We start from the raw sequence: 144,179 nt of genomic DNA, 5'->3' as shown, positions 1-144,179 counted from the left end.
CGAGAGACTGTTTGGAGGTTCACTGCTCCCCAGATTCAGACATTCTGAAATATCGTTCATCATTTTTATAGATGTGCCTGAACATACGCGTAAGTTTAACTCCATAACTGTCATGCAACCTCCTGCATTTATAAAATACTAGGAAGTTCTTGTTTCTTTCAATAACCTTTAATATTTGGGGTTTGATGAGTTGATACCTTTGTCTCTGTTGTCCTTGCTAAAGAATTGATAAAGCATTCTCTCAGTCTCTAGCTGAACCGTTGTATTCCTAAACTGATCTGCTATTTTATTTTATTTTATTTTATTTTAGAATACTCTAAAACTCAAAGAGGTTTAAACCCAAGTGACAGATATTTAGCTATACCCTCAGTCATTCCAACCCACTTGAGTTCTTCAGTTGTCACTGTTACTTGGTCCTCCATTTCCCATGGAAAAAAATCCTTCATTTTCTCTCTGGTCTCAAATAAATCAAGTTCATTCTCTAGCCAAATCCACTCAACTGTATGAGACAAACTGATTCAGCAATCCTTTGTAAAAGAGGAAAAAGCAAATACCAGCCATTTGAGTATCTCTAGCCTTACAGATATTCCCACTGGTAAGTGAAAGACTTAATACTCTTGCCAGAGCATGTAACAGTTAGCTAGCAATTAGAAACTTCTGGTTATGAAGTCTTCTTCACCAGAAGACCTCTTAATGTTTTGAAGATGAGCATTAGATAGAAAAGTGGATATAGTGAGAGATCTAGTGACTCAAAAAAAAAAAAAAAAAAAGGAATCTTTTGCCACTAATTACTTACATAAATACAGCTTAGAACCTTCCACAGTCTGTGTTTTAAACACAAGAGCTTTAGCACCATACTTACTTTTAAAAGATGAAATTTATACTGAGGGCAGGGGACAACAGCGAGAAGCAAAACAGAAACTCTTGCTCAGTTCCGAGGAGTTCTGCATCTTGGATATTTTGTTCTCAGAACATGTAACTTGCTCCAGTAATAGGAATGTTCTCAGCAGCCTACTGCGTTGTGCAAGGCAGTGTGTTGTCCCTGTGACTGTCATCTGTATTGCATTAAAACTCAGGAGGAAGTTATCTTCCTGACTGGTGCTTACCTTCCTGACTTCTTCATGACCATCAGTTTTAATTTGACTCTGGTATGCCAAACTCAACACTGACAAGAACATTGGTTGATCTTTTGATTGAGTACACATGTACAAACCACAAACATCAGTACTTAAATTCCAGCAATTCAGTTTCAGATACACTTCCACACAACCTGTACAAAATCAAAAGCAGAGGTGGTAAACCAGAAGAAAAGTCTATAAAGAGGAGCAGGCTACAGGAGAAAGGAAAATTTAGAAAAAGGGATAAATTCTTTCTAAGTATCCAGCATGTGCTGATCTACCACTTAGACACACACAAGTCCATAGGACCAGATGGCACCCACTCAAGGGTTCTGAGGCAGCTGGTGGAGTCACTGAGTAATCTTCAATCATTTACCAGCAGACCTGAATAAACAGGGCAGTCTCAGATGGCTGCAAGTTAGTATGACACCCATCCACAAGAAGGGCTGGAGAGACTGGGAACTGGGCTGGTAATCCAGGGAACTACAGACCTGACAGTTGTACCAGGGAAGGACATGGAGCGGATCATGTTGAGTGCCATTATGCAGCACATACAAGACAACCAGGGGATCAGGCCCAGCCAGCAAAGTTTGGGAAGGATAGGTCCTGCTTGACCAACCTGGCCTCCTCCTAACAGGATGACCCGCTTAGAGGATGAGAGAAAGGCTGTGGATGCTGTCTCTGTGAACTTTGCCAAAGCCTTTGGCACTGTCATTTGGCAGCATTCTCCTGGAGAAACTGGCTATTGATGGTTTGGATTGGTGCACTCTTGGCTGGGTAACTATCTGGCTGAAGAGCTGGACCAAGAGTAGTGGCAAATGGAGTTACATCCAGCTGGCAGCTAGCTGCAAGCACTTTTCTCCAGGGCTCAGTATTTGGGCCACTCTTGTTTAACATCTTTACTGATGATTTGGACAAGGGAACAAGTGCCCCTTCAGTCAGCTTGCAGATGACACCCAACTGGGCAGAAGTGTTGATCTGCTGCAGGGCAGGAAGACTCTGCAGAAGGATCTGGACTGGCTGGATCAATTAGGCTGGGGCCAAGTGTATGAGGTTCAACAAGGCCAAGTTCTGGGTCTTGCCCTTGGGTTACAACAATGCCATGCAGAGCCACAGGCTTGAGGAAGAGTGGCTGGAAAACTGCCTCATGGAAAAGGACCTGGAGCTGCTGTTTGACAGCTGGCTGAACATGAGCCAGAACTGTGCCCAGGTGGCCAAGAAAACCAATGGCATCCTGGATGTTCCCGATCCATATCACCTTTTGTCTAATCCATGTCAGTATTTTGTGCTGAAGGGCAAATAGTTCCTTCCATGCGAAGACACATACAGCCCCTGCCATGATCTTCAGCAAGGCATGGGGATTCCTGAGGCCTTTAACAATCTCTTTTTATTACCTGCTCTGGCCATCCTTGGACTTTCCCTATGAAGCTTTCCAATTCTCTGCAAGGTTTCTCTGTAGCATTTTTCACAATGATATAAAAAGAGATTAATTATTTATCTTAGAAGTAGATGGACATGTCCAGTATGCTGTTGGAAAGCATTTTAGCCCATAAATGTGGTCACCTGGTAATTCATCCATATGGAATTGTACATGTAGTTAAGAAAGTTCGCCACAGGATTTATAAATTTATGATCAGTTTTCTTATGGCAGGAAAAATAGGGGGGATATCCTGATGATATGCTAAAGTTTGTCAGATCAGTGACAAAAGCAGATGTACTAGAGTGCAAATGCTTCCAGATGCTGCTGCAGCTTTTGAGGTGAAGTATGCTGTTGATCTGGGAATCAGGAGAGACACAGAGAGTAAAGAAGTCTCCAAAATAATTTGCTGCCATCGAGACCTCAGGAATTAATATGTTCACCTTCTGATCATGTCCGTTTGGGAGACTAGCGTATTCATGCTGTGACAGCCACAGCCACCCCATCTGAAGAAATAGTTATAGTCCATTCTGAAGAAGTTACCTTATGAAAAGCTGCATCAGATGGCTGGATGTGATGGTAAGAATAGGTTGCACCTGTAGGCACAGGGGAAGACCATCTTCTGAGCAGCTTTAGATGGGACTTGATTGGACTTTCCATTGCAGCTGTGTTCAAAGGGAGACCTGTAGCATGAGACCTTCTGTGCTAAGTGACACAAACCATCCCATGAAATATCTGGGTCTGCATCACATAGATGATTCTCACAGCCTCTCTTAAAGCAGGAACTACTAACACCACCACCTGATTATAATGAAGCTCCACAAAAGCATGTGAGCTACTCAGCTTTAGGCAGAGACTCCCTGGACTGAAAAGGATTCATATGCGTGTATATAAAAAGTGCAAACAAAATGTCTAAAGCTGTTTGATTATACCAGTTTGCTAGTGACCTGGACCTTTCAAGAGCTGTACCCACACCTAGGATCTACCTTTTATAATTTAACATTCAGTTAGATAATGTGACTCAGTGAAAAGTAGCCACCTTGGCAAGGCACTTGGCAAGGCAAGGCACTTAACTATAAATCAGTTTTTTTCTGGTTCATATTCATGACCCTGTCTGACAGGGGAACAAGTTTTCTGCTTCTGTGATACATACCTGGAAGAGTTTATACCAGGAAGGAGGAACCTAGGAGAAAGAGAAATGTTTAATGGCGGGAAATCCCTAAAGTAGCTATTTCTTTTGGATGAGATACTGACACAATTTTGTGGGATAATTGTCCAAAGAATGTCTTAGACATCTCTAATTGAAGGCGAATCTCTTGAAGATACTTACACTAGAAGTGTTTGAACTGTATTTCTCTTATAATCACAGAACCTACTCATAAATCTTTATCTGGTTACTCCACTTCTCCATCATATGACACTGCATAGTGGTTTTTCTTTTTCTTGAAGAGAAACAATATCTGAAAACACAGGCACAAGTGAGAAGTAATTAATGACAAGGTCCAGTCATCCCATGAACTATGTCCAACAAAATGTCCTGCAGAGTTTGAGCCTTCCCTGAATCCTCTGGCCTCTGGGGTTTTGGCAGGGAAGGCAGGGAGCAAGAGGAAGTGTTCACCCCAGCAGGGAGAAATCTGTGTTGTTTTTTGAAGAGACAACACAGCCATCATGTTTGAGAACTTGAATTTAAGGTTCTCTGGTTGTCAGGTCAAGTAGAGCCCTACTGCCATGTACCCAACAAGGGAAGGACAATCTCTCCCAAGCAAAGAAACAAGAAAGCAGCAATTGAGGCACACTCAAATTGAAATCTCACTGTTTGCATGGACCTCCTCTATCATCCTGGCTCTACTACTTCTGTGCCTCTGCCTCTCAGCCAGATGAGGAGGAGGAGGAGGAATGACTGATCTTTCATTCATCCTATCTGACCAAAGGTTTCCAAGCTTTTCTAGGTCAGCACGGGGGAAAAGGCTGTCTGTTGCAGCAGAACATTACTCTGACATGATTTGCATATCAGAGGACAAGGACATATAGTTTAGGAACTTCTGAAAGAGGGAGATGGAGTGATTCTGGATTCTTAGGTTTAACAATATAATGGCAGTTATAACAATATGTTGCCCTCATCTTGATCCCTACCAGTCAAATCAGCATCACTCATTCAGCATGCCATTTTTGTTCTGTGCAACATTTTGAAAGTATTTAAATTTTAAGGACTCAGCAAGATTAAAAAATATGGGCCAGCGATTAATATAATCCTAGGGATTTTGCAGGATTGGTGGGCAGGTAAACTGGAATTGTGATTCCAGCACTGCCTTCAAAACTTTACAATTAATAATAGCCACTTCCCAAGAGGAAGAATGGTTCACCAGAGCATCAGAAGTTATTTCTTTTCCTAAGTTTGGCCAAGAGGTAGAAATTACACCAGTTTTAACGTTTCACAGACAAAAGGTGGCTGCCTTTTATTTGCAAATCAGAAAATGGTACATTTTATGGAAGATGGAGGGAAAACAGCTGGCTATCACAAAGAAATATTATATATTGACTAACCCTTCCATCACCTAATCCATCAAGAAAATGAAACAAAAATGCAGAATGAAAATAAAATAAATGCTATTGAAAGTATTAAATATTGTTTAGTTAGAATAGTCTGATTTTCAATTTGGTACCATTTTACCTCCTATTTATATCTGCCCAACTCTTTATTTAACAGCATTATTTCAAACATTTATATACATAGCAAAGCTGTCCATATCTAGGACAAAAATGTCCTAGATTTGGGTGGGATAGAGTTAATCTCTTCATAGTCTAGCTTATATATCTAAGTATACGAAACTTTTTAAAACTTGTTCTCCTGACAAAATTGATTAATTGTCCTAAACTTTGGTACCTACCCAGTAGCCATGGGAAACCATACAAGTTGCCCACTTCCTGAACAGCTTCCTAGTTTGTGTCAGTACAGTTAGTAACTGGTGACCAGAAGCAAATGGCCATCCCTGGTAGGTAGACAGCTACAAAGCAGGGGTGGCCAATATTTCATCTGCATATACTCATCATCTCAGTATTTGCCACCCCTTTGCAGACTTTTGCCCTAGGCAGAAGGGGTGTGTATTTAAATTGATAAGTAGTGGTACAATTTCTTTCTGCACCACAGGAAGAAATGAAGTCCCACACTAGACATATGTAGGTTTCCTACAATCCTCTCCTTGAACTTAAATGGACATTATTATTAATCATGCCAAACACCCTCTAAGTAATTTATACCTCAAAAACATGGTGTTCCTCAAGAAATTTACTTCAAATTTTTTTCCTTTTTTCCTGTCTCTTTCCTATTTTCCTCATATTTGATTTCTGCTTTGGAGGAGGTTTGCACACCACTCTGTTTTCATCTGAACATGCACGATGACTTGAAAAGAAGGAAAATTCATGTTTATTTAATACATTGGTTGCAGAAAGAGCTTCAGTAATTTCTGCTTGTCCCTGCACCAACATGTAGAATTTCCAGCAGGTTCTTCAAGGATGCTTCAGCTTCAGCCTCAAAAGGAATTATGCAGAGTCAGCACCTCCTGGTCTTTCTCAGTGAGAGCACAGTTTTCAGTGGACATGTTTGGTCACAGGTCAGTTTATAACCCACAGGACAAGGAGGAAAATTAAAATCACCTTTAGGGCCTCAGTTCTAAGTCAGATTCTAGATAATGTAAAAGAAAAACAAATGCTTTCCGAAGTGGTAGAGAAGCCCAGGCTGATCAGCCAGAGATATACATGCTAACCTCTAAGTTACTGAAGAAATTTAGCCAGAACTGTTACACTGTGCTACAGCATAGGCAATCTGGACAAGCTGCGACAACCACAAGACTTACTGCCAATTTATTACTGACTGTGGAGACAAGCATCAGTCTTTCCACTGACAGCTGTGAGGACTTCTCAGCGAAAAGCATAAACCTTAAAGCTACAAAGGTACATGCAGAGGAATGGGGAACAGGAGTTGTGTTTGGGCCATAATGGTTCCTACCTGCTGTTCCCTCCTCCATACACTGTTCCCCTGCTCCTATGTGGGGTTCCTCCGAGGGGATCAGTGTGGGCCTTCCTTACAAAGCACAGTTCTTCAGGGACAGACTATTCCATTGTGTGTCTCCCATGAGCCACACCTACTCCACCATGGTCTTCTCTACGGGCTTCAGGGGGATCTCTGCCCCAGCATCTGCAGCACTTCCTCTTCCTCCTTGTTCGCCAATCTCAGTGTCTGCAAGGCTGTTGCTCACACCTCTTTTTTAATTACCTTCTTCACTTTTGTGTCATTTTTGCCTGTTCTTAAGATGCCCCTATCTTGGCTGAAGGGCTCAGCTGTGCCCTCTGATCTGTCTGGAATGGAGCAGCTGCGGCCTCTTCTCACAAAGGTCTACCTGCAGCCCCTCCACTGAAACTTTGTCACATAAACCGTTTTCACAAGTGAAAAACTCCACAGATTGGGTCTGGGTTTCTCTGCGGGTAAATAAGGAGCTCTTCCTAACCAGAAAGAATGTAGGAAACCTGGAGGGAGGTCAGGACTACATCGGAGCCTCAGCCACTGATGGGAAACAAGACAGAAGGAGACAAAACCACAGAACACTGAGGAGGAAGGAGCATATTATAAGACTGAGAGGAAGAAGAGAAATGGAGATTGTTAAATTAATGGCTGCAGGGAGTGAGGAGGAATGGCCAAGGAGCAAAGCAGTGGGCTGTGTGAGAGGAGTGAAAGGAGGCTGGGAGCTAAGCACCCTGAGATAGAGGCGTAGGCAAATTAAGCAGGGAAAAATTAAGCACAATCAATACTAAGGCAAGAATACTGCAGAGAAGGAGGAAAAAAATTAAAATGAACTTTGAAGTCTGTAGGAGGGGAGAAAAAGGACAAAGACAGAAAGTGGAGGGAAGAGCATATGAAATTTGGATTTGTTTTTTCTTAAGTTTTACAGAAAAAGTAGTAAATGTATCCAAAAACCAATTCCCCATTTATCACTTTCAGATATTCTGCAAACACACTTCTCTTTCGCAGGAAACTTAAAGGCATTGGTAGGCGAAATGAAATGGGTGTCCCCCCTTCTTTTTGGTGTGTGACCTGTGACTGAGCCTAAGAGTTATGTGGCAGTGTCTCAAGGTTATGGGCCATGACCTAAAGCTGCCTGGTTTATTAGATTTATTGTATTTTCAAACTGACACTGGTGCACTCCTCTTACTTTCAAAACAAGATATGCTGAACTAAGACATAGTTTAGGTTGTGAATTTACATCAAGTTTTGAAAAGACATTTAGAATGCAGGCCTAAAATACAGCCACTATAAAGCCCAGGAATTTCTGGGTTGAGTTTTTTGTGTTTTTTAAACAGCTTTAGTAAACTAATGGCTCATTTGAGGCAGTTAGCCGATGTCCAGCATCATGTACCACAGCCTGCAACACTTTCAGGCTTATGACTAACTTTTTACAGTAGTTTATACTGGAGAATCCTAAGATTTAAGTCCTCTTTAAGTGCTCTTTAGCTGTCCCATTCTGTAACTGAACACATGGATAGTTCTTTCACACCACTGTAGAACAAGCAGTTCCTGCAAAACAAAGAAAGAAATAAATCAGCTCTCTGGAAAAAGACAAGCATTTCAGCAGGAGATCTGTAATTGCATGTCTAAAACGCCTTCTGCATTGGCCACAAAGAAGCTTCATGCAATGATGCTCTCACTGAGTCTAACAAAGGAAGTGAAGGCCTAGCTCCTGTACCCCTTCTTTCTCCCAGGGTTAGTAAGGACCGCAGCTCTTTCCATCAAGAGGGCTACAGTGATGTAGTGTCTCTTGACCCAGCCACCTGCTATCATAAAAGCTGTAACAGCTAGAGACTGAGGTCACTGCTTTATTGCTGAATGTCTTGGAGATTGGCAAAGGAAAGCAAAGATTTGGAGAAGGCAGACATAAGCCATTTTTCTTAGGAAAACAAAGATCAAAATGAGAAGAGTACAGCTTAATGTAAGACATATTATTATTTCAATGAGGCATTTCCACAAAGGAGCAAATCTGAATCATGGTTTTGTGGCACACATAGCAGTCATCCACTGATTAACAATCTCTGCCTGGATTAATGAGTCAGCCAAATCACCCACACATATGAAAACTACAGATAAAATTTATAAGAGCTGTCATTTTTCTTTCAGAAAAGGCAGCTCTGATTAATGAATCTTAGTCTGATAAGGTTCCAAGTCATGGACAGCAACACATTTATCCCTGCTATGAACTCTGAAAATGATGTTACTCACCAGTGATTAATGATTTGGGGTATTTCAAATTGGTACAGTATAACAAGCATTGCATAATCACTCTGGAAGTGAGGCATCTCATTTTGGTTTCTTAAATCAATACCTTTAGTTCCTATTGAAATATATTGGCCTTTAATTATTTTTTTTTAAATAAGAAGCAAAATTGACTTAGAACCTTGCTTTCATTCTTAAATCCCTTTTAGGTTCCTTTAAGTTTTTTGCTTGAATGAAAATGTGCCATGTTTCTATGAGAACAAAAAAATAAAGCAAAAAATAAAGAACAAGCACTTCTCAAGTACCAACCGTGGTACTAGCCTGCTTTGAAATCTGGATTTCCTTAATATTTTCCTTCCTTATTTGTACCTCAAATGCTACCTTATTAGCACTGTTTTGGTCATTATGGAGAGCTAGTCCTCACTATTAACCTGGGAGAAGACTAGGCTGACAGTAAAGGACTTCAGAGAAGGTGAGCAGTTAACAGGACAAACACCAATTATATGGCTCCTTTAGCCAGCACTCTCTGAAATCAGATCCAGCCACTAATGTCAACTAACCAGGTTTGAGGATTCAAAGTTTTGTATTTAAATTTATGCCTAAGACATTTAAATTAAATTTTCATTATATGTAAAGAGAAAGTGAAATCTTCACATTTATCTCCAGTCTAATGAAGTGGTCAATCTGCTCAATAGGCTGTGGCATGGACTGAGAACAATGTTGCGGCCATCTGAGCCTGGATTGCAGCTGTTCTATGCTCCTCATTTAGAGATGAACAAATCCCTCAGCAGATTCCTACAGGACAACCTTTCACTTTGGGATGGGATAGGTGAGAGTGGGAAGAGATTCTGCTGGGGAGTCCAAATCTGTGTAAAAGAGAATTCTGTTGAGTGCTGTGGGTTAGAATTTAATCAATTACTGAAGATAATACTCTAATGGTTAATCTACACCCATTTATTTAAAGATTCAGCTTGGCTCATTTAACACTGGGCAGTTCAAAGATTTGGTGCATGCTACAGTGTACAGTTCCCATATGGGTGCTTTTTGCTATCTGAATTTAGTGTCATTATGACATTTGCATAGTGAGCAGCCATCCACGACTTCATTACAACAGCCTCTTCGGTCAACAGTGCCAGCTCAATTGCCATGTTATCTGACATACATATAATGCTCAACTATCATTAAAAAACCACGGCAATCAAAAAAAATCCGTGAGAGCTCAGAGACCTACACTTGAGTAAGTGGCCTCAGAAGTAATTCCTCCTCATTAGCTCCATGTCTAACACCAGATGGACACTGAAAACCCCGAAACTCTCCTGAATGCAAAACAGTGCATGATTCCCCTATGAAGAGGAGAAATTATCTCAATAAAGATTTTTGGCACTTCCTGATTTGCCTTTGAATGGTGCAGCATGGAGGAGTTACTGTGTCCTGAAAATAGGAGCTGTGGAGAAGCAGCCCTGCAGAAAACAGTAGCAAAAGACAAAAGTTACTTCCATTTGATGTGATCTGATCCTTTTGGGTCCCTGGATTGTAACTCACATTCTATGCAAACAGAAAACATAAATAATTTGATTTTTTTTTCTGACTGTCTTTTGCCCATTAAAAATCTGCTTTTCAGCCCCACTTATGGCCTTCCTGAAGCTGCTAGGAAATCAGTATCCACTGTGGCTGTCCAGAGGTTCTTCTCTGTCTCTGGTCAGAAGAAAACCTCAATCTGTGGTTTGCTACCCCGGACAGGACCCAACCCATACTGGGATATCATAACTCTTCTTCTGTGTTCTTTTCTACCCACTCACCCCATAAGCCTCCAGTGAGTGGGTTTAAATACTGACAGGGTTCTTGTGCATAGCTGCTCTCCCCAGTATGTAATCCCCACAGACAGTATAGCTCCATCTGTGCCACATTTCCAAGCATGTGGGGGAGGATCTGCAGGCTGCAGGTTTATTTCAGTGGCATATAACTTCCATAAGGTTTTGCAGCCCTGGGTGGGCAAGAGTTAGAGGGCAGTAAAGCTGCAATCCCACCTTTCTTCCCTTCTCACAAGTCAGCTTTAATATCAAAGAGCAAACTGCAAACACAGGATGAAACAAGATGCCAGGCCCCTAAAAAGCAATGTCAGTGATTAATAGTGTGATCATGCCAAGATGTTTGTGGGTTAGCTTACTGCAGTTGAGATTTAAAAATGAAAATTGAGAAATATTGCGTGATGAAATATGCACAAAAGACTCACAGTGACAGGGTATTACTATGGTGACCAGTGCAGCATCATATTTAGACTACAGTGATAAGAGAAGAGATGTTGATTGCAGAATCCTGCTTCCTGAAGCAGCCAGACCTTTAGGGGAGCTGAGTACACTTTAGAAGGAGGAGGAAGGTGTTTCCCAGAGATAACAAAGCAAAAATGCAGACAGAAACACTATCCTAACCATGGAGCTGGGACATGAGGGCTCTTGGATTCCCAAGTACAGCTCTGAGACTACAGCACCACAATTTCAGTATTTCTAGTGCAACAGGCAGAAAACAAGAAGAAACAATGGGTGCATTTGTGAAGTTGGATAGCAGAGGAATACAAAGACTGTATTTTAACTTCTTATGAGAAAAACATCCTAGCTCAGATGTTTTCAGCTTGCACATTGATATTCTGTTGCTAGGGAAGCCATGTCAAATCATGGGATACAAGGCTCAGACCCAGGAAATAGAAAATAATCCCAAGTCCATATCTAGCTATAAGTCACACATTATTTCTTAGAAGAGCTATATGTTAAGGGAAACACATTGTCCCATAGCTCTGTGATAATTTTCCTCTGAAAAACCTTCATGTTTTGAGCATTCCAGACAGATAGTATTCCATCCTTGTGATAAATTAACAGCATATACCTGTATTAGACTTTAAGTCTATCCTGTTTTTTACTGAGCTGTTTTTTGTTTTGATTTCTCCAGTAATATGTTCATAAACATTTTCTGCTTCTTTCCTTCCTGGATTAGGCCATTAGTCTTTTCTTGTACCTGTTTGCACCTGGTGCTGCTACTACAGATTCTACCACCAACTTTCCTTAGACCTCTACAGTAGCCATCATCCAGCTTGACTTGCAGAAGCCTCTGACCCCTTTATTCCTCTAAGGCTTTCTTAAAGCTTTACTTGTAAGAATCCCAAGCTTATTTGCCTGGCTGTACATGACACATTAAAAATCTTGTTTTTAAAACACTACTAACTTCTGAAATCAGGATAAGTCAATGCTCCTAGTTTCATGAGGAACAGGCAGTTGAAATACACTTGGGGCCTGCCACCAAGGCAATCATCACCAATACTACAGCTCAGGACAAAGAAGCCTCACAACAAAATATCTCCTGTTAGGTCTGGAATGCTAACAGATTGCAGAGGATATTTCAGGAAAATGAACTGAAAACAGTGTTGAGAAAGCTGTGACTAATATTGTAGAATACTTTTTTTCACAAGAAACCTCTGGAGGTCTGTGATCCATCACTTGCCCCATCACACCTTTAAGGTTAAAGGAGTGCCAGCTGAACCAGGGTGCCTCAGGACTTGTTCAGTAGAGCAGGGAAGATCTACAGGAGTAGAGATCCCATGGCTTCTCAGTATCTCTCTTCCTCAGTCAAGCATTTTGCTGGGGAATAAGGGGCCCCTTAGGTCTCTGGCAAGTGTCTTTGGTGCTGTCCCTCTGTACCTCAGAGAAGAGTCTATCTCTTCCCCTTCTGTTTTCCCACTACAAAGAAGTTGAAGACATCCAAAAGAGTCCTCCTCTTCCTTCTTGTCTCCAGGTTGAACAAAAGTCTTTTCTTCGTCCCTCTCCGGATGTACTGTGCTCCAGCACATTCTCTGTCTCTGTGGCAGCTGCTGAACTTTTTCCATGGAGTCAGTGGCTGCCCATTTCCGAGGAGGCAAAACTGGGTGCAAGTCTCCAGATGCAGCCAGGCACACTGGTGCTGATGAAAGGAGCAAGACGCCTAAGACTGGGATGAAGTGGCACAGAAGCAAGTTCAAGAAGCTGAGTCTATTACAGTCATCTGAAGCACTGGCCTTGGTGCTTTCCTGAACTTGACAGGGGAATTATTGTGTGTGTGGTTTCTGTGTACCTGATACTGATCTTTCCAGGAGAAGACATCAAAGTGTGAATGGCACAGAATAAGGTGTATAGAACAGTTCCTCAACACTCTGCCAGCCCTGCAGGAGAACACTGTTTAGAACTGTCCTGAAGGGATGCTGGACTAGATGTGTTTCTTTCCACTGTCTTGAACCTTAAGCCCTTGTACCTGATTTTCTTTGCCCTCATAAGAAGCAAAAAAGTGACAGGTTTAAAATTGTAATCTATTTTATGCTATGATACCCCTTAAGTAATTGTACTTTAATTAATTTTGGTTTTCATTTCTGGAGATGCTGATGTGTGAAAGAGTGAACCAGAGTCCAGCACACTAAAATGAATATTGTCCCACTGCCTGTCTGCCCAGGGCAGAGGATTTTCTTGTCCATGAGAAAACCACTGAAAGGGTCCCTAACTTTTACCTGGAATATCTGCATACTGCATACTAATACTTAAACATTGATGAAAGTATTTTTATAAGCACCATTCAGAAACTGCCCAACTGATCATTGTCTTTGTACAATGAGCTAAATGCCATCCACTCCCATTGTAACAAATTATTTTCAAGACTAAAGAATTAATCTAAAATTGTCTCTGAAACTTCTTTTCTAAAAAAGACAGAATTAATTTTAGACACAAAAATCCATAGAAATAATTTAAATTCTTTAAATAAACTGTTGAATTTGGAGCTGGACTTCAAAAATGATCAATTATTATTGCATTCTAAGTAGCTTGACTAAGATTTAAATTTGAGACACTAAAATCAATCACTTTAGCAGAGTAAATCCCACGGTTCAAACTCAGCTCTTCTGTAATTATTTTAGATAAAAAATACTTACAAACAACCATAGGAGAGGAGAAAACAAGATCAGATCTTTCCTTGGAGTGGCAAGGGCTGATGGTTGCAAACCCACAGCATCAGTTCTCATAAGATGGAGAAGTGAGAAACCACATATAATTACTCTCTGGAGTCTTGGAGCCACTAGCTGCCTTTAATTGCAGAGTTTGCAGACTGTGTAATGTAAACTCTCTGTGTAATTAAATCCAGCTCACTCACATCTCACCTGGGCAACTGACCTGCAGTGACACTGCTGAAGCAGGGGGTTTGGACTGCACCAGGACCTTCAGAGACCCCTCTCAGCTGCAAAGGCAGGGTAAGGGCAAGATGAAACATTTCCTGACAGGCTGGAGTCACTTGGTAGGAGCTCACACTCAGAAGAAAGATGAAGGGGGGTGTGATAATGGTGAAGTGCTCACCTCAGCATAGAATGCTGAGCTGCAGAGCAGAGCTGCCCCACCATAGCTGAAGCTCTACGCATTTCCTGGCCTGACCTGAGGAATCAAGGAGACCCCAAGCCTTAGAAGCCCAGAAAATAGACTCCCAGCTTAAATGGGAGTTAAAGGTTTCTTTCAGGTGACACAGGCTGCTTCTCTGGAGGCCAGTGCTGGTGCTGAGGGTAGCTTTACATTGTTACGGAAGAAGAGAAACTGCTTGGTGATGATGGGACAGTTCTTGAGGAACTCCTTATTTGCTGCTCCTGCCTGTGGAGGGAAGCCCTTTACAGATACTGAGCCACCATATGGCCTCAAGGAAATGGCTATGATTAATATCTGGGACATACTGGTGACACAGACAAAACAGAAGTCCACAGGCTTATAGGCAGCATGATTCAAGGGTCAGAGCTGCACTGTGCTGTCAGGGTCATGGAGAGGAGATGCAAGTGCAGCCCGAGTGACAAACGTGAGAAACCCTCACAAACACCATAGGCTTTAGGAGCCGTGGCTTCTGGAGTCATGACTTGCCTTTGTAATAATATTTCCATGCTCCAAACATCCTCCCATACCCACCCACAGCAAACTACCAGCAGGAAAAACAGGCTGCACATCAGAAGTAGAACATTTGTTGAGATAGGAGGAGCTGACATGAGTTTATTTTCCATACCCTTTGAGACATTGTTAATCTGAACAAATACATTCCTGCCCTGAAATTACTTTAAAGAGCAGTTTTACAGATTATATGCAGAAATTACCTGGGTGTGGCTGATCTAATTTTTTATGTTCTTTAATGTTCTTGCAACAAAAACAATCTTGTCATTCTCCTCTGTACAATGACAGATGTTCAAAAGGTTGCTAAAAAAATAGCCTAACAAGTAATTCTTGCTGGACATAAATTAAACAAACATAATTCAACTGCTGACTCATTAAATAGAAGCAAGAGGAAAAACTCCTGAATATGGAATGATTTAGAGATGTGGGTATGGCAGCAATACATTGTCAAATTTTATGCCAAGCATGAGTCTGAGTAATAACACCCATAAGGGAAAACACACTGGACAATGCAGATATTGCTGCAAATGGGCTTTGGGGTTTCCTTACCTTGTTGCAGTCTAGATAACTCTGCAGCAAGAACTGGTTCTCATGGTACATATAACTGTATGTGAATGTAAAATTTTTACCAGAAAGACCTCTTGAATGCATAAATAAAATTCCAGACTTCTGGAAATAAGAGATCCTAAAAGCTTGATGGTCAGGAGACAATGATCAAATTCACATTTTATTTATCTTAAATGAGTGATTTACCATCTGAGTAGCATTAAGGAAAATGGAAAGCATAAGGATTATATTTTCTTCATTACTGAATGTTTAGGTCAGGTAGATGCAGGGCTAACCAGCAGACATGCTCATGTTTTGCTATTATGGCATTATCTGAAAAAGGAAATTATAAACCACATTGCTATAGAAGGTGTGCTATTGCCTGAAAGTTGCTCTTTTCCCAGTTTGCTCAGGACAGAGCAGATTTTTATAATAGGCATTTTCCCACTTAGGCCAGGCCTGTAAATTATCATATTAGAGGTCTTTTTAGGAGAATTTGATGGAGATAGGTGCTTTGCTGTACAAAAGGATTCATTGCTATGACATGTGCTTTTGCTCCTGGTCTTAAATGCAAGCCAGGCTTTCTGCATGCTCTTCAGAGAGGAAGCAGCAGCAGATTTGGAAAGCTTTCCTTCACTTTCTCAAGCAGTAATGTTTCAGCAGCCTAGAGACCATAGTTTGTTTCCATCTGCCTTTGCAGACTTCTAAAAGATAGATCTGAATGATTTTTTTATTCCAGCAGAAATGTCAGTGAGATTTGACTTGTGATTGTGGCCTTCACACATGCTCAAGAGACATTATATCTGTGTAGATGGATAGATGGAAACTAATCCTGCAGAGAGGGAGGCAAATTCACATCAGAACCCCCTATGGCTTAATTACAACCAACATGCTTGTGTCAGATGTTTTCATCTTGAAAATTGGGCACATTACACCAAATACTTTTCCCAGACATTTGACATCAGCAACACATGACAAACATGCTAAAATAGTACTTCTTTATTCAGTTGGACTATGGAAAACTCCTACAATTTCATGCAAACTAGTTTTAGCTTTTAACAGTTACCCTCCAATATGTGCACTATGGGTTTCATCATTTATTAGTGAGATTAGTTAAACTGCATTTCTGATATGCCTTAGAGCTACAGGTCAAAGGGGAATTTACTGCCAGTATGTGACTGGCTCTTATTCCATGGCTCTTCAACCATGTTTCCAAGGCAGACAATTCGTGTCTTTGACGCTGTGATCCAGAACAATCCACAGCAGAAAAAGGCCTTCAAAAAAGGAAGGCAAAGCATTGCCAGTGTCATAGAGCACAAGAAGTTTTGGTTTGAGTGGTGGTTGTTGTTAGTTCTACCTGCACATTCTTGGCAAGAGGATGTCCATGCTGTGAGGATTTTTCTTCCTTCCCCTACCAAAATCTTCATTATAATAGGTATCTCTGTTTCTATTGGTGTGCAGATACTTATCCTAGTTTAAACACTGAACATTATCTAGCATAGTTACTGTTCCCTGATATAATCCTACTTAGTATTTTATTTCCTTAATTAGTTAATATGCTGTCCCTTGAAATGGTGCTACTTTACCCAGTGAAAACCAGATTAAAGAACAGAATATGAACTATTAATACAGGACCTAAATACATGCTTAAAAAGCTCCCAGAGATCTTCAGTGATTATTTTATTACAAAGTCTTTTATTGCAATGAACCTAGATGTCAGATATAAATAAAGGAAACTTTTTTATACTTTTCACAATAGAATTAGCGTAATAGGTCAAGCTTTGAGGCTACCAACATTGCAATAAAATAGTCAGAGGTCAAAAAAGAAAAATAGTCAAGTTTGAATGTATGAACAGCTTTAGTTTTAAGTAATATATCAGTAAGTCTTAAACAAAATACTTCTTAGGAAAATAAAAATGTGAGAGAAATGTATAGTTAAATTGCAAAGACATTTTTACTTTCTCAAAGGTTTAACTAAAAGCTTAATCTTCTAAATAAAATGCAGACTGCTAAAGATTTAGCTAGGTCAGAGGAGAAAACCTGGCCTATATTTTTTTTTAACAAAAAGGTATCAGAAGCTACAGTCTTATCCCCAACCCTAGGGGGATTTAGGAATATAAATAAATAGCACCAGAGTTGGAAGTGATGAGTGTATAGCAGCTGACTGCAAGGAAAGCTTGTGAGCATACTGTGGTGAAGCACAAAAGCCAGGCAGTCTCTAAGCCTCTTGTAGTTTGCAGCCCATTTCAGACAGCTTCTCTGCTCAAGAAGTCATGTAAGAGAAATTTAATGAAGACACAGCTTTCTCCACTCAACGGTTTTGGTTTTTTGTTTTTTTTTTGTTGGTCCTCTTTCTTGATTTCAGTGCCAAATCAGAAGACTACCTCGACAAATAAAATTCCCTTGTACCCCATTGACTGTTCAGTAACTAGACAGACTAAACAGTTGAGGTCATGCTTGGAGACAAACTACTTGGAGACAAAGGAGAGGAGAGCACCTTGATTTATTGTCAGCAGGAAGCTGCTTCTTTCAGTGTGGTAATGTGGTGTCTGAGGAGACAACAGTAGCTCCTGTTGATATTCACAGTACTTCTGACATGAGAAAGGTAAGGGCATGTTTTTTTCACAACAATGCTATTTTCTGGGTGAAAAAAGGTGAGAACTTTCCCCCTTACATTAAACCTTTCAGTCTACAAGGAAGCTCATCTAAAAATGTAGTTGATGATGTATTCAATGTGGAACTGAACAGTTGGACTTCAGAGCACTAATATAGTAAAATAAATTATTTCTGTGTCCTTTTTTTTTCTCTTTACATTAGTGATGAGTCAGTGTAATGTACTGCAGCGCCAGCCTGGATGGCTGCGTTAGCTCTGCTATCACAGTTGACCTTAGTTTTACAAGCAACCTGTTCTACACAAGTTACCTTCACTGGCCTCTGTAGTATGTAATTTATCCCATGCTCTTTGTATGAACCACGCCTGTGGGTAACACATTACAGTGCTTCTCTTCAGCATGTGCAAAAGCCACAACGACAGTCAAATATGAATCTCATTATTTCTGCTGGAATAAAAAAATGTTCGAGTCTGTCACATAGAAGCTTTACCATCCATGTAGTCTATGAGTTTTTCACAGCCAAGTGATAATTCCAGCTTCCTAGTCTCAAGTCACAGGATGTAAACCCCCCATGTCTTGCACAGAGGCTAATTATTCCCTGAAAGTATTAAAATTTTCTGTAACTATTTTGATTTTAGAAATTTGTGGTCCTGAGAATATTTAATTGCATTTTCGGCTATATTAGGATGTATGACAGCACAGGATAGAAAACAAATCAGCCTCTCATGGATAAAGTTCTAAAAGGAGTTGAGCTTTAAAGCGTTTCAATGATTCTGCAGGGCCATAAAGAGAATTTTAAATCATAACAAATGGGATCTGTATTAAATAATCCTGTCTTCAGATCTGTTAGTTTATGCATGGAAACAAGAACTGGGTATTTGCTCAAGGTGGGAAGCAACTGTGAAATTCAGCAGGAGAACACAAAAGAGGTTCTCTGTGAAATTCTATCATAGTCTAAAAAAATTGAAGACAGATCTAAACTATACCCTATGTATTTTCCTAACAATTCTGTGATGCTGTGAAACAAGAATCATTAAAGCTGAAAAAAGCAGCAAGAAAATAGGCAAGTTTTTTAACCAGCTGTTTTTTACTTTCTGGCCTGGTGTAATACAAATCTAAACTAATTGGGTTTTCTGCAGAAACCATGTATTTTTCATGCACTTCTTCCCAGTATCCATTCTACCACATGGACCTTTTCTTTTGGTCTCCCTCTAAGACCTAGAGTGTCTCTCATGACCCTGAGCTCTTTTTGGTTGAGTGGACAGTGGGCCAAGGGGCAGTGTGTGCCTTGGCTGGCTTGGAACAGGAGATAGGGTGCCAAATGCCCAGCTTAACTCTGCCCAGCTTAACTCATACCTGAGCTTTCGGGGAGCTCACCAGAAGACAGAATACCTGACCCTTCTCTGCCTTCCCTTAAACACAGTACTGTGTCTTCCTTCTCATCTTCCTGATCAGTTTTTACAAAACTTATATGACATCAAATCCATTGGGATTTCCACCCTTCTATCCAGCATGACTGAAGTAGGTCAAGACATACAAAAATTTACTTACACAGATCACAGACTTTTCCCCTGGCAAAGGAATGGGTCTTCTAATGGAGCACTAAGCAAATTTGTCCTTTTGCAAATACTTGCTTGCTCTCATTTCCAGTAACACTTGCTGCATGAATGACAAACATAATCACTTTGCCATTTCTCATCCTTCCGGGCTGGTTTAAGGCCCAGTTAGCTTATGTTTACTGGTCAGTAGCTATTTCAGAAACAAAAGAAGAACTGAGATTACTCCTCTAACTGTTTAATTCTGGACTTCTGTGAAGTTTTCACATACCACTGTCTGCTGCCGCTGTGTAATAAAAATATTGAATTGCTCTTTTCCAATTACACAAACCGACAGCAGAAGACCAGGAGTAAAGCAAGCACACATGTGTTGTGGGTGTGTGAACATACTGTGTGTCCTCTGCAGAGAGATTAAGAAGTCCCCTGCTGGAAATTTCTGGCATGCACAGATACAGGCAAAACAGAAGAGAAGGGAAATAACCTTGTAGACCTTAGCACTTTGTTGTCTAAAATCCTCTGCCAGCCTATATACACCTCACCCAGCCTGTGAGATCTCTACATCTGCATATTTGTATAAAGCAGAAGGAATACATTAGTGCATTTGACTACTGAAAGGCAAAACTAAAAGGTTTTTGAGAACTCTGTAGTTATTAGCAATCAAAAATGAGAACATCTTCTTTGGTGTCTTGAGTTAGATTTAGGAAGGGAATTCCATTCCAGATAAATGTCCAGCTGAAGAAGCATATAACAGAATGTGCATCCAATGACATGATAAATTGCACTGAAGAGAAACTGAAATTAACGCAAAACAGGTCTTCCAAACACTAGAAATTGAACTAAGATGATCAACATGCAGGAAAGACTTCGATAAGTCATTCCACCTATTTTGTTGTCTTGTAGAGAGAAGGAAAAGGAAAGAGGAAGAGAAGAGGGAGAGAGAGAGAGAGAGAGAGGAGATAGAAGGGCAGAACAGGGAGCTACTGTCTACAGGTGTCAGTGCTTTCTGGGAAGATGAACAATAACGTTTCACATATTTAAAAAGGATAATGCTATGGCCTTTGCACAGTATCCTTAAAGCAGATATAACTAAGTTCCTCGTGTGCTCCACCTGGATGGCCCTGACCATCTCTTCTTATCCTCATCTTTGTTGCAGTGCACATGGAATTGTAGCTGTTGCTTTCTGGGACCATCAGGCATCTAATCGTGTTTGGGATGTGTGGATCCTTACTTCACTCATTAGCTCCAATTTAACACATTTCTTTGTGCAGAGAACAAAGGACAAATCTGGGAATGTTTCTGAGATAAAGTCAAGGCTTGCCCACACCTGGGGGACAAGGCCCAGACGCTGCTGGCCCAGTGAGCCACCTTTATGCTGACAAAGAAAAAAGAAGAAAAAAGAAGAAAAGAAAAAAAAGAAGGAAAAAAGAAGAAAGAAGAAAAAAGAAGGAAAAAAAGAAGAAAAAAGAAGAAAAAAGAAGAAAAAAAAGAAGAAAAAAGAAAAAAGAAGAGAAGAAAAAAAAGAAAAAATAAAAAAGAGAAAAATAAAAAAGAAAAAAGATACAATGGTGCCTCAGGAAAGCTAATTGTTAAAATTTCCTTTTACTTCAAAATCTAAATTTGTTTGTATTTTACATTTTCTTATTTTAAAGGGACCATGACATACAGTCCGATATTATGATTCTGAAATAGTTTCAGTTATGCATGTTTGCAAAGCCATTAAAATTAAGTCTTTCTACATAGAAAGTAAACTAAAATAGTAAACTAAAATATTATTTCCACTTCTGTCCTTGAAAAATTAATTCTATGAGGCTCTAATGAAGCTGTGAGTTCACAAAGGACAGATTTTTAGATAAACTATAATTCCACTTGCTTGTCTTATATAAGTGGGAAAAATTGGTATAACTATAAATGGAAACAAAATAGCTCAAAGACAATTAAATACAAAATAAGAAAATACTTCGAAACACTAGGAAATTTTTACATCTTTACTTGACTGATCTTAGACTTCAGAAAAGACTGGAAGCAGAAATACAGCAGTCAGGAGTTTTTTACTTCACATTCATAGGGTCCATTTTCTAAGACATACGTAATTTATTTTGGCGAAAGAAGACCTGTTGTGAGGCTTGATCTCCCCATTTGCAGGAATGGTTACAGCTACAAAGACAAATCTGTACTCAGCCCGGGAAGAAGGAACATCTCCACAAGGAGGAGCGAGACAAAGTGTAGACTTTAAATTTATGCTGCAGAAAATTATTCCAAGATGAGACTGCATAATGGACTTTTCTTTCACTGGCGTTTAGAGCAGCAGAGGTGGCTTACCTTCCCGTGCTTTTGGCAGCTGCTTGCAACTCTCTTACAGTAGGTTTTCCAGGCATCCCAACAGTGATGGCAACACAAGGAATCATTCCCAGGATCTGCTCCTCTGTAAAAAGATTCAGCCACTGTACAACCGGTTTGCTACCCAGAGTGCTGGACATGAGTTTTGCTGTCTCCTGTGATATTTTTGTGATCTGACTGGCCTATTTTGCTCTGTTTGTCGAAGCAAGCAGCTAATCTGTGTTGTCTGGAGGAAAGTGTCTGGTTCAGCAGTCTGCAAACATGCCAGTGCAGTGACTTCTGCATTCCTGTTTCCTCTCCATACCTGCCAGTAATGCAAAACTTGCATATGCAATACTCTCTTGCAGTCAGGGAGATACGTTGCCACTGTTTTGCTCTCTGCACTCAACAACTGCTCTCCCTTCTGAAATCTTTTGGTTTTGCTGTTGTTTTTAATTTGTGATGTGCTCTATGACTTGTATCTTAGACTTGTATCATGGCAGTTTTTGACATAAAGATTTAACTACTTTCTTCCAATTCACCTTCCACACTGTGCACTGTGGAAACAAACACTATGCTTGCTGGCCTCCAGGTCTGCAGAATGAGTCTTCAGAGCCCTCTCTGCTACAAACCAAACAAATACAAAGTTTAATTAACATTAAAACATCCAGATTAAACAAAATTTAGTGTTCCCTGGGGAAACCTCCTCTTGCTTCTGAATCTAGCAAGAAAAAAGCAATGGGCAGTGGATCCATTTAGGTTACAATTGTATTTCTCACCATATTTTTATGCAATGAAAATTAATTAAGACTTGCTAATTTAAACATTAAAACATTAGGAAATGCCAGAATAAAAATTGCTTGAGCAATCCTAGTTCCACCTCCACCCCCATACACACAGTCTGTACTTAATGAGCCTGCATGGCCTTTAATTACACTTTCAGGTATGATGTGGGCTCCTAAGATATACAGAATGCACAAAACTAGTAAGTTTGCCTATTTCCTTCTCCTTTCTTTATTTTTTTTAATGTTACCAAGTTTTCATGATACACGACAGAGGGACAGCATTCCTAACAGCAGGAAAGTCCCTACAGTTTGCTGAAAACCTGTGGCTAAAGATGGAAAGAACCTAATAGCACCACAGCACAGAAACCTGCAGTGTCAGCAGTAAGCAGATGATCCATGCAGGAGGCTATTACTAAAGCCCCAAACATGATGAAAGGGTTGTGACTTCAGCACTAGTCAACCCAAAGGTGCATGCCTAAGGTATCTGACTTAGTTCTGCAGCTCAGGACATCTTGTTCCCTACCTCTTGCACTGCACAGCAGGTGAAGGTGCTGCTCTTCACTCTGTCACTCCAGGAGTGATGACATCTCTGAAGCTTAAACCTAGTGTAAGAACAGGCCATCTCTGTTTTCAGGAAAAAAAGAGACAAACAAGCAGACCATCTTGGGTAAATAAGGAATTGTGGCAGAACTCCAATGCAAAAGGAATATACAGAAGATGGAAGCAGGGATGAGCTACAAGGAGGAATTTACAAACATTGCCTGGGCATGCAGAGATGGTGTCCGGAAAGTAAAAGCTGAGCTGGAATTTTAACTTGCATGACAATAGTAACAAAAAGAGCTTCAGCTGCTAAATGGTAAGCAGCTGAACATGGAAAATGGCATCTGGTCAATGAGTAGGCTTGGTGTTTTACTCACAGTGGACACAGGCAAAGCTGAGGAACTCAATGCCTTCTTTAGACAGCAAGGTCTCCTAGGGTTTCAGGCCTGGGATTCATGGAGGGGAGAGATGACCATGTGTGGGTGAGGTACAAGTTGCTAGAGAAAACTTGGCATGTACAAGTCCATGGAAACACAAGGGCTGTGTTCAAGGACACTGAGACAGCTATCTCATGCCAGTGCAAGGTGACTTTCGATCATCTTTGAGGAGCCATGGATATCCCTACCAACTGTAGAAATGTTGCACTTACACTTAAAAAGAACTCAAAGAACAGCCCAAGCAACTGCAGACTGTCCAGTCACACTTCAATCCCTGTGAAATATGAACAAAAAAACCCCATGTAATAAGTTCTTTTTCATATTTCTGAACACATGAAGGAAAAATAGGCAATTGTGAATTGGCACAGGGTCACTGTGATGGAGGGTCACACGTGCGGCTGCTGTTAGGAGCACGAAAGGATGAAGTAGGCTAGCAGGAGGTCAAGCAGGAAAGCATCTACTTTATTTTTTTTTTTGATTCTATATTATATAAAATTTTACAGACAGGCCAAGATTGGCTACACAGGTAGCCACTTCTTCGACCTTGTTTGTGAATATCACCGTCAATTATCTTTCTCCTCCCAGAGGAGAAGAATTTAAAAAATTCTAAAAATATACATAGTTTACCTGAAGCTGCGTGAGAACAAAGTATAAACAGTGAAAAGCAAGCAAACTTGAGGCAACAGGTCACCAATGATAAGTCACAACAGTGAACATGCCTGATTGCCGTTTTTGATAAAAGAATGGTTTTTGTGGGTGGGTGAGAGCAATGGATGTCATTTACCTTGAATTACGCAATATTTTCAACTCTGTCTACCCAGCACTCTTGTGTTTAAGCTAAGACATTATGGTCTGGATGTGTAGCCAACTGATCCAACTTTGAATGAGGTCAGAGGGTTGTGCTTAATGAGTTGTGCTCTGTCTAAGGGCTCTGTTGTGGCATCTATCCTAGGACTGATCCCGCAGGAGAATCAATTGCCCAAAGAGGTTGTGCAGTCTCCATTGCTGAGGGTTTTCAAGACCAGACTGAGTCCTAAGCAAACGGGTCTGACTTCATTTCTGTAGAATCCTAGGAGACGAGAGGGCTAATGTATCTGTCTCAAACACCAATAGCCAAATAGCTGTGGAGCCAACCATGGATGTTGGTGATAACAACCAAGAATTTTTTGGTAATAATAAACCGAGAAAGAACAGGATGTGGCTGGAGAAGATGCCATAAGGAGGTAGGGCAGCACATTTCTGGGACAAACATCCTTGTTCTGGCTCCTAGAGAACACAGCACAAATGCAGAGAAGTGGGCATGACTGTAAGAGGGGATCAAGACCATCAGAGATCCCCAAAGCCCTCTGACCCAATTCCAGAAAGGTCTAGCGGAATGGACTGCACAGGATTACTAACTTGCATAGAAAGTCAGAAACTCATCTCCAGGATGGGGATATTTATCTGTTAAAAGTATCCCCATAAAGCCTGGGTATGAGGTGCTCCCTGAACATACCATCAGCTGGATCAATGCTGGAGCCAGGACTGGTGATCTCACCTTCTCCCTTCTTTTCCTTTCACTCTCTCTCCTCCTCTCCAATTAATTCCTCTTTTCTCCTTCACCCTGCCCCATCACCTAAACACAGTGCCATGTGCTTATACCAATTTACATGCCAAGAGTGTATTTTACTAATAAAACTTTGTAAGCTTTTCTGGTCCCTCTGACTTGTAATTCTTTCAACCATAAGCATTTTCATATCTTGGGTAGTCCTTCCCCGCTTTTTACCCCTTAACCCAGAATTTCCAACCCTGGTTTGAACCTGGATTATCCTGTAATTACCATCATACGGGCTGAATACTGTGAATACTGTGAATACTGTGGGAAAGTGCTAAGGGTGTGGAATTCTCTTCTGACATTAAGTTATTTCACATCCATTTTTCAACCAAGGTACAAAGACTTTAACTACTCCACTGCTAAAACCTTCTTTCCATTACTTACTGTATCAAGTGCATGGTTGGGTCTGTTCAGTGTATCTTAGATATGTTCACAGATCAGAGACTACAGATATCCCAGTACAAGTACCTACAAAACAAGAAACTGCATAACTAAGAAGCAGACATCTGGCTTATGCTTCCAGTTCACAGAAACATGAACAAGGACAAGAACAGGGACAGGATGTGCTTGGGTATGGGAAAGAGAAGGTGACAATGGGGAGAAAGAAACTGATACAAATATACTAGGAGCAAGCAAAGCACCAGGGAAGAATGAGAATATGCAGGGCAGATGAGGCCATTCTCCTTCAACACTAATCTTATTGCTGTCCTGGTTGCTGCCAGCACAAATGGTGCCCCTGTTCATAGGGGATGTGCTATAGAGCAGAGGAATGAGGTTGCAAAGAGCTGTTTGAAGTACTCCTACCTTTCTGCAACCCCAGACCAATCCTTACAGGCTATGTACAGGACTAGAAAGATAAGTGTAGAAAAGGATTTATTATACTCCCAGGTGAAGGGAGTAAATTGTTCTGCTCCAAACATCAAAGCAGTTCTCTTCTGCTCTGTTGTTCTTTTCCTTTTCTGTGGTCCTGTTGACACTGGATTTCTGATGCACCAAATGGCAGAGCTCTCACAGAAAGTCTCTCCCTCACCATCCAGCTCCGATTCGCTCTGGGACCCTATTTCAAGAAGAAAACAGCACACCATGTTATCTTGACATAAATAATACAGAAAGGGGCTAAATAAGGCAGACTTGATTCTGATCTGTCCTACAAATACGTGCAATTTGAGCTTTTAATGTATTTTACTAACAAAATTAATCAGTGAAGGAATTTCACATGGAATCTTGGTTTCTGATGTCAGCATTTTTCAGACATCTTTAACAATAAAAGAGATTTTAAGCAGAAAAAGGAATGAGCATGGTGATGATCATGTACACAGAGTCTTAGTGAAGCTGATCTTCACACAGGGCTTGTCTGCTAGGAGAGACCAGGCAGAGGAGGGAATGGTGGTTCTCCTGGTGAGCACTGGCTGCCGTGCCTTTCTGCAGTCCCACACACCTGGGCCTCTATCTAGCATGTTGGTGTGTAAGTTTCTCTGCACGTGGCAGCACTGCTGGGTCAGGAGTGTTCACCTGTGCATAGATCAGTGCATGTCTTTACAGAGCAGGGCAGAAGTTGCTGTGTATCAGCCTACAACATACAAACAACACTGCACATTTGTCAGCAGCTCACACACCAGGCAAACCAGGTCAGGCATTTGTAGACAGAGGAACGTGCCAATCAATAATATTACCTTAATATTCTCACTTGCTATTACAAAATGTCAACTGCTATTACTAAATGTCAACCCCTAAGTCCAGCTGAGAGAGACTAGAAGGCACAATCTATCAGCAGTCAGTAAATCTTGCTTACTAGCACAAATAGCCCATGCTTCACTCTACCCAGAAACAACAGCCTTGACATGGGCTAGAAATGCTTTCTTTCTCATCTTTCTCTCCCACTCTCAATTCCTCTCCCACCCCGGAAAATTTCAGCTAAAATGGTTCATGAGAGAATACTGTCATGCAAGATAACCCTCCTTATCCACTCTTCCAAATATGCTCAAAGCATTTGCCATAAAGTCCTTCTAACAGTAAGTGACCTCAGCCACTTACTGAGAGGGTGATATGGTCTTAGCAAGTTGTGGTGAGGAACAGCACAAGGATTTCAAAGACCTGAGCAACAGGTTACACATTGTATGTCAGTATTTTGGGGCCATTTCTGAAATCCATCAGCCTGAGTACTGCTGTGGCCAAGCCGTTGGTGGGTGTGTGTGTGAGGGTGATTACATCTCAAGAGCTGACATGAAGACATCCAGGATGAACACTGGTTCATTCGACCTTAAGTCTTGTTTGGAACTAGTGGAGCCTTTTTCTTTGCATTCCTTTGCAATTTTTTGCCTTGATGAGATTTGGGGTAGGAGGTACCATCTACTGCGGTGTCTCTTCATCCGGGAAAGAAAATGCTGCTGTCTGCTGCAAAACCAGTCACAAAACTATATATCCTGCGGGTGATAGAACTCCATTCTCCCCTAATTCTCCTCTAGTCCTTTTCCTACTCCAGTAAGTGATCACACCTTGGGCAGGGCTGCTCCGCAAGGCTTCTCCCTGCTCTAGCCACTACCAGCACCCCCAGCCACGGCAGCTGCCGCTCGGGTGCTGCCCGGAGGCGAGAGCTAACGGTGACTCCCACGCGAACGCGGAGCCGTCAGCGGGCATTAGCGATGGTGGCGAGGCTGGGGGCGTTTTTTTAAGGACACGCGAGCAGGAGAGGCGTCTCGTGGCCAGGGCGCCCCAGTTTCCGCGCAGCTCAGCAGACGCGATGCGGACCTCCGGCTTTCCGCCGCCGAGGAGCGCGGCGAGGCACACCCGGCTCCGCGGGGCGGGGCTGGCGCTCGGCCCGGCGCGGCCCCGCAGCGAGGGCGCGGCCGCAGCGCAGCCCCAGCCGAGCCGGGGGGGCGGAGGCGCGGCCGGGGCCGCCCCGGGGAGGCCGGGAAGGGCGACGGGGCGGGGCCGGACGGGGCAGTGCCGAGCCTCGCCTCGCTGAGCCGCGATGGAGGGTGCTGAGGCTGCCAGCCTGCTGGGGGAGCGCAGCCTGGAGCCGCCGGCCCGCTTCAAGACGTACCGGCGGCGGTGGTTCCTGCTGGCCGTCGTGTGCCTGCTGAACTGTTCCAACGCCATGGTGAGTGCGGCCGCCTCTCCCGCTGCGGGCAGCCGCTCCCCGCGGCGTGCGGCTGGGACGCTCCTCCGGGCTGGTGGGGACGGGGGCGGCCCCGGCAGCCCCGGGTGCCCGAGCAGCAGGCGGAGGCGCAGAGCAGGAGGGCACACAGCCCTCCCTGCCGCCTCGCTGTGCAGCAGATCTCGAGAGCAGCTCTGGCTGCTGCTGCTGCAGAGGGAAGACGGGCTGACATGGCTCGCCCGAGCCAAAACCACGTCCTGTTTCTTCCTAGAAGCAGCCAGGCAATCCTCAGGGCTCTGCCCCAGTGCCCTGTCTCAGATCCACCCCCTCATCCTTGGAGCACCGGGACTCGGTTGTACGTGCGCAGTTCAGAGAAGCGTCAGCCTGCCGTGCCTTATGGACGGAATAAGCGGGTTTTACTTTTGAACTTTGTCATTCTGGTGACGACCTCGGCTTTCGCGCTTTCCTTTCTGACCGATGGGATCCAGGGCACCGAGGGGTGGTGACGGAGGAAGGGCAGGATGGGGCGGGAGTGTGTGTGTGATCTACGAGAGCACAGCAGGAAGTACCGCATCGTGAAATCAGACTGGGATGGAGCAAAATGTGTCCTGGAGCACAGCAAAAGTTGCTGCCGAGTCCAGTTAGTAAGCCGTGGGGAGACAGAGAGAGTATTCATCGTCTGTAAGGATCACATGTTTCTAGCCTAAGAATAGCAGAGCAGTGTTGAAACGCCGTGGGAGAGGAACAGGAGTTACCTCTGCCGCATTGCTGGCCTGTGACAGCAGATTCATCTGGTCAGGAAAGCTTCCTTCCAGGATCTGTTGCATATACAAAACACTACAGGAGTAATTCTGCACTAAACAGATGGTTGTATGAACTTCTTTTTGCCTACTCTTACTGCCTTGTTCTGAGAGACTTGAAAAAATTGGATGCCAGATTATAGCCTACCTGTTGAACAGATTTAAATTAAGTTCAGTAGTTACAGAGATAAACCCATAAAGTTTCCTCTTATCGAAGCTTAGTATATGAAAAAGAAGCCCAGATCTTTGCTCATCAAAGTCATTGAGGATATTGTTGATAATCATCAGATTGATGTAGAATTATTCATGTTCTTGAGGATTACCATGTTGTGAATGCAGGCTGTCTGGCAGACAGGATCAGGCACTGCCACCTGCAAACATTTAAATGCTTTGAATAAAGATTAGATATTCCATGATGCAAGAGTGCTGGGGTAGAGAAATGGAAAAACATAGTGAGAATTTGGCTATATGTGGGGAAAAAAATGCACCTTCTCAATGAAAAATCAGTATATCCTTTAAGAGTGTCAAAAAGTGTACTACTGAAAAGCCCCACTGCTTGCTTGCAGTTAAGTTGGCACAGCGGAAGAACATTATGTGGCAAGAAATAAGGTCATTCTGGGTGGGTGAAGCATGGGTGAAGGAAACCACCAAGCCTTTTCCCAGATGTTTTGTCATACTTTGGCTTTGCTGAAACCTTAAAAGTGAAACCAGAGAATTTCTTAAACAGATCTTTTCAGTACATCTGCAAGTATTACTGTGTCCTCAGTGTGTTGTTGAAAACTTTGTAGTCCTAGAAGATTGACCTACTGTGTCTCTATTGTATCTTGACAACTTCCTGACTTCTCACATCATTATTTTTCCATGGTATGAAATTAGGCCAGAACTTTACTACTTCAAAACTTAGTGTCTTAATAAATGTCCTAGAATGGAATTGCTGTTTCTAAGCCATTGCAAAGATCTGAAATGGCAACTATGCTGACATATAAAGCTGTAAGCAAACATTTCATGTTGCTAAAGTTTTCCTAAACATTCATAATAAAAATCACATTAAAATGGATGGAGTGGTTGAAAGTCCATGAAATCAAAATGTTTGGTTGCTATTAAAAGTTCCAGATGAAAAGATTAATTTACCAGTTCTGTGGCATGAAAAATCACTCTGCAAATTGTGTCCTCAGTTCCTGTGCAGATGTTGCATGCAGCACTTTGTTCTATGTACACCTGTGTCAGGCTATCTGCAAATGCATATAGGAATGTGCATATATGCACATGACTTCTGAATTGTCTGAATTAGACCTCATTTGCTGGACCAAGCTTCCAGAATGATGCCTTGTATTCTTCACTCTTGTCCATATACATGCTGTCTTCTGTTAGTGGCCTTTGGTGCTATTAACAATAGCAGTCAGAGGACAGTACTAAACGGGGGAGACTTTCAGTGTCAAGAAGACAGTGTAGAAGCAGGTTAACTGCAGGACAGCACATTTGGTCATACAGCAAGGGCAGGCTGGTGAAGGAGTATTTTTTAGTCTGGTTTAGGGTGTGATTGAGCAAAGCCAGACCAGATCATGTGGTGGTGAAAGGGGCACTGTTCCTTATATCCTCCTGCTCCACGTCATCACATGAAATCCTTTCATTAACTCGAGCAGAGTGGAGTTAATATGATATAGAGGTTTTTACACCAACAATAAATAGCCCCTTACTTGTGTTTTTATTGCTGACCTGAGTTTAAAAAGCCTGTGTCTCTCCCTGCTGAACAAAATGGGTATTACCTTAGCAGGAATTGGTTCTCATTTTCTAAATAGGGCTTTTCTGGGAATTCTTAGCTGGTAATCTAGTGTAGGAAACTCCTGCCTTATCTTAAGAAGGCTGTAAGCAGACATCAGCATAATATATTTGCTGCCTGAAGTTGTGGGCAAAGAGGATGTTTGAACCACAGCTAGGCTTGGATGATTTATCCCTAGCTGTCTCTTGCAGCACTGCTGATGGCAGGAGTGACATAACTCTGCCCGTGGTTTCTCCTCAGATTTGTTTTGCCAAACTTATGCTTTGGTTTTGAGTGTGATTTTTTCATCTGAAGGTTTAATGTTTAAGAGTATTCATCGTGTGCTTGCAGCTGCTGTAGCACATAGCTCCTTCCTTTTTTCTACCTTCCTGTGAAACTGAACAGGTGAGAACTTTGTGTTTAACAGAAGGGACTTTCTCTTGCTTTAGCACTGGGGACACAGAAAAACACAGAAGAATAAAACCAAGAGTGTTTACTGCCCACTTCTGTGTTCAGCAGCATGAACAAGCTGGGGGAGGAGCAGGGGAGCAGAGGATTGGAGTTAGCTCACACTTGACCAAGTGGCTCCTGACTCACCAACTGGAGGGCTTACACCACCACTGAGTGTACTTGGGAGAGGAAGGAGAGCTTCACAAGTGGAGCCTGGCATGCTTCAGGGCAGGGTGCACACGCTTCTCATCCACACCTGTCTGCTCCGGTAGTGCCCCTGCAGATACGCGTGCGCAAACAGATGCTGCTCTTTTTTCCTGCTACTTCTCCTGAGAGCTATAGAGACTAAGAGACATCTTGGCAAGGATCTGGCCTTTTCTGAAGATTAGGCCTCTGTCCTAATGTTCTAGACTCCTAGGTCTTCATCATGGGTGCCTTCAGATGAGCAGAGGGGTGTTTGCTTCCAAACTGTGTGGTCCTTCTGATCTTGAAGATGAGGACTCTGGTGTAAGGGCTTCATCATCCAGCCTCAGAGGAGAAAGAGGCAGCATCCGTGTCACAGGAAGACATCTTAAATCACCTAGTAAGCAGTGTTGAGGTGCATGAAGGAGAGCATGCTGGAATTGTCAGAATTGCTGTAGGCAAAGCCTGTGTGGGGACTGGTGAGCTGTGCTGGCGCCTGTTATGATGCAGAAGTTCCCGTTTCATGCAAGACAGCTCCCTTGGCTCCTCCTTTTAAAACTATACAAAAAAGGTACTGCAGGGGCATTTCTACAGTCTGGTCAGCTATACAGTATGCCAGACAATGAAAAGCACTCCTTATAGCAACTTTTGGTATCTGATTCCACCACTGATATGGCAAAGTGGGCTGATTCCTGATTGCATATGTTTGCTTTTCTCCAAATATTTTGCTTTCCACTTTTAGAATCTTGAGTTGTTCATGAGGAAAGTAGGCATTGATTACCAGCTTGCCTTTTGTGAAGAACATGTTTGGTACTGCTTCTGGCAGGGCTGTGTACCTGGTTATGCATGTGGTGCATCAATATATCATTGCTGCACTCTGAGCTCAAAAAAACTCACATCCGTCACGTATGCTGCCTTCTACAGCTCACACCTGTTGCTTACCAAAGTGTAGGGCCTATATGGAATCCTGCCTTCAGCCACCACCTTGCTACCATTGCAGACAGAGAACTGGTGTCTCATAGCCCACCAATAGCCTCCTGCAGAAATGGGAGAGAGGACAAACACTGGGCTCCCTTGGAACGAGGGGGGGAAAAAGTTCCTCCAGGTGAGAAAGGTCCTGGAGAGTCTGTGTGGAGTGGAAACAGTGAAGGCAATAGAGTGGAAGAACTGAACCAGGAGAAGATGGAGTTATAAGGGGAATGAGCACAGAAGGAAAACAAAAGGAATTGCACTGATTCTGAGTGGGAAAGGGTGGGATACATGTCTGAGAATCAGCTAAGGGTTTACAAGGATATCAGAAAGGCCAACAGAAAAACTTATAGGTGGAATCAGGATGAGATTAATTCTCAGTTAATGGAGAAGGGACCAAGCAGTCTCTGGGAGGTGCAGGACAATTAAAATGTCAGCTAGAAGAAGATTAAAGCAGAGGGCAAGAGAGCTGAAAGCAGAGCCAGTACTATTCCCAACATCAGTATTAGTCAGGTAGGTTGAGTGTCAGTTGCCCTGGCCCTGGTGCAAGCTTCATCGTTAAAGTAGGTGTGAAGGGGCCCTCCTGTAACTGAGTATATGAGTAGACCCTGGTTGGAAAGCACTTCTATCCTTTTTTTCTAGTGTTGGGGCATGGCTCCCCAGTCAGCCAGCTGTGTGCAGTGGGAGTTATAACAGTACTCCAGTGCAAGCCAGAACAGGCTTATGGATCATCAGGGGCCCTTCTGTCCTCTTCTTCAGCTGCTGAGCACAAGTTTTTATAGTGAAGAGTGTGTGCTGAGGTATGCCTTCCAGACCAGACTAGCATGCTATCTTTAAACCTAGAAATCACAGTGAGAGGAACATGTTTCTAAGGCTTGAGCTCAAAAGAGGAGTGTAGGAGCTAAAGTTCTTGCCTTTGGAGAAGAAACAGTGTCTATTATTACACTGGCTATTCCAAAATCCTGCTAGATGCATATCTGAAAGAAGGGAAAAGTCCATACCAAGTGCTAAAGGAGCAAATACTATGATCTGAAACATTAGTGAAATAACCAATGATATTGGGTTATACTACAGGAGAAGCTGTAATTTGAAAATGACTAATGCAAAATCTGTGAGAGAATGCTGGGGAAGTGAGTTTTGGCAAGTGTCAGGGAACTGAGTCACAAACTCATTGTAACTTTTTTTGGCTTGCAAAGGCAAGAGTCCCTGTGATTTAGTGTCTCTGCATGGGCTTCCATGTAAATGTCTTGATTAACATGCAGTGGCCCAGAAAGTGAACTGCTGCTGACTTCCATCGTCATCCACTCCAACTTGTGCCAAGTTGAGAATTTGGTCAAAGTTTGCTGAAAGATTTCTGTTAATTGTAGCACTGGCAGGGTTTGAAGGGACATGAGGTGTAGTAGGTGAGTGAAAATTGCATTGCAGTTAGGAATTGACATTGTGGCATCTATTGAGCTGCCTTTGGAGAAGCGCGTGTGAGCATGGATGGAGCGGTGCAGTGTGTAACAAGGACTTGTCTTGATGCCTTCTGCAGGTCACACTCAGGCTCTGGTTTTGTGTGGCCTCTCAGGCAATGGGGCAGCATGCAGCTTGCCCAGACCACAAGGGTGTATTTCCACGAAATGAAGCTTGTGCAGGGACTGAAAATTGTAAGGACTTGTTGGGGGTTAGGTTTGCTCTTTTTTACTCGGAAGAATTTTTTCCCCATAAATTACCAAGGAGACTAAGTGTCCTACTTAAGACTGTTTAACAAAACAAAGCAGTGATTGAAGCTCGGAGGGGGAGATAATTTGAGTTTTGGGGCAGATAAAGGACAGAGCTTGAGGCAGCTTGGCATTTCGGTGTTCGGGGAGAGAGAATGGCTGAATTGCTCGCTGCTAGAAGAGTTCACTCTCTCTGGAGGAGTCCAGTCCTGGAAAATCTACCATCATCTGCTCACCCTGGAATTCTGAGTTCCTCTGCCACCCTGCGAGAGCTGGGCCAGCCCTGCCCTCCTGTCGCGCTTTCCTCGGTTTCGTTGGCACTGCTGCTCTAACTACAGCGTGACCCTGCATCCCCTGCCCTGCCAGGACATCCTGCCATCCCAGCTACTAACCCAGGACTTTTCCACTGTTTCCAGCTTGGTGCTCTGAGGATCCTACAAAGGCACCGAGACCAAACTGCCCTGGGTTTTTGTGAAGCAAAGTCCTCAAAGTTCTTGGCACTGTTTTTGTTATCAATGCTGTCATTGGGGTTTTTTGTTTGCTTTGTTATACATACTAGTAAAGAATTGCTATTTCTATTTCCAAAATCTTTTGCCTAAAAGTTTTTAACTGCAAATTTATAATTGGAAAAAAAGGGAGTGGTAGTGGTGGTTTATATTCTCCATTCCAAGGGAAGCTCCAGCTTTCCCTGGCAGATACCTGTCTTCCCAAAGCAAGACAGGACTGAATAATCCTGCAAGGACAGAGGTATCTCTCTGTTTCTCCTTCCTTTATCTGTCTCAGAAGCAACAAGCTTTTGCGGTCTGACATCCTATAACCCTACACATTCTCTCTCCCTTTATGTCTGTCACTGTGATCTATAGCTTTGATACAGGCCCTGCAATTAAGTCTTGGACTTGATGATCCTTGTGGGGCCCTTCCAACTCAGAATATTCTATGATTCTGTGATTCTGTGTTTTTGGCGTGCCAAAGATGAGTGAAGACAGTGGCCCTTGGGAAGTGGCAGAGGGCAGAACCTCTCTTTGTCTCTATTCTGCATCCTAGGAGGATTTATAGGACTTTGACCTCACCAAGGGAGAGCTGCATCTTCTTTACTTGTTCTTTCTGAGGGGGATTACCTCAGGGCCGCCCCTGTGTAAGTACCAGCCTTGGCAATGCAAAGTTTCAGAAAAACATGTTGGATAAGGGCTCTAGCTTCTGGCAGATGAGCTTATTAACTACTGTGTGTGAAGTTACCAAAACTGGGAAAAGCAAAAGCAGAAGGTGGCATACTGACTGTGTATTTCCCTGTGTAGGAAAAACTCCACAATGCTGCCTCTGTTGCAGGGGCATTTGGTGGCCTCTCTGACTTCAGTTGCATCCTGAGCTCCATTTCCCAGTTCTGAATTTCTCTGTTAGAGCAATACAAGGTAAACAATGAAACATACTTTTTCTCTCCAGATCCATAAATGAACCTACTTTGTATTTTGAGGGATGAGTTCAGTCTTGGACAAGCTGCAAGTTTCCACCCTCCATGCTGTCAAACAAATATGCTAGGACTGGAGCTCTTGTTTAGGATAGGATTATGGGGCAGCCAGTATGCTTCGTTTTCTGCAAGAAATGGTTTTACTGGATCTAATGGAATTGTGCCAGTGCTTGATCCCAGATCACCTAGATGCATGCAGTCACTGAACAGAAAATGCCGTGCTCTGTCATGTGGCATCACTTTCCTAACGACGTAATAATGCATGATTGAGCATGTTGTGTAGGGGAGCAGAAGGGGTGAAAATGTACCTGAAGCTGGCTTACAAAATGTATCATCTCTTTAATTACACTGTTTCCTGGTAAACTGTTTCATCACCACCCCCACGTGGAAAGTGTTGAGGAACCCAGAAGTGCTATTGCTGGAAATACACAGCTGGGATTTGTTTAGCAGCAGTTTAGCATCCCATAAGCAAAATAATGCTCATGCCTTAGTAATGCTTGTAACATCTAAACAGTTACATTAGCATTAAACATTTTAACTCCCATCCCAGTCTGACGGAAATCTGGAAAGTGACCTGGATTAGCCTCCTTGTTGTCTAAGAGTACAGTTTCATTCAACATCTAGCGTCTTCATTCACTTGGCTGTGGAAGCTGAGTAAACACCAAATCCACCCCTACCAGACCTCTGAATGATGTCACATAGGTGTGTTTGAGCCCAAGATGCTAATGTGAACTTTGAACTGTATACAGGAGATACAGCATGGCAGCTGCTTTCAGAGAAGAAAGGGCTGATGCTAGGAGTCCTTGCAAGGTTTCTGAGAATATATTCCAAACTTCTCTGTTACTGCCATTTACTCATTGCATCCCTGCTGGGCAAAAAGCCTAGCTAAGGAATGATATGTTTGTGGCTGTTGTCACACGGTGACTCTAGGGAGGAGAAAAGTCCATCTCCCTTTCTGCTCCTATCTAATGTTGTAGATTTTATGATCCCTATCCAGTAAGAAAATACCACCAGGAACACACTGGAAATACCAAGAAGGAGTTTGTAGGAGCACACCTTCCTCTGAGGTTACCCAAGCCTTTTTCAGTTGCACATGAACACTACATCTGATGCTGTCTGCAGGTTGCAGGCTGTGAAGAGGAAGCTTGTGATGACAGAGGAGAGTACCTGGAAAGTGACTGTGGCTGGAGTTCTTTTGTAGAAAGCTAGAACTGAAGTTTTTGTTCACATTTCTGCAACTTTTATAACCTTGAGTATTCAATAGCAGTAAGATCGTCTTCTAACAGTGAGGTGGCTCTATAATCAACATTATTGAATGGTTAGGCCATTTGACAGGTTAGACCAGTCATTTTGTAGAGCACCAGATCGCATATTAACAAAGAATCTACAGAAAAGTCCTCTAACTTGTAGTACCTGATTTTCTTTCTTGTGTCTCTGATCTCAGAATCTGATTTTAGGATCAAGCAGTTCTTGTAATTCCCATAAGAAACCAGATGGAGACAAGAACCATGAAATCAATGTCTAAAACAAAGTCTAGGGAGCTGTGTTCAGATATGGCACTGGAAGAAAAATGTCGATAGTTGAAGCCCCTCTTCTATGTGTTCCTCCCTGTTATGTGTTCTAATACATTGAATACTGTCATCTCTAGGTCATTTTTTAACAGTTGAGTGTGTCTAGGAAGGCAGGGAAAAATGTATCTCTTGACTGACACATAGTAAAATTCTTACAAGACCCCATCTAAGTGTTACAAATGGAACTGAAAATACTAGTCTAAGTTAAAGGGGCTCTTAGCTGAAGAGAGGAGGTGGCAGATGGGGTTTTATGCTAACACAGAATGAGTCCATGTGGTTTCCTTCAAGTAAGTAAGTGCATCAGGGCCAACCTGTTCATCATGGAGACAGAAAAAGGTACTGACTTCTGCCTTTGCCAGCCTCCAGCATCAGGACTAGCCAGACTGGGGATGAGGCAGTGAAATGTATGGGGTGCTCTGGGCCAAATAACTGCAGACACTGGGCATTAAAAATTTTATTACCAGCCTTATCATCACAATTTCAAAGAGAGACTAAGACAGCAAGCCTCCTCACAGCTCAGTTTGAGGGGATGCTGAATTACTATTCTTTTAGAGGTGTTCATGTTTACCCATTTTTGTGTTTGTTTTGCAGCTGTGGCTGACATTTGCTCCTGTGGCGGATAAGACAGCTGCTTACTTCCACATTTCCTTGGAGATGGTCAACTGGCTCTCAATGGTGTACCTCCTCATCTCAATCCCATTTGGTCTGGTGGCAACATGGGTCCTTGACAGTGTGGGGCTCCGATGTGCTGTGAGTTGAAGTATTCTGTTTCTCTGAGGAAGTTTCACCTAGAGGTAGCAGTAGATGCACAAAGCAGTAACGTACATGCTTTGAACAGGAGTCTTGCCAAATGCTGCAGAGAATTAGCCCACTGAAAGCTCTATGCTAGTTCAGTAACATCACCTCTATGACAATGGTGGTGAGAGCAGTAGGAAAAATCAGAATAAAGTTGTATCACTGCTTGTCTTTTCCAGCTTTAGTTTTCATTGCCTTAGCCAACTGACAGAGATGGATACTGTGAACTGACTCTGTGAAGAGCTTTCTGTAGTTGGGCCAGATTTGCTGTGGAAGTGTTAGTGTCACAATTTTGTTGGCAGGGTCAGTTTGAGGAATAGCAGAAGAGAGTGCAAGCAAGAGAACCCCCATCAGGTCAGAGCTTGGTGTCTGCTAAGCCAGCTTGTGATCTCTACATGATCCCAGAATTGTGTTGTGGAATGCAGCACTGAAACACTAGAATGCTAACAGAATAGAAGAACATTTGCAGGATCCATAGGCTGGATGATTCATTGCCATGATCTTTGGATTTTCAGCAAAATATTGGTGATGGCATAAACTTGATGACAGGATGTAAATAGTGAAGTTCAGATTTGTCATCAAAGTGGCTCTTATATGGGGCCAAGACAGCCACCTTGCTCCCTGTCACCCCAAGACACTCCCTAAGGAGGCGGGTAGGATCAGGAGCATCTTGCAGTGGCCCAGAGGGGTGGGGATGATCTGCAGGCAGTCATTATTAACACCCAGTGTCTCCTGTAGTGCATTTGAGACCTTGCTCGTGCTAATCTATTGTATTATTCTATCTATTCTGCCCTTCAGTCTTCAGCACACAAACCCTGTTTGTTCTGCTCACTGCAGGTGCTCCTGAGTGCGTGGCTGAACATGGTTGGTAGCATCACCCGGATATTCAGCATAATAAAGTTCCTGAGCTTGGGTTCCCAGAATTACTGGTACCTGTTTATTGGACAATGCTTCTGTGCATTAGCACAGCCTCTTATCATCTTTTCACCAACAAAGCTGGCAGCACTATGGTTCCCAGATCACCAGAGAGCAACAGCAAATATGATTGCATCAATGTGTAAGTGATAACAGCAAAGTAACATTGCTCTCTTACAGAACTTGTTAGCAATTTGTTTGCCTTTCAGAGGCAGCAGGTAGAGGAAGTCCTTTGTACTGCATCCATTTGCCCTTGCAAATACAGCTTCACCCAAGTGTCTTGTAGTCATGTGCAACAAAACAGGCAAACAAGAAGTAGGTATAAGCCACATCCAGGTGTGGTCCTCAATATAAGCCACTGAGACTCCTCATATCTTCTTCTCTTCCAGGAAGAGAAGCTTGTCATCTTTGCCTACAACCATCACATAGGTTGATGACAGCCTTTAATGTTACTAAATCTTTAGTGGCCTTAATTTTGCAGTTTCTTAGGAAAGTGTCTTAAATTGCATTGTAGTGCCAATGGTCACAGGTGCCAAATTCTGTAACTGAACAGAGGTGAGGTAAAGTGAGGCTGCTGTGGCAATTTTGCCCACCAGTTCATCCAGTATGAAGACTGAGCACATATTCCTAATTGGTATGTATGCACACACAGATAAAATATTCTTGTCTGTCTGCACAAACATGTTAGGGATGCATAATTGCAGGACTATCCATGCAGAAAGTAGACCTGCCTTGCTAAGTGCCTGGAAGCTGGGAAACTGGAGGAGAGGCACCAGATAAACTTGCTCTAATCACATTCCTCTCTTGGGTCCTTTGGGAGAGATAGAGACAGGACACTGCACTTGATAGACCTGTTTCCTCCCTTCATATGACATTTTACCCAGCAGCCAAAGAAATCTCTTCCTCTTTTCTCCAAAGACGTGAGAGGTGCTCCAGAAATTGGGCTGGTTTACTGGCTCCAGCTGTGAAGTCTCATAGGACCTGCATGTGTGTGACAGCCCCATCTCTCCTTCACTCAAAACAGTCAGCAGCTGCCTTCCCTCCCCATTGCCTTGAAGCTGTCAAGAACGGTTAGGCATGGGAAAGAAGAGCACCCCTCTGCTACCCCTTTTCCAATTCTGCTGCTAGACTACAGCATGGGCACTGTTGTTTTAGCAAGAATGGATCTATGGTGTCAGAATGAATAAATTATTTTTTTGCACTGGTTTTTCTAGAATAAGGTGGATATGATGACTCACCTGGTTTTCTGGTGCTGAGACAGACCTTCACCTTCGTGGTGGAGAAGGAGCTTTGTTGCCAGTATGGCATGATACAAGCACTACCAAGGACCACTGGGCACTCAGTGCTTCACTGCCCTGAGGGACTGCAGCCTACAAAGTGCTCTTTTTAAGTGAGAGAGCAGCCAGAGAAGATAAAGAACTTTTTGTTCACACAGCGTCTTCAGTTTTTACAGAACCAAATGAATCTAACTATGATACAGAACAAACCCAAAGACCAAGGAACAGTGGAATCTCAAGACCTAAAGCTGTTCAGTGTCTGGCATGTTGGGATGTCAGAGTGCAGGCTGAATGAGCTGTGACTGTTGTCTGCTGCAACACCTGCATGTTGCTCTACGGAAGGCTTCCATTAATAGTGCCTGGTTACCTCCATAATGTCTGCTGTACCATATCAAGATTTAATTTCAGGAAAATTTAAATACTATCTGGAAGGAGCATCTACCACAGCCCCAGTCATTTAATCCAGTGGTTAATTAGCTTACGGCAAATGTTAGCATCTCGATGCCCTTTATGCCCCATGTATTCAGTCTTGTTGCACCTGTCTGTCAGGTAGTTATGGACAGAATCTGCTCTTCTCTTCTTTGTCCTGAATGACTGAATGGCTCCCACCCAGCTACTTTACAGACAAATTTCATTTTGCTTCTTCCTACTTGTCTCCATTCTACCTGTTGATGATATGAGCTTTTTGTGTCATCTTGCTCCAGTTTATCAGTGCCCAGTTCCTGTGTAATTAATGCTGAGCAGCACTCAGCACTCCAGTACTGTCAGTGTCAGTGGTGCATACAGAAACTGGCTCTACAGCTTCCTGCTGTTAATGCCTATGGGTAGGCTTCCCTGGGCTTTTGTGACAAATATGAACCTTGCACCCAGGATCCTGCTGAGCAGCCGAAATTACTATGACTCAGCTGTCATAATGATTAATGACTCAGCTCTTGAATGTTTGTTCTGCCCATCACTTGTAGAAACTTACTCAGAGAGGAGCAGTGTAGAGCCAAGAACTCATCCGCTGTGAAGATCACAAGAAATCCTGTGTCAGAAGTAGAAAGAGTTGTCTGAGTCCACTGAAGTGACCTCTGCGTCATCCACAGGAGTCTTCATTTACTGAGGTCTGTTGATATGCCATTTTCTGCACTCTGAAGAGTTTAAGTGTGTGAGGATCACTGACCACAAAACACACAGGCCCAGTGCAGAGTACTGCAAGCTAGTCCGCCAGGAGCCTTGGATTGTAATGTATAGTGGATTCACTCAGTGACCTCCTTTCTATTCATAATCTAGGCCATGTAATAGCTCTTCTCAGAAAAAGAAGGCAACTGAAACCATGTAATTTACACTTTCTGGAACTGCTTGAGTATGTTGATAGTTCATGGAAATGGCTAACTGCTTTACAGGCAGTCCCCTATAATGCCCAGTTGCATTTTACCACAACAGAGAAGATGTAATCTGTCTCCTTGGAAACTGCTCTTTAATTGTTTCCATGTACTTAGAAGCAGGTTATATTTCACCAGGATCATAAGCTACTACTTTCCTAAGCACAAAGTAGAAATGCTACAGTTGTCTGGTATAGGATTATTAATGATGCCTCAGCATTATTGTAGAACAGACGGGGTGGAAGGCACCTCTTGGGATCATCTTGTCCTACTTCCTGCTCAACCAGGGTTGTCTAGACCAGGTTGTCCAGGTTTTTGTTCAGTCAGGTTTTATCTCCATGAATGGAGGCTTATCTGAGCATCTTGTTTCAGTGCTGAACAGCTATCACAGTAAAGAAGTTTATATTCAGGTAGAGTTATGCTTTGTATACCATAGAGAAAAGTCTGGTTCCATCTTTATAATTGCTGATCAATGTTCTTTTCTCCAGGCCAACAAGTCCCACCTGTCCCAGCCTCCTTAGGTAGGAGAGATGTTCCAGACCTTTTCTCATGCCTTTGGCCCTGGGCTGGACTTGCTCCGCTAACTTGGTACCTTGCATGGAGAAGCCCAGCATTGGACTTGGCACTCTGTATGTTTCTTACAAGGGCTTAGCAGAGGAGGAGGATCATGATCTTCCACCTGCTCCTCCTAATGCAGCCCAGCATGCTCTTGGACACCTTTCTGCAAGTATGCATTGCTGGCTTATGGTCAGCTTGCAATCCACCAGGACCCCATGTCCTTCTCTGCAAAGCTGCTTTCCAGCAGCTTCTCCAGGCTGATCAGTCCCAGCTCTCTTAGTGTCTCCTCACATGACAGAAGCCCCAGTCCTCTAATCATCTTTTCTCTTTTCTGGACCAGTCTCCCTCACACTGGGAACCTTAGAACTGCTCACAATTCTCCAGATATGGACTTGCCAGTGCTGAGCAGAGGGTAAAAACAAGCTCCCACTGACAAGACTGCCTAATGCTGAGCCCAGGATTGTGGTGGCTTCCTTTATCAGAAGGCTGTGTTGCTAGCTCATTGTCAAGTTAGTGTACACCTGGACCCCCTACCACTCCTCCTCTGGTCTATTTCTGCAGAGCCACATTCCAGTTGGTGAGTCTCAAGGGGTACTGGTGGATGAGTTATTATTCTTCCCCAAGTGCAGCATATTATATTTCCTTCAGTCAAACTCCACGAGGTTCCTCTCTACCTATTTCTCCAGTCTGTTGCAGTGCCTCTGAGTGGCAGCATGGCCGTCTTTTCTGCAAATCACTCCTCCCAGTGTCACATCATCTGCAAACTAGCCGTGGGTGCACTCTTTCCTACCATCCAGGTAAACTGTATGGCCCCAGTATGAACCCCTGGGGTGCATCACTGATGATGGGCCTCCAGCTGTCTTCATGTCAGTGATGACAATCCTCTAGGCCCAGCTATTCAGCTGGATTTCATCTCACTGTTCACTTGACTAGACTACTTCATCAGCTTATCTGCAAGGTTGTTATGGGGACAGTGTCAATTGCTCTTTCCTCATCCATCCAGCAGTCATTTCCCTGTATAAAAGCTACCAGGTTAGTTAAGCATTTTTCCTTTTCACGTTGTCATCCTTCATGTGCCTGGAAATGATGGCAAGGATTGATCATTCCATGACCTTCCCAAGGAGCAAAGTAAGACTGAAAGTCCTGAAGTTCCCTGGATTCTTCTTGTTCTTCTTGAAGATGGGAGTGACATTTGCTTTCTTCCAGTCCTCAGGAGCCTCTTGGAATTGCTATGGCCCTTTAGAGATAACAAAAAATGGCCTTGCAATGGAAACAGTCTGTTGCTTCAGTGCTGATGCATCCTGTCAGTGCCATGGATTTGTGTATGTCTGGCTAATTTAATGTTCTCCAACCTAGTCTTTCTCCATTGAGGGTAAACCTTCAGTGCTTCAAACTTTACCTTTGGTCTCAGAGTTAAAGGTCAGTCTTACCAATCACAGAAGATATGAAGAAGGCATTTAATACATCGATGTTTTCTGTGTCCTTTCTCACTAAGTATTCTGCCTCATCCAGCAACAGGCCCACATTTCCCTAACTTTCCTTTTGTTTCTAAAGTACTTAAGTGTACTTTCCCCATTGCCCTTCACCAGACTCACCAGTCTGGCTTTGGCTTTCTTAACCCCATCCCTGCACACTTACAGAAAAGTAGCTTTACTTGTTTGACTATTTGCAGAGTGTTGCCTTTACTTTAAAACATTGTCACCTGCAATTTTGGGTGTTCCTAACCTGAGTCCCAGGAGTGCTGCTTCACACACTGCTCAGTTCCAGACCCATAATAATGCAACTGTGTCCTTCTGTACAAAATCTGCAAGATTCTCTGCTGCTGTGGAATTTTGGTAGTTGGTAGCAGAGATCAACTTGTATACCTGCCTGGCCTTTGCAAAGGAAATGCTTGAAAGGTCTCAGGAATGACCTAGCGTCACTTCAGAGCGCTGTTTGTGGCCTTTTGACACAGAAAAGTAATGGCATCCTGGTGACCCTCATAAAGAGCATTGCCAGCAGCTTGAGGGAGGTCACCTGTCCACTTCTGAAAAGCTGTGTCTGGTTGTAGATTCATATATATTAGAAGGACATGGACATATTAGTGTAAGTGCAGTTGAGAAGCCACTAAGACAATTAAGGGAAAGGAGCATCTTGCATGGCAGCAGAGGCTAAGAGAACTGTGGCTGTTCATGCTTGAGCAAGGGAATCCTCTACATAATGTATACATACCTAATGGCATAGGGGAATACAGAAGGAAAAACACGTCTGTAACTCCTGCTGTGTAACACCAGGACGGATGACATGGATTCACCCATTTGAATTTTGTCCCTTGGCATTTGCTGAGGTAGCCTTGTGAAGGTGAGGACATGATAGTCCATATTTGAAACACAGTTTACAGGAGTTAGAAGTTGAAGGGACATGGTTTTATAGAATGGATTTCATGGGGTTGAGACAACATATATGGCAACAGTAAGACCATAGAGTCAACTTCTGTTCCCCTCCTGGTTCTCCCTATGTATGCCTTGTTTTGTCCTTGTTCATTACAGTGCTGCACACTGCAGCTGTGGCACAATAGGGGTGGAAAAATGATTCTGACTGCTTGCATGAAAAAAATGTTTCTTTTCTATTTCCTTCCAGCCAATCCCTTGGGCATTCTTATAGCAAACTTGTTGTCACCTGCACTAGTTCCTGAAGGAAAGCACATCCCATTGATGGTAAATGAAAACTGCTTTAATCAGTGAGCTTGGCTGATTTGGGCCTGGCTGATTTATTTATTTGGAGGTAGTGAAGCTGGAAAGACTGGTAACTTGTCTTGTCCTTCTGTTGTGTAGCTGGGTATTTATGCTGTACCAGCAATTACAGCCTGTGCTCTAGCAACTCTGGGGATTCACGAGAAGGTCCCGCCAACGCCTCCATCAGCCAGTGCCACTAACTCCAACTCACAGCCATTCTTCACAGGGCTCAAAATGGTAAGTGTTACAGCATAGGGGCTGCCATGCTGGAGTGAGGGTTGCAGCCCTCAAAGAAGGGGAAATGCTGAACAATCTGCTTACAAAGCAGACTCTGAATGCCACTCTCCCAAACCTGCCATAGAAAGCCCCTTGAAGGAGATCAGGATCCCTTCCTTCCTTAGCAAGTAGAAGCTGCTCACAGCAAAGTTACAAGAGATGCTTTCTGACCATTCAACTGTGGGCTGGCAGCCATTCAGAAACCTCAAACAGGCAGAGTTGGTCCTATCCAAGAGGAGTCTTCTGAATAACCTGAGTCTTCTGAATGGATGTGGTAACACGTAGGATAGCACATGGCAAAGCAAAGGGAGAACTTGAGCACGGAAGAGTTCCTTCCTCCCTACATGGTCCCCACTGTAACTTGTCCTCTGGCTGAACTGACAGGACAAAGCCATACTTCTGTCAGTCATCATGGGGTTATTTTGTCACCATTTTGAACTAAGGAATCAGAGCTGCTGACCCTCAAGTCTGCAGTCACAGCCAGGCCCTTTTACTCATCCACTTATTTACATTAACTTCTTTTTTTAGCTCCTGAGAAACAAGCCATACATCATCCTAGCACTGTGTTTTGGAGGAGGAATTGGGATGTTCACCTGCTTTTCAGCTCTGCTAGAACAGATCCTTTGTGAAAAGGGGTATTCAAATGTGAGTCTTCTTTCTTTTTTCCCCATTGTCCACATTTTCTATGATACAATCAAATTCATTTTCCCTCATAAAGGACTCAGAGCAAAATGAAGACAATTGAATACACTGCAGTCTCATATCCTATTTGCTCATGTTATCTAATATAAACTTAGCAGCAGATTAATCCAGAACACAGTCAAACTCTTAGTATAATAGATGACCTGTATTTTCATTACTGCCTATGGCCAGGCTCCCACTTGCAAACAAAAAAATTTTTAGGTAAAAAGAATATTGTGATTTTTCTAAGCCACATCAGAGCACTGCTGTCTATGCAGCCTTCTGCCACCTACTCCAGAGCAGAATTGGGCCCAGGCAGCCCTAGAGTGAAGCTGAAGACCAGCTGATGCAAGCACCTTTACCTCTTTGGACAGATTTACATGAAGGCAGGGCAGCATAAGAGGTCGGTGGTTACTGTGACAGCTGTTTTTTCGTCCTTCTCACGACACCAGCAGGTGCTGCTTTTACAGTTCAGCACAGTATGTGCATAGCTGGTTCCTGCTGCTTTCTCCCTCCTGCTTATTAGATGTCCCCTCCCCCACCTCCCAGTTCAGGTGTTTCCTCTCAGCCGGCTGCACTTCAGTCCTGATGCTTGTATTGCCATGGAGGTCCTCTTAAAACACCTCTCCACCTGTTATGTGCACCTGTTTACATGTCTGGTCTCTGTCTACCCCCCTCTTCAGCTCCCAGATCTGATATCTGGCTCAGGGCTCCATAGCCAGGTCACATTTTGCACACTCCATTGGCTTTTAACTGGAAACCTCTTAAACCTTGCAACCTTGCTTTCTGTGCATCATGATTTTGTCTCTCAGTGACTGGCTTGTCCTGGCCCTTTAGCCTAGGGAAGCTATTCCATATGCACTGTCCTTCCAGTGCCCCTGAGGATCCCAAAAATGTTTTTCTTAATTTCTTAAAAGCTTCTCTGCTTTCAGGATTGCTGTCTTCATTTGAATTCTTATGGAGCTGAAGAAGCGCTACAAGCAAAGGGCAATCACTGCAAGCAACAGAGCATGCACCCTATACTTACCACTGCTCACTGCCTCTCTAACTAGACTTTGACACAGCCAGTGTCTCCTCTAAGATGCTTTGGGTGTGCCAGTGCAGGTCCCTGGTAGGAAAAGGACCAGGAGGGTAATTTTAAACATCAGCAGGTCCCAAGGTAGTTGGCCTGTTGCCACCAGTGTGGACAAAGCACCTGACTGCCCCTGGAAGAGCCCAGTGACTCCAGGCTGGAATATTTAATGCCAGAGAACTGTTATTGCTCTGCATCCAGCCTCCCTTGACAGGTGTACAGAGACTTGTCATCCTTTGAGAGTGCTGTCACCCTGCTGTCCCCACACACTTGTAGAAGCACCTGGGCTTGGTCATTTGCTATTCAGAGCCCTGTGAAGGCTGCAATGGGCAAGGAAACTTTTCTTACCTCAGTAAGTGAACCACTGGTAGCTGGCAGATGGGTCAGTGACATTTGAACCTCTTTTGTAATTGCTCTAATTTCTCATTACTTATTCTTCTGCCCTCCAGGATTTTGCTGGCCTGAATGGTGCACTGTTCACAGTCTGTGGTTTGTTGGGTGCTTTTCTGCTAGGCATGTATGTCGACCGGACAAGGAAGTTCACAGAGTCCACCAAGATTAGTTTCTGTCTGAGTGCACTTGCCAGCATCATGTTTGCAGTGGTGAGTTCTCCCTTACGTTGTGCCTTTCTCATGGGCTTATTTCTGTTGCCGTCTGATAAATCATCAACTTAAACCAAGGTTGTTTGATGTCATAGTGTTTATTAAGCCATGTTTTATGCTTTGGGATTATCTCTTTGGGCTAGGAATGTTTTAAGGAAAAACCCTTTACTGAGGATTTGACAGTCACTGTGGAGCCTGAGACAGACAGATTTGTGATATAGATAAATAGGCATAGTTTTACTTCCCTATACTGGATCACCATGTTTGCTTACTGGCTCCTGAGACCATTCTTTAAAAAACAAACAAACAAACAAACAAGAAAGAGAACCGCTAAGTATTTATATCTCAAAAATGAACAAGAATGTCCTGTTTTTCCAATACCTGCCTTTAACAGTGGTGGGTGTCAGGGTTGTAACATTAGTGGAAAGGACTTAATTATGTTCTAGTTCTGAAATAGTTCTTTGAGGGGAACAAGAGAGGCAGAAGAGGAGGAGAACACTTGAATTTAGCTGGGAGAGGAATGCGGAGCCTGGAGACTTAGCACCCATGAGGCCCGGGTACAAGTACTGCTCTCAAGCACAGCTACTGCCAGTGGAGCCATCACACAGCAGGAATCTGATCACAACACACAGCACCACAGAGGATCCAGAATGGTGCAGGTTTCTGCTTTCCCAGCAGTCTTGTGCTGTGCATTTCTCTTGTGTGATGAAAAATGCAAATTTTCACTAAAGGGTGATCACACCTTCCTTGGGACCAAGACCCCAGAGATGGTAGCTCCATTTGGAAGAGACAGACAATTGCAGTGCTTTCAACAATGTAGGACAAGGTGCCTGAAGCACATCTTGCATCCCACTCTCATGTTCTGGCATTTGTTTTGAGGATGATATGAATACAAGTCAGCTTGCCTGGACTCAGATAAAGCACTGAGTAGGTAAGAGCCTGTGCTAGGAGCAACAAATAAGCCTCTTCTTCCTGCACTTCTCTCCTCACCTTCATCACACAGAGATGAACTGTTAGTTCAAAGTAATAGAACAAAAATCACCCATTTAAATCTTTTTGATTCCTGATTCCAGACACACAGAGTTTTCCTTGACTGAACTAGTTTAGTTGGGCCAGGCAGAGTTTGCTGCCATGCCAGGACAGACAACTGGTGTTCCTCTGTGGGAATTTATTACATGGTCAAGGAAAGGTACCAAGCAGCATGGCTACAAAGTACTTTGCCTTTAGTAGCATTGGCTGGACAAGGTCATGCTCTTTCCTCCATTTAGGGACAAGGCTATTCTGGGCACTAAGTTAATCTCTAGGTTTTGTAAATATTTCTGGTGGTTTTTTGTTTGCTTTTTTTGTTTGAGTCTTTTGATGTTAAAATCCCAGTGTTACAAACACATGTCTGATTGATTTTCCTTATCATTGAGCTGTAGCAAACCAAAATTCTCACAAGTAACCTAATGCAAACATTTCCAAAATGCTACTTTGCTTTTGGACAAAGGTGTGGGACAAAGGGTTTCACTTGGTCCTAGAGAGATGTTGAACATACAGTAAGTTACTGACCAGTCAAGTCACTATAATACAACCACAGCAGTGCTTTTCAGATAATTCTGCTGATCCTCTCCTTACTTGAATTCAACAGATAGCTCTCCATTTTGTAGCCTTTTGTTGACTTTAGAGAGTCGAAAGTAAAAAATTTATTTCAGGAAAAGATAGGGACTATACTGGTGAGTCATGCCCTGAGACTTCCTTCAGGTTAAAGGTTCAGAGACTTTCTGCACGACAGTGCTGACATTGAGACTTTGGTATTGTTTTATTTTGTCCTGCAGACTTCTCGGTTCAGACACCAGGCCGTCATGTTGGCCATCACCAGTTCGCTTTTTGGTTTCTTTGGTTTTGCCATCTACCCCATTGCCATGGAGCTGGCTGTGGAGTGCTCCTACCCCGTAGGAGAGGGCACATCTACAGGCCTGATTTTTGTTGCAAGGTAAGATGGCAGATTAAAACTAACTTACAAATGAGCTTGGGTTCCAACACATACACACAGGGGTGTGGGTGCAGATAGAGAAGAGCAGAGACATCAGTGCTTGCCGTCCTGCTGAATGTCTTTCTGGTGTCTGTGCACATGCCCCTGGCCAGGGGAGCTGGCTGGCTGAGCCACAGACTTGAAGAGCTAAATGTTTTAAAACAGGAAGGACTATATGGAAGCAGTGCAAGAAAAGCAAGAAGGAAGATAAAGGCCTGCCTTGGTTGGCGCGAAGCATGATTTCACTATGCCCAGCATCACCTGCCTTTGAAGCAGATGGGGGCTGCATGCCTGAGAGAGGCACCCATTCCCACAGCGTACAGGGACAAGTCAGTTCCCAGTGCTTTGTTGAGCACTAGATGGGGCTCATCCGTCATTGAGGGACAGTGACTGTCTTTCCAGTTACCAATTTACCTGCCTAGGGCTGGCACTGGACTTCAGCAGGAATGACTTGCTGGAGCTCTAAGCAGTGGCACCCATGATCTCATGCCATGTTTTTGTGTCAGGTGGAGGTGCAGCAGCAAGAAACCTCAGTTAGAGGCATCAGACTCTGCCTTTGAAGGCTGTTGTCTCTCACTGGTTGTGGACTTAGTGACTGCTGCCAGCCAGCCATGAATGAGGAGGATGCTTATGGCCACAACCTCTTTGCCTCCTCAGTTCTGCAGTGAGAAGTGTTTCCAAGTCTCTGCCCAGTGAATGTGCCTCAGCTTTTTGACGGGTGTAGTTCAACACCTCCTCGCCTTCAGTGGGAGTATATAGTGATCCTGGCCCTGTGTCTGGAATTGACCTGGACACCCTGTGGGCCAGAACCAGTTAATCAAACACCTAGGCCACAGGAATGCAGTGGGAGCTTTCTCTGCTAGAAAGACTGTGATCCAGAAAGAGGCATCATTCTCTCCCACCTGAGGAAGGTGGTCTTGTCTGCAGCACTGGTACCTCAGGCAGGTAACATAACTGCATGTTGGCTTCTCCCCACAGCCAGATTGAGGGTGTGATTTTAATGATTCTTCTACAAGCTCTCACTGTCCATGTTTCTGTGGATCCATTCTCCACCTGTGCCCTTGACCAGGATGGAGCCCTGGATTGGACAAGTAAGTATGTTCTTGGGAAATGATGCTGGACACTCGGTTGCCACCCATGTACTCCCCACTCTTTAGGTCTCAGTGTGAGGAACCCAGTAAATCTGATTCCTATTGTATAGCGTATTGTCTAACCCCCTTTCTGAATCTGATGGTGCACTCCTTGCTGCTCCTGCTAAGCTGATCATGCAACATTAAAATGGAAAGAACTCTAAGGCACCATGAATGCCACTGCTGGCCCTGGGTTAAAATTTCTCTTGCAGTCACCCTGCAAAGACTTGAGTTTCATAAGGCTAAAAAGCAGCTGTTCAGAGGGGAAGACACTGTCCATGTAGCATAACTAGGGCTGGTTTTCATGTCAGAGGCCAAGGTTACAAATGCTTTGACTGAAAGCTACATCCCTTTCTTCTGCACACACAGTTGCCTGTATTTGTAACATACTCGTAGGGTCTTCTGACTTATTCCAGATTTCCCCTCCTTTCCTATCTGGTCAGAAGAGACAGCAACTGAGATGAACAGGAGCACATAAATGGTTTCAGCGCAGGCTAAACCCTAGTCTTGATCCCTCAACTAGTTCATGTTTATGTAATAATGACACCTGGGGACAGCATAAGCAAAGGCTGACCATTACTTATTAAATATATCCTGTTTGGCTGAGCAGAAACTTCCCATAATAAGGTCTACGAGCTGTTAGAGATCATGGCTTCATAATAACTGCGCCCAAAAAGCAATTTGACTGCCTCATCTCTGAAAGCCTGCGATTTACTATTTAATCAGATCAGAGCTGGATCTTGGGATTAGGTACCCATTCCTATTCTTTTTGTGGTCTGATACATACAGGAAAACCTGTGGAGAAAGGGATGAAGATGTTCATTTGGGACATTGTTGAAATTAGAACTACTTCCAGGCTTTGCTGCATAGTCTTTTAGATATACTTTTTATTTCCCTTCAGAAAAGATTCTTTAAACACAAAGTTGTAGTTAATGAAAGTTCATATATAGTGAATTCTTCTACTTCGCTTTGTTTTGATATAACAAAAAGTACTACCTGTGAGGACCTGTTCCCTTGTGGATTCAGTCTTTTTTGTAATGTTTTTTGCCGCCCCCCAAGACACAAATGGATACGCTTACAGACACACACTCCTACAAGTACAATGTGTGCACTGGTGTAAGACCTCTAACCTGGGGGGTTATGCAAGACACAATCTTCATAAATGTGGAAGCCTTCCACGTTTTACCTAAATATTATTCCTATGCCAGTCTTGTCTGCTACCAAACTGGTACTGTGTCACTGTAGTCGGCACTCTGTCCTCAGGGATATCTCTTGGGAGGGGGTCAGAGAGAATGTGCCTTTTCAGGGAGGTGACCTCTGTATTTCTGCACCCACGGGGAGTTTTGGATTCACTGCCTAAAAAGTGTATCTCTCTCTCACAGCTCCGGTACTGGTGCTGGCTGGCCTCTGCAGTGCTATGGCTTGTTTCTACGTCATTTTCTTCCACACTGACTACAAGCGGCTCCATGCTGAGACAAGCAGTGCTGATTTGGTCAAGGCAGAAGATGCAGTGACAGCACATGTTCCTGAATCCTAAACAGGCCAAAAAGGGGATGCCAAGGGCCAACGACTCGGACTAGTGGGCATGGGCCAATCCTGAGCTGGTACACTGGGAAATCCATGTCATGTTGCACTACAAGCAAGGACTAGAGCAAATAGCACCTTTGCTGTGCATCTCTCAGTTTTGTGTTTATTTGGGGATCTGGGCTGTTAAGATAGGCTGTCTTGCCAGAAAGGTGAAAGTGGCAATCAACAACTATGCACGCAACTAAACTTTTAGCTGACTTGATTCAAGCTAAAGAAATGTCACAGTAGAGGGTAGCATCATATTTCAGCCATTTTAAATTTTTATGTACTTGGATCAAGGGTGAAGGTTTCAGAAAGATGGAAGCTCTGACTACAACAAACCCAGTAGAAAACTTCTATTTAAGGACTGTGGTACAGCATAACAACTTTTCCACTCATGTTGGAGCTAACTGTGCCTTTTACTAAAGGACAGTAGAAACTAGAGCATCCTTCTGTTCCAGTGGGTATATGTAAGTATGTGATCTATAATACAGGTCTGTTACAATGAGTCACTTTGTCTTCTACAAGAAAAGAAAAGCCTTGCCCATAGTGGTGCCTATAAAAGAAAACATCAGTAAGCAGCAGAAGTTAAATACAGCAGCATTTCTCACCCCTCTGGTTACCTGCTAAATGCTGAGACATTCAGGAATAGCTTGTTTTACTTGAGATTCTGTTTCTTCACCTCTTTCGCAATTTCAGTGGTTTAAGTTTTCCACAAGAAGATGAACTTGCTGGTTTAGTATTAGACTAATGTGATACTCTCTTGTAGAGCATCATACTTTGGGCAATGACACTATAGTGCCTGGCACAGTGGAAGCTGGCAGAAGAACTGGAAAGGTGGCACTTTAGTGCAGAGACTTGTCATAAGTTTCTGCAGGTGACAGTGGCTTTGGGGAAGAGACCAAGTAAGAAACAACATCAATAAACACTTCCAATTCTCTAATGAACTGACATCTGTTCATTAGTGTTAGCTGAGATGGGAAGTGACACAAAAAATCCCATTTGGAGTTCGGTTACACTGACAATTACAGTGGATTTTTCATTTTACAGTATTTCCACAGCAGTGGAAGTCCTGCTTTGGAGTTCAGGCATAGGTGTACTGCCTGACAAATTCTTACTTTATAACACTTAACATGGTAAAAAACCCCAATTAGATAGTTGGGATTTTGTGATGCTTCGATATTATACCTATTTCAAGGGAATCTAAGTACTTGCTGATTAAGGGACTGTGATGCAAATTGAACGTGTGACTAGCTTTATCCAGTCCAGCTAGAAGATGATCCCAATGCCAAGAACACACTGTCCCTGAAGAACACTGTACAAAGGAGCTGTAGCTATCTCAGTGCCTGAATTCTCTTCCCCATTACCAACTGGAAGTCGCTCCCTTTGTAAAACACCTGTTTGCATCCTTCTAACAAGCCTGCTCATTCCTCCGGCTCCAGCCATACTCTCATTTATAAGCACTGATGTTTGTCAGGAGCAGGAAAGAAGTCTGAAGCCAAAGTGAAACAAGATTGTTTAAACCTGTCAGAGGAATGAGATTAGCTATCTTTTGCAAAACTAGCTGGGCAGTTCTGCAGCCGTGGAACTAACACCAAACAGATTAACACTTTCCATTTCTGAATTCCACTGTACTGGGAAGCAAGAAGCACTTGATACTTTATAATTTTATATATTTACAAATGTTTATGTTTTTTAATAAAGGGTGGTTTAAGAAAAGATTAACCTGTTCTCACTGTATCAATTTTTACCAAGTATTTTTATGGATGCCAGGGTGTATTGGATCTGCTGTGCAGCACAAAGCAAAGGCTCCTGTATTTGCCAGATGTCATTAACTTGTGCTTACACTGACAATGTGTGAAGTATTATCTCAGATTCTTAAAATGACTGTGTGAAATTAGCTGTAAATTAGGTTAAACTACAGTTAGCTTTTTTGAAGGATAGGTTAAAGGAGTAAGGAAATACTGCTAGCAACTGTCTCCAAAATCTGCTGTTGCCCTGGTCAGAGAGTCTGCCTTGCACCAGCTGAGACACTGTTATCTTTATCCAAGCACACAAAAGAGATTCTAAAAAGGGGAGACTTTTCTCTTTACTGATGCATGAGACATAGAGGTGTGTGAGGCTCTTTCTGGTTTCCTAATGAGCAGTTGCTCCCTCGCTGTATGATTTGTCATACCCTGACTGTGTGCCATAAAGGCATGATGGCACTGCCAGCAGTGTGGCCAGGCAGCTCACGCAGGTACCTACTTTGCACCATCAGCTGTTCCTGCTGTTTCAGCTAACTTCACATTTTGTATTTAGAACAAAAGAGCCTTGAGTGTCCATGCTACTCTCTAATGGCCACCACAGCTGAAGTAGACTTTCTGCTGTGTACTCTTCTCTTCAAGACTGTATAACTCATCTATCTCACAGTTCCCTTACAGATGTGCCCTTCCCTGGAAAACCTATGGAAAATGTGAAGCTGAAATCTTAGCAGAATAGAGGGATTTTGAAGTTAAGGCATGGGCCCGGAATGCTGGGGACCCACATCCTTTCCCTGCCAAAGCAGAGAGGCCTTCCATGACCCCAGCAGAGACCTCTACAATTAGGTCTGTAGGTGTCACTGAAAAACTGCAGAAAGCCTCTTGCAAAGGTGAATGGTCCTGGCTGCGGTTGGGTCTCACCAGAGCCCTTCTATTTTTGTGAAGTCGAAGTAGAGGAGATGGGAGTCATGTCACTGGTCTCATTACAGCAGTGGATCAGAGAGAAGTCCTCTGAAACAGGCAGGGATACACAGTCTTGCTGTGGCTGCAATCTGAGGTCTGCAGTGCAGCCTCTCCCTACAGCAGTTCTGTCTTGTGAGGACAGCAGACATCACCAGGATGGATAGGGCAGATCTCAGAATGCAGGAAGAGACATGTTTTTCCTGGGGCATGGACAGGCAGCAGACCTGTGTGCAGAACATGTGCTCAGGTGGTACACCTCCTGCAGCAGATGGCTGAGCTGCAGAAGGCAGTGAGAAGGCTGCATAACATCAGATAGTCTGTTAGATAGCTCGTCCCAAGCTCAGCCTGCAGTGGCCCCATAAGCTGACCACCAAACAGCCAAAAAACTCTCTCAGCAGCACACACAGAAGTGAGGGGCCTAATAATGCAGAAGAATGGAAGCTTGCAACGGCAAGAACCACAGGGGGAAGAGACTTCTTGAAGCCTGAAGTGCCCTTGCATAACCTGTGTTTCTCTGTTTCTCTGTGTTTCTCTGCAGACTGAAGAGGAAAGACCTGCCACATCACGAGAAGCACCAGGGCTGAGTAAGGCACTCCCATCTGCTCCCTATATAGCCAGTAAGTCAGCCCCATCTGGTCCCACATCACAGCCAGCACAACTAAGGAAAGGCGACGGGTGATAGCAGTAGGTGACTTCTGAGAGGTTCAGAGGCACCGAGAGACCAGACACACACTCTAGAGAGGTGCTGCTTACTAGGGAGTCATAGCAGAAATGTCACTGATAGGCTACTGAGCCTTGCACAGTGCACTGATATCTAGGCTTGGGAAGACAGGTATCTGCCAGGGAAAGCTGAAGTTTCCCTTAGAATGGAGGATGTAAACTACCCCCTCCCTGCCAATCATAAATTTGCAATTAGCGGCTTTCAGGCAAAGATTTGGGGATAGGAATAGGAGTTCTTTACTAGTATGCATAACAAAGCAAACAAAACCAACAACTACAGCATTAATAACAAAACAGTACCAAGACCCTTGAGAGCTTTTCTTCACAAAACCTAGGGCAGTTTGATCTCGGTGCCCATGCAGGACCCTCAGAGCACCAAGCTGGACAGTGGAAAGTCCCAGGCTAGTGGATGGAAAGGTAGGATGTCCTGGCAGGGCAGGGGAATGCAGGGCCACGCAGTATCGAAAAAGGGCAGCGCTGAAGAAGCAGCAACGGTGGGGTAGGGCTGGCCCAGCTCCAGCAGGGCAGGTGGAGGAGCCCAGGATTCCAGGGCACATGAGCAGATGATGGTAGATTTCACAGGGCCAGACTCTCTGATGATAATGAACTCCTCCGGCAGCAAGCAGCAGCCTGGCTGTCCTCTCTCCGAGAGCAAGAGAGCAAAGCAGCCTCCAGCTCTGTCCTTTACCTCCCTCAAAAACTCTCATTATCTCCCCCCTCCAGATTGGTCACCTCTTTGTTTTGGTCAAGCACCCTTAAGCATCCAATACTTAGTCTCCTAGTAACTTAATGGAAAAAACTCTTTAGAGTAAAAAAACCAACAAAACGCAAAAAAAAAAAAAAAAAAAAAAAAAAAAAAAAACAAAAAAAACCAAAGAAAAACCACCAAAACAAAGCAAAGCAAAACAAAACAAAATAAAACAAAAAAACACCCCAAAAACCACAACTGACTATTACACATGGCTGTTTCATTAATCCTCCTCTCAAACTGAAGGTATTTGAAAGGGCCAGTCAGATCTGACAAATCAACATACAGTTACAGGCTGGTACCACAGTCAGGGTTTTGGCTTTTTGGACCGCATGTCTCACCTTGAGAAGCTGGGTGTACTAAGGGCTGATGGGGGCCGTCTGTCAAAGAAGTGGAATAGCATCTTCAGCCATAGGCTTCCCAGGCTAGGAAAGAGGGCTCTAAATTCAAGGTGTTGGGAGATAACAACCTCAGTTCCTCTCAGTCCTTCTAGTCAGGTCAGGAAAGGAATATATGAAAAGTCATGAAGGAGTTCCTGACACTACAGCCAGTAAGTCAGCTTCATCAGGGGTTGAACTGAAATGTGTTTGTGCCGACACACACATCACAAGGAATGAACAAGGAATTAGAGATGAGCTAATGGGCACCACAGAGATATGGTGGTGTGGCTCCTAAGTGTTGAGCCATGGTGGTGTGGCTCCTAATTGTTGAGCCACAGTGGTGTGGCTCCTTGAGTGTTGGAATGAGAAATTACAGGCTCTTCTGAAAACAAGCAGGAGAGATGAGTAAAGAGTGTTGCTCTCTGTGCCAAGAACATGCTGAAGTGGATGGAGTTCTGCCCTGGGATGGATGGGGAGCCAACTGAGAGCAAATGGTTCTGGATTGAAGGCAGGGCAGGCAGGGACAGGTGACATTACAGCAGGGGTTTGCCTGACCAGGAATACTTGAGCAGATGAATCTCTCTGGAGACATATAGGAGCAGCCTCACATTCACAAGTCAGGTCCACAGAGGGGATCTGAACCACTATGACAGGGGTTCAAGGGAGAATACAGCAGGACATAAGCAATCTGGGAGGTTTCTGGAACACAATGATAATTTCCTTCTCCAAGTGATAGAGAAGGAGACATGCTATGCAGGACCTTGTTCTCACCAAGAAGGAGAGGCTGGTTGGGAATGTAAAGCCCAAGAACAGTCTTGGCTGCAGTGACCATGAAATGGTAGAGTTTTAGATCTTCAGGGCAGTGATGAAGTCACACAGCAAGCTCAATACCCTGGACTTCAGGGCAGCAGATCTTGGCTTCTTCAGGGGTCTTCAAGGATAAAGTCCTGGAGAGAAGAGAAGCCCAGGAAGGCTGGTTGATATTCAAGGATCACCTCCTTCAAGCTCAGCAGCAATGCACCCCAGCAAGGATGAAGTCAGGCAAAAAATACCAGGGGCCTTCATGGATGAAGAAGAAATCTCTGGACAAACTCAAACACAACAAGGAAACACACAGAGGATGGAGGCAAGCACAGGTAGCCTGGGAGAAGTGCAGAGAGATTGTATGAATTACCAGGGATCAAGTAAGGAAAGCTGTTTTTTGCCTGGTTTTTGGTAGTGGGGGAGACCACAGAGGTGGCTGCTGTATCTGCTAGAAACTTCCACCATGCCCTAATTGACTAATCCCTAATGGCTCTGAAGATGAAAATGCCACTGGCCAAGGCTGGGACAACTGGAGATGATGATAATGCTTCTGTGATAACACATTTAAGAAGAAACCAAAAGAAAGGTGAGTGCAGTTTTAAATCTGCAAAGAGGATGAGATGAGAAGATGAGAGGGAAACAATATGGAGACATAAGGTCAGTGAAGAAGAAGGGGCAGGAGGTGCTGCAGATGCCAGAGCTGAGATTCCTCTGCAGCCCATGGTGCCCCTGCAGCCCATGCGGAATCACGAGGGTTGCAGAGATCCACCCACAGCCTGTAGGGGAAGTGCCCATGGTGGAGCAGGTGGGTGTCTGGAGGAGGCTGTGATCCAGTGGGAGACCCAGCGGAGAGAGGGGCCCTGCTCCCAGGCTGGAGCTGCCTGTCCTTGGAGGACTGCACCCCATGGAAGAGCGACCCATGCCACAGCAGCTTTGGGAGGACTGTTTGCCCGTGGGAGGGACTCACATTGCAGCAGTTTTGGAAGGACTGTCTGCCTGTGAGATTTGGAGCCATGCTGGAGAAGTTCATTGAGAACTGTCTCGTATTGGAAGGGACCCCATGGACTATGGATGCCCAGTACAATCTTATTGATCCTTCAGATGTGGCATGAATGGAGGATGATAGTGCAGCTCAGGGAGTTCATGGCCTGGCTACACCCCAAATGAGTGTTTGTCCCCTGCTTGGAGGAGAAAGAAAACATAGAACTGAGAAAGTAACACATCCAAAAATCAAACAGTTGAAGCATAAGCATCCCTTGCCTAAGTCTAACACTTTGTCACTCCACAGTAATTTCAAGACCTTTTGGTAGTTGCCTGTGGGCTAGAGAGAGTTTCGCAAAAAGTTTTTAGTAAACCAATGACATTGCTGCCACAGCCAGAAAGGAATAACATGCAAAGCTGTTGTTGGTTAGTGATACTGTGCTCAGGGAGTTAGTTGGTGCAGTTCTTGGCCCCACAGACACCAGAGGATTTTCCCCAGCTGGGACACTCAGGAGTCATTCTCACAGCAACAGAGGTGATCTGGGAAGGAAATATTGACAGTGCCAGCTGGAATGGTTTCCTTCATGAGAGGCCTTGGCATTTCTTCTATCCCTCCTAGGGCCCTTTTCTATCATGACAACCACTGCTGCAGCACAAGTGATGGAGCAGCAAAACATCTTCTGCTGTCTCCAGACCCCACAGCACGTAACAAGCACAGCCCTGGAGCTGGACAGGAACTGGACAGCTGCTGTCACATCTGCCTGGACAGCTGGGAGGAGGCCAGCTACGCACTGCCATGACTGTTCTGCTAAGTGTGCCTTCTGCAGTTGGCTGGGAGCAAATCTGAGTGCCCCCTCTGCAAGAGGAGGGTGACCTCCATCCTGTACTCGGTGTGGGGGGATGACAGCTTTGAGGAGCATGTCATTCCACCGCACGAGGCACCGTCGGACATGCTCCACCTGAGAAGAGGAGGCTCCGGATACCCGGCTGCCTCCCCATATCTGCACAACCCTGCAACACCCTAGCCATAAGTGGGAGGACAGCCACCTCCAGTGGCTGAAGGTGAGTACAGCGATCAGAACTGCAATACATGTGAAGTTTTACTCGCTGGCGAATGCCTTAACTCACAGAGAATTGAAAAAAAAAAAAAAAAACAAACAACAAACAAACAAAAAAAAAAAACCACAACAAAACAACAACAACAAAAAACCCACCACATCTAACACAAAAATACTGGATCCTGCTCCAGTTTTGCATTTCTGCAGTTGATCCCAGGGCAGATGTTTCCAGCCAGGGGGACTCCACAGGCAGCCCGTGCTCCACTGCAAGTCCTGCTCCTCAGCGCACCCCGTGCTTCACGTCCTGGGGCTCTGCTCTCCTACCAGCCTGCACTGCCCGCTGCAGCCTCACTACGGCAGCGCCCAAATCTCTCCTCCTGCCCGGAGTCACGACTTGCTGCAACTCTGTGCGTCAGCCCAGGTTTTTAGCCTGCCGAGGCAGGAGCCCTGAGAAATTCAACAAGGGGAAGTGCAGTTTGCAGTGAAAGAGAAGTGGGTGAGTGTTCAGAACTCATGCAAATAAGAAAAGAAAGGCTCAAATTATGAATATAATTTATTCAAGACTTTGTTTACAATTCTTTTTCTTGGCTGGTGAATAAGACTGTAGCGAGTGGTGTGAGAAACAACGCTCAATCTCTGACATTTTTAGAAGTTTAATAAGGGGTAAAATGGACAATATTCAGCGCTGGGGTGTAGGAACTGAGCTAGCTGAGATGGATAATACCTTAGCCCAGGTACTTTAAGCAGAAACCATAAACCTGAGACCATGGGAGGTGGGATATGGAAATTAGGATGCTAATGGCATGATCCCAAAATAGATCATGTCTCTGGTTCTGGTTCTCCACTGTTTCAGGACCTCTGACATATAAAGTCATGTGTTCAGGATTGGACCTTTGCCTTCAGGTAATCTTATACATTGTTAAGTTACCCCCAACCCCGTGTCTTTGGATGCTGCGACTGGGATCCTGTGGTCTCTGCATTTGTTATTTTACCACCATTAAAATTTTATTTTTCAAGCAACTCCATTGTACCCACCCCTTTATTTTTGCCAAGCTCTGCCCAGATACTGGGGTGATACTGTGATACTGGGGTGTTTTGCCGATCAGCCAAAAACAACACTGTTTGCTTAAGAAAATGTTCTCCAAATACTATTACATTACAGGGGGTGCATGTATATTCATAAGAGCTATATATATATATTCAAACATTCCTCTGAGTTTAAGGGTTCTGTGAATTCTTTTGCTTGTTTTTAACCTTTGACTTGTCTGCATGCCATCCTTCAAATTAAATCAAAATATTTTATTTCTCCTCATGGTTCCATCCTGTTGTTTTTACACTCCCTGATAGCAAGAAGTCAATAAACTGGATTCTGTTTTTTGTCACTGTTATCTTATCATCTAGATAAGATAGTCCACAAATGTGAGGAACCACCTTATTATCCTACACCATTCTCTGAGTTAGTTACATGAATAAAAGCATTTTAACATCACAGTCTCTATTTTAATATTATGCAGTGGCCTAAGATATACTACATATTTATCACACTACTATTTATATAAGCTATATGGTGCATACATAAACTGACAGATTATACTATACCAAAAAGCACTTAAAAAGGAGATATAAATTGTACCATATCAAAATCTTTGTGATTAATAATGATATGCAAAAGCTAATACAAAAATGAGAAAGCCAATACTATGTTGTGATTTATAACAGTGGGGAGGCAGAGGAGCTGTCCTGGGGGAGCCAGGCATTGTACAAAGTCCCTTGATGTGAAGCTAGCAGTTTACTTACAGAAAAGTTGCACAGAACTTGCCAGGTTGTTGTAAAACTTTATGGCCATTGTGAGCCTATTTTGTGGGAAAGCAGCATACCTCAGCATTGAAAGCAGCCCATTCAGACAATCCCTCTTGTAGGAAAGAACCCAATTTTTGGGTTCTTTGAATAGAATTGGGCAGGGTATTAAGTCTTGTGAAGCTAGCAAGAGCTATGACACATTTGGGTACATCTGAGGTTTAGTGAGACAATGTATTGACCTTTTGGCATGGCCTTGGAGAAGTCTGAGAAAGGAGGATGGGAGTCTTGGGAGGGTTTAGGTTGTTTGTGGACATTTTAGACGAGCCTTTGGGGGAAGCTGGATGTGATTTGTGATGTATTCCTGATGCAACAGAAAGGCTTCAGGGTCTTTAGTGGTTGCAGATCTGGACACATGGTATGGGAACTTTTGGGATAAGCATATGGTTTGTCTGGCAGCTCCTGGAAGAGACTTATGGATGTTTTGTGGACTACAAAAACAGTTTATGGGGTGTTTGTAGGAAATTATGGTTTGTGGGTCTTTGAAGAAGGACTTTCAGGGGTTCAGAAGCTGGGGTTAGGAACTTTGGGGGCTGTGAGGCAGGTTTGTGGAGGTTTGAGGGTACTTGGGTAGGGTTCGCAGGTATTCATGGCATCTAGATGACATTCTCCAGGTCCCATTCAGAGGATCACTCAGAAGTATTTAGATGCCTTGAAAGCAGTTTTGGGAGTGTGCTCTGATAGGATTGGAGAATACTGGAGATATTCATGTAGGCTGTGGGGATAAGTGGAGGTACCCTGGAGCAGGACTTAAGAGGGTTTTGAGCTGCTGGCATGGGGATGGGAGTGTTTGGGGACATTTAGATAGGGTGGGGGGAAGCTGCTGAGTAAGGTTCAGAGGGAGGGAACTAGAATAGGGTTAGGGATGTTTTGGGGGCCTGGGAAAATAAGGCATCCTTGGTTTTAGTCAGGCAGGGATTTGAAGCCCTGAAGCTCTTGCATCCAAAGGAAGGTTATGAAGATGGTTGAAGGGCCTTGAGGAGAGTCGATATAAGGAATGGCTGAGGTCACTCGATCTGTTCAGCTTGGAGGAGACTGAGATAAAATCTCATCCTATTGTTCAACTTCCTTGTGAGAGAATGTAGAGAACGTAGAAGTGCAGGCACTGATCTCCCTGGAGATCAGTGACATGACCTGAGGGAATAGGGTGAACTTGTGTCAGGGGAGGTTTAGGCTGGATATTAGGAAAAGGTTCTTCACCCACAGCGTGGTTGGGCACCGGAACAGGCTCCCCAGGGGAGTAGTCACACCACCAAGGCTGACGGAGTTCAAGAAGCGTTTGGACAACACTCTAAGGCACATGGTGTAATTGTTAGGGATTGTGCTGTGCAGAGTTAGGAATTTGGCTGGATGACACTTGTGGGTCCCTTCCATCTGAGAACGTTCTGTGTTTCTGTGATTATGTGAGGCGAATCTGTGGGGCCTCAGGCAAAGCTCTAAACGTTGGAGGCTGTGGGGTATTTGGGGCTTTTCTGGGGGCACCAGAGCCGGTTAGTGTGTGCCCATCGACAACCAAGAGCCCCCAGTTAGTGTGGGGGAGCCTTTTTAAACTGAGCACAGGTGCGGCAATGCCGACGCCGCGGGGACACGCTCCGGCAAGGTCTTTGCGCTGCGCCGGCTCCCGCCAGCAGAGGACATCCCGCCGCCGTCCCTCAGCGCCGCAGCGCCGGCCCTGTACGCCTCCGGCGGGAGCGCTCCCCGCCTCAGCCGTGCTCGGGGGGCCGGCGGCCGCCGCGGAGGCGCAGCGGGGCGGCCGTGCCGAGAATGGCCGCGCTGCCCAGGCCCGGGGAGGAGCAGGCCCCGCCGCAGAGGGCGGCAGCCAGCGGCGGGCCCGGCCGTGAGGCCCCGGCTCCGCGGGCCAGCGGGGCCGCGCGCAGGACCCCGGTGTGCTCCGAGGGGAGAGCGCGAATGTGCCGGGCACCGAGAGAGGCAGGGAAGGTGAAGGGACGCTGTCGCGGGAGGAGAGGGAGAAGGGTGAGAGCTAAGAGTGAGTCTGCGTCCGAAAATGGAAGGGAGGGACTGTGAGAGGAAAAGGGATGGTGAGACAAGAAGCGGGGATAGAGATAATGAAATAGGGAGAAGGGAGGAGGAGGAAGATAAGAAGGTGGAGAGAGAAAAAGGGAGCCAGGAATAAAGAATGACGTGTGGAAACAAGGGAAATAAAGGGCTAAAAAAATACCTAAAAAGGATGCAGAAGAAAGCTGGAGGGCTTGGCAGTAGGAGGAAAAGAAACTGGGAAACAGGGGCAGAGTGGAAAAACCAGAAAGTGGGTCAGAAACAGAAAAAAAAAAAAAAAAAAAAAAAGGAATGGAGAGCAGGAAGGAAGCATAAAGGGAAAGGGAGGTGGACAGTGTTTTGGAGAAAGAAATGTAGAGGTGGGAAATAGGACAGAAAAGAAGATCAACATGCCTCAAGAATACAGGCTGACTCCAGGAGCATTACACATGAGCACAGACTCTATCTTGGCTGAGTCCCTGACAGCAGGGCCATGGGCTGGCATTGCTCCCTCACCAGCTGAGCATCCACCTTGCCCAGTGGTGTAGACCACATCACCTGAGGAAGGGAAATCACTCTCTCAGCTGAGCACTGGTACACTGTTTCACACCTCTATGCTTCTCTTCCTCTTGTGTGGGGAAAGGACAGAACAGGGGCTGAAGAATCAGAACCTGAGCCCTTGGGGATGACTGACTACTACACACCTTCCTGACAGGGCTGGGGCTCCCTGAACCTTGCTTTCATTGTGCAGCTCTGCTCCATGTGCCACTGGAGCATGAAGGGCTCCAGATGGCAACTCCATTGTCACCTCAACATGGCACCCAAAGGCATCTGCTGCCTGCAGGAGTGGGGAGCCATGAGATTCCTAGCTCATGCAGACACTCCTGCCACCATCTGCCTCCCTTTACACCAGCAGTGGACCCCTCCATAGCTCATTTCCTTAGCTTCCTTATCCCAGCACTCAGCAGAATTGAGATCATCCCAGCCCAGCTCCCTGCTTAACCAGCCAAGTATTCACATCCTGCAGTACCTTCCCATCCTCCAGCATCCCCAAGAAATCCCTTGGCCTGTGTATGTGTGGCCTGGTGTCATACGCCTTCCTTGGAGAGGAGCTGAACCCAGTGAATGGTCTCTGCAGCTTGACATGCATGATGAAACCATGTTGACATAACTTCTGAACAATGCACTATATCCACTTGAGCACTTGACATCTTTGCCAGACTTCCCTAAATCACCCAAACCACTCCCGGGATAAAGAACTTTCCAGCACTTCTGGCATTATAAGGGCTTTCTACATTCTCCTTTCTTCTTGCGCAGCTGTTGAAGTGTGGCTCTCTCCAACTGTCCTTTATCTCTGTTGGCTCACAGCATGAGGTGCTGAGGTTTGGCTTGGAAGTCAAGTCAGTGCTAGAAGGATTGACTGGGCAAACTCAGTAGCAAGCATGTTGGAAGGTGATGGAAGAAGAGCTGTCTCACCTGCAGATAAGCCCATCCACAGATGAAAGATGACCAGCTCCACACTTGCTGAGTTGTAGCAATCAGACCCAGAGGAGACACAACCTCAAGAAGAAGAGGAACAAGTCACATAACTTCACAAGGTCACATAACTTCACAGTCTGGACCTCTAGGTAGAGCTTTGACATGGACCTTGTCTATAAGCCCTGGTCTGCAGCAGTCCATCCCAGATTTCACAGGGAAATGACAGTAAGAGAAAATGTCTGCCTCCCAGCTCTTTGGTAAAAAATCCTGGTTTCTATATTCATGTCATCTGCTTCTGTAGGAGATGGGGACTAAGCAATGAAAATATCCAGAGCTGAGGGACAAGTGTGCATCCTTATTAGAGGAGCTCAGCCATAGGAGCCTGTTTTTGTCTTATCTGAGGAAGCCTTTTGCAGTGGCAGCACAGTTCAGGTGGACATGGGAGAGGAGGAGCACAATAAACTTGCACAATAATCTTGTTCTCACTGTATCCTTCCTTAACAACAGACTGTGAGGGTAATACACCTTCAGGCCCTTCCACTGATGATGAAGGCTATGTGAGCAGCAATTCCAACAAAGAACCTGTCTGCAGCTCAGTAGTGCAGTAAGTTATGCTTTCTAGACCACAGTGTATATTTGGTTGTCAGACATGCTCATTTTTTGTCAGATGACATGGTTAAATGGCCCTCTGTGGAACAAAGCAACCCCAAGCATTTCAAAGAATTCCTTTGTAGCCTAATTTTGAAATGTGATTAAGAGCTGAGGAGTGCAGAAAAGGAGCTGGACTGCAAAGCCCTTGGATTCTGCCTGTCTGCATTTGCAGGCTCAAAATTGGATATTGCAGCACCAAGTCTCCTACTTATAGAGAGCAGTAATATAGGTGGATTTGCCATCCTCCTTGATCAGTGACCTTTAACCTGTGCCCCTGTAAGTCATTTGCAAAATAGAGCTCTCTGTTGAGGCAGCTGGCTCACTCAGGAATCATTCTTGGGGCAGCAGAAATGATCTGGGAGAGGAAAACTCCTATCTGGGGAGCAGGTAAGTTTTCCTTCCTGAGAGGCATTACTTCAGGGTATTACTTGCATCCATTCTAGGGCCAGGCCTCAATTTTCTAGCTCAACATTCACTGCTGCAGTGTCACTGAGAGCCAGTGAAGTGGTTTGTCATCCCTAGCTATCTCCAGACCCCACAGCACATGGCAAGCATGGCCAAGGAGCTGGACAGCTGCTGTCACATCTGCCTCAACAGCTGGGAGGAGGCCAGCTATGCATTGCTTTGACTGTTCTGATAAGTGTACCTCCTTTAGTGGGCGGGGAACAAGCCTGAGTGCCCCCTCTGCAAGAGGAGGGTGACCTCCATCCTGTATTTGGTGTGGGGGGATGACAGCTTTGAGGAGCATGTCATTCCATCCCACAGGGCACCACTGAACATGTTCCACCTGAGAAGAGGAGGTCCCAGGTGTCTGACAACTCCCAGTCTCCACACTCTGGCTATCAGTGGGAGGACAGCCACCTCCAGTGGCTGAAGGTGAGTGATCAGAACTGCAATATGTATGAAGTTTGTATTCACTGATGAAAGCTTTTATTTTTAAGGAAATATAAGAAAACTCCAAGTCTAAACCAGAAATAATGGACAAAACTATAGTCCCTGTTCTGCTGTGGGGATGTGAGGGGAATAGAGAAGGAGAAAAAGGAGAAGTTTTGGTACAGGTGCTCCACAGTCATCAGAATGGGCTGCAGGAAGATGTATCCCTGCGATGGACTCGATTCAAGTGATCTCCCTGCAGGGAGCTGTGATCCTGTATCAAACTCACAGAAAGTTTGATGTATGATCTCCTGAGGACTTAACTGCCTCCAGTCTCCATTGTCCTGCAGTACTATCAGACAGGCTCCACCTGAGAGTGTGAGCTGCTGCTGCCTCCAGTCCCCATATCACCACAGTAGTCCTTCTATTGCCATGTGCCTCTGCCCTGGGGTCATTGACTGTCTCCCACATCATGTCTCAGCATCCTTCCTCTACCTTGCTGTTCTCCACCACCCACTGTCATGGTTGCATCAAGAGCTGGGGCAGCTCTTTGAGGATGGTAGGAAGCAGCAACAGTGCAGCACCTTATCCCATCCAGCCTGCACTACTTTGGCTCGAATGGGGCTTTGTTCCAGCTTCTACATCCTGTTCTCCCTGCACAGGCACTCAACGAGCTTTGCCCACCAGCTTATTGACACCATCACACAGTGGGGAGGCCTAACATCAAATGGGTCTGGAGGTCAGCAGTGCAGCTGGAGAGTGGGAGGACAGCTCCTCTGTGGGCCCTAGCCTGACCTCCCTGGTGAGAGTGCGTCAGGATCCAGCTAAATCTGTCCAGGCTGAAGCTGGGGTATACACCAGTCCATTGTGGTCCCAGCCTTCCAAATCTATTTAACATTTTTTAAAAGAAAATGAAAGCATGAAAACTGCAGAACACATTTGAGTATTACTAATTAATGCTGGTGGTGTTGCTCTCTCCACTTGTACTGTTTTCCTCTCGTTTCCTGGTGCTTTGACCATCGATTCCTCCCGTTTTTCGTGCTCATTACAAGTTTGCACTTCTGCAGTTGATCCCAGGGCAGATGTTTCCAGCCAGGGGGACTCCACAGGCAGCCCGTTCTCCACCGCAAGTCCTGCTCCTCAGCGCACCCCGTGCTTCACGTCCTGGGGCTCTGCTCTCCTACCAGCCTGCACTGCCCGCTGCAGCCTCACTACGGCAGCGCCCAAATCTCTCCTCCTGCCCGGAGTCACGACTTGCTGCAACTCTGTGCGTCAGCCCAGGTTTTTAGCCTGCCGAGGCAGGAGCCCCGAGAAATTCAACAAGGGGAAGTGCAAAGTCCTGTCCCTGCTTCCAGTGAAAGAGAAGTGGGTGAGTGTTCAGAAAGGGCAAATGAGAAAAGAAAGGCCCGGTGATGAATATAATGCATTCAAGACTTTGCCTCACCTTGCCTTTCTTTGGCTGGTGAATAAAACTGTGGGGAGGAGAGGGAGCTGGGGAAGAGGGCACTCAGAGCAGCTCCCTATATCTGGTGAAAGTGATTACAGGAAGGGGTGCATTAAAAAAGACAGGAGATGTGCTATTTTCATTTTGCCAAACTTTTGCACTATTGAATCTCCCCTGCCACTTCTGCTGGGAGAAAAGGCAGGTGTGTGCCACAGGCGCTTGCCGCAAGTTGCCCTGGCAGCTGGGAGAGAGCAGAAGGGGACACACACAAATTAATTTCCCCGGGAAACAACTCTAGAGGCACTCGAGTGCAAACACTGAAAACACTGCAGCCGTGCTGTCTCGAGTTAGGTACAATGTGTGGAGATGTGGAAAGCATCTCCGAGGCAGCACACTCCCCCTTCTTGCAGTACACAGATAGCTGTGTGCGAGGATCACTTGCATTTGCTCCTGACCAGGGAAAGGCTCAGTGTGTCGAGCAATGTGAGTCCAAAGGAATGTAACCTGTTCCTTTATGTTTGGATTTACTGACCAAGCACTGAGCTGATTTGGCTCCTGGGGACGAGAGAAGCACATGAACAAATGCACTTTTCTCCCCCGGTGGGAGGCTGGTTTGATGCCTTATTACTGTAATTGCCAAATCCATCAGTCTTTTCAGGTTGTCTTTAAGACTTCTTCCCCTTTCACCCTCTGCTCAGAAAGGAGACACAGCTTATTTTCACAATGCTCAAAGAAAAGTGCTTGGCGTTTGTTTATTCTGCACTGTATCTCTGGTCATCCTTGTTCCTCTCACTCTTCAAAGGTAAGCTCATCTGTGTTTATCCAGGGCTTTTCTTTTTTTGTTGTGGTTTGAGGTTTTTGTTGCTGTTGTTTTGATTTGTTGGTTTGGTTCTTTTCTTCTAAATGCTAGTTACATCCAACCCCAACTTTTAGTTTTGGAAAGTCTTGTACCTGCTTGTATTTTGAACTTCATTAGAATGTGATTCTGGTTTAACTGACTTTTGTAACCACTTCGGGTAAGTTTGTGGATCTTACAGTACTGGCCACACTATTTCAACAAGGAAGAAGTGTGTTTGTTTTGTGGGGGGTTTTTTTCAGTCAAAAATGAGTGATTTTAACTTCCATAAATTAATTGAAATGGTTGTGCTTCAAAGGAAATATTTTTTTGCTCTCTTTAAAAATGTAACTTTCCCATGATTTTTTGAGAACAGGAAATTATAACTTCAGGCTGGTCAGAATTACTTAGGGAACCCTGTAAGTGTGTGGGTGTAATGGTATTCTACAGAGAAATACGAGCAGAAGAGAATTCATACCTGTTTGTTTTCTGTGCATCATTTAGGAGGATTAAATTTGTATAAATACATAAATATACTATCTCTTTGTTAAACATATTCTTAGTGTGCCTAATAAAAAACAGTCAAGGCAGAAATAGATATATAGTTGGAAACATCTAATAAGAATAATAATGGGCTTCTGTAGTCTAATGTGTCACCTCTGCCTAAGCTTTCCTAAGGAGTTTCAGCATGGTGTAAACAAAAATAGGAGCTGTGTGATTATTTCAAAATATTCAGGATTGCAAGGCTGACAATAAAGTGTTTTTAAGTGAGAATGTTGAAATAGCCACAGTCATGAAAGATGTTCTGTAATCTACACAAAATATGCTTTTATGGCTCCCTTTCAGCTGAAACATACATGCCTGCAGCAAATGAAAATTCTAAAACTGAGTATTCTAAGTGTGAAGGACCATGTCTTGTTTCTCACAATTTATATATAAAGCAGTATTGTCTTTTTAAAGCAGAGAAAGTGGTCCACCTATTTCAGAGGCGCAGGGCCACCGAAAACTTGGATTTATGTGATGTTGTACTGGACTATTCGTGCCACATAGATAATTACTCATTAATTCATCTGAAGCTGTAAAAGATCTGGGCATTTAATTATTATAGATTAATATTTCATCTGCCTAATGCAGCAATGGTGCTGCAGATAAATGTTTCTCCACCTTGCTGTTTTCAAGGCATTTATGTGCTACTTTAAGAGCTGAAATAACAGACAGGTTTTAGCATCTAGTTATGAGATAAGTAATTTTGTGGACATTCCCATTTTGAGTTTGGTGTCATGTAAACCCTGCCTTTTAAATAATGAGTTACCTCTAATTCATCAGGGGGATGCCTAGTTCCTCTCAGCAGCACATGAAGACAAACTGCTTTTATATATAATTCAGAAGATTTTCTTGTTAGATGCTTTTACCAACAGCTTACAAATACTCACTTTTACAGAAAAATGCTGAAGTGGAACAAAGTGAAAAGTGAATATATGATAAAGTTGGTCTGTAACTGACCTCCACTTTACAGATTTTTTTAACTTAAAAGAAAAAGGGATGAAAAAAAATGAGAAAGACCAGGGAATTGAGCAGTTGGGGCAGAAGATAAAAAAGTCAAAATGATCTTAGGATGTTATCAGTAGCAGAGTTTTTAAACAGTAAATCCGGATGAACTCCCCCTGGGTTCCTTAGTTCACCCACAGGGAAGTCACAGCAAATTCAAGTCATAACTAACATCACCCTCACATAGTGCTGAGTTGTTTCAACATTGTTCATAGCAATTTATCAAGTACTGAACACTTCTGTAGGGCTGTTTGACAGGAAAGTTGTGACAAGAACTGCATAAAACCCAAACAAAACAACACATTTAGAACTCAGGTTTTTTTCCAGTTCTTTCCTCAACTATGTCCTCCAACCTGACTTTTCTTGCAATAATGCCAGGAGCCCAAGTACTCATGTAATTTAAGCTAGGTCATTGCAGCCCTCCTTGAAAAGCTGATGATGCTTTATTTGAGACATGGGTCTAAGAAAAAGTCAGGAAACTGGTTTTTAACCTTCCTATATCCCAGGTGAATACTCTCAGGTCAGACATCCCTTCCAGGTCAGGGGCAATCCTTGAAAGAGCACCTAAAACATAGAAGGATCCGGTGAGTCTCAGCAGCTGCCTAACAAACTTTAATGGAGGGACATGAAAACCTCGTTCAGAGAGTGATTGGAAAGGAGGGATCAGTCCCCACTCCTGATCCTTTTTTTGAATTTGATGCAGTCTTAGAGAAAAGGTGCAGGCAACCTTGCAAGGACATTCTGAGAAACATGTCACAATGACCACAAAGACACAGCCTGTCTGAGGAGTTACCTTCAGCTCAAGGCACAGGCACCTACAGCGTTTGAGCAGCCAGGAAAGTTAAAACATGCACTTGGCTAGTCTCCAGTCAGATCATGTGTTCTAATTACTGTGCCGTTATATCCTTTTTTATTTCTTGGGTGAGACCATTACAGTGCCCTCCCGCTGCACAGAGCAGAGTGAGACCTCTTGGTTCTTTGCTCTATACAGACTGCCATCAGAGTCATATCTGGCAAAGTGTCTTTGAAAAGCCCAACAAAGGCAAGGGGAAGCTGAGGACAGCAACCTTCCTCTGCAGTCTGGTGGGAATATAAGTGCTCAGCTGTATGGGACAAATCCTATGGCAGGGGATGCTGCAAGTGAGCTCAAAAGATGTAAATGATGAAGTTATTCAGCCTGACTTGGTGTACCCAGCTGGTGCAAAGCAGCTTTTCTTTGGCTCACTCACAATATAGAATTGAATTGCTATGCTACACCAACTTCATGCTTTTTCACACCTTCGCTTATTTTGATGAGGTCTAGTGATCACATCAGAATAGAACTGATGATCATCAACTGATGATGAACCTCACAAATTTCTTGGTTCACTTCCATGAAAGCAGGTGCTGTTTCTGCAACAGCAGAACCATTGGCAAGATAGCCTCAGAAGGCCAGATTCTATTGCCAAGCTACAATTTATCTAATGTGAACTAATTAGACACGAATTTAGAGATCTGTGTTGTAGGAAGAACAAATAATGTTACTTAAATACCTAATTATGGAGTCTAAACTTAAGGCCTTGGCTGTGTAGGCCTGATAGATCTGCAATGATGTATTTTAATTAAAGTAATTTACTCCAAAGAGACACGGTTGAACAGATAAAAGTATCCCTGTGCTGTAACAAGGTACATTGTAATGTCATTGATAATTTAGGTGGCTGGTGAAGTAACTGTAACATCTTGTAACTGTTATCAGAGTAGTACCAGGTGTGAAAGTTAGATAATTTAGAATCTTTCTTACCCTTAATCAGAGGTCTGAAGGTTGTATTCACCTCAGCTCTCCACATTCTCTGTGTCAATGCATGGAATGATACAATTTCAAAGATAACAATGCAGCTGATACACATTTAAAATAGAAAAGGTACAGCTAGGCCTCGGCTTCTACTGGTAGGCCTTTTCTTCCATATTGATGGCATAAAAAGATGCCACACGTACAAATTGCAGACATGGAAAATTGCTGTCAGATTCCTCCCATTAATATCTAATAGCACAGACAGCAGGGCTGATCACCCTGAATACTGAGAACATGCTAAGGCATTGCATATGCATGGAGCTAGGGGAGTTAAATGTACTTGTCCACGGCACATGCACATACGGTCTGTGATCAAGAGCACTAGTGTCATTGATATGTGTCAATACATCTAAAATGGGCAGGCAATGGGTCCCAAGCAAACCCCTACTTCCTCTGAATTACTGTCTGCTACAGTAACTTGCGGTACATGCTTACTTCTTGAGGCTGACTTTTCAGTTCAATGAACCACTTCAGTCACTAATCTTCTATGTGCATTCACTGGCTCAGCTCTAAGGCTGATCTATATTATCATAGGCACAGCTGCTACAATGGAGCTGGCCGAAGCTTCTGAGAAGTTGCCAGATTCCAGGAAAGCTGGAGGTATTTCTATGTGCATTTGCTGATAGTGATCTGAGCTAAATCTTGTGTTAACTCTTCTCAAATAGCACTGGAAAAAGTGGGAAGGTCCAGAAAAATCAAGTGGGTCATGACATCACCAGTGCCTATTGTTATATGCACCTATTGGCGTAGCACTCTTGCATGTAGGGAGGGATCCAGAAACAGATATAATGCATGAAAAAGTAGCACCCATCTGGTCTTTGGGATGATGCTAAATGGTGCCCTGGGAACCTTCAGCCTTGCTTCGGCTCAGAAAGTTGTCTGATGGTCTCAGAGCAGAAGTTCCCATTTCAGGAAGAGGATTCATCTTTTAAAGACAGCTTCAGAACTCTTTTTCTCTCTGGTTTATTTTCCTAAGGCATGTGCGAAAGAACATGAGTTAGTGATGTGGTTGCATATACAATTTCATTTGTATGTGACAATCAAGGAGAGAGCTATGGTCTCTTCAGCTCTAGGGTGTGATTAAAGTAGATCAAACCCTTTTGCATCAGTCCTGACTTGGTTGTTGGAAGATGTCCACTGCCTAGAGGTCCTATATAATCTTATTAAGAAAGAGATCAAATCTGACTGAGACAGGTAGGGTTAGCACTAGCATTCCGTATCAACCCAGGAAATGAGAAAGGCAGACGGGAGTTTATTGGTGTCTTAAAACACACTCCTTAGAAAATACAGCTTGAAGAAAGGGTTTTGCTAATCAAATACTTTCTGCATTTAGCAAAACAGCTGATGAGAAGCCTGAGACCAGAACCAGATGGGGTGTTTGGAAGTAAGAATCTCCCTACCCAGGGCTTGCAATTAAGTCAGTAAATTGCTATGGAATCTATAGTCAACATAAGTATTATACATGTAAACAATGAGATACAGGTGTCTCCGTCTTGCCTTGCTATCAGTTGGCTTTGCTTAATTAGAAAATCTGTGGTTAATGGAGTGCTGAAACAGATGTCTGCAAACCTTATCACCATTCAGAAATGGATATTTTCAACACTTGTGCATTCCACAAGGTTGGAGAGAAACCCATAGTCCTCATTCCTATTCTTAGTACAACATATATTTGGGCAGTAAAATTGCTTAGAAGAAAGAGGCAGGCTTGAGGTGGTCTCATTTCTTGCTGAGAACTCAAAGAGGCTGAAGTCAGTTTGCAGATTGGACTAAGACAGTATACTGTTCCCAGAAGCTCAGCTGTGGTTACGTGGAAAAGCATCAGTGGTCACTTAGATCTTCATCGTGCTAAGGGAGAAATAAAGTTGTAAGTTGTAAAAGGTGTGTCTGTGGCAGCTGAGTTGAGAGAGGGTCTGATCTGCACAGATTCATACAGTGGTAGAACAGATTGGCTGGAAGGGACCTCCAGAGGTTGTTCAGTCCAGCCTTTCTTCTCTATTGGATTGCTGTCTGAGGAATGAAGCTGCAGACATCTCTGAGGGAGGTGGTGTCCCTTATGCAGAGTACACTTGAGAAAATAAAGGCTCTCTTAGTACTGTGGGAATGCCCCATCATGCAAGTTTATCTTACTGGTGCTATTCCTTTGCACCTCCCAGGAGAGCCTGGCTTCTTCATAGTGGAGCCCTTCCTCATGGAAGCTGAAGGCAGCCAAAAGAACACCCTCTTGTTTTCTCATCTCCAAGTGAATCAAAGTCTCCAAGTGAATCAAAGTATCTCTTTAACTCTAATTTGTCTGCTGTTGTCTCTGTGGCCTCCACTCCACTCACTCCAAAGGATCAGCGTTGCCCTATGGAGGCTTCATGACACAGACTTAACTATGTGTCATGCAGTGGGTCTCACTGAACGCAGGCTGGCTGTAGAGAATGATTCTGCTTAATGTTCTCATTACATCTGAGTCAGTGCATTTGGGAAAAACCAAAAGTAGGAAGTCATGTAATGGTGCTGATAATACATTACATAAACCTTAGCCATGTTGTGGGTTTTTCTGAAGATCTTGCAGAAGTGATAGAGCAGTCATGGCAATTGATGGCATGCTTTCCCTTTAATATTGTGTCATTTTAGAAAGGTCAGCAAACTGAGATCCAGCTCTAACAATTGTAACAATGGGAAGAAGAGATCAAAACTAAAATCAAAGGTTTCTAGATAGTTTGCTGTTCCCACTATTTCAAGTGGCAAATGGGCAGCAACTTTGAATTAAACCTGTTCGTGTTCAGGCCTTACACACAATCCATAATGGCAACTGGGCACCTTCAAGAGCTCCAAGCAGAATATTTGCCTTTCTATTATAACCAAACAGGTATCCTGAAGCATAATCTCTGCAGTAGCATTTTATTCAAATTTAATATAATTTCCAAAGATATTAGGGTCACCAATTATAATTTAAATTTATTGAATTGGTATCTCAGCTCAAGAACTTCAGCACTCCTGGCATCATCAGATCTAATTATGTGCTGCCTGATGATGTCAAAGAGGGGGCAGCAGGGTAAAGAGAAAAGGTATATCTAAGGGAAACAGATCTGTGGGTAAGAAGAAACATCCTTCTCCAGAGAAGGCCTCTGTCAAATCGGCAGATTACTTTGCCTTTGGGTCAAAATGTTCTGTCAAACTCAGGAAATCTTTTCTGGGGAATACAAGAGGGCAGCCCAGACAACTCAGGATCACTTCCTGACTTTCAGGTTCGTTCTGTTCTCACTCAGAGAGCAGGCATCCCACATCTGCAGCATTGCTACTAAATTACAAGATGACAATCATGCTCCACCTGGACACATGGGGTGCCAGTTTTGTTTTAATTTTGATTGGTCTGCACCTACATAATTCAGCAGACTGAAGTTACCAAAGCTTAAATGCAAGAGTAAAGACAGGCCAAAATCAGGTTCCCCAGATTGTCATTCTCTAGAAGTACCTCAATTTCACTGTGACTCATTTCTGCTCTTACTCAGGATGAGTAACTCAGCCAGTGCAGGTTTTGCTGGCAGGGTACAGCAGAGAGAGACCAATACTTCACATAGTCCACTCATCCCAACAAAACCAGGACCAGGGCCATGTACCCGAGGAAAAGATGATAGCATCTAGTGTTTTGAAAACAGATCAAAGCTAGCCAACACTTAACTGTCACTGAGATATTTATACTTTTCAAGTCTGGGAAAAAAGTCCAACAACAAAACAGATGTAAGCTTTTAAGCCACTTTTTATGCATATAAGGAAAGTTGGACTTAATCAGACAAAGCATAGTACATACAGTTTTAAGTGTCTCAGGTGAGATTTCCACAAACATTGTTTGATTGGTCACAAGTCCAATTTGCTCACAGCCAGTAATTTAATTCATCTAGATTGTATTAGAAGCAGCTTTTCTCTTCAATGTGAAATAAATTCAGTCTCCTTGCTAAGCATTTTCATGCCCCTATTTACAATTCCCTTTGTCTTTGATGACCTAGGCCACCAAATCCTCAGACTTCATTTCCCTTAGAAAAAATCCCTTGATAGCAGCCATTTGTCCTGCCGAGACCTCCAAACTATCACCAGCTGATTGTCAGGACATCTCACAAGGACTAGCAGCAAGTTTGACCTGACTTAGTGAAAGCTCATTGGTAATGCCTAAAACAGAGCTGAGTCTTATCTATAGATGTATTATGAAAGTTTTGCTCCCCCAGTGTGAAACTGTTTCAGATCTAGGAAAATGTATCTCCATATTTCCCATTTTGCATACTAATAAGCACTGAAAAAAATAGCAGTCATTCAAGGTGCAGTCAAAATTTTTATCAGACTAACCCCTATCCCTTTTGGAGGGCTCTTACATTATGTTTCTCATTATCCAGCATTTGACTTCTGATACTGTAAAGACAAACTTGGAACTTTCTTTGCATTCTCCGATCCATGCTCACTCTAGACGTCTGTGCCTTGCCAGTGCCTTGTAGCCAGTGGAGCTCTCTCTTTGTTCATGGGTAACAGCTGTGACTTGAGTGATGAGGGAAAAAGGCAGAGAAGCTGTCTCTAGCCTTGCTTATTGCATCCTCAATGCCTTTGCTGTGTAGCTTTGCTAAGTACAGGTGGCAGTCTGGCAAGGAAAAGGTTCATAGTCTGGGAAACTAACCTTCGCTGGGATCATAACCAGATGAGCACTGCAGAAGAAAAAAGAGAAAGAAGCACGAATATCTCGGAGGACACTGGGCAGTTAATTTTCACACTATTATTGTCTGTATAATTTCCACTCCAGCCTGTCCTCTGCATTGCCCAGAGAAGTTAAACCGTATTAACAGTGCTTTGTCAATAACACACTGATGCAATGATTTAGAGGCAAGGTCTCTCCCTCACCTTTGAATCATTAAATAAGGGAACAAGGTTTTTTCCCTATTAAAGATCTACCTGAGACTAAGGAATAGCTCTTGGAATCTTTACTCTCTTCACATCTTGAGACAAAATTATTTATTTTTCTCTTCCTGGGGAGTTAGTAATGTCAGTGTATAAACTGGGGGAAACTGACTAAAAGAAGCCAATTGCTGTTCAGGGATGGGCTGGGCACAGATCAGTGGGTGGCTAGCAATAGTATTGTGCATAATTTCTCTTCTTTCTGTCTCTCTTTTTGTTGTCTCCCTTTTCATTATTATTTTTATTACTATTATTATTACGTTTCATTATGTTTTATTATTAATATGTTTCATTAATGTTACTACTGTATTTTTTTTCTAATTCCTCTCTCCACCCCATTTGGAGAGGCGAGATTGTGAGCAAGTGACTGCATGGTACTCAGTTGCATATGGAGTTAAACCACATCATTGAAGGCTCTATCACTGCTGCTATCTGCACTGGGTTTAGGAAAAATAATTCCTCCTACCCGTTGTTTTCTCAGCCTAATAAGTCTTCTAATAAGCCTATCTGTTTCCACAGAAACAGTTATTACACCTGTCAGTTCACTTATAACTTTCCCAGATCTGAACTCTCCACATGTGCCTGGCATGATGTAGAGTGGGCTTTTGATGGGGAGGTGCAGACAGACTTGACCCTTTTCAGAGCTGTCTGTGAATGCTGTGCATTTGCCATGGCTGCCTCATTGATGGCACTTGGAGGGTGAAGCACATAGCGCTTTCCCAAGAAGGGCTTTCTTTGGGTTAACTGGTTTGGGTGCTGAAACACATAGAGATGAAAGTATGTGACAAGATGCTCTGCAAGCCAGTGGGAGCAGGGAGTGCAGAAGCCCAGTCCAGTACACTGATGACCATATCACTGATACCTTGCTTTTATCTTAGGGTTTTGTTTCTTTCCATTGGCTTCCATTACTACTCCTCTGCACAAATCCCAGGATGGCTAGCAAGAGTTGCCTCCAGACAGCCACAGCAGTTGGTAATGTATAGCAAGGAGAGTCCCTCTCTTCATCAGTGCTCCAGATTCCTCCCACTGTGCTTGCTGTGCATCTAGTATAACACTTATATTGCATAGAGCTAATGTAAACTAGCATTACAGTAAAAGTATATTTTTTGTCTTTATTGGCTGTGCATAGTTAGGTTTCTGACCTGGAGAAATGAGGCCATTTAAATAACTATGATAACTATGATTGAGAGGTATCCCATTGTTAATACCTCAAAGTGTGTTTCTCTAGCTTACATATGTAATTCAGCCTTTAAAACACCTGCAACCAACCCAGACAGACCAAAAAATACCATCCCTTTATTATATAGTTTTAGCATGTTGTGATGGGCCTTTAAGAAGAAACTTTTCCTAGAACACCTTTTTAATACCCATCTCTGCTTGGAATTCTTTATCTGCTATGAATGAGCAGAAATGACCAGTTTCAGGAATATCAGGTCCTGTTTGGCTAGGAAATCATGTAATTTCTCACATTCCTCTGGGTGTCTGATGAATTTTGTATGTAAGATACAGAAACAATCTGCATAGCGAGAGACAGAGATTAGAGTCAAAGATTACCCAGAAGGGAAGTAGATTAAAAAGAGGTTTTAAGTGATAGATATATTCAAATACACAACACATAAATACACACATAGAGGCACACACACAGGGTAGAGGTAGCTGATGTTATTCCATTGTTTCTTATGTGAATCCTCTTCCCTGAAGGCGTGATGGCATGCATTTTAAATCAAAGGGCATTGAAAGAAATAATGCATTTCCAGCCATAGATGAAAGTAACAATACTGCACATAAGAACAAAAGCAGATGGGACACATCTGTGTCTCTGGGGATTAAGTGACATATGCAGTGACATGCTTTACATTCTCAAAAATCTGCAAAATATTAAAAATAAGTTGCTTTCTATAGCTACCGAAATCATTAGAACATGCCTCATTTTGTAAATGCTCTTGCCATTGCAGTTCTTTATGTGACTGAACATTATCTGTTCATTTACATAAATGAAACAATCTGCTTCTTTCCTGATACTTCTAATGTTACTGCCCCCATAATTCTTTATTTCATGTAGTGTGTGTGTGTGTGTGTGTGTATGTAAGTTTCCTATGATCATTCTATTTGGATTCTGGAAGCAATGGCTAAAAATTCCTGCAAGAGTACAGTGATAAACTAAAATGAAAATAAATAATAGAAGAGGAGCTGTGGCAGGAGGGTTTTAGGAAAATAGTTTTTAGTTCTAGGATTTAATTCTGATAACCATAGTTTTTAAATTGATTTTTCCTCTGTAAATATTCCACTTAGAAGAAAATTAAATACAATCATTACACAACTAAACAATAATATCTCACAGTATCATAGCACTGTTGTGCTTGGTTTTTATAAATGCCAGAACTTCACTCATTTTCTTTTATGAAGCGGTAAAACAAGCAAATAAACCAAAACAAAAGATACATGTCGAAGTAATAGTACTGAGAGAAAAAAGTGACATAGATGTGGTGAAATACCTGCAGAAGGTACAAGGTGAGTAAATAAATGTCACAATCACAGTATCACTGCATTTTGAGACCTTTTATGAAGTATTGGGGGGGCAAAATATGTAAAAGCAACAATACGATGGATCAGAAATATTGATTGTAACTTACCATGTTCTTCAAAAAGATTATATATGAAAGCCATTCCAGGAACTGTCTTTGAAAACGAAAGAAGAAAACAAAGAGATATTTTCTAATTCAGAGGCATGTTAGCATGCATATATGTTAATATAAAGTGATATGGAAAGAATATGATATTTTGTCTGAAAGACACCACTTTAGATACCAATAATTTTGTATCAATAAAGTAATAATTTGTGTATGCTGACTCAGGTTTCTGCCTAAAGAAATGAACAATGGCTAGAAAAGAGCTAGAGGCTCCCCCTCACAAAGAGTTGAGAGATTATGAAAACAAAACCAGGGAACACTATGACATAGTGGTGGAATAGTTGATAATACAAGTACCATTGCTGAAAAATTAGTGAAAATCCATGCTCTGCTACCTATCATATTGTTGATATTTCATTATTTATTCTTTACTGGGCACAACCAGCCAGAATGTGTCTCACACCAGGATTCTCAGTAAAGAAGCTGACTACTTCGTGAATTGAAGGGCTGGACCCTTACCCTATAGCCTGGGGACCTTGGCATGCAAAGCAGAGCGGGAAAATCAACCAGCCAAGACCAAACATGACAACACAGCTCCTGGAAAGGATAGAGCATCTGTTCTTCCTGAGGATGCCATATGGATAATCTGGCCAGACCTAGGTGCAGATTCCCTTGCTGTGCAATTCTCAGCAATTACACCCTGGAAAAGAAACATGAAATGCAACTATAGCATCTATTCTCAAAAGATTGGTAGCACTTTATTGGTAGTATCATTCAACCAGTGGGCTTCTGGCAGACTTCTTTACACATGCAGAAGCACAGACAGAATTCAGAGAGGTGTTTAAAAGTTTAATATACTGCATGAGTAATTGCTTTCCATAGAGCTCTCTTCACTACCAGTCTGGGGATTGGTTGCCTTGCACTTTCCAGTTGTCTGCAAACTGCAGGAGCAATTTAGGGAACATTTTTGGATTATTCAAGAGTAAATCTTGAGGAACAATTCAGTCCTTGATCTAGTAATTCCATGTTTCCTTTCTACTGATAAGCCTCAGCACTGGATACAGCATTGCAGATATGTATCACAAGTGCTGAGTAGAGAGGAAGAATCACCTTTCTTGATCTACTTGCATGGTTCTTCCTGTTGCAGCTCAGGATGCTGGTGACCTTTGCTACAAGGGTACATTGCTGGCATATAGTCAGCCTGGTACCTGTAAGGGTCCTTGGGGCTTTTTGGCTATCCTGCTCACCAGCCCACGAACCCCCAGCCTGTTCTGCTACCTAGAGTTACTCCTCAGGTGCAGGACAACTTTATACTTTATTTCATTGAATTTCATGAGGTTCCTGTCAGTTATTTCTCCAGTTTTTTTGAGGTCCTTCTGAGTGGCAGAAAACTTTGTGCTGTATCAGCTGCTCCTCCTAGTTTTGTACCATCTGAAAAAAACCCAGCTTGCTAAGAGTGCACTCTGTCCCAGCATTCATAAAAAACGTTTAAATAGCATTGTTCCCAGTATCCATCCCTGCAGTAGTCTACCACTGGCTGGCCTTCAGCTGAACTTTTTGCTGCTGACTACAGCCCTCTGAACCTGACAGTTCAGCCACTTTTCTGTTCACTGTTCACTTATCTAGCCTGTAAGACATAGACAAATATTTGTGAGAATTTTTCAGAGATGGTCTGCTAAAAGTCTTGCTAAACTTGAGGTAAACATCCTACACTGCTCTTCCATCAAATTTTAATGACTTTGTAAGTTTTCCAACTGCTTCAAAGATACTTCAGAGACAAGGGAGGCACTATCAGAGGCAGTGGGTCACAAAAACTCTCAGATTATTTACCTAGAAAACATCATGCCCTTTGCCAGTTACTTTTACTTACCAGTAACATACATAGGCAAGCAAGTCTGGCAGTGGGTTTGGGAGACCGACTTGGCAACTTTAAATATTGACATCCATCATCTAGCCTAATTTAAAAGAAGAAACAGTGCCACAGTTTTTGGTTAAACTTCTGTGACTGAAGGGTAGTCAGCGATAAAGCTTATTCTACCGCTACTCCTGAGAGATTCAGGTTTCCCCATCACCAGCAAACACTTCATTTAGCACACAGAGTTGTAGTGTCACAATGCATTAGCACAACTGTTATAGGAGAAGAAGCAGAAATCTCTCTGGAGTATGAAACATTAAGTATTTGAAAATTACAATTTAAAGAAAAAGTCTGAACATAAAAGTCAGACTAGATGTCCACCTTAGTGCCGTTCTCCAAAGCAGCTGTAGCAGAGATGGCAGTGTGATTAAGCTAGCCAGCTCTTTGTGGTACCAACAGCTGCTATGGCTGTTTGCCAGGACATCCCAATGCTCCATTGCTTCTGAATCCCTGTCATTTTGTTAGCAAAACCATGCAGCACACAAATATGTGGTTGCCAATGCCAACTCAATAGACTCAGAATAGATCAGCTACAACTATTCAGTTTTGAATACAAGAGGTTGCAAAGTATCAGGATCACATTACAGAGAAGAGAGTTTAAGAACGGATGGAAAACTAGGTGCAGTTCTTTGCTACTTCACCTCACAAAGTTTAACAGGGAAAGAGGCTTGGCTTCAGCATGGATGAAGCACACTGTGCAAGGACAGCTTTCCAAAGCCTGTGGCAAAGGGTTATGCTTAGATTTCTGCAAGTCAGACCTCCCGTGAGGGAATGCTTCCATGCAACCTGACAATGGAGGCACCAGGGCAGTGTTGCAGCCCAGTTGGGTCCAGAGACTGATGAAGGGCACTTTTCCCTTTGTAAAAGCTGAAGAAAGGTGAAATGCCAGTATTATGTAAGTACTCAAGATGAGAGCAATAGTTCAGGAAGTAATTTCTTCCCTAAAGCACAGGAATGTGGGTGGGTAAGTGAGTGAAAGGATAGCAAATTTGCTCGAAACTCAGAGCCTCTCCATAGGACAATGTATGGTGATTTTCACAGGTTTCCTTCACACACAAGACTTCCATAATGGAGTCTGGTCCTGCTGAGGTGCTAGAAAGTACTAAGGCCATTACCAAGGACTTAAATCTCTGCATAAGTAAGCAGTGAAAATTACTTAAGATGCTGAAGGAGAGATACTTGTGGTCAGAGTTTGTCTTTGCCATTGGTGAAAACATAGCATCCAATGCTGAGGGATCAGTTTGGGCTATTGAAGGCGTGCTTACAGCATTTGCTCCTCTGGGTGCCTGTGATCATGTAGAATATTATGCAAGTGGAGAAAGGGCCCATGAAATTGATATGCTGGTGTAATTTACCAAAGTGATCCAAAATACTCCTCTTCCTTGTTTATCAGGCACTGCCATGCTAGAAGGTCACAAAACTTCATTGAGTATTAGCAAAAAAGAAAAGAACACAAGTTAAACAGACCTATGAAGTGTTTATAAACTGAATTTATTATTAGTTTTAAAAGACATGGCTGCTTTGTTGTAGGGCAGTTTGTGTCAGGCTTAAAGGGTTTGCTAAGCATACTAGGAGACTGGTAAGGCAGAATGGATTGTTATATTTTTTTGCAGTGTCAAGAAGATAACACAACCTCTGTGAGAGAAGTTTTAATCTCAATTTGCAGAGCTCTGATCAAGAAGTAAAACTCATCATATACAGAGAGTGGGAGCTGCAGTGGATAAAAAAATGCTTCAGTCCAAAGTAATAATGATTTAGAGTGCAGAGTCTCTGCCAGGGATTGAATTTATACAGTTCAGAGAATACACACTCATGTTGACAGGACTGGTTTGACCTCAGGGAGCCTGTGCTCATGACCTGCCTTCTCTTAAGTGCAGCTCTTAAGTAGAGCTCAGGCTGTCACTAGCCACAGCACCAAGATCTACATGGTTTAGGGGGAACCAGGGTGCTGAGCATTGTATCCCAGCAAACTTCCTGCTTTGCTGAAGGAAGATACCCAAATCTTCACCACCTACAGTTGTCATGGCAAAGAAACCTGGTCATACATGTTGGACAGATGCTCTCCACACCCACTCCAAAGGTGGGAACTAGGGCATTTTGGAAATTGAGCATAGGCTGAAGTTCTGCTAATCTTTAACATTCTCAGCTGTTTGCATGACAGCTTTGTGTGGCGTCTGTCCCCAGCGCAAACTGAGATAAGTGTGTAATACCAGAAATTCAATATCACTGTAATACCTGTTAAATACTCCAGCCTTCATACCACTACCTCAGCAGGTGTTAACAAAGTGTGCTGCCATCAGATGGAAAAAAGGCAAAAAACCCAGCCTAACCCTTGGGTTAGGCTTTCTAACCCAAAGCCTAGAAAGACTGCTACACAAAACTGAGTAAGGTAGGAGGAAAGGTTGTTACTGTTTCTTGAGCATAGAAAAAGGCCAGATACATCAGCTCCAAGAAATAAGGATACCTTTTATCCATGCTTGGTAAAAAAAAAAAAATATGGCTAAGTAATACCAGTGCTGGCTCACAGTAGCCAGTGTCTAGGAAATAAGAAAAAGCAAATTAACTAATTAATTTGCTTGCCTTCCAGGAAGCTGTCTGGTGGTTTTGGAGCCATGGCTCTACTGTCGATCAGCAGGAGGGACTCCAAGGAATGGGGACAATTCAGTCAGAGCCCCAAATTCCGTTCAGTAATTTCTGGATGTTAGTAATGAGTTAGAGTGTTAGTAGTTAATTTTTTTGAGAGTTCATCATTCATATATGCAGAAAAGCTGTGTCTGTCACATTCATGTGCAGAATTTGGGTGGTGTTTTTGGGAACTGCATTCTAATTACAAATCTAATAGGAAGGAGTTTTCAACAAAACAGATGAACAGTGGTGACTCTGTGACAGTGTGAAAATGACAGACACCTTCTTTCTTTTCCTCTAGTCTCTCAGCAGGGGGAAAGCCAGAGACGCTTATACAGAGAGCTGCTGAAGAACTACAATCGTCTGGAACGACCTGTAGTGAATGACTCCCAGCCACTCCTCGTGGAACTCCAGCTTTCCTTGCTTCAGATAATTGATGTGGTAAGTTGCTGTAGATAATTGACGTGGAACTTGCTGTTCTCTTCTCTTCTCTGTGGCACCCATTCAGCATAACAAATCTGATCTCTCATCTAGGAGACATACTTTTCCTCTTTATCTGGCTATCAGAGATGAAAGCAGTCTGTGTTTTGCTAAGCATCCTCCCTAAATGCTGGAGAACACGTTTTGACACTTTAGAGGAGTGACTATTGTCCTAAAAGCACAGCCATTTCTGAAAAAACATGAGCTGCAAAGGAGATTAATTATGTATATTTTTTCCCTTTTTTAACAGAAAAAAATTCAGTCAATTAGAAGCCATGTGTTAGTACAAATTATTAATGATACATTCTTCTCAGAGCTGTGTGGGATGCAATAACCCAAGTCCATGTGCAGCATTCAAAGCTACCATCACTGCACTTACACTTTTCATTAGATATAGTGGCATTGGCCTCTTCTCATATTTTTACCATGTACTGCAGCTGAATGAGTCTGCCCTGAGATGAGCTTAGAAATACATAAAAGTAAAACCTGCAGGCACAGCCCTCTAATTATCTTGACTACAACATGCTTTTACAGAATTGGAGATTTGACCCATGGAAAATTTTAACATGATAATCCAAATCCTTTTTTTCATCATGAAGAGGATTCTGTATGATAAACCATGATATATATAGACAGGATTTCTTCCATCTACATGAGAAAAACAAGCCAGGAGAACAATTTTGACCATCTTCATCCTGTCAGCTGAGCAAACAGGAGAACACACTAGTGCTCTTAATTTCATTCTACCTTTTCCATAAACAGTATTTGGAGCTAGTTTTTGATACACTGTCACTAGCATGAAAGGCAGGAGAAATAGAGGGAGAGATGTGGAAGCATTTGTGCACTTGCAAAGCAATTTAACAGAAGCCTCAAATATTTAAGCTTTGAAAAGCGCTCACAATAGTTCTGAAAACATGTAGTACACCTGGTGCTCTCCCTGGAGAGCCAAGCAGGACCCTGAAGGTGTAGCCCCTGAGTGACACAACATGCAAGTGGCAGCTCCAGTCAGCTGTGGTATTCCTGGAGACAGGCAGAAGCCACTCAGATAGGGTGTGCATCTTTCTGTTGAAATGTTATCAACTGCATTGAACTGGAAGAGAGAGGAAATCAGTACTGTCAACCAAAGGCCTCTACATGAATGAAAGAGCAAAGATTTCCTGCAGCTAATTTCAAATAAATTTCAGCAAGCAATTCTAGGTTTAGCAGAGGTATCCAGTTCCAAAGATCTTCCTTCAGTCCTTCTTTATCTGTGGTATTTTCTTTCAACCTAATTTGAAGATTGGGAGTACTAAAGGGGACTTTTCAGCCACAAGGCTGTAACTGTACATTTTTGAAGTCAGGAGGAGTTATATAAATCAATTTTTCAACTGTGTTTCACATGGATGCATGAAACCCAACCTTTCAGGAAACTGGTAATTTTTAAAAGTACTTTAGGTTATTGTCTGTCATAAGAAATGTAGTTCCAGTGTTCCCTTTTGGTTATCTATAACAGGAAATAGGTATGCCAGATGTTCATACCTTTCAGAAATGAAAGTTTTTTCCCTACATGTTTGCACCCAGTACAGACGCTAGATGTTAACATGTTTTAATCAGAATTAATCACCAGTCTGAGGCTTGTGGTCTTGCAAACTGCACTCAAGGTGTTTTAAAAAGCATCCAGTTACCTGAAATGTTTCTCTTCGATAATGTGAGAAGGTGCCTATTTCCTCAGTTGAGGGCAGAAAATCACTTGGCAGTTGAATCTCTGTAGTAAAAATGTTATTGCGGCATCAAGTGGCTAAACCAACCAGCCTGAAAATGCACAAAACACTGATCCCCTGGGTCCTTAAGTCAGGAATCAGTGCAGAAATATGCCAGCAACAAGCACTGTATTTGTGAGCCCCTCATCTTCCATTGCTGTCTGGACAGACTGTAGCATCTGTCTGCTCCAGCTGCTGAAGTAAATGTCTGTTTAAAAGGAGGGTCATTATAGCTACAGTGATGCAAAAAGAAGCAGTCGAGCTACAAGGAGGAGGTAACCTCTGTCAGCTGAGACACCATGAGGCAAACCAAGTGGCCATCTCTGTTCAGTCAGATGGGAATCTGGGGGTGAGTAGACTCTGCCTCCTCAGCTGTCCTGCCTGGCAGAAGACAAAGCAGCTGGCACACAGCTCTTCACTTGGGGAAGAGGACAGACAGCATCACAGTCTTGGCAATGGTGTTTGCATTAACAAAATGAAAAGCTGCTCTTTCTGAGGACTTGTGTGTTCCAGCATGATCCATTACCATAAAAGAGCAGGGTGCTAGGCAGAGTCCCAGCATGAGGGCATTTTTTACACCATACTCCCTGGAGAGGAAACAAGCACTCCATGCTCAGGGAAGTGTCATGTGCCAAGGCATACTACAGCATTGCTGGTCTCACTGAAATACTTTGCAAGCAGTCATTGCAATGGGCATGAGACAGTGGACCCTGTTCTGGTTTCTCTGTAGGAGAAAACAATGTGAAGAAGATTAAAACTAGTCTCCTGTTTTATTGTTGCATGGAAATGAGAAAGAGTCTGCCACTAATACCCAAAAAATCCTGTGCCTTACCCATGCCAAGATTTGACATCACATCTAAAGTACTTCCGTCTGGGACAGGTTCCATCACATGCCTCCATAAGTCTGTTTCCTACACATACTGTATTAAAATGTAATGAATTCTAAATTCACCTTCTGCAGACTGGCTGCTGAGAACAGCACTGGTGACAATCTAGTTGCACTCTGCTACATGGAGAGAAAAGACTGCTCTGATACTGTTATGGTTTTCCAAGCAGTAGTAGAACTAACCAGTTAAAGTCTCACCTCCTCTTCTTAAAACCATTCAAAGAAAATTTCAAAGCATGGCTGATTTGGATAATGTTTTCTGCCTCTACATGCATGTATTTGCCTACACAGGGTATGTATGTTTTTTAGGATTCAAAGCCAGCCATCATACCCAAAGCTGAGAAGAACATGTTCTCTACGTGTCACGGTTGTGGTAGACAAATGCAAATGAAGGACTTTAGGGTTTGGGCTTTTTCCCAGAATTATATTAATCCACAACTAGAGCCATGACAGGTCCATCACATTCAGGAAACAAATGAAGAGAAAGAGGAAAAGTTACAGCCGCTGTTTAACAGCAGGGTTCAGTTCAGTTTGCCTTGTCCTCTGTGTGTAAGGGCAACTTCATGCTGAGCTGTCTCACATGTATGCCATTTCTGAGAGTCACTTTAGCTTGAAGCCTGACCCCCAGGCACTCCCTGTGCATCAGAAGGGCATTGGCTGGTGATCTCTCCCACAGAACACTGTTAAGCCATGTCAACGCAAGCAAGGGTAGACATCTAAGAGTACTTGGAACAAAAATTCTCTTCTTATTTTATCTAAGAGCCCGGTCAGCTGGTGAGGCTAGACTAGTTAAGAAACGAGGCATGGCAATTTCTGCAGCAGAGGAAATGCAAGCATTTTTCTATGGCACAATGTGAAAGGAAGCTGCTAGGTGAAAACTATTTGTCATCATGAATTATTGTTTTCATTTTTCTTGGAATTTGCAGGAGACCTTATCTGAAGGGGTGTATATAAGGTTGTGCTGTTAAGTTATTAAAAAGAAAACATACAGCTGTTGAGGTCCCTGCATATGGTGGAGTCCTGCTGCAACAATCCATGAGTCATTATGCCCTTCCAGAATCTAGAAAATACATAATCTTCCTGTATTTTGGGTTGCAAACCCAAAACAAATGCTGTGTCTGGAAAAAAATATTATGGACTGTTTAGATTCAATTGCATTGTGTGTAAAATGATTGTACATGCTAGCGACTGCAGGATTATCCCAGACCTCATGGCTGGGGTATCACAAGGTTTTTAACAATCTCACTCTTAAACTACTGATGTTGTTGCTACAGTGTGTCAAAGCTCTTTACATCTTTGGAAAGCAGCAAGGTGAGTTAATATAAGAGTCTAGCAGGATGAAAAACCAAAGATTCACTTTGGGGTTTTTTTCCTGAAAACTGGGTCTGAGCCTTGCTGTTCAGAGAAGACAAGAGAAAAGATCCTCACATACTTTCACTGAACATTCAGGTGCAGTCACTCTCACTATAAGCAGCATACTATCTTAGCAGCATAGATATTTTGCCTTCTATACCCAGACCTTATTGAAATATTGGATTCAAACTTAGGCTTTCACTAGTTTCCCCTAAATCAAGGAATACAACCCTGAAGGAGTTGGGGTTTTTGTTATTTTGAGTTGGTTTGGGGGGGTTTTTTTAGGAAGTGTTTGGTAAAAGAAAAACTTTCAATTGCAGGCATCTGTTGACATTGAAGCTGCCTACACCAGCCTGCTCATTTCTTAGGTGATCTGCTCATCAAATAATAGGACTGTTGAACTCAGTTCTCAGGAGCTCAGATCTTTTTGCTGGAGAGTTCTCTATTTGAGTGAGAATTGCCAAAGCTATGGCTGCCTGTCAGTGTACTGTGCCAGAAGTTAAAGGTGAGAAGGCAGGATGGGAGGCTGTGCCTGACCTGGCTACATCCTGTCTGACACAGCCCTCCAATTCTTGAGTTTTTCACAAAATTTCTGTCAGTTCTGAATGTCTTTAGTTGATATCCTTGTTTTTAAATGATTTTGTTTCATGAGCTTTCTAGGGCTGGTTCTGTAGGTATATTGAAAGGCCAGAAAATTCAAGGTGTATTTTCTAGCTCTAATGCACCTCTTCCTTCTTAAACTGACCTTACAGCATCTAGGTCATTCCCTCCCACCTTTCATTCCAGCATTTTCACACATACAAAAATCCATGCTGGGTGTTATGTAAACCCAGATCAACAGCCAAGTGATTCAAGGAAACAAAAATATGCAGTGCACATAAGCACCTATTCATTTGTTATTCCCAATATAGTATCAGTACTTACTAGATTAAACCATAATCCCTATAGTACATCCTGTACAAATCTTTTACAGATAGATATCTTCAACTATGTAAGCTATGTAAGCATGACCATTCAACTGACTCTTTCAGCCCTTTTAGATTAAAGTATCTTTTTTTCCCCCTTTCCTAATAGTGCCTTTGCATTTATTTGTGGGATTCTTGCATAGCTTTTGTGAGCAATGTTTACTCTGCTTCTCCTTGAAAGACCTATTCTACCAAACCATGTATCTTTCTGGAAAGTTTTTTTTCACTCTCATCTTGCAAGAGCCTATTTGACAAGACCAGAGTAGCAAGGCTGATGCAAAATAGTGCAACTGGGAAGAAAAACAGACTGGATACTGTTAAAAAAGCTGAAAACCTATTAGTGATCATGATCATTAAAATTCCAGATAGAAAAATTACAGAAACGTTTCTAGACCAACAGGTTCATTTGAGTTAAATCCCAAAATCTCCCTCTTGGTCACAGAACTCACTTAGTGTGACCAATGTTCAACTCCAGGAAGAAAAAATAAAATTTCTCCATTAGCATGGGAGGATATTGAAAACTGGGAAATTTAAGGCTAATTGAGGCATGAATTATTGTTTTGGTTGTCTCCCATGTGCCAGACATTATCAAAATGCCAGTCTCATTAAACCAATTAAACATGCAACATCTGAATTTGATACCACAGTGAAGATAAGCGCCATGGGTAGTATGGTTTCCTGACTAATACTACTTGCACACACTTGCATGAAACATTATGATGAAGTTTTAATTACCTGAACCTTAACAGCATATTTTTATTTTATATGATCTCTGCCCTGCTCAGCTCAGAGTGGAGGCAGCTCACTTAGTGAGAAGCAATTCCATGGTTTGTTTTCTTTCAGCCTGGTCTCCCAGGCTGTATGTACTGGCAGTGGCTCTAACAAAAGAAAGGCTGATTTTCTTCTGAGGTTTTTAGTTGTGGTCATCCAGCTCGGGCATTTCATGATAATTAAACAATTTTCTGTCTGACTGGTGAAAAGACTGTACTCTGTTGTTTGTAGATGTGAGAATTTAGACCTTAAGCTCATGTATATTCCCTAATTTTGGGTAACTAATCTGAGTCATCAAAGATTTTTAATAGAAGAATTAAGCCAAAGCTGTTGGGGTGGCCTTGAACCTAGAATTTCCTTAGTTTCTCTTAGTTCTCTGAGAATAAGTCCTGAGAGACAGTGACTTCAGTTCCTGAGTAAAAACCTTTCCCCCCATTTTCTATGCCTGATCACAGGCTTTAAGAGCTCACTTGAGTTATGGAACATACCTACATCCCCGTATTTTTTGCTGTGCTATCACAGCACCCTGCAAATATAGGAAGAAAAAGCAAAGGCAACCTTGCAGATAGACTGAGTGTGAGTCTCACATAAGTGCTCAGGGTTGCCTTTCTCAACTATCCTTCTGCTGTTTTCCTTGTGATTTCAAATGATGAAAAATACAATTAATAATTAATATCCTAGAATAAAGGTTTGTGTCTAGTCCTGTTTGTTTGAAGCACCTGCCAACTATGCACAAAATACACGGAGGGCTATTTCAGGAGGAGATATCCACCCTGGAGAATATAAAAGACACCTGCATGCTAAGTGTAGATGTTTTTTGATTTTAATGGAAGACTGACAGCTTTTGTATGATGACATAACACTTTTTCCCCCAGGAACTAAGCATGTATGTCAGTTTATCCAAGCAGTCAGAGAGCAGCACTGTGCTGGAAGGCCATGTGAGGCCCTCTGCCCCAGCTTCTGGGGTTTCCATGAGAAGTATCTTTGAAATAGCAGGACAAATCTGGTCGCTTTACTCTTTCCAGGATCCCAGAGAACTGTGGGAATCTTGCAATTTGCAGGTCTTTGGCGAGGAACTTGAAGTCAGACAGTCTCAAGACCAGTGAGTCTACACTGTGTCACAGTTCACAGGAGTCCTGATCTTCAGGTACTTGTGCAAAGCTACAACCTAGAAAAATAAAATTAGTTTCCTAAGTCAAGTACCCATAGCCCCAGGCAGAAGATGGAAGTCATGTTGCATGTGCAGGACAAGAACAAGACTGCCTTTTTCACCACAGTGGAAATCGGAAGATATTGGGGGGTAAGGCAAGTAAGACACAAATCAGGTGGGCCTGTATTGCTCTCAGTCACCAGTTGTGCCAGTGAGTGGTTGCATACTCTGAAGCTCCAACTGGCAACAGAAACTGGCATTTCTTCCCTTATTTCTTACTCCCACTCTCATCTTTGTGGAATGCATGGGTTCAGTACTTGCTGCAGCAGCTTTTGTATCCAGGACTTTGCACTTAGCATCCATATCTGGATGGTCTCTGAAATACAGGAAGCCAAGGTTTTCACAAAGAATACCTCCTGAGGGCTTTGATAACCATGCATTACATAGCCTAATGAATATAGCTGGCATCCCTGTATTTGCAGGCTTCTCTGGCACAGTCTCTCTTTAAATGCTATGCTTCTCCCAGTACAAGGTTCTCTTAAAGTCTCCACTCACCACAGGTGATTGCTCCTGGCTCAGGGGCTTGCATGGGGGAGAGTGTAATCTGACAGGGGCTGAACACTTCAATATGTAGAGTTCTTGTCTCAGAAGCAAGTGAATAGACTCTGTTGACAGTGGCAGATACAGATGCAGTGGTACTTCCCCAAACTGCTCTTCTGGGGAGAGAAGAATGTGGGTGGTTAAAGACAGTGGGACCACACGGCCTACACAGGGTACCACATTGCCTTTGTGGTAGCTGCTACACAGTGGAAAGACCAAAGGCAGATTGCACTTCTTGCCCGAAGTGAAAGAATGCAAACCTCTACAAGACAGGAGGGGACCAAGAAAGACAGGACCTTAAGGAGAAGCCAGTGGCATCAGATGGAAGTGTGATTCAAACCTAGATGAGGTTTGAGAAATTTATGAGATATCACCTCCAAATATTCATAGGAGGAAATCCTGAGCAACAAAGGTGTTCAGCTGTGAGCACTTGCCTAGATGTATCTTCATCCTGCTGGACAACAAAATACTCTTCAGGTGTTTGTTCTTTTGTTATTCCTTTGTATTTTTGTATTTTTTCCCAATCTTTCACCTTAACTCTGAGCTCTCCTGTCTGATTTCCATCTTCTTCTTGAGGATGCTTTGTTAGAGGGATTGAGATTAAAGACTTAATTTATCCCTACATAGTGTTACCATGGCAAGGTTTATTCCAGCTTTTTAATGAGATCCCTCAAATACAAAGATTTTTCAGTGATACTTACTTGAATGTTGCCAGGGCAACCCAGGCACTTCTCAAAATTACTAGTTCTGTGAGCCTTCAACCATTCACTGCATTTGAGCTGAGTTTTAGCTAATCATCTGAAGACTGTGGGCAAATTGGGGGTTCAGCAATGGAAAGGAGTGCCTGTGCAGTTGTAGACTGAGCATACAAGCATTTGAAAGCTTGATCAATTGCTTAGGATATTGTGAGTAAGATCTCACTCAAAGATCAGTGTCTCTGCTAAAAAAACTTTCCAAGTCTCCATGTCAATGTCTTCATATCACTTGATGGTTTCCCTCCTCATCTTCAGATCTTCCGGTACAAAGACAGTTGGAAAAAAATTTTAAAATTACCTGAAGTAGTTGCACATGACCACTGAGAGTTACCTGTTCAGTTAGGGACTTTTCTGATCATTGCCTTGAAATAATTTAGTGCCTGATTCAACTCCCATTTCTACGGCTCTGTGAGAGGGCAAGAATTAATGACTCCTGCTGGTCACCTGTAACAAATGCCTTGCTACAGAGATGACATGTCATCATATGATGTGATTACTGAACCAGGAAGACTTTAAGATTTTTTGTCCAGGTGATATGACTAAGGTAATTATGTGGCTAAGGGCAGTTATATTTTATTTAGATGTTGACCTAGGAAGGGAAAATCTGTTGACAAGCAGTGATGCACAAGGCAGGCAGATGTACGGACATTGTAAGCTTTGAATTTAGGGCAGGGAAAAGAAAACCAAACTAAAACATTCACATGTCACAGCATGTGCACCAGAAAAAACCAAACTGTCACTTTCTGTGGGTCAAAGGTGGCTGTAGGAATAAGCAGATATCCAGGGCAGAGGATTATCTGGAGTCGGGCTGGAGATAGAAATGGAAGAAAATGACCCAGATAAATACAGGAAGGATTTAGACAACAAGTGTTGCACTCACTAGTGACCATGGCTTTTCCAACATTTTTAAGTACCAGGGGCAAAATTATTTCTCTTAGCTGAATGTTTGCAAACCAGGAGAACTGCCAGGAGAGTCATGGAAAAGCACCTCTGGGAACTGATAATTTTCAGCCTCACCCAGAGTCTTTGCAGGGCTGCTTTCAGTGCTTTGCTACACAGAGAGATGGGAGCTGAGAGCCAGCCCAATGTAGAGGGAAGATCATCCCCAAGGCTGACAGTGCCAAGACAGGAATCTTGAACAAAAAAAACCAGTGCGATAGATTATTCAAGTTTTCTCCTGGGAGGAAAGGAATCCTCTCAACTAACCTTTCAACCTCACTGCAGAAACCAGTGATACAGAACGAGGGAACTGTCTCCAGCATTTCCCATGCTCAATAATTAGCTTTTACTTAGACAAAGCTAAGTGACCAGTGACCGCCTGAGACAGAGTAAAGGATACACATACTCCAGGTTGTTTGTGAGTGTTCATGTAACAGAAAAATGCAGTCCCTTCTGTGCCTAGGTATTTTAGAGGTGCATACAGCACACAGGTCATGATGAAAATGGCAGGAGATGTAATTCTTCTGCAGCTCTGGAAAGGCAACTAGCCCATTGCAAAGCCCAAAGCATTTCCTTACAGAATGCAAAGCTTTGTCGCTCAGTAGACCACCACAAAAACGGAAAGCTCCATAAACATCTCAGCTCTGAAGTGCCTCTCACTCTAACGGGGTGGATTCAGAGTCGAGGTTCTGATGGCCCTCATCTCCTTGGCAGCCACAGCAGACACTTTTTTCCTTGGTTCCTCAGGGTTCTCTGGAAAGGACCTAGCAGGAGAGCTAGACCTGGACAAATGCCTGCCCAATGTAATGTTAACTTTGCTGCATCTGCAAACCAGGCACTTCTGGAAAACTCAGATCCTTGCTTGAAAAATATTTTGCTCTGTCATGCAATAAGAAGGACCCATCAGACTGCATCTGTTGACCAGCACTGCATATGGAAGCGTTTTCTTTTTTGCCCAAATGTCAAATGCCATTTAAGAGCTCATCAGCCTGAAGGCAAGAATGGGAATAGCCTCTGAATGGCCAAGAAAACATCCTGAAGTGACATTTTTTTTCACCCAAGAAAGACATAAGCAAAGTCCTAGTTAGACTTTGTGGTTTTGCTGCTATCTAAACACAAGACAAGGAAGACCATTGCTACTCTCTAGATAAGTATTCGAGAACTCAAAAAGATAAGTTTTCCTTTGACTACAAAACATATATAAGCACAGTTGCCCTGTGAAAAGGAGGCAAACCGAACCCAAGACAATCATTTCAATGCTACATGAAATACCTGTCTGAGGAATTGTTTGGAGTTAAAGCTGATTATCCATTAGTATCTGACACACAGATAAACAGGTAAGGACAACAACCTGTTTTGCAAAATACAGAAGTCAGCCCAAGATATCTTCCTTTGCAAGCTGTAAAAGTATAAACTTATTGTGCCAGAAAAAAATGAGTCTCTGTGTAAATCAGAGCCACATATGAAAGGCTCTTGATGGAAGGCATGTGCACATGCTGGAAACTCCCAGCCTCACAGATGTATTTCAGGCTTTAATGCATTCCCATGTCATTTATGTAGGTAGATGACAAAATTAGGAATATCCCCTCTTCGCTTTCCCTGTACATTTCAGCGTAGATGGGGAAAAATCCTTTGTTTTGTACAGCTAAGGCATTGGCTGACTGTTGCTAACCATGTTTTTAATCATAGTGTTCAAGTTTCTTTAACAGTACACAGAAAGTCTTTCTTAGGAGAACATGTGCAGCTTACAAGTATAGAGCATTATTTGGCTAACTACACCACATATTGTTAGTATTTGATGTGCAATTCAGATGACCATCATGCTTGCCAGTCCTATAGGCCACCTCAGGAGTCATTGGTGGCCAGGAATGCACCAGTCAGATGGGCTGTTGACTGGCCTCTGAGGATCGCTAGGACATAACCTCTACATCTCTGGGTTGTTTTCATTTCCCAGGTCAGTGGACACAGAAGGTTTTGATAACTCTATCAATTACCATCTCTGGGGTTATTCTTTACTTTATTTTATTTTTCAAGATGGTGTTTGAATCCTTCAGCATCGAAAAAACTTGTCTCAACAAGCCCAGTCCTTCTCTTATTTTTCTGCAGATTTTCTTACAATTGCTTCAACCACAGCAACCAAGGGAACAAAAGGGGGTGCAGAAGGACCAGGCCTCTGGAGGTGGGTTACAGTTTGCATAGAGAGGCGTATATTTGCTGGAGTGGCAGAGAGGAGAAAGGGAAATTGATACTAACAGTCTATCAATATAATGTTCACATCTGATTTTTGTGTGGCATCTCACAGCATCAGAAGCAGTGCAGTCAGGTTTCAAGGGGACTCAAGAGGAGGTAGTGTGATAGACAGTTTTGCGTGGATCACTATGGCAAAGACTTTTTCATGTCTGAAATTGACCTTTCCTGGGGACAGGACCCTGGCTGCAGAGCTTAACTGGGGCCACAGTGGCAAAACCATCAGGAATCTTCCAGGTCAGTGATGTCTCCCTTTCTAGGTTGTGGTATTTCTGGAGCTCCAACAGCCCAAATATAAAAAGAAATCGTGCTACAGACAAGGTTCGTGCTAAGAGTTTAGCAGTACCACTGGTCTAGTGCCTGGTGTGCTGGGGATCAGTAATTAGGAGGCTTCTCTGGACAGTTTTTCTTCCTGCCTTAGCCTAGGAATCTGCATTTCCAGCATTGGACACAGAAGTAATTCCAGAGGACTCACAGATGACCACATACGTCTAGGTTTGGTTTTAAGCAGCTCTTCCCTGAGGCTTCTGTGGTAGTTTCTTTGGTCATGCACTGCGAGGGTAGCTCAGGAGGGCAGGAGGGGAGGAAAGGCAGAATGAATGTAGCTTGAGGTGAGCAGACTGGTATTTTTCTGAAGTGAATAAGGCAGTTTAGGTTTTTTTACCTTGTTAGAGAGTAAGTACTGCAATAAGGACATGACCAGGGAGGGCATGCATGTCCAGGGAACACTCTGTCTGGTATAGATGCCTGCCAAGCAGCTTGCAATTGCAATGTCTCCCATGTTGGGGAAGATGAATCAGGGAAACCTTATAAATATGATTGCTTATCAAAAGATTCTGAAAATATGAAACCTATAATCAGGATAGAAATGAAAGCTTACTTTGAATGGAAGAATACTAAGTCTTAGATACTATATAACCTGAAAACAATGATCTAGCTAGCTGAAGGAGAATCCCTTTTGATTGAGCAGAACCCTTTCTGCTGGCTAAGGGATCCAAAGGTCAATGTAGCAAAACAGAAGTTTAAAGAGTAGTTTTTAGAGTTTAAAATATAGCACAGTATGGTAATATAGTACTTCTTATAGGCTGTATGTAGATTCTATAGGATTTTGTGTGTTGTGTTGGTTAGTCATTGAAAATTAGAATATTCATCACAAAAGGAGATATAATGTATTGTAACAAGGACCTCAATCTCTTACCTCTTCCTCCTCTCCTTCCCACTACTCTTAGCTCTCTCTTACCCTTCCTCTTCCCCCTACTCTTGCTCTCTCCTGCTGTCTTCCCCCTTGCCACTTTGCTCTCTCGCTCCCTTCTCACTTATCCCACACCCTCCTGTTCTTTCTCCCTCTCTCTTTGGGACTTCTCTTCAGCCGAGGCTAGTGGCTGAAGGCAAGGCCCTTTTACCCACAACCCTTGCAATAAACCCACATGTTCTAGAATATACAGACTGGCAGAATTCCTTGTCCCAGCCGTCCATGGATTCACCTACACTCCCACCCCAAACAGTGCAGACAGCCAAGCTTCCTAGGGCATGGACACACACAGGCACAGCTGGGTATACAGTGAGCCAGTCCCCCTGAGCAGCAGAGCCTTACCTCCTGGGAAGTGCAGGGCATGACTGTTGGTGGTGTTTGAGTACCTTTGTATCACACCACAGTGACTCTGCAGTCCTGCTTCTCCATCCCCCTGGTGCAGAGTCCTGCATCCACAGTGTAACTGCGGAAAACTGGACATCTTGTGACTCCCCAAAGAACTTGGGCACCAACTGGGTGGTGAGAGTATTATTGTTTCTGTTATAAGAAATTCTTCTCCATGGCCTCTGCATGCAGGAATAAACCTGCAGACTCCTGCTCTGTGCAGGTGTCGTGGGAGCTCCCTGTCACGCAGCATTTGTGTCCTTTTTGCCAAGTGATAGCTTCTGGCCAAGACCAGCCCTTTTTTTCCTTTAGCCAGAGCTAAGTTACATAGCATTGACACTCGAAAAGAACAGCATTCTAGTTTTATTTCACCATTGCTTTGCAGTGGCAGCAAATACAACAACATAAAATCTCTTGAATTGTGACATGCAGTGTCATACTGGAAAACAGCTTGTTTTGAGCAAGTAGCTAGAAGGTAAAATTTGGTAAGGAGTTAGTCCCCAGAAAAATAAGAGAAATCATCTATTACTTTCCTTTCTATTGTTGATCAGTTATGATAAATACAGGGAGTCTATAGATTTAAAGGATAAGAAAACAGTCACTATTGTCTTGGCCAAATAGTGGTGTTCCAGTGAGCTCACAATCTACTTCATGGAGTTTGATTTATGTACCCCAAGAGTCTGGATTCTCTAAAAGACACAGAAACTCTTCCATCTCTAATCAAACTGTTTCACCCCTTTTTCTCCTGTCTTTTCTTTCCTTCCCCATTTTGTTCAAAGGATGAGAAGAATCAGGTGTTGATCACCAATGCTTGGCTGCAGATGGTGAGTAACCTCCATCAGTAAGTCAAGAAACTGTCTAATTGAAAACTACTGAATATGATTTCTTAGCTGAAAAGCAAGACTGTTATCTTATACATTGTGTATAATGCAATACAAGCAGGCATTTTGAGTCCTTTAAAATTTCCCTAGTGCTCCTTTTAGAATTGAAAATTAAATTCAGGAGACAACAATACACTGTCTTTGGACAGACCTGTTGGCCATTGGAGCATGAAACCAACCACATTGTTTTGCCAATGGATGTAGGGATCTAGTAACAAAGACCCCAGAGTTAGGGTCCCATCATAGCTAAGGAGAGACTCTTCAAGGGGATCAAGGCCCTTTCCATAACCAGTGATGAGGACTTATGAGCCAGATACCCAATAAGACCTAGGCAACCTGCACTTGCCACTTCTGGGAAAATCTCACCTCTGCCTGAAATTGCGAGCCAGGGTACCTGTCCCTGAACCCAGAAGTGGTCACTGGACCACAGACTACTCGTAGAGGGTGGTGGGTAGTCCAGGGACCACAGAGGGCCTGATGTTGCATTGCCACTGGTGGCACCCAGGCACCTCTCTGGGATATTGCCTTCTCTTGTGCTTTACAAACCTCTTCCGTAAATATTCCTCCTACCTCTTCTGCAACCTGCTCCAGCTGAGGATTGACCTGCACTGCTTATGCAGAAAAAGCAAAACTGACCTTTACTAAGTGAAGGAACCTCCTTTGCCAGAGAGAGTTTCCTATCAAGTCTGCCTGACTGCCTATGGTGAGGGATACAGTGTTTTCTTATGCTGCATAAACAGATATCCTTAAGGGCTTGTGCTCAGGAATGAAGCAGTTCTTGAAGGAAAAGCAATGGTAGACTTAAATGATTAAACTAATTCTGCTTTGATTTTCACACACAAACACTATCTCATATTAATATGTTCAACTGAGCAGGCTGTTTCTTCCTCAGGTACCATTTGGGATTTGCAGCAGAAATGAGCATTTTTATATTGCAACAACTAACCCAGACAAACCTATATGAGTATAGGATTGTTAGGTCAGAGGCTGTGGGTGTCCTGTCCCTTGCAGAGATGTTCTACAGGTATAGCACTGATAAAAATTTCCCTTGCAAGCCTCCCATTCAGCTTCATTGTAAGTCAGAAGGTTCTTCCCAAAAGCTGTTCCTGCACCTTTCTTGAATTAACTGTGTTTGAGGTGGAGGAGATGGGATCAGAAATAACCCCTTGGCATATAAAGTTCACTTGCCTACCTCTCATAGCAAGGTAAGTAAAAGAGTCACCCAATCCTTGTAATAGATCAAATTATTTCCACCCAGTGGGGACTCTAAGACCATGGTCTGCCTACCACTAACCACCTCACTTCACTGCAGAACCAACAGACCTCATTGAGGTGCCTACTGCCAGTGGTTCTCCCAGCTGACCAGGAAAGGTTTGGGATGCCTTACTTCAGGCCACAAGATGAAGAGCTAGACGTTGTCTGCAGTAGTCACATTGTTATTTCCTCTGTGTATGCCAGCCTTTCTTGATAATTAAAGCCAAGCATTAAACTATTATCATACTGCTGCTATTGTTATTAGCAAAATCTATTCTGTTTCCATAATATTCCAGAGAGCTTAGAGGACTTTTACAAACTCGTATAATCTGATGATTGTGTTTGCCAACAGTCCTGGGTTGATGTTTACCTGTCTTGGGATCAGTATGAATACCCAGGAGTGCAGAACTTGCGATTTCCTGCTGACCAGATTTGGGTACCAGACATTCTTCTGTACAACAGGTAAGCAAGATGTGAAATGGCTGGTAGGAGACTAGAACTAAGTGCTGAAAATCAGCCACACTTCACTGATACGATGGGCCTTTTGCCCTCTAAGGATTTGGCCCTTACCCTTAAAGAGTAACAAAAACAAGCAAGTGTCAGCTAACAGATTTTTCTAACAGCCAGTCTAACTCTTCCTTCCTGCAGTTCTGTAGATGTCTTCTTTAACATTTTCTCAGTGAACACAGAGGGAAAACCATCTATAGTCTCTTCAAATTTACCGTATCTGCAGGAGAACTCTTGTCCTGTATCTGTCATAGTGTTTCTAATTGAAGTAAACAAATGGATTGTCATCTCACTTTCATTATCACATATTTTATAAACCACTCCATCATTCTTCTTCTACTCTGAACATTCTCTTGCATATTTTTTCTTCTCCAGAGATTAATCTTGCTCTCTAGACAGCCTTTTGGACTGTTGAATGAAGTGGAAACTCTCTAGATGGCTGTTTCCTTAATGCTTTCCAGGAGGAGGGGATTTGGGGTAGTCTCTAAAAATATCTTAATTCTGGACTTATTTTTTGATCTACTGTAAACCCCAGATGTTGTTCAGCTCTGCTGTCCTACTAGATTTTCCATGTTATGTCTTTCTCTGACAGTTTTCAGGGTAATACTTTCTAATTACCCAGATTAAGTTTCATTTTGTTAGTTTCCAGAGTTCACCATAATGCATCTTCCATTCCAAACCCTCACTATAAGATATCCAAAGTAGGCCTGGAGAGGCCTAGATTGTTTAAGTGTTCTTCTTTACTTCAGCTTTGCTTCTTACTGTCTGTTCCTTTTCAGTCTTTAAAAAGGAGGCATACAACTTGGTCCATATTACTGTAGTTTATAAGAATGTGCTGAAATTCAGATAGATCACCAGCCTCCTCTTAGTAAGAAAAATAGTTTGATTTGATGCAGTTGGCCTTTCACAAATCTGTGCCAGATGTTTCACCCCATTTTCTTTGAAGTCAGGCTGATGTGTCTATAATTTCAGCTTTAAAAGAAGTCAGAATTCTCTTTGATCTCCCCTAATTCACCATGCCCTTCCCTCTTCTCCACAAGCTCTCACAGATAATTGTTAATGCTTCAGAGGGTATTTCAGCCAGTCCTTTCAGTTCTCGAGAGTAAATTTCATCAGCTCTGCTGAGCAGAATCTATCTTATCTACATTTCCTTAACCTGTTCATCCCTTGTTCTGCCATGGACTCCTGCTACTGTGTGAGAATGAGTTGCAAAGAGAGAGAGGCACACAGGGTGCAGAATACTGCAGAATAGCAGCTTTCTTCACCCTATTGGTTTTTTCCCTTCCATACAAGTGATGGATCAGTCTCATCCTTTGTCTTTTCCTTGTCCCCTTGTATTTATAAAGCCTCTTTTAGTTGTCTTTTATGTCTTTGATAATTACCACTTGTTCTGGACTTAGACTTTTCAGCATCATTCCCTTTGTTTTGTGCTGGGGACAATACTGAGGGCTGAGGACTCAAGACATGGATAAAGAACAGATCAGAAGCATAATGGAGGTTCTGAATTTTTAAAATCTGGTTGAAAGACAGGGTATGTAGGATGGTATAGTCATGCAACATAGACCTGCTCATAGTCACTACAGGCAAAGCTCTATAAGCCAGGGGAGCCTTCTGTGGTTAATCTCTTCCCAAGAGACCCTCTGGAATGTGCTCCTAGACCTGCTGCTTTGAAGAATCATGTCCTTGTCTGGCTTATTACTCCTTTAATTTTCTCAGAATTGTTGGAATAGTAAAGAAATTCTCTTTGCTTGGTCCCTTTTGCTCTTGGAGTTTCAATGAATCTCCTCCTACAAGCCCCTAAAATAACTTTTCTCCAGTGTTTTTTTTCCAATGGTAGAAGCAAATCCATGTCCTCTTTGCATCTCCAGAGACAGTAGAATTGTTATGTCAGGGCACCATTGCTGTTACAACAGATACCTGGGTAAGGTAACAGATAACTTGATTTATGCAGTGAAGTGCCTCATTTTGACAGGTGCCCTAGAAAACCCTCATTGTCCTGACTGTTTAGATTTTGGATACAGCTAATGTGACACTTTTGCTTCTTTTCCTTCTGCCTTTGTTCTGAGACATGCAACACTGCCACTCATTTCTTTGAGGGCATTGTATCGTGCAAGCAGCCTGCTCATGTGCAGGCTGACAGTAACTACAAGGAACTGAGATATTAGTCAAGGGTAGACACTTCACTCAGATGTAGGAACTTAATTCAGCCAAAAGGTTATTTTTATGCTGACAGTTACATCTTTACTTACACAATCTCTTGCTTTTCCTTTGTTTTCTTCTGTTTTGTTTATGCTGTGTTACAGTGCAGATGAAAGATTTGATGCAACATTTCACACAAATGTGCTGGTGAACTACTCTGGATCCTGCCAATATATTCCTCCAGGTAGGAAACAGGGAGTATTTGTTTACTTTTAATCAAATAATTTCAAGCAGGTTTTCTTCATGAATGAAACTAAGATGTTTAAAAGCCATCTGTGGAAATTTTGCAACCTTTCTAATATCAGGACAGATCTACTAAGAAAATTTAAGTCCATTATCAGTGGTATGTACACTTTATGAATCAGTAAAATGTTCTCCTGAGCAGTTTGCTCAGAACATCCACAGGCCCACCTAAGGTGTCACCCAAAGTAAGGTGGTGTGCACCATGTCATCATGTTTCATGTGCGGTCCAGCCAGGTCTCTGTTTGGAGAGGTGTGTGAGCAGAGGAAACCCCAAGAGGAGCACTCGCTCAGCATTGAAGCCCTTCCTGCCAGGCAGAGACTAAAAATCCAGGTGAAAAGACCAACTGGGATTGGTCTCAGCCAGTTGGGCCCAAGTCTCAGTCTCTTTTCACCTGTGTTGCTGATTCCCTGCCTGCATGGTCCAGCAGCCAGGACTCACCAGCAAACACATAGCCTATCCCACAGTTGCTCACTGTGGTGGACAAAAAAGTCCTAAGCTTTGTGTCATAGCATAGTATTGTCCCCAAGCAGGTCCACAGGGCCCAGGGGGAATCAGCAATGACTTCCCTGATGGCCCTGCCCATTAGACCCCTTAAAGTATCCCAGAACATGAACTAGACACATCCAGTTAAATTCGAGGCTTGGTTACCACGCAGATGATAAAGGCCAGCACTGAGCAAGGTTTAGCACAACAATGTATTTTCAAAGGACTGCGGGTCTGAGGCAGGGCCTGACCAGGAACTCCTTTCAAAGAGCTGGTCACAGTACATTTAGTCCCTGGGGTGTACTCTTTGCTCCTGTCAGACCAAGCAACACTGCCTGTAATCTGCTAGGGCCAGCTGGCACTGGGAGACAGGCTGGGCTGCTCCTGGGTGGCCACAGTGTCCTCCCAGCCAGCCTACCTCAAGGATGCAGTGAAAGGAGAGTTTGCTGGTGGAGGAAGGGAGATCATTGCACTCATGGCAGCATCTTCCACCTGCAGTACTTGTTTGATTATCCCATGACTGTATCACAGAGAATTTTTGAATTCTGTGCTTCCTCATGATCAGAGATAGATAAGGTTAAGATGAAATGCACTCTGCAGATGCTTGATTGTGACTGATTTCTATCTACAGGCATTTTGAAGAGCACGTGTTACATTGATGTCCGCTGGTTCCCCTTTGATGTGCAGAAGTGTGATTTGAAGTTTGGCTCCTGGACTCACAGTGGCTGGTTGATTGACCTGCAGATGCTTGAGGCTGATATTTCCAACTACATCTCAAATGGAGAATGGGATTTAGTGGGTAAATTGGCCAACCTACAAATTTTCAATAGTCTAATTTTCAAAGGCAAACCTCAAATATATGGAAATAATCAATCAATTGGACATGGAATACAGATATTAAAAATATAGATCTAAGAAGAAGCAAAAACAGAGGTAAAAAAAATCACGTATCAGAGACAGCCTTTCAGCAACATTCATTGAACTGTGCCTGAAAACACTGTGTTCTGAAGCAATTGCCTGCCACTGAATACATAAATGAAAGCTACTAGTCCTGACATATCTGAGCAGTTTGTCAGTATTAAACTTGGATGTGTCTCATGTAGGTGCATGGAACACTATTGTCACATTTATTCTAATACATCAGCAAAATTGATTGGTGTAAAAAGTATTTCAGCAAAACTTTTGCATAACTGGACCTTTCTCACCCAGAAAAGCATCAAAGTGTCTACCAGTTCATAGAATCCACAGATTAGTATATCTCTCTTCTGTGTTTTGGAAGATACCTGTATTTTCAAAAGACCTTATGCCCAGAACTAGTTATTCACAGTGAGCTTCTAGTAAGTTATTTTGAGCTCGTTTATGTAGCTTTAAGTCACAAGCAAGGTTTCGGAAATTGACGGAACTTAGACAACTGCAAGGAGAGGTTACAAATAAGACATTTTGTCTTTGTCTGGACATACAGATGAGGAGACAAGTACCCTGACCAGCTGCATGCAGTATTTTTACCATTCAGGGCATCTGAGAAATTATATTCAGTTTTATGAGAAGCCAGAAGACTCCATAGTGAAGTCCTCCTAAAGTCCAGCCGTTTCAGAGCAATCCTCCCTATCCAGTGTTCCTTTATAGTAGGTATTTTTGTCCAATAACTTTCCGCATCTGATTAAGAGCTTGTGATTTATCTGCCTTCAACCCTGACCAGGGGAGAACAAAACAGGGACTTATTTAGCCCATACAGCGAAAGCATTAAGCAGCACCTTAGGCAAGCCATGGCTATATCCTTTAACAAAACTTTGCTAAGCCTCTGCCAAAATGCACACATTGTTACATCATCTGTCATGTCCACAGGAACAAGAAAGAAGTGAACAATTTTGGCAGAAAGGATACAAGGTGCTGAGTTCTTCCAGCTCTCCTGACATTTCCAGTGCTCTAGCAGTCCCCATTACGCAGCATGTCAGGCAATCTGCTGTAGCAGGATCACCATGGGCAACCCTGCAGTACATCTGTATTGGACAGCTCAGATCTGACAGACTCTGAGCTTAAATTGACATCCTTTTTGAAAAGTAGGCCATACCCTGTCTGTTTTTCCTGAAAAAAAAAAAGAGCAAATATAAATAGAGGATCACAGAAAAGTAAGAAGCAGTGGCACTTGTCACACAGAAAATCTGATGCATATGCTAGTGAATATCATGTCAACACTATGTGACCATTCACAGAGTGCAGGAAGGCAGAATGCCTGTTTTTCCTGTTGAGGTTGTGATGCCCAGGACTGTTTTGTTCTGGCCCAGATGAGCTTTATTAGCTAAGCTAGGTTCAAATGGCTCAGAAGGCATGAAAATAAATCCTAGAAAACAAAGAACATGGACTAAGAACAGCAGAGGTGACACATTGGCTTATAAACCATCACTTCTTGGTCCAGTCCAGGGAGGTAACTGGGAGTCCTGCACCTCTCCCCACTCCTCTGATCACCCTCTTCTTAGGTGTCCCAGGGAAGAGAAATGAGATGTACTATGAATGCTGCAAAGAACCATACCCAGATGTGACGTACACCATCACCATGCGTCGACGCACCCTCTACTATGGCTTGAACTTGCTCATTCCCTGTGTTCTCATATCTGGTTTAGCACTGCTTGTATTTCTTTTGCCAGCTGATTCAGGAGAGAAGATTTCTTTAGGTAAGTGCTAAAATATTAATTGTTTCATAAGCATCCTATAAAATAGGAAAATAAATACCTCATGGTGCTATGGTGCTCCATGAATAAAGATTTCACTAGAAGAGCAAAAGAAGTCCTTTTTTTGTTGCAGGAACAAGGATAACAGCTTTCTCTTTGGCATTCACACATCCTTTGTGAATATGTGCTACACATATAACATCTTTTGGACTGGGAGGAAGCTGAACTTGTTGCTGGCACAGGCAGCAGTGGTAGTATTCTGTCATGCCTGTTATGTTCTTTAGTACACCTCAATGCATTTCACAGCTCATTGGCTCTCTTTTTCAGATAGAACATACTAGGAAGCAAATAGTGAAAGGCTGTGAACAGCAGCAGCTGAGCACCAGATTTTCAGCTTCAAAGTTCAGCTCCCAAAGCACCTAGCCATGAGTCCACTATGAACACAGGCATGGAGGGCTAAATGAGATTTACTGCTCTATGTGTTGATAAAAATGAGAAGGGTTCTTCCAAGAGAATATAGGGGAGAGTTGTAAATACACCAGACTGGCCCAGATGAGATTTTAAGAGTTAATTGTGCATGATTCTGTCTCAGGACAGAGACCTTTAAATCATCTGAAGTGTCCTTAGTGGGTTTTTTTTGTTAAAAAAATAAAAGGTATCTGAACAGCCTGCTTTACAAGAACTAAAACACAGGCTACCAGGGGTACAGTTTCTGTCTATGACATATAGGATGGGGATAAGGAAAATAATTATTTGAGCTGAAGTACAATGTTGACACAAAAATAAGAGCTAATTTCCATGCACTGACCTTTTGATTTCTCAATATCAGAATACTTAGGTTTAGCAGCAGCCTTTTCAGATAGAGCAAAGAGCTTCTTTTAAAACTGACTGCATGTCTTTGAGGGATGTTATATAATATGTGATAGCAAAACCTAGGCTGCTGTCTGTACAAGGCTCTCCTGGCTCTTAACAACCATTTGCGCTTTGTGCAATCTTTTGGAAAAGCACTGTAGTTCACCGGTTTTGCAAGCTTTGTTTCACTTAGTAAAGAAGATTTCTTCATTACTTTGATAGAATCAAGGATGTGTGTGTGTTAAATAAAAATCAAAAGAGACCAGATAGAGTTGCATCTAAAAACACTCACACTTCATAGAAGTTCTAATCTTCATTGACAGATATGAAGTCAAGGGTTTGGCTTAGCTGTATATCAGGACAAAGCTCTATTTAACAGCAAAGACATCAGAGGAGCAGCTGCAGAGTCCATTTTCCTCATTCTTCCTAAATATGTTCACTCCCTCCAGGTATCACTGTCCTTCTTTCCCTGACTGTATTCATGCTGCTTGTGGCTGAGATCATGCCTGCAACTTCTGACTCTGTCCCACTAATAGGTGAGTTGATTTTCACTGCTTTGTGCACCATGTATGATGCCTCTCAAGAGCTGTTCAAAGCCAGTTTGAGGATTGACTATTTTTGTTACTCCAGTTTTGCATTCAGCAATGCAGGAATGTCAGCCTGGGCTTCACCCCATGCATTTATGAAATGGACCCACATGAGGTTACAAAAAGACAATGGAAATATTAGATAAGCAGGTAACTGTAAGGCTTGTGAGGACACAGTGTCAATACTGCAGAAAATTAATCTTTCTTCTTCTGCATGACCCTGCCTGCCTGCAATTACACAAATGCTTCCTGCCTTCTCTCTTCTCTCTGTATGAAGAGCAATTGAGGATACAACAGTCAAGATTCAATTATATCACTGGAGCATTTTTAATATGTACTGAAAACTATGGGACAGATGATCATCTCGGGATTGCAGCCAGACAGACATTGTTACAGCCTCTGTTTTTATAGGACCACCCCTTTACCTTGGTCTCATGGGGCCTTACTGCAGGGTAGAGAAAATAAACCTGTATTATTTTACAAAATAAAAATAATTAACACTGTCTGAAAGACCTGTGAGTACAAATCATGACTAAAGCACACATTCTAGACAGTAGAAATTAACAAAATAGTCAACAGTATATCTAGATGCTGGTGGAAAATAAGCCTCAAAAAGATTATATAGTGATTAGGACAAGAAAAAAACATTTACTCGGATAGCTTCATTTTCTCTCTTGGAAGCTTTAAAACTAGGCCTGACTGGGGATAAGCATGCAAGAGTAAGGACAATAGCACCCATAGGCAAGAGTTTCTGAAAGTGTCCAAAAAACACACGTCTTAGTGAAAGTCAGCAGGGCTCTTAGCTTTGAGTCATACAGGAGCTTCCAAAAAGCTAATAAAATGTGTTTCTGAACATATACCTAGGACACAATAGAGATAGACACAATTCTAAGAGAAACTTGTGTGTAGAGAAGAGACACAAGCTATCTTGAATGACTGTTGACATAACTTTGCTGCATATAATACATAAAAAATCCCATTTAAATTTTGTAAAGGGGTACATTGCCTATGGACGGTCCACAAGCTTTAACCTGAACAGTTTCTACTAATACAGTCTTCTATCATAGAAGGTAGGATTCATACCAAGAAAACCAGTGAATAATTATGTATTTTTACAGACTTTGATGCTGCAGTAAAAGACAATTTCTGCTTATCAGAGAATTCCTAAAGTTGCTGTAAATTATATCCACTACTCTCTTATTCTCTGCAAATATTTTAATTTGTTTTTGAAGACAATCATGTTGGTCAGACATAATTTATTCTTACTAAATGTTGGATGGCCGTTCCCAGTCTCCATCCTCTTTTTCACCTGTCCAGAAATGTTCCCTGAGGACTTGCTGCCTGATTTACTCAGGAATGGAGTCAGAATGACAAAGCTGTTTTTCTCTGGATTGTCCTTTTGAGCTTTTTAGAAGTGTATGCAACCTCTGCCTTTCTCCATCTCTTTAGTCTTGCAGTGACCCCTTTAGGATTCTCAATGATGCCATGGATTTGGTCAGGTTCAGATCCCACAATCAATCTGTGAATCCTTGCTTACCTATTGCTGATTGTGTTCCTCATCCTTGAATCATCTGTAAACACAGAGAAGTCAGAGACCTTGATGGTGCAAACTGATGCAAAGTACACACTGCCTTGCCTTATCACTGACTGTTCACTGTCACTAAATCATCTCCCCCCTTTCAGCAGCAAGTACGTGCTTGCCTTATTCAGCTATTTGTGTGGTGTATATGTGTTCAAGTTTGGAATAACTTAGGGGAGAACCTCTAAAAGGAGTCCCCTAAAAACGAACCTCCAGCACCCCTTCCCCCCCAGCCCTGGGTTTGGGAAGGAAAATGCCTTGGAGGAAAAGTGGAAAAAAACGATTTATTGACAATGAAAAAGAACACTCCCCAACACCGAAGAAAGAAAGGCAAGTTACTGTGCTTGGGGAGGGTGCAGCGCTTCTTTTCCGCAGGCCCCGGAGATTCTCCAACTTCTCGGGTCAGGTCAGGTTCGGAGCCGGTCCAAAATCTTTGGGGGAGTGGGGTGGGGGGAGGGAAAAGAAAAGGAAGGAAGGAAAAAATCGAACAGAAGTGGTGAAAGCCAGTGGCAGGGGCAGGCAGCAGGCAGGCAGAGAGAGAGAAGTAGCAGCAAGCAGCAGCAGGCCAAGCGAGCAGCGAGCCGGAGAGAGAAAGTGAGAGAGAGCAAGCAAGGAGCAAAAACAACAGGCCCTGCCAGAGAGGGAGGGGGCAGCTGCCAGACACAACAGTGTAGTCCAAGATATGGGATAGGGGACAGCGTCAACCCAGAACAATATGTAGTGATAGAAACTCTTCCTGTTGCCCTTAATTCCCTCACCAGCCTCAATTAATGAATTTTAACATTTCTGACCATAATGACCATAACCGACCATAATGACCATAACCAACCCTAATGACAGGACAATGCTTCCAAATTTTTGTTTTGTAGCCTGTCTCTGTTTCCCACAACCCCCTCTCTTCTACACTGAAGCCTTAACATGAGTTCACAGTTTAGCCACACTCATCTGCTAGTGTGCTTTAAGCCCTTGCAGTTTTCCTGAGCTGCTTTATCTTTCAGAGCATTCTCTGGTGGGATCCCAGCTACTAATTCCCCTGAAAAATGACAGGTCTGTTCACCTGAAGTCCAAGATCTATGCTCTGTTGTTCCTAGTCCCCACTCAATTCATGGTCCTGAGCTTCATTATTTCACAACTCCAGCCTAGGTTGCCACTGCTTATCATGTTCCCAACAGCTCCTCATTGTTAGTGAAACACTCTGTGCACCACCCCTGGTTATACGTTACATATGTGCTGCCTTTTCAGCAGTCATCAGGGTAGATCAAACCCCTGGTGGCACTGAGGGTTTGTGATACAGAGGTTTCCCTGAGTTCTAAGAAGTGCCCTTGTCCACTGTCTTTGGATGGTCTGTTATGCACTCTCACCACAGAATCCTTCCTGTTTACCTCTTCACTGAAGATGATCCACCAGCTGAGATAATCCACCAACTCTGCAGCAGCTCTTGTCCATCCAGACAAGCTGCTTCTCACATCCAAGTGGCTCCTTCACGTAACTTCTTCTCCTGAAGATCTTCTGGTAGTGAGAAATGTTCCTCAACATCTCAGTTTTCTAGCAGCATTGTTTTATCATGACTATGTGACCAGTTTCAGCTGGTCCTGCATATCCCCAAACTTGATGCATTTTCTCATTCTGGAGGTGAGCTCCTCCACCTTGTTTCACCATTCTTGAGGTCTTTCTTGCTCTGACTACCCAATACCATTTTTTTTCCACCCTTGTCTGCTACTTCTGCATTTAAATTTGGGTTGTTATCTCCCTTCCATAGTATTTCTAGTTTAAAACTCTGCCCCTAACTCCTTGCTCCTCTCCAAATTTACAGGGAGATAGCTTATCCATTTGGCTTCTGTGCCCAAGCAGCCTCTGTTCAGCAAGTGCTCAAAGCTGGGATGTGCGCTTTTACATGATCTCGAGTTCTGAAAACCTTATCCTTACTCTAACAAAGTAACATAGCATCTTCTCCTCACAGTGGTCTTACAGGTCATCTAAAATGGGATATTTTAGCTGCTGAACTGTGCCAGGTCATGATCACAGTTTTTCAGTGTGATCTCTGGTTCAGTTAAAATCCTCAGAATTAATATGAAGAAAAGCAGTACATTTGGAAAGCTCATTCAAATTTTGAAAGTAGAATCAGCATGGTTAGCAGCAGGTTGTATGAATAAACAAATCTTCCAAAGCATGTGGTTTGTGAAGGATGCAGATAATTTGATCTTGAAGTAGAAAAATCCCTTGCTGATCTGCTGAAGAGTCACTGTTACTGGTCTTCATGCATGTGGGTGCAGAGATACTTTGAAAACATAATTTCATATGCTTTAAAAATTTGCATTATATTCTTAGGGCCTGAGTTTTTAAAAACAAATGCATCCACACATTTCTGGATCTGCATGCACCCTCACAGCCTTTGCTTTTTCAAAGACACTAATCACAGAATCTCACAGAATCAGAATCACTAGGTTGGAAGAGACCTCCAAGATCATCGAGTCCAACCCAGCCCAAACACCTCAATTTAACCATGGCCCCAAGTGTCACATCCATTCTTTCTTTAAAAATCCATTCTTTCCCTGGAGTCACCACCATGGTGACTCCACCACCTCCCCTAGGCAGACAATTCCAAGACTTTATCACCCTTTCTGTAACAAACATTTTCCTAATATTCAACCTATATTTCTCTTGGTGCAGCTTAAGACTATGTCCTCTTGTTTTGTCAGTTGCTACCTGGAGAAAGAGACCAACCCCCACCTGGCTACAACCACCTTTCAGGGAATTATAGTGATAGCATCACCACTGAGTCTTATTTTCTCAAGGTCCTTCCTAAATTGAGGGGTCCAGAACTGGAGACACACTCAAGGTGTGGCCTCACCAGTGCTGAGTACAGGGGAAGAATGACCCCCCTGCTCCTGCTGGCCACACTATTCCTGAGAAGCCTAACATGCCGTACTTTTTTCTGACCTCAGCTTTAACTACTGAACTCTAATAATAAGGGAAAACAGCACAGCGGCTGTTGGAGTGTCTTTATTGAGGTAGCAAAGGAGAACTGGTCTAATATGATACCAAGAAAAGTACTAGCTTTTGCAATCTAGAAGATATTTACAGAGTAATGTGGAAATCATACCTTAGTTCTCCTTAGTTAAGGGGAGCCTCAAATTATATTAATAACAAAGAAAGCATTTCTCAGATTAAATAATCAGAAGGATGCATGTGGAACAATACCGTTGCTTTTTTTTTACCTTTGCAAAGTATGTCACCCCTTCCTTGGTACATGCTCTGCATTATCTCTCTGTTTATAAAGCTGCCTAAAGGAGAGACTCTTTCACTCCACACATCTAACTTCCCCAGATCAGAGATTCCCATTTCTCAGTAGCCCACCAGCTATCACGTTAATATATGTTAAAATAGGTCAACTTTTGTTGTAAAGAGCAAGTGACAAGACTTGGCCTAGAAATCAGTAGCAGGCTGCTCAGCACCTTTAACCACCAGGACCCTGCTGCTTCTGCTGCAGGGTTAGGGGCAGACCTTTTCTTTCCACAGTGAGCAATCCACTTTCTGTGCCAAGAAATGTTCCAGTTGGACAGGCTGGCCCTGCGCTCTCATTCAGCTTTCTTGAGGTTTGCATTCACATCAGTAACTGGGTGCTCCTTGCCCATCGGCTTCCATCCTTCTCTAGCACACCCTCCCTTTTGGGGAAAATATTTATTTTCAAAGCCCAGTTTTCAACAGCACACATCTATGCAAAGAGAGGCACCACAATACTTCAAAAGTTAAATCCTGCCCTTCCACAGAGATGCCAGTGAAAGGAGAAGGCTGAACCAGGGAGCAATGGCTCTGTTTCTGTTTAAAACATTAATCACCCATAGCACAGCAGTAACCTCAACCTGAATCAAAAGAGTTGAAGTCCCATGACATCTGAAAACACAACAGTTTGGCTAGAATCTAGCACAAGTCAACTTTATGAACAAGTATTCTTTCTCTACAGGGTACTGGAAGTCCCTCCTGGCATTTAAAACCACTAGAGTGCAGCTTCTAAAAAAACTTTCAGACCATGGCTATTCAGCAGCAGCTGTGTCCTAAACTTACCCTTCCTACTGTAGCTTAATCATGCCTTGCAGGAAGTGTGTATTGCTTCACTTGTAATTTTACTTGCAATTTTTCTCTTTACAAAGAGTCCATATAAGTAGGAAACTGGAGTTCATTACTTGAGGAAGGTATGTGCAGAAATACATAGAACTCCAGATGTGCTACACAACTAAATTACTGGTCTGACTGCATTAAAAACTGGGTAAAATCATACCTGCGTGATACAACTCAGGTATAAGAGAATTGTTTTTCTCTCTTTCTAAAAGCCTATATAATTATACAGATTTGTTTTGCACTATAAATGCCAATAATTTCATGTCCCTTCCAGTCCCTATTATTGCACTCATCCAGTGCATTACATAGGAAGACATAACCATGTCCCACTGAGTTGATTTCCTGGTTCAGCAAATAAATCAAAATTAAACAAATACTGTTATTAACAAGTACTCTTATTTTAATTAGAGCCTTTGTACAAGTTCAGACTCTGCCTTTTGAAAATAAAGGACTAGGTAATTCATCTGAAAACTACATTTGAGGTATTTTGCTCTACACTGTAAGGATTGTTTTATTTTTTAAAAGACATTGTGATTGATGTTAGGTGAATGGTTGAACCCAATTATATTTGAGGTATTTTTAAACTTAAATGATTCTATTATTCTAGGTAAATAATAGTGGACAAGGATCTGGTTTTGGTAATAGTTATATGGCCATTTCTCAGGAAAGGGTGAGTTCCTTCCTTAGGCAATAGACATCTGCCTGAATTCCTTTAAGGTCTTCATATCCCTGATCTGTTTCATTAAACTGTGTTTTCTATCCAAAAGTAACTTTATAATTAAGACGAGGAAATCATGCATTAAGAAATCACTAAAGAACAAATTCCTCAAAGCCAGTATATATTCCTAACTACAACTCTTACCTTTCATTAATATCCTTTGGCTGGAGCCTCCTTAAGATTACACAGTTGGTGGTCATGTGGTCTCACATCCAGTGGTACCAAATAAAACAGTGACCAGAATTAAATTTATAGGAAAGTCTTCAATAATGCTTCAGGATAAGTTGTTAGTTTGGGCTCATAATATTGAAAAACTTTATCTCCTAATATAATATTTAGTTCCTACCAAAATCAGCCAGTGTTTCAGAAAGACAGATCAATCCACACCCCACGTTAAGTCAGACATGGCCTTCAGAGCAAGCCATTGCTCTGGAAAATTTAAGCCAGGCCAGTGAGGAGCCTAACCAGCACATCCCCCTGACTCTTCCACCTCCAGAGGGACAAAATTTTGCCACATGGCACTGTCTGCACTTCTCCCCTCCTGCTGTGATCCTGTCTGCTTCCAACACCAGATGCTTTGTTTTTTTTTTAAGAAAACACCAGTCCCCAGCCCTAGTAAACCACATGTTTACCTCTTGTTCCATTCTGCAGCGAGACAGGTTGTGCAGAACTGACTTCACCCACCCATCTTATATTTACCTTTGTTTTCCTGTGCTGCAGTTCCACCACTGTGAGGCCAGGGTGATACTGTGAAGAGACAGACCCTAAAATGCCTGCTTTGAAAACTTCACATAGCGCTTTGCACTTGTATTGACCTGAAGCTCTGCAGGCTTTGAGTTCAGGCCCCAGGTACCACAGAAGCTACAGTCACACGGAAGAACAGCCAGCAGCACCTACGGCTGGACTCCTCCAGCTTTAGAGCAAAGTTGCAATAAGCTCTGACTTAGCAGCTCTCTGTCTATCCTAGCCCGTGCTCTGAGGAAGTATCACTTTCAAAGCACTTTGTCAAACCAGACAAAGCATGCTTCCTCCCAAAAGCCAAATCTTGAAAGGGAATGTTCAGTTGTCTCAGACCAGTCAGATGATTAGTTTCTTCTGTAAACACATTTTGTACCTTGCAATTTGAGGCTTCCCCTTGCACAGGAGAAATGGTTAATAATTTCTGATTGTTTTCCATGCCAAAATAATTCCAAAGCACTGCAAATCCTAATTTGAATCTGTCTCCAAAATACACCACTGATTTTGGATCAACAGTCTGTATTTTGCTTTAAAAGGAGTTTATAGGAGAAAGTGGAGAACACCAGGAAGCTGGTATGTAGACAGCATTTGAAAGGGGAAGATAAGGTTCATAAATATGAGAACTGGCACTTACTATGATTAGCATGTGATGCTTGACATTTTGGCTGAATGTATCTTATAAAGCACAATAAAATTAAAGTTATCTTCTCCATCTCCAGTTAGCAAAACTGCATTTCTCTGTCTTATTTTGCTAAGCTTCTCTGCTTTCTTAAAAATCACAACTTACTTGCTGCTTAGGGCTCCATTATGATGATATTTTCCAGCTGTGTTCCCTTCTTGCTGTCCCTTACCCTATGCCCTTTCAGTAAGCATGAACACTTTGTGTCATAGTTCAGTACTTTTACAGCAGATGTTTGGGGTGATCTCTTGGATTTAGTCATACAGCAAACAAGACTGGAAATTACTAGGACAGAGAAGCAATGTGGTGCTTTGTTACCTTCAGGAGTTACAGATTGTTTTAAGTTATGAACATAAAGCACTAGTTGTTCTGACTAGAGAGAAAATTAGATTAATCCCTATTATATTTTCTGTCATCTGCCTGTATGTTCTCACCTGATGACATCTCACTTTACTCTGGCCCTTTTTGAGTTTTTGGAGTGCTTTTCCTCCTATCCTTTCATGGTCCTGTGTGGTACCTTGTCAGAATCAGGACTCCGCTCAATCTCTTTCATGAAACAGAAATTCTCATCCATGGCAGCTCTAACAGTTTCATTCCCCAAAAGTGATGCTTTTCCCAAAGCTAAGAGTCTTGGATGCATTTTCTTTACAGAAAAATAAAATCAAACAAAATAAGAGATGAGATTTACTTTTCAAATTCCCACTTCTATTCTTCAGAAGCATATGGAAGGGGAAGACTTTCAAAACACAAGTACCATGATTGTATGTCTGCTTCTGTATTTCTTTGCTGTCTGTGTAGAACAGTAAGTCATAAAGAGACTTCCTCCTCTATCTTTTGATTGTCTTCATCTCCGAGTAACTCTGCCATTGCCCTTTGCAGACTGTCACAGCATCTGCACAGCACCAGGCCTGGTCCCTACCATAGGAGAAAAGAAGTGTGGTTGGAAGCCCCTCTGCTGATATCTGAGGGTTTTGTCAACATCCACAGGCTTTAGTCCTCTCACTTGGACCATTTCCAGAAGGAGGAGTAGTGAATATCTCATTCTGAGTTCACAAGAAGCACAAAGCATTCAGCCCTGAATGACTGAAATTACTGGACTTAGAGTGCCTCTAACCCAGTTATTCATTTCACATGCAAAACCTGATGTTCTGTGAAAAGATCTAATAGAAACAGGAACATCAGTGGGACACATCCAACATCCAACTTGATCAATATGAATACCTGAGCACAACACGTTCCTCCCTCCCCTAGTATTTCACAGGAACAAGAAGACTGTAACTGGTCCCAGTGCAGATGCTCTTTCTTGTGATTGACTGTTAATAAATCTGGTTCATATGATAACTGCTGGCATGATATGATATGATATGATTGATGTGATATGATATGATATGATATCACACTGTTCAGTGACAAAATCAAGGTAAAACATCTATCCTAGAGATTCTGTTTTGTTTAATCTGTCCCTAGTCAGCCCTTGAAGTTAATCCAGTTCCACTTCAGATGTGTGTCTTCCAAAACATCCTAAGATGCTTCTCTATCATCAGAAAATGACACAAAACATCTAGAAGTGGTATTGAATGCACTTCAAATTATGAATTGCAAATCACTGCTATCATTTTTACATAGGTGACATCAGAGTATGCCTGCAAAGAACAAATAGCTGTTCTCACTGACTTTTTAGAAGATTTTCTGACTATCTGTGGTTTTATTAGATATTTGTTATGACAACAGCACATGATCATCTTTTGACTGTCCTGGGACAGATGGTGACAACTCCTAGATGTTAAAACTGCTGTCCAGATAGTTTGTTATGTAATGCTTCTGCAAAGAAAAGGAAGAAAATCACTTAAACAAGAGCAAATATTCATACTTCTTGAAGTTCAGTTAAGCATCCAAACCAGCTGATTTTGTTCATTCACCTCTGCTGAAGAAAGCATCATACAGATTTTAAAACATATTAAGAGTATTTAGAAGTGACAGGTACAGACCTCAGTATCCCTGGGGAATGTTGCTGTGTAAGTCAGGGATATTGAGGATCTTACACAGATTGATTTGAGGATCAAACACAGATCTTCTGGTGCATTTTTCTGGCCTGTGGCAGCTCCCCAGGGCAGAGTGAAAATGAGTTACCTCATCTCCAGAATGTGTCAGTCACTTCTGAGCTTTGCCTCAGAACAGGTGAATTACCAGCAACCAGACCTCTGGTCTTTCACATGCATCCTGATCTGGGATTGCTGCTCCTGACACTTCCCACACTGAAGGGAATTGTTAAAGATTCCAAGCCGATCTAGTAACTAGGAATTGCAAGTAGGACACAGATGGACGTTTAGTGGGAGTTGTTAAGCATTTTCCTCCTGCAGCCTAAGTAAGAGGGGCTGAGCTTCTTTTTAAAATCAGATGTGCCTTTACCTCTGCTAACACGTGAGTGTAGGATTTCGTAGGAGCAACAGCTTCAAAGCACTAAATGAATAAATAGGATTTAGGATAGTTCCTAAAATACTGCCAGAAAAGGTTTGGTGGCTAGGTCAAGGCTGTTGTTTGGGAGACCAAACCTCATTACTTTGGTCTCCCCTATGCCCCACTTTACAGAAGAGCATCCTGTTTCTCTGCTCAGCAACAGCCGTGGAGACCCAGGGCAGTGTGGGGCTAGGGTAGAATGAGTGAATATTGAAGTACTGTGATTTCAAGGAAAAATTATCCATGAGCATTGTAGCTTGATCCTTGCACCAGTTAGGCTTCTCTTCCAACACAGGGTTGCTGGAGAAGACCAAGTCATAGTCATAATCAGAGAGGATGCTAGAGGTAATGTTGCATTCCACTGTGTGGAGCTGCGAGGAGCACTTTTAATGATGGATGTTCAAGAACAAAATTAAGCCAAGTGAGGCAAACATTGTTATTTGGGAACCATTTATTGGTAAGGAAAAGACAAAATAAAAAGGAGTGACCCCACAAAAGAAGGCTAGAGAAGACAGAGCAAGAGGAAGAAAAATGGGAGTGAGGAAGAGAGAGAGAGCGAGAGAGAGCGAGTGAGAGAGAGCGAGAGAGAGGGAGTGAGAGAGAGCGAGATAGAGAGAGGGAGAGCGAGAGCGAGGGCGAGCGAGCGACAAGAGAGGAGACAGAGCGCTTTGCCCTCGGGGTCGGGCAGTGCCGTACGTGTGCTGCGGCGGGGCCCGCTGCGCGCCAGGGCGGACACTCGGTGAGGGGGGATCGGACAGGAGCTCCAGGAGCCTGGACAGGGTCACCGTGAGGGTCACGGTGGTGGGCAGGCTCGGAGGCGGGCAGGGTTGGACGCAGGTGGCTTAGGCAGTGACGCAGAGACGAAGCAGGCAGGAAGCTGGTCAGGGACACAGGGAGGCAGCAGAGACATGAGGGCGAGCAGGAGCCAGAGAGAGCAGGAGAGCCAAAAGGCAGGCTCGGGCCAGGGCAAAAGCATAAAACTAAAGAAACCTCCCAAAAGACAAAAGGCAAGGCAGAGAAGAGCCCTGAAGAGTCAGACCCCAGAGCTTCTGGTGCAGTTACTTTTAATGCCCCTGGCTCCTCCTCAAGTCTGTCTGCTGACAGGAGACCTTTGGTTCAGTACTATGTCCCAGTACAGTCCATTGCTGGAGACCTTTTAATGTCTGACTGGAGAGTGTCTCTGGCATACAGTGTCTTTGGTGTTCCCCTGCTGACTGCCTGTCCCATGTCAGACACAGACTGGTTGCCAGGCAAAGTCTCCTCACAGGCAAGGCTTTGCTCCATCTTCACCTGACTGCCTCCTGTCATGGCACATGTGCAACCCCTCTCCCACATGCCTCTGACGACCACTGCTGAGGCATAACAAAACTGAATTGGCAACTCAGAGGTGAACAGGAATAGCAGCCCTTGTTAGCTGTCACCAAGTGATGAGTTTGACCTTGCTGGTGTGAGGGCAAAAGACTGTCAGGAGCAGAAATGAGCAGACTGGAAAATTAGGCCATGCTTTTAGGGACGTGCATGGAGGACAGGAGTTTTCCTCATCAGTTCTCCTGCTTCAGTAAGACTATGTTTTTCTGCTGCCAGAAAAGAGGGGATATAGGATTAAACCCTGGAAGAAAAGCTCAGAAAATGCTATGTAAGTAATGATATCATTTCAGAGCCAGGAATGTTTTGCCTTGTGGACATACTCACTGAGTTCTGAGGTCTTTCCTTCTCATACAGGAGAATGATTGCTGAGCCTATACCCAGGATCTTGGCCATCACTTCCTGGTTCTAGATTGTAAGGACAGTCAGGTTTTCAATCAAGGAGATGCATAGGCTTGCGATCTAGCAATTCCTTTGTGAATGGCTATTAGTTCTACCTTCTCCTGTCACATAAAAGGAGGCAACAGCATTTATCATATCTCCAGCTCGAGATGTGAAAGACCAGCAGCTGTGCAAGTCACTGCTATCTTTTTCCTCCACTTTGACTGTTGTCTCTTCAGGACTGGCAAAATCCAGCCTTAGAGCAGTCCTGGGCATTTCCAGGACTTTACGACTTTCTCTTTGAATACAGCACCTGCCCCTACCTGGTGGGCATAGATGAAACTGCCAGATTGCACAGATATCTTGTAAATGTTTGACTGCCTCATACTAACACATAGGATGCAAGTACCATGCACTATGGCCTCCATCCTTACTTTCCAACTGAAGACTTAAGTGTAGTTTGAACAGGAGCACCTCACTCATCCCCTCAAAATGCAGATGACACATCTACAGCCTCTTCCTTGCCTACCACCAGGCAAAACTATAAAATATCTTTCTTTATGGGTCCCTGGCTCCCCTCTGGTTCCCAGTCTGTTCTGGAGAGAACTGTTAACTTTACTAGCAAGTTAACACAGCAGTTTCCTGGCATTTGTTCCTAGGTTTACAGCATAAAAAAACCTGGGAGTGTCAAGTCCTCTGTCAAGTCCTCTGCTAATAATTGGCTATGATCTTGAGTCAGATATTATCAGATATTAACTTGGTTGTTTCCAAGTTTAACCAGGTGGCTAATTTTCCAAAGATATGTGAAAAATCTTAGTGAAAGCCATTTTAAATGGACCATTTCAGGCCTTTGAAGTCTGGTGGCATAAAAATGCGTAGAGTTTAAGGAAGTTATTTAGTGACTCGTGGTAGCAATTAAACCAACAATATCAACATTGCTGTGTTTCTTTTACATGGGGCATGTAACAGCTTCCCTGAAGCATTTTTTGCTCTACTTCTGACTGCTTGTTGACTCTCCTCTCTGTGAATAAGTGCAGTAGAGGCCTTTAAATTCATCTCACCCTTGAGACTATTTTTCTAATCTAGATACATAACTCATTTTGTCATGAAAAGCCATACCTCTTGAAGCAATTGCAGCCTTGTTTTCAGGAAGGCCTTAGAACCTCATTATTGTTAGACAAGTTTTTTGCTCCTGAAACAATGGGATTTGGTATGAAGAAATACAGGCAGAACAAAACTTGCTTTGGAGCTTCGATTGAGTTTTTTTGCTTTTCCTTCAAGCTACTGGAGGAAGGGCTGGGGGTTGCAAGAGGCTGCAGACTGGGCAGTGTGATATCCTCTCCCACTTGCACCGTTATGTCAGCCAACAGTGATGCTCCCTGGTATTTTGCTACTGAAACCTTCAAATGTCATTACCCCTGTGGGTAATTCTGCTTTACACTCCAGTGCATCAACCTCACTCCTGGCATGAGGGAGCTGTACTGCCACTTTGGAAATATGGCTTCAGGCCTAAGTTCTGGCTTTCAAGATCTTGGTTTCTTTCCTGCACAGCAGATATAAATTTAGCATTCAAGGAGGCTGTAGTGTACTTTCGTAGGAACTAGAAGAAATGGTCTTGAGGGCTAAGAACAGTAATGAGAAATATGCCTAACCACCTGGGAGCAGAAGTGGGGCAAAGGTGGGGAACTGGTGATACTTTTTGAAGGGATCCAGAGGCACCATGAGGACAGCATCACTTCTGCTGGTACCATGGAAGGCACGAGTCTGGGTTCAGTGAATGTTGTCAACTCAACTTCTCACTGTCCTGGGAGCTGGCACAAGGTGTTCTTACTGTGAAGCCTTGCACTCCTCCTCAGAGACAAAAATGAAACAGTTTTCACCTTTCATGTGTTCTAGATTTTCCCTCACAGGAGAGGAGGGAGCTGAGCAGATGCATACCTTAAATGCTCCAGTGCAGCAGACCAGGGAAGAGGGTGTTCAGATATGATGCAGTGCTTCTCAAATGTAGATCTTGAGTCATGGCCAAGGAATATTATGTGCTCTTTGTATCCCCTCCACCCTTAACCAAGTCCTCCTTTTGCTTGCAGCTCAGTATTTTGCTAGCATCATGGTCATCGTTGGTCTGTCTGTGGTGGTAACAGTGCTAGTTCTGCAGTTTCACCATCATGACCCCCAAGCAGGAAAGATGCCCAAATGGGTAAGTAGCTTTGGTGATAAACATTCAGGAGATTACTACTGAAAAGAAAGAAAATTGTCTAAAAGCTACAGTAAACTTGTTACAGGTGAGGGACAGAAGTTGTTCTCCATTAATCCGAAGAGTCAGTTACAATCAGCACAGTTTACACTTATGTTTGCAATTGAAGGGAAAGAACAAGCATGCTAAATGCACTTTTCCACTAAAACCAGTTTCTCTCATTCTCCATTGAAAATAGTTACTCCTATCTGGCCTTTCTTTTCAACCTTATGATGGAGCGGTTGAGTCATGACAAAGTTATCTCATTCAGCATTCACTTTGCAAGTGCAAGCCTTTAATTTCTTATCCAGCAGACAGCAGTACTGACAGAATGTGCTAAACAAACACTAGTCTCTACTGGGCAGTTTTTCTGCTGCCATCTGATCTATTCCAAGTGCATTAGCACGTGTACCCACTTTTCTCTGCAGCAGCAGACTTTGTCAGCCCAGTGAGGTCTGTCACCAATGCCAGCTGGCTTTCAAATGGTATGTTTCCTTTAGATTTTCAAGTTGAAAGAAAATTATGTTTTTCCCCCTCTCTTCTTTTCCTAATGGATTTTATAATAGGCAAGGTATGCTTGTGTTTACAGAATGAAAAAGAACAAAAGCAGAAGCAGATACATATAGTCACACTCAAGTATCTACCACCCTGTTTGTAGGAGTCCGGTTGTACAACATCCTCTGAGATCTTGTTCACCCCATTTGTCTTGCTGCACAATTATCCTGACATGCTGGATAATTGAGTATCACATGGTTACCCAATGTCAGCCCAAGTTCAGAACTGCTTTCTAATTCCTCTCTTAAAATAAACTGCCACTTCAATACAATTTTTTTTAAAGTCAAATAACAATTAAGCCTACTTACAATTATTTCCCAAAATGCTGTATGATTTGAAAACCTCTTCCTTTTGAGGCAGCAGAGAATGTGAATTCTGAATGAACCTGTGCATAGGCAAAACCTGTGGGGGCACAAATCTGGGAAACATGCTTCTGATGTCTACATGGACAGAGTCTACAGCAGTGTAACAGAACCCATTTGATTGCTTTTTGAGGAGCCCAAATGCAACGGTTCATGTTAGACCTGTTCATGTTAGACCTGTCTGGCCTGCAAGTCAGACCTTGCTCTCTACCAATCTCTTGTTTTCTTGGCTGGAAACACAATGTGCAGCAAATTCTCATTCAGGAGGAACCTTGTTCAGTGGCCTGACAACTGAACTAGCATACATTACAAAACATGCCATCAAGAAGCAAAAATTGTGGAAAGCATTACTGGGGAGGGCAGATGATAGACTGTAAAAGCTGTAGACCAGACAAGCTGACAGGGCTGAGGAATCTCAAGAGGAAGAGTGAATGCCTAGTGTGTAGGGAAGAGGCTGACTTCACAAAGTAGGCATTTTTACACTACAAGACATGGCAAAGGCTCAGTTGTTAGAATTCAAGTCTGTCTCTATTGTTTTTGCTGTTGTTTCGGTTTGTTTGGGGTTGTTTTTTTTTTTAATTTTGCCTGTCCACTTATGTCAAGTGTTTCTCACAGAGACACCATGAATGAGTTTTGCTCAGTAAAAGAAAAAAAACAAACTGAAGTGAAGAAGGAACTTAAGAAAGAAACAAAATTTTACATGACATTTTTTTTTTTCATTTCCAGTACCAGCTTCTGCCTTACCATTTACTTACTTCCCACAATGCCCTCTTCCTGTCAGACACAGGCATTAGTTTATTGCAAACTTAATGGATATTGTTACAGGGTTGTTATCACCTCCTGATTAAATCGATTTGTCTGCTGGAGTCAGTTGCAGGGGGAGGCATTGGACAATTGGCCATGTGTGGGAGCTTCTACAGACCCAGAAGATTTGAATGGATGCATTTCCTAAACACACCTGCTTTCTAAACCATTTACAGTTGAGCAGTTTACTTTTCCTGCCTGTCTCTTAAGGGGTCTGTGCTTGCACTTTGCAACAGAAGAGGGAGGAGAGTGTCTGCTAATGTTTATCCACCCTGCACATGTTCATTTCCCTTATTCCGCTGCTTAGAATTGTGCCTTCCTTTCTGTTAATCTTTGATGACTTACAAGGCTTTTTCAAAGAGAGGAATTTAAATCCAAGGGATTCAGTCGGGGCATTTGTTGGCTACTCGGCTGAGAAATGAGAGCTGCTGGCTGATTGACACTTTTTATAATATCTGCTAAGCTAGCATGGAAAAGAACACTAAAGATGGCCCAGCTAAGGAGCTGTTTGGGAGTGGGTAACTTCAGGTATGGACTACAGCTCAACTGACCTTTCTCTACTGACAACCAAGACTGTTGCATGGGAGAGAGATATGGAGAGACCAAGCACTGAGGGGAGAATAGGTTTTGTGGGAAAAGGCAAGAGAACTCTGGCTCTTTGTTGTGCCTAAAGCAGGTTTATTATGTTTCAGGCTTCTCTTTTAATATGCTTCAAACCTGGACATGCACAGTGCTGCTCAGGTGCAGATGTCCCTTACCAAGAGAGCTTTAACTGGGGAGTGTCTGCTCTGGACTAGGCCAGACAGGTGGCTGTGATGATCAGCTAGCAGTACAGCTACATTATAGTTAGGAGAGACTCACAGAAGGGTTGTTGGCCTCCAAAGACAGTATATGTATACAAAGACACACATACACATGCAGTATGTATACCTCCTTCATAGAAATCCATATATGACAATGCAGGTGAGAGTATACATTCATATTATCATACTCAGCAGTTTTCCAAAAGCTTGTATGCTGCAGCTCTCTCTTGAATCAATTGGTATGACAAGAACAGATTGATGCCTGAATGTCTCTATTTTCAAGGAAATAGGCATTTGAAATCCAAGCTAATTAAAGGCTGTGTTACTGTCTTCTAGGTATTTATTTTATTTTGGGAAATGTGTTTGACTATAGTTATAAATGTAATTTCCCAAAGGAATAAAAACTCTGTCTTGAAAGAAAAACAGCATTCCTATGAAAAAGTGCCTTTTCACCTCACATGTCCTTTCAGAGTTAAGGAAGACATATTAACATTTTCTAATAAGAAACTTCATCTGACTTAATATTTTGGAATTTCACAGACCTAGAGTGTTAACTCCTCTCTCCCCTTTGCAACCCACACTGTTGACACATTCCTAGCAATTAAGACCTTTATTGTATTCCATGATGCCCCCTTTTGTGTCCATGAGCAGCCTGAGCACATTATAATAAAGTGAGTTCAATTAAAGGCAGAATCAGTTTTTTAGGCTGCAACACTATAGGTTACTATTTGTTTGTGGTGACTGTGGGGGAAATAATTAAATATTTAAAGCAAAATAATATGAATAATGGAAAACAGTTTTTCAGGACTGTCATAGTTTAAACCCAAACGGCACCTAAGTACCAGACAGCCAGTTGCTCACATCCCAGCTCCCTTCCCTTGCGAGGACAAGAATCAGAAAAAAACTCCAACACTTTGTGGGTTGAGAAAAGAACAGTTTATAATTGAAACAGAATACAATATGATAATATGGATAATATTAATTATAGTAATGAATAACAATAATAAAAAATAGTAACAGCAAGGATGAGAGAGAGAGAGAGAGAGAGAATAATAAAAGGCAAGAGAAGAAAATAGTGCACAATACCATTGCTCACCACCTGCTGACTGATGCACAGCCTGGTTTTGAGCAGCAAATGACAGCTCCCAACCAACTCTCCATACTTTATATACTTTTGGAATATCCCTCTGCCTAGTTCAGGTCAGCTGTCCCAGTCATGCTTCCCCAGGGTATTGTGTGCACCTGCTCACTGGCAGAGCCCCGGAAACTGAAAAGTCCTTGATTCAGGGTAGAACGCTACTTTCCAACATCCAAAACATGAATATTTTATCAACATGATCTTCACACTAAATCTAAAACGCTATTCTGCACCAGCTACTAGGAAAAAAAAAAGTCTATTCCAGCCAAAACTAGGACAATGATGAAGAACAAAAAATTCACTAGTGGGAGACAAGCAAAATGGCTCACAACAAATGATACAGGTCTGTGACCTAGAAGAGTTCACATTGCTGAATTTAAAAATTGTGTAACTGCTTTTCACTGGTCATTGGTTTTGGCTGTTATTATTATTAATATTATTCCTATCTGTGGTTATTAATGCTTCCTCCTTTCTGAAATTATGCTTATAATTACAGGAACTCAAAGTCCTGGCTGTAACTTCCCCATTCCTGTATCTGTACTGTGCAAACACAGGAGTCAACTTTTCCTGCATCTAAAACATCTTTAGAGGCAAAATGTGGTCCCAAGTCAAACATGACAAAAGTAACAGGAGCAGGATTACACAGGGAGTCCCTGCGAGTCAGGGCTCAAAAGGGAAACCAGAAGCCACATCTGTTCTCTCCTTGATTTCAGATTATTTGGCTTGCAGAATGATAAAGTCATCAAAGAGGCCTGTCTGCATGGAGGATCCCTCTCAAGCACATTATAAATGACCATTTTGTATATGTAACAGCTGAAGCATCTTAAAATTACAAGATTTTGCTATTTAGTTAGCTTCTCTTCACACAAGACATTACTGAATCTCCACCTTTTTACTCTATTCGCAGTTAACAATGTTACCAGTAGGAATTCTAGCAGACTCAGATTTCAGAACAAACATCTGAAGATCAGTTCACTGGAAAAAAATTCTGGATGCACTCTCCAGAGTTTGCTGACTTAGTGACCTTGACAAGAAACATATGAGGCACAATCGGCCATGTGCACATTGAAGCATCTTGTGATGCACCAGCACACAGGAAAATGACAGCAGTAAATGGTGGCACTCAGATTTTGACCTGCTAAATGTAATTGATTTAGTCTTTTGAAAAAAAGCCTGCTGCATTATGTGATTGAACTCCTCAAAGGACTATAAAATAGCTTTCAAAAAGACCACAAAAACCCAACCAAGGTCTTTTATTTAGATGTAAACAATAGCAATGGGGATGGGAAATGTTAAGAATCTGTCGTATAGGGATTTTTTCCAGCAAAATCTGACCATTGGCCCCAAAAACTATTTAACTGTGTCTCTTTCCTTACAATGTGAGAAATGTTTGAAAATCATACAGCAAATTTGTCTGCTCAATTGCAGAGATCAGGGAGTGTTTGATAAAAATGGGTCTCCAAGAACCTTTTCGTAAAGTAAGATTTTACATCTCTTTTGCTTTATAAGCAAAGTGGGCATTGAACACCCCTATATTCAAGATAGATCCAAAAAATAGGCTATCCTTAGATAAAAAGCTAGACCCTCAAAGAAACATTTTGAAAGCACATAGCTGGAGAACACAGAAATCCATCAGTATTTCTAAGAGACTGTGCAGACTAACTGTAATAGTCACAAAATGTTTCAAAAACTTCTAAAATGACGAAGAGTCTCCTGTATTTCTGCCATCGTAACTCTTTTTCAGGTCCGTGTCATTCTGCTGAATTGGTGTGCTTGGTTTTTACGAATGAAAAAGCCCGGAGAAAACATAAAGCCCCTCTCTTGCAAATACAGCTATTCCAAGCACCAGCTGAGCGTAAACAGCATGGAGGTGAACATTCTTCCCGGGCACCAGTCCAGCAATGGCAACACCATCTACAGCTACCGTGCCATGGAGAGCCCATGCTGCCCTCAGAAAAACGACCTGGGCAGCAAGGGTGGGAAGGTGACTTGCCTCCTAGCAGAAGATATCGAGCTTGTGCAAAAGAAAGCTTTAATGGATACTCTTCCAGTGATTGTGAAGATCTTGGAAGAAGTCCAGTTCATAGCAATGCGGTTCAGGAAACAAGATGAGGGTGAAGAGATCTGCAGTGAATGGAAGTTTGCAGCTGCTGTCATAGACAGATTATGTCTGGTTGCATTTACCCTTTTTGCCATCATTTGCACATTTACAATACTCATGTCTGCTCCAAATTTTATAGAAGCTGTTTCAAAGGATTTTGCATAAGGTTTTCAAAGATAAGCATGATAATCAAAAAGTGAATATTGCCAGTAATGTTACTAGATAATTTAATTCAAATAGAAAAGTGTACTTATATGTGCTAACATACACAGAAGGGGATTAAAATAATTTCAGGACATAATTATTCCTGATGTTAGTGATTGTAGTTACTGCATAGTAAATATATTGAACTCTGTTACTTATTTCATAGACTAGTGCCACATGTAACTATGTCATAATCTGTGATAAGTGATAGACAAGAATTCTATACATTAAAATACTACAATATATTTATTACAATTTGACACTAGTATCAGTGTGTTACTTTGAATTTGTGAACTTTTGGATATTGTTAATTTAAAAGATCATTGAAGACTATACTTTTGCATAATTTTGTTGTTTTCAGTGTGTCTGTGTTTTATAATTACTATTTGGTGTGGCTGTGACATGCAATTCTCAGATTTGAAACACATATCTCCACAGTCTCATGATGCTGTATATTGTATTTATTGAAATAAACCATCATCATATTAGCTCAAGTTAGCATAATGACTGGAATGTTTTCTTGGTAGCTTTCTTAAGAATGTATCTTTCCAAGAAAATTACTTTGGCTTTTATTCTTTTTTCTTTTAATTAGGAAATATTGGTTGTGACATTGGAAAGAAACTTCTTTCTGCTTGCTGACAGTCATTAATTTACAATGCCTGTTTAACTGTTTCTGTCACCTTGAAAATCTACTTAATTTAAAATATCACTGCTCTCTTGGAACACAGTTGCCAGCCTAATACTGAGTAATTCAGCAACTAGAGCAGAATCTTATGTCTCCACAATGTCTAGGAAATGTTCCACAGATTTAATTTGGCTCAGATTTCCTATCTAGTCTACACCACTAAAGTAGTATTTTCTGAAAATTCTATTAGTACAGTCTTCTTTCTGTGTGGTCATTAGGCTTTGTTAAAAGGGGTATATAAAAGACTAGTTTCATTTTTCTAAACTTTAATGTATCGATGTTTATTATCAATTTTCTGTCCCTAAATATTCTCTAATATAATGTCTATATATTAATAAAAATAATTGAATTATGCCACTTTCTGGAATATAAGGGGAAAAAACATGCTATTCTTAATACCATCTTTTTTCTACCCAGTACTGTGGGTGGGAGTGACACCTCTGTTGCATGATTTTATTTTCCCTACTGATCACAGCAGAGCTACAAAATAATGTGGTCTGATGTAGATACCTTTCCTCTTTTGAGTAACACAACACTTCTCTGAATGGTCATTAGAAGAAATTCTAATTCTATTATTCTTCTCTGGCTGACTTTCAACTATCTGCTCTTCCAGGGTTAGTAAAAAATTAACATTTCCCTTACCTGCATGATGGGATCCTTCCCACCATCACCATTGAAGAGAAAGAAAATAATCATGATTTTACTCAACAGAAAATACTTCTATCTAAAATAGATGATGAAAGTGGTAGTTCTGCAGATTGAAGCAAAATACTACTATTTTTTTAAAGAACAGGTCCCTCAGCTTTGCCACTATGGCCTTTATTAGGTGGTGATACCTGACTTTAAACAGAGACTTCACTCTTTTGAATGTTAAACCTCTGTGGCAGTAAGATTAGATCATCACAACCCCGGATTTATCCTACTTCTTGGAGTTATGTTCAAAAAAGCACCTAAGGAGGTCAACCTAAGAAGGTCCTGATTACAGTGGCCTGTTTATATTTCACATAGCTATCCTGGTTACTTCAGCTCCAGATGCAGTTCCCAGTGGTAACAATGGCTAATGGTAAAATCCCCTGCTGGAAATTCTATCCGTACTTTAGAGAGATCTCTTCTTTATAGAAGCACTAAGGCTTTAAAAGTAACTCTTTCCATGCCTGCAGGAGAAAATTCCCAATACCTGGTTATTTCTCAAAATTGTCCTTGCTTAGGTACAGAATGTGATTCAGGAGGGTTTTTCCTTATAGAAAAACCTCAATGACTAACAGAGTTTTTTGGGAGTTTGGATTAGTTAGACCAGGCTCTTCCTTGGACAGAAGCTGAAATAATAATTTTAGTTACCTGTTAGTTAATAGTCTAAATATTCAACTATTTCTGCAACTTATGATGAAGGATGCTAAATGAACTTTGGAATGCTTGTTCAAGAACCACTAATATTTTTGCTTGAAAAGCGTTTTTGAAAGTAATTTCTAGTGACAGGATAAAAAAGGTAAAAGCTAATGCTAAAGCACAGAGTCACAATAGCTTAGCTTCCTAATGCAAAGCATGATCCCTTTCACAAAATGAGTTGAAGAATAAGAGTATTTTTATCTGGATGCATAGACCTTAGGATCAGAAGGAAGATGGAAACTATCTGCAAAAAATAGTGAAAACTTAGCTTTGATAACTTTTTTTCATATATAAAAGTTGGTGCAAATAAAAAAAAATCCATTTATAGCCCATGACTTTATGCTGTTAAATTGCCAAGGCTGGATCATCTCTTACAGAAATTTCCTAAAACTCAAATAGTATCAGTGGTATACAATTTACAACTCTTTACATTGGACTGAAATTACTTGCTGATTACTTTTTCAGGTCACATATGAGGCAGGTCCTTTTGCTATCCATTTACGACTTGGCATTCTGAAAGGTATTAATATTGTTACACAAAGTTTGTAGAACAAACTGTAAAATAGCACAGAAAAATGGTTACTGTACAGAAAGAACATTGCAGAATAAAATGTGAACCGATCTAAGATTTTCCTAAGAATTACAGTGCAGTTTGAAAGATTGATACATACTGATTCACATCTCTTCATGGCATCACCAGTCAGTGTCATGATGTATTTAATTCCAAAGGAAGGAAAAAATCCCAAATTTCTGCAAAGGTTAAATAGCAACAAGAAACTAACCCATAATACCCTTTCCAAAACCCAAGCACTTACAGAAATGTTACACAAGGAGTGGTGACCTGTTGTGCCCTGCTAACACAGAACATGACAGTAAAGGTCCTTGTGCACTTTATCTTGCTAGGAGCACCTTATTTCCCAGGAGGCACACTAGGTTTCTGCTATGAAGCTATTCAGCATAACAAGATGGGAATCTGTCCTGGTTTATTCATCAAACATAAAGAACTGTTCATATAATCAAACATAATCTTTACTTTGACTCATGAGTTATCTTAACATGTCTAGATATACACAAGAAAATCTGCAGTTTTTTGGGTTTTGTAGAACATTATTTTCTTGCAAGTTTTCTAATTTATCTGCCACCATGAGAAATACATCTGTATAACTTCCAACAGTAAATATCAAGAGTAAGACTGCATGCTTCTTTCACTTGAAATTAACTTTTCAGTATTGATGACAATAAAGATGTAGGGGATCATGATCTAAACCCATTATTCTGAATTACCAGGTGCCTAGGAAAAGAGGATGCTATAAATCAGAAGAAAGTTAATAAAGAACAGGACTAATCTGGGATTTTAGACAATAAGAATGTCAAATACTGAGAAATCTCCAAATACTGTGAAATCCCCACAGAAATAAATAAAGGCAGAACATTTAGGGTTTGAAAGCTGAAGAAATGCCTTCTCTTTTGTGAGGCTCCTCTTGGCAGAATCTGGAACAAAAATTTAGAATTCTGTTAAACACTGGGTGAGGTTACATCTGAGTTAAGAGATTGGGCTGAGCAATGATTCTGTGGCTGAAAGGCTTTCCAGAATTGTATACCCAGTTTGGAACTAGATGCTGAACAATGGTTTCTGAGACTTTTTTTTTTTCTTCTTCCTTTCTTTGCTTGATGACAAAGAGACTAAGCGGGAAAGGATATAAAACACATGAAACTCCAATTTTCAGTATAGATAAGAAAGCATGTGCTCAGAATGATATCTTCTTTTCTTGTTGAATGAGTTAGTGAATACCTTGAAGGGCTCTGCACTGGCAAGAGTAGAAATGCATCTTTGGTTTAGGTTTGATACTGAAGCTGTTAAAGCTACACTATCACAACTGCTTTCTGACACCATTTCAGATGGCCTTCAGATCTCTGACTCCTTTTCAAGTCTGTTGAATCATACAAATAATTTACATTATTTTTCTCCTGTCCCAGTATGGGAGCAAGAGTAACTTTGTCTCAAGTACTTTCAAAAGGTGCTTAATCTTAACTTTCAATAACAGAGAATTCAGTGTCCCAAAGAAATTATTGGCATATTTATTACTCCTTGTTAATATCTAGCATATAAATGAATCTAGTAGTCTCAATCACTTGAAAAACCCACCTTTCATGTGACAAAGCAAAATGTCAAGATTGTTAGGTGATTAAGTATGAGTAAAAAAAAATCTTTATGGTGATAATCATGATCATAATTAGCAATCAAAGTCCTAATCATGGCACAGTTATTTTAATATTGGGAATACCTTCATCATGTCACAGACATAATTTTGGAAAAGAAAGTTTATTAGTTCTTCAATACATAGAGAATTTATTTTCTGAACAGAAACCTCTGAGTTGTTACACAGGCTGTCAGCACACAGCCATGTAGATTTTCATTTAATGGAAGAAAGATTAAGACCTTCCCAAGTAAAACATAGTTTTGACACAGAACAGATAGCCTTGTCTGACTGATGGAAAAAATCTGTTGAACTTAAAAAAAAAAAAAAAAAAAAAACCAAATACAATTTGAATGCAAAAAAATCCAAACCAAAACAAAAACCCAATAAACCAAAACCCAATCCCCACCCCCCCGTCACCCCCCCAAAAAAAAGGCAACCAAAAAAACCCCACTGAATGCTAGTAAAAAGTCATGGATTCATTCTCATAGCAAGATCTAAAAAAAGATATTTTGGAAAAAAAAAAAAGAAAATACAATATGTTTGATTTTCAGAATAAGCTTAACTCATACAGATATTATATCTTCTTGGATTTTTAAATCCATTTATGAGAGAAAACAGGATCTAAATTCCATGCCAAGGACAGGAATATTGTACTGTGCCTTTAAGGGAATATATTTCCTTTTATTGAATTTTGGTTTTGTTGAAATTATTTGCATAGTTATACAACATACACAACATACAGAAATGGGTAGTATACATGATACAGTACAATGAGTTCTAATCAAAATAAAATTGAAAATAGTATCTGTGACACTCTTGGCTTTCAGGCACATGATATTGCATTCCAAAATTTTCAAGCCACATTTATTCTCAACATTCAATCATAGAACATAAAAATGGGAAGACATCCTTAGAAACTTCAATAACCTTTTAACTGTCTATATCCCTCAAGGTGAAATCTATATGTTCAGCTATTTTTGTCAACAAATAGCACTGGGGTTTTCTTTCCACAGAACCTTTATTTTTAAAAAAGGAATGAAAAGACCTTTTTCATTGAGAAAAAAGTATAAAAAGCAAAAGAAAAAGGCAAAAAAATTTCCATATAATGTTTTATGAAATTATGGGAGAGAAAAAAATAGTCTTGATGGTCTTTCAGGTAGAGATTTCTGAAATCTCTGAAGTATTATAGTATGGCACATTGTGGTAGAAAAAGCAGGAAAGGTTTTAAACTAGAAGAGGAGAGTAGAATTAGATGTTGGAAAGAAATTATTTACTGTGAGGGTGGTGAGCCATTGGAACAGGTTTTCCAGAAAAGTTGTGGATGCCCTATCCCTGAAGGGGCCAAGACTGGAGATTCTTAGGAACGGGGCCCAGCTGACGCCTTGCACTGCAGCAGACGAGGAGCCCCTGGCAGCGGGCAGCAGGCGCACCCTGCAGCCCCTTAGCCTTTTACCTGCAGAAGTTCCTGGGCAGACCAGCGCCTGTCCTCGTCCGTCTCCAGGCAGCAGTGCAGAAAGTCTCGCAACCAAGCCGACTGCTGCCTGGGCTTCTGCAGCCTCGGGGTGCCCCCGGTGCTGATCAGCTGTCGCGCCTAGAGAAGAAGGAAACGCCACGCTCTACCTGTCTCCTTCGCACCCGAAACTGCTCACGCATACGCCCTGGACAGGCACCACTCTCCTGTGGCACTTGCCTCCCTGCCAGAGCGTGGGACGTGCCTTTCCTACCCCAACCCAAAGAACCCAAACCCTCAGGCAGACACCGCCAGTCCATACTGTGCACAGGCTCTTGCTTTGACCCCTGATTTCACCAGCTGATGCAACTACGAGCAATTCCATCAGCCAAAAGCACACTTTGCTTCTCTGATGACTGACACCAGCTCCACGGGCTGAGGAACTTTTGGAAATTCCAACTCTTTTGGAAGAGGGACTTTAGTCTGCCTCTACTATTCCCAAGGATTATTCCATAAAATCCAGCTGGGCACTGCTCACTGCTCCCTTAAGCAAAGCTTCCATCTAGCAAAAAAGCATCACGATATTTTCGTGCTGCTCATGATGAAGTGGGGAGGGGGTAATCCGGACAAGGAGCACAAGAAGCTACCCGGCCTGGAACCTCTGGCCTTCAGGGGTTAACAAGCTTCCTGGGCGGAAGAATGGGGGCAGGTTTCGTTAGGGTGACAGTAGGATCTGAGAGTAGTTGCGGCGTACCGTGCAGGAGGTTTTCGTCAGGTGAGGAGGCTCTCCTTCCACCATCTCGATCCCCACGATGCCGAAGGACCAGATGTCCACTTTGGGACCATAGGGCTTCCCGGTGAAAATTTCTGGCGCCATCCAGTAAGTAGTCCCCACAGCTGATCTCCGTTTGCTCTGCTCAGCAGTGAGCTGTGCAGTGAGGCCAAAATCAGCTGAGGAGAAAAAAAGTCCCTGGGATCAAGCCCTCGTGAATTAGCAAAGCAAGGCACAGAATTCCCCACTGTACCAACGTCCGAGGAGGCAGTGTGGAATCCAGCTGCAAAAGGGCCCACACTGGCATTCCTCAGGCCTGCGGCCGAGGAACTACGGAATGGGCCACTTGCCAAAAGCCCCCGCTTTCAGACGGTGACTTTTAGTCCCCTGAAGCTTTAGACTGCAAGTGCTTCACTTGGGAAGGGACACACACAACCCAAAGCCACTCCTGAGACCTTCTTCCCAGCCACACCTCCCTGCTCCTTGCAGATGTGCTCCGCGCTTGCAGCAGGGCAGCCTGCACTGCCACAGGCACCACTCCTGGGGAACTGGCAGTCACCCAAAGGCAGCCCCACACCGCAGCCCGCCACGGCCGGGCCGGGCCGACAACACACACCCAACTTGACAGATCCGTCCAAGCCCAGGAGAATGTTGTGGCTTTTGATGTCTCGGTGGATCACTTGCTTGGAGTGAAGGAAATCCAGGCCTTGCAGACACTGAGAGAGGGAAAAGAAACACCAGCCTAAGAGTTCCTCCTCTGATTTCATCCCACAAGCAGGAAAGTGGCACATCTGCAAGACTGCCTTGCTCGAGGATGGTGAGCCAAGGCAGGACAGCCTGTTGGCAGGGGCAAGAGCTTGCTGCTCCAACACGAGGATAGCAGTGCCTTTCAAAGCAAGGATGTATTCGCTTTTGAAAGAGAAAGGGCCGTCGTTTCACTGGCCAGTGCCCTGCAAACACAGACTGAAGTGCTGCAGGGGCTGTGCTCTCTCTTTTTTTTCTCTGGCTTTTGCAAGCACCACTTGGGGTGCAAGGCTCTCCTTTGAGGCTGAGCTCTGGGAGAGTCCCACAAGTATCTCTTTGTCTTTGCCACCGGTTTCAGATTCTGCCACCAGTGCCTTTGCTCTTACAGGGAAGGAACGCAGTACACGCAGGCTCCAGGCAAGTGTTTAGAGAGGCCAACACAAACAAACACACGAGAAGAAGGGCAGGCACACCGGCAGGCACTTCAGGTGCTCTTGCTAGTGCCGTTTGTAAGGGAAAGGCAGAAAGGAAGCTCGGAAGATGAAATCACTGCTCTCCTGATGCCCCATTGGGAAGGAGCATCCCGTAAAAGCCACGGGAAGCACAAGTGCCATCCCTTACCTCCTGAGAAACAGCTGCTATCTCTCCTTCCGCCATACGAGTCTCCCTGATGACATCATATAAAGAACCTCCGTCCATGTATTCCATCACCAGCCAGACTTCCTCCTCCACCAGGTAGCTGAAAGGAGGAAACCGCAGCCTGGAGATGAATGCCCGCACTTCCACCACCGGATGCGTTCTTCTTTCCGTGTCTATCTCAGAGCAAGAGCCCCAAAGGAGCATGTGAACCCTCCCTCACTAGGCTCTACAGGCCCTGCACTTTGTGCAGACAGGCCCAGGGAAATATGATCTACAGTGCTTGGTCAGCATGAAAGACCCATGGGAAAAAATCACAGCCTAAACCCAACAAAACAATGTGGAGAGAGGCCAGGGACTTGGAGGCTGTTGGCTCAGTACGATAGGGCCAAGTCAGGTCTCTGAAAGTGCGCTTCAAACTAGGTATGCCAGGAAGGGCTAGTGCAGCCCCAACGCAATCTCCTCCCCAGATGCTGTGGATCAGCCAGCCCAGGAACAGGAATTAACAGCTCCATCCTCTGCCAGTGGCCAAAGCAGCGATTGAACCAGGAGCTTGCAGGATGTGAATGCCCCTTCACAGCAGAACAGCAGAACCACTCGCCTGTCTACATAGTTCACAAGGTTGGCTTTCTTCATGTCACGCATGACCTGGATTTCATTCAGGCACACTTCATCGCCGCTCTCTTGCAGGAGACTGATCTTCTTTATGGTCACCTAAAACAACATGGAAAACCATGAACCAAAGAAGTCTTTGGCACGAGACCGCAAGGGGAACATGAAGACAGTGATTTTGGAATGACAGAGCTGGGCTGGGCCCAACTGTCTTGCAACTGGACTTCAGAGGAACTCAAAACTGAGCTTGCAAGAGCCTCTTACATCACTTGCTTGGGCGCCAATCCCAGAACACAGTGCCAGAGGTCCTCTGCCTTGTAAACCTTGGAGAAACAGGGTCTAAACTCTCCACCTCAAAGCTCGCTCTGCCCACAGTCTTCCCCCGGGGCCTCATTCCATCATCCCCATTTTCATTCACACACCTCTTGCAAGCAGGAAGATATCTGGTTCCAGGGAAAATGGAGCAAAACTGCTGGGAAACCTTTGGCAGTTCTGAGGGGTTTCATCATTACTGCAGCAGCCACTGGCAGTCTCCATTGCACAACCACAAAGCAAACGTACAGACATGAAGGATAAAATGGCATCCTAGAAACATCCTGAGGGTTACCCCTGCAAGTACGTACTTTATGGAAAAGAATGCCGTGAGGATGAAAACATCTTTAAGGAGCCCTCCAACAAACAACTATTCTAGCTCTTCCTCGCTCCAGGAGTTTTCATCTTGCTCCACTAAAACCCTTTCCTTCACACCATTGACACTTGCAATTACTGCCTGACTGTAAAAGGAAATAACCCGCACCTTGATCCTCTAGCGATATGCGCCGGGCCCTGAGCAGGGCTTAGGCCCTCGAGAGACTCCTTGCAGACATCTCTCTCTAAGCACGGTTGCCGAGGGCAGCACTGCGGCTGACTAAGGCACTACTGGCACCATTCCCATGTGTTTGCTGACAGCCAGAAGTGAGAAGTCAGGAACCCTGAGCTGCAGCCCCAAAGAGCAGAGCCATGCTCTAAGACACCACCTTGGCACTAAGACCCAGCTAGCACATTCTCCTCTGAAATGTACCGCTTGGCCTCCTTGCATTCCTTGGGCCAGCTGAGAAGGACCAAATCTGTGCCCTCCGTATTTGGCAGGCGGACACTGCCCTGCACTTCATTTGCCTTTGCAGCAAAGCCCTACCGGCAACCCAAAGCTCAGCCACGGCTCACAGCAGAGGGGAGGTCTCTCGAGAGCTGCAGAAGCTACGGCGTTGCTTGACACTTACCTCTTCTCCCGTGGCAGTCTCCACTGCCATGCACACTGTGCCGAACCCCCTAGAAACAAAACAGCAGCGGAGAAAGGAGAAGTCCTTTAGGCCTTGCAAGTGCAAGACGCCGGGGTGCAAGGGGATAAAACGTCCTGGGATAAAGAGCAAATGGAACATGACAGAGACTGGTCTGGGTCCTTTTCCCCTTTTCTCTTTCCGAATCTCTGCAGGTGTGGGATTTCTCCAGGTACACGTATGCCCCTCGGACCTTCTCACACCTCTCCTTGGAGTCTATGTGCCAAATTCAGGCACCACCACACAGGCCTTCGGGGAAGCCTGAAGCCATGGAACAGCTGTCGGAGGAAAGCCTCAGGACACAGGTCCTTTCTCCAGCTGGCAAGGAAAGTAGTCTCCGGCCACAGCTGCAGCCACAGAGCAGGCAAAGGCTTCCATTGTTGCACACACAAATGGAGGAGGACTCAACCCAGAGGATCCTTAGACAGCTGCCTTCTGGGTCCAGAGCCATTGGCAGCTGCTTCTCTTTGGGGAACCAGACACACAAAGGACTCAGCTTTTCTGGCGAGTTCTTGTACACTTGGCTCCCCACCGACGGAGGAAATGTTTCAGATCAATCCCATCTACAGTCAGCAGTGCTGGCTCTCAAAAGGCAATCACTTGGTGGATTCTTTGCAGGAAAGGCCTAAACCCCACTGGATCCACAAGGGCTCTGCCATCAGACAGGCGATGCCTTTTCCTCTAGAGCGCCTTGGCGCTGGGCATTCCCTTGAAGCCTTGGCTCTTGCCACCTCAGCTGCTGAGGAGAGCTGCTTCTTTCATTTCTGCCTTTGGCTTCTAGACTAGGAGGTGGTCATCCTGACCACTGAATCTTGTTCTCCGCAAAATACTGGAAAGAGCTGTTATTGAGAGCTGTTCCCTGACAGCTCTTGGCTGCTAACTGGGCCTTAGAGGCCGTGAAGTCTCTCCTCCTTTCATTCCCACCTGGTCTGTATTCTTCGGAGACACGCAAAAAATGGTTTCTCCTAAGAAAATTGGCAAGCAGCTGCAACACGCTTGAGGGACAAGACATCTGCCAGGTGCTGCTCTTTGCTGCAGAAAAGACATTGCCAGCATCTCGCTGTCTTTGCCATGGCTGTGGACCGCAGCCATAAGCACTGGCCAGTACTGAGAGCTGGCAGCATCTCAACACCGTGTCTGGACAGCTCTGGAGCTTGCCTGACGTCACTCTGGGGAGATGAGGCAGCAGCAAAAGACACTGCCCCTCGCTTTGAAGAAGGAACCGTGGCTGCACTCACCCTTTGCCAATGGTTTCCTGTTCTGTGTATTTAGCCTCGGGATCTCCCTCGCTCACCAGCATCCCTGTAAAAATCCAAAGGAGAGATGCTCACTTCAAAACAGGCACTCCACCCTGCAGCTGATCAGAAAGGCAGCTCCACTCACTGGGCCCTTTTGACTCAGCCAGTCGAGGAACAACACCACCACTGCACCACCACCAGCAACAGCACAAAAACAACAGCAGCAAGGCAAGCGGCTCTGCAGCACAGATGGCCTGCACAAAACTCAAAGTCTAAACTACAATCAAAGCGCACGGAGAGAGAGGCAGAGGGGATCAGAAAACCGTGTGAACCGAGTGAAGTGATTGTTGTTGTCTAGAAACATTAAGGGCAGCAGAAAAAACAAAACCGTCCCCTTCTGGTCAAGGAACACTCTGTGACATTCAACAAAATCTTTAATCCTTGCAAAGGTCAAAGGCTTCTTGTGCTCTGGAAGCAAGTTTTATCACCAGCTGCCCTTGCCAGAAGAGGAAGATCATCGCAAGATGCTTCCGGCAAAGGCGTGCTCTCCACCTCGAAGCAGGCCTTTGCCTAAACAGTGCCCTTCTGCCTTTTAAGAGCATCAGCTCATGCTATAACCTCCTGGGATGGGCCTTAGGAATGAGGTCCCTCAGCCTCTAGCATAGGCCAAGCTCTGAAGATGACCTTGGCCGTGCCCCACGCTCCCCATGGGAGCTGGGCCCAAAAAGCTCCCTGAGGTCTACTCAGTCGCTAGGCCACAGCCTCCTCCTGGCTCAGCCAGAGACAATCTCTGCTCTGCCTTTTGCCTGGAGGCAAGCTCGGACAAGGCCAAACCAGGCCCTCAGCTGCCCTCAGAGGCAGGAGCCACACCCCACTGCTCCCGCACCACCACAAAGCACAACAACGGGTCCCGGGTGGAGGCCTCAGGGCCTGACACTCGGCTGAGGACCAACGGGAGGTGGGACAGCTCACGCTGGCACACGCACACACAAGGCACAAGGATCACAGAGGACATACTCAGCATGGCCAGGCACTCGTCCTCTGTCCTCTCTCGCAGCTGCTCCCTGCTGCCAGAGGAACTACTGGTGCTCCAGGTGGGCGAGCTGCTCGTGCCTGACTTTACGGCTTGGTGACTGCAGGCTTCTTCAGAGCCTGCAGCCGCAGCTCGTGCAGGTGCCAGGACAGAGGAGGTGGAGCTCTGGGACAAGAAAGGAGTTTGGGTCACAAATGTGCCCGCCAGAGATGCCCCTCCCACCCCAGTTCAAACGCAGGCCCATAGGAAGGTGCTGCCAGCCACGTCCAATACAGGTCTTCGCCTCTCGGCTCTTGCTGCCCCCTTCTCCGACTCAAGGGACAAAATCCACAGCCTGCTTTTACATGATGGACGAAATGTCACCAAAGACACTGCCAACCTAAGCCGACACTTACTGATCTCGGCCCCTCAGGCTCTGGGCTGACAGCAGGGGCAGATTCATTGGCAGCTTCCTCCTCTTCAGCCTCCTCATCGTGTACAGAGGCAGCCAGAGCAGGTGCTGACGCTGCCTTTCTGCTCTGTGGACAGACAGAGGCATGAGCGGCAGGAAAGATCTTGCCATTCAGAACCTTACGTATCCCCGGCTACAGGCCCCACGGCATCTCAGCCGCTCCTTCAGCTACCGACAGCTGCTCTGTGGAGGGGGCCAGGTCCCTCCTGGGGGCAGTGTCTCCTCCATATCCTGCGAGGCTGCAAACTGCATCTTGCCCTGCTCTCTTCACGGGGGACAGAGAGCCTGCACAGCCACTGGGCACAAAGGGCCTCACTTTTCCCGACCCCGGCAGCATCCTAAGGCATCCCAATGCTGCTGCCTCTTGTCTCTTGCTAAGACAAATTCACGGCCCCTGTCAGAATAGTGGGAAACCGGCGCCTAGAGGCCCAAATTCCACACTGCTTTCCCAGGCCCCATCAGCTGGGGGAAGAGCCCGGGAAGTGCTTTCAGCCACGCACGGGAGGTGCTGTTTGATCAGAAGCTTGCAGCTCTGCTTTGTTCCAGCCACAGGCCTACCCAGAGCTGCCACTTACTGATGCTGGATGCTCAGGCCCTGCAGTGGCAGCAGCTGCAGCTTGGTGGGCATCTTCCTCCCCTTTGGCCTCTTCTTCAGGAAGACACGCAGCCGAAGAAGGCTCTGAGATTAGGTTTGAGCTCTGCAAGACAGGCAGCAGCGTGACGCACAGGCAACCTTCTTTCTATTCAGCTCTAGACCCAGATGCATTAAGGAGTAAGCATCGGGAGAGAAATGGGATTCTAAGTTGTTCAAACTCAAGTCAAATGGGCCCGTTAGACGGGACTGCACTCTCACGGACGGCAGAAATTCTACCATGCCTTAGAGCACCAAGCAACCCCCACTTGATTCCAAGCTCTGAAATGGAACTGGAGAAAACAGCCAGAGATCCTTCTCCTGCTGCCGCTGCTGGGCTGCAAAGAGTCGGGACTCTACTTTCATTCATCCAACCAGGCCGGCGCCAGACTGTAACAGGCCCAGCAGCTCACAGCTTACTCCACAAGTGTCAAAGGCCACCCATGCCAAAGGCTCCTTTCCCACTCACCCAAGGACTGGATTCTCTCCAGACACGGGCAATGTGACCTGCAACACACAAGGCAAAAAGAACCGGATGCTGTAAGGAAACTGCCTGTGCTGGGCAAGCCCACCAAAAGGTCAAGCCAAAGACACAGCGTTCTGCTTTCACTACATCCCTCCAGCAGCAACCCTTGTAGCCACACAGCAAGCAAGACAACAGCACAAAATACTGCCTTGTGTCCTCTTTGGCCACTCAACCCAGAGAAACCTGAGACCGAGAAAGTCCAAGTGCTCTTGAAACAGTCATTGCTTCTACCCTGCCCCAGCCAGAGGCAGCTACAGCTCCTCTCTTTCCTGTACTTTGGTTTTCTGAAGAGATTGCAAGCAGCAATTGCCACCAGCTTGCTGAAAACATTTCCCCAGGAAAGCTTCACCCAATTGCCCCTTAGCCCTGCTGGCAGTTCTATTGTGACACAGCATGGGAACAGCTCCTGACTTCGGGAACGTACAAGGAGTCTTTGGAAATGTCTGCTTCAGAGGGCTTTTCCAAGCCAATTCTGTCATTTCATCACAGAGCAAATGGCTCTTTCAACAAGTGTTGAGTTCCACAGCCCTATCCTGGCGTGAGGGAATGCAGACAAAGGAGATGCTTCCTCTCATTCCTGGAGAGCAGTGCACCGTTTTCACAAGGGCTCCTGCCAAGCTCTCCCAGTCTTCCCATCTTGGAAGCAGATTTGCCTGAGCCAGCAAACTGAGGAGATTCCAGACTCCACTGACACAGGCCATGTCGTGGCGGGAGCGGAACCCCTGTGGGCTCCACTACAAATGCTGCCCACGCCCCGCGGGCTAGAGACACCCTCTTCTTAGCTGGAGCTGTTGACAGCAGCTTTAGCCAGCTAAAGGCCTCTTGGTGGGATTTGGCTTTCCATACGCTGCACCAAACACAGATGTCTACTTACGTGCCAGGTGGACAAAAAAGTAGCCGGAATATGCCACAGAAAAAGCCGTGCAAACTGCAGCACACACTCTCTCCATCGCTTCAGCAGTGCCGCTCAATCCGCACCAGATGACACCTGTGGGGAAAAGCAAAAACAAAACTCCTCAGAGTCCTGTCAGGGGGCAGCCTGCTGGCAGAGACCTCGTTGACCAGCAGGTTCCGCCCGCGCTGAACCTGCCAAAGAGCCGCTCTGCACACTGAGGCCTTCCCTGCCTCGGCACGGCAACTTTGCCTCGACAGCGCTGTGAGCCGGCCGCTGACATCACAATAGCAGCCGCTCTGGCCTGCCAGAAATAAAAAAAAACGGCTTTACAATTTTCATCGTCAAGTCCTTATTCCGCAACACAGCAAAGCAAGACCAAAAGCCTTCCTAGTGCCTTTTGGTCTAGTCTGTAACCTATTGTTCAAGGCATCTAAGAGTAACTCAAAAAACACACCAAGCCTCCGCTGGCCACACCGAGAAGCTGAACATGGAACAGGACGCAGGATGAGAGGCAACTGAAAATGAAAACAGGACCTTTGGCCACCCGTTCTCTTGCAGAACACCCAAAAGGCTTGTTCCAGCTAGGGGTCTAAAATGAAGCATCAAGGAAACTTGCCCCTTCAATGACAACTGGGGGACAAAAGCTGAGGAAGCACTCTCGTAGACCTTCTTCCTCACTGGCTTCACCACAGAACAAGGTGGGATACGGGCCTTCCTAGGGTGGGATTGGTGAAAACATGGAATGCCAAGCAACACATCCACTGCGTACAGATCAACCTGCTGCTGCACTGCTGTGGCATTTCCAAGGAACCTTACCCACCTGAGGTGCGCCTCTGGGAGCTTCCCTGGGCACATCCCTGCAACAGAGGGAGCTGAGTGCCTTGGACATAAAGAAAGGAAGGAAACAAATTTGCAACACGCCCTGGGACAACACACAAAGTGCTGGGGGGAGGAGGAAAGCAGTGGGCCCAAAGGGGTGGGTCCCAGCAAAACTAGAAGTTGTGAGGCAGAGACCAAACCAGGTCAGGTGCTGGGCAGGCTACAGGAAGGCAGCCTTAGGAAAACAGAAGCATCACCACCATTCCAACGCTTGGGAGCTTCATTCCTCTGCCTCTCACTCTTAAACCACTTTTGCTCCAGTTCAGTTCTCAGGTGAGGTTTATCCCCAGCCAGTAATCAAGCACCGCACACAGCCATTCTTGCTCAGTGTCCCACCAGCGGGATGGACTGGGCCGACAGCTGCTATGGAGGGCCTTGACAGCTGGTCTGCAAGCAACACAATGCTAGTAGAAGAAACTACAGTGGATGATTTTCAAGTGTATCCATAGCAAGGAAGGAGACAAGGCCGTCAGCATGGAAATGGATTTAAAAAGATACAGAATTAATTTCTGGAGTAAGACTGTGTGCATAAGTAAACGCATATTCGTGCCTTACTAACTTTTCGCAGAACTTTTACCAGCTATATGGATGATAATTGCTTTCCACCAACGAATATAAGAAGTTATTGTGATGTAGTCAATGACTTAAGATCACGCTTCCTAAAGAGTATATAGGCTGGAGAACACGCCAAAAAAACCCTTCAACTTCAGTTTTGGATCCTGACCACGTTTGCATGTCACGTCCGGCCTGACAGTGACAACTGGAAGGGTAAAAGCCGGAACACTCACGGGTGGAGGACAATTCAGTTCAATTCAGCCTAGGGAATGCAGAAGCCACACACACACAAGCAAAAAACCCCAAAGAACTGCTTCAGCATTTCCCACAGGCAGGCAGGTGTTTCCCATCTCCAGGACAGCAGGACCCCCTCGCGCCACACAGTGACTTGGGAAGACAAATGCCATCGCTCCAAACGTCTCCTCCTTCCTCCCTCTTGGACGCAGCTTGAAATACTGAGCAGCATGACACACGGTCTGCAATATTCCTTTGGCCAGCTTGAGTCTCTCCCCAGCCTTCCATGTATTCTCAACCTCCTCGCCAGTTTGGCAGTAGGAGAAAGCAGGCTTTGTGTCAGCCCTGCTCATCAATAACAAAATTATCTCTATGTTTTATACCCTGTGTCCAGCACAAATCTAAAAGTCAGCAGCATACCTG

At 43.4% G+C, this 144,179-nt stretch overlaps 3 protein-coding genes across 3 annotated transcripts; 2 read left to right on the top strand and 1 right to left on the bottom strand.

Annotated features, from left to right (window-relative positions):
- Positions 1 to 28,084: 28,084 nt before the first annotated feature.
- On the top strand, positions 28,085 to 53,802 carry SLC49A3 (solute carrier family 49 member 3). The gene is made up of 10 exons (XM_066340079.1): positions 28,085 to 28,213; positions 37,702 to 37,860; positions 38,743 to 38,962; positions 44,642 to 44,718; positions 44,836 to 44,973; positions 45,541 to 45,657; positions 47,215 to 47,367; positions 49,185 to 49,342; positions 50,360 to 50,472; positions 51,894 to 53,802. Exons 1-10 carry the CDS (start codon positions 28,085 to 28,087, stop codon positions 52,046 to 52,048), a joined length of 1,419 nt encoding a protein of 472 aa, XP_066196176.1. The 3' UTR covers positions 52,049 to 53,802.
- Positions 53,803 to 68,495: 14,693 nt separating this feature from the next.
- LOC136374559 (neuronal acetylcholine receptor subunit alpha-7-like) lies at positions 68,496 to 127,804 on the top strand. The gene is made up of 10 exons (XM_066339958.1): positions 68,496 to 68,574; positions 84,381 to 84,520; positions 98,380 to 98,424; positions 100,088 to 100,197; positions 102,546 to 102,625; positions 103,800 to 103,967; positions 105,646 to 105,840; positions 107,139 to 107,225; positions 121,400 to 121,509; positions 126,952 to 127,804. The coding sequence occupies exons 1-10, from the start codon at positions 68,496 to 68,498 to the stop codon at positions 127,471 to 127,473; spliced, it is 1,536 nt and encodes a 511-aa protein (XP_066196055.1). The 3' UTR covers positions 127,474 to 127,804.
- Positions 127,805 to 133,225: 5,421 nt separating this feature from the next.
- On the bottom strand, positions 133,226 to 142,143 carry LOC136374260 (serine/threonine-protein kinase PAK 3-like). The gene is made up of 11 exons (XM_066339563.1): positions 142,068 to 142,143; positions 141,137 to 141,174; positions 139,981 to 140,103; positions 139,423 to 139,750; positions 138,553 to 138,616; positions 137,258 to 137,306; positions 135,988 to 136,100; positions 135,372 to 135,489; positions 134,623 to 134,722; positions 133,989 to 134,185; positions 133,226 to 133,375 (listed from the first exon to the last, which is right to left on the bottom strand). Exons 1-11 carry the CDS (start codon positions 142,141 to 142,143, stop codon positions 133,226 to 133,228), a joined length of 1,356 nt encoding a protein of 451 aa, XP_066195660.1.
- Positions 142,144 to 144,179: the final 2,036 nt, after the last annotated feature.

Source organism: Sylvia atricapilla, chromosome Z, assembly GCF_009819655.1.
Source record: "Sylvia atricapilla isolate bSylAtr1 chromosome Z, bSylAtr1.pri, whole genome shotgun sequence".
Taxonomy (NCBI): Eukaryota; Metazoa; Chordata; class Aves; order Passeriformes; family Sylviidae; genus Sylvia; species Sylvia atricapilla.
The sequence above is the reverse complement of the archived record's forward strand: the minus strand, read 5'-3'. Positions and strand labels throughout refer to the sequence as shown.

Bases quoted from the DNA above. Each gene is read 5' to 3' on its own strand.
- SLC49A3 (XM_066340079.1), top strand. From the start codon at position 28,085: ATGGAGGGTGCTGAGGCTGCCAGCCTGCTGGGGGAGCGCAGCCTGGAG. The intron at 47,368-49,184 runs GTGAGTTCTCCC...TTTGTCCTGCAG, and splicing joins CCAGCATCATGTTTGCAGTG to ACTTCTCGGTTCAGACACCA. The intron at 50,473-51,893 runs GTAAGTATGTTC...TCTCTCTCACAG, and splicing joins TGGAGCCCTGGATTGGACAA to CTCCGGTACTGGTGCTGGCT.
- LOC136374559 (XM_066339958.1), top strand. From the start codon at position 68,496: ATGCTCAAAGAAAAGTGCTTGGCGTTTGTTTATTCTGCACTGTATCTC. The intron at 98,425-100,087 runs GTGAGTAACCTC...GTTTGCCAACAG, and splicing joins CCAATGCTTGGCTGCAGATG to TCCTGGGTTGATGTTTACCT. The intron at 105,841-107,138 runs GTAAGTGCTAAA...CACTCCCTCCAG, and splicing joins AGGAGAGAAGATTTCTTTAG to GTATCACTGTCCTTCTTTCC.
- LOC136374260 (XM_066339563.1), bottom strand. From the start codon at position 142,143: ATGGAGAGAGTGTGTGCTGCAGTTTGCACGGCTTTTTCTGTGGCATAT. The intron at 141,175-142,067 runs GTAAGTAGACAT...TGTGTGTTGCAG, and splicing joins CTTTTTTGTCCACCTGGCAC to GTCACATTGCCCGTGTCTGG. The intron at 136,101-137,257 runs GTAAGTGTCAAG...ATGTTGTTTTAG, and splicing joins AGACTGCCACGGGAGAAGAG to GTGACCATAAAGAAGATCAG.